Below are 125121 nucleotides of genomic sequence, written 5' to 3'. Positions count from 1 at the left end.
TATTCTTTCAATGTTTTCACTTCTACTGAAATTATGAGAAACAGTTCTCACACTTCACCCACTGTCCCATCTGAGAAATAAAAGGCTCAGAAACAGGCTGGACCATAGCAGCGGGGGAGGCTACTTAACACCGTTGGTTAATGTTAATTATAATAATTAGTCATAATATTATTGCCATTTATTTTGTACAGTATTGATATTTTGTGTATGAGCAACAACATTAGCTGCGAGAAGTGACTGATAAGGAAGAGTGATGGTGACACTGTTAAGATCTGTTAAGATCATCCATGGACCAAGAAGTTGCTAACTCTGCCCCCTCAGAAGTGCTGATGGATCCACCCTCATTAAACATCAGTTCAAGATTGTCCAGAGGTGGTCTGAACACTTTGAAGCCCTACTAAACCAATCTAACCCAGCTGCTCTCTCAGTCCTGGAGGAGCTTCCTACTCTGCCCACTAAACAGGACCTTGACTTGCCACCCATCTTCACTGAGGTCCACTCTGCTATCAAGTCTTTGAAGAATAATAAAACTCCTTGACCCGACTTCATCCCTGCTGAAAATCTTCAAACAGGGGAGCTATCACTGCACCAGAGCTCTCCATCTTTTCATCCTGGAGGTATGGAGGAAAGAGCATCCCCCAACAATGGAGGGATGCCAACATCATCACCATCTATAAAAACAAAGATGATGAGTCTGTCTGCAGCAACAGCCGGGGCATATGCCTGCTTGCTGTCGCTGGTGAAGTCCCAGCAAAGATTATGCTCCACAGACTGAAAACATCACTGAAGACCTGCTACCGGATTCACAGTCTGGCTTCAGGAAGAACATGAGTACTGTGGACATTATTTTCACTGCTCACCAACTGCAGGAAAAAAGCAGAGTGCAAAAACAAAACCTAATTGTTGCCTTTGTAGAGCTCTCCAAAGCATTCGACAGTTAATCGTGAACCCCTTTGGAATGTTCTCCTGCATTATGGCTGCCCAGAGAAGCTTGTGAAACTTCTGTGCTTCCATGAGGGGATGGCCAAGGTGACTGTTGGTGGTCAAGAGTCGACACCTTTAAGAGTAGGAACTGGTGTAAGACAAGCTTGTGTACTTGCACCAGTCCTACTTAATGTCTTTCACCTGTGCTTCACAAAACTTCTGCAGAAAGATATAGAAACATAGTGGAGTATTTCTGGATTTCAGGCTGGATGGTAATCTATATTTATCAGGAGCTTCCAAGCTGTCACAAATCTCACATCTCAGCTTGACTGTTAGCTTCAATATGCTGATCACTGTGCTTTTGTGGCGCATACCCAAACTGTGCTACAAGCCACCCTAACAGCAGCAGTCAGAGCATACACCAGAATGGGACTGTCAGTTAACATTTCAAAAACTGAAGTCCTGTGTCAGGGGGTTTCCAGTCCTCTACCTGAACCAGGCATCTTCATTTCAGACTCTAAACTTGCCATCGTTCCATACTTCAAATACCTGGGAAGCATCTTCTCGGAAGACGATCATCAACCAGGACATCCAATACAGAATCAAACTAGCCTCATGCACTTTTGGATGACTGAGAAAGAGCAGATTGTTATTAAAGACTCAGACCAAAGTTTGTCTATCAGGCAGAATGCATGTCCACCTTACTGTACAGATGTGAAACCTGGACGCTCTACACCCGGCATCAGAAACTGTTTGAATCATTGCAGGACTGCAGGAGCATTGAAGGCACCATCACTCATCGCTAGCTACGATGACTTGGTCATACCAGAATGCCAGTAGATCGCCTCCCGAAGCAGATATTGTATGGCCAGCTGCATACATCCCGCTCCACAGGTGGGCAGAAAACTAAAAGACCATCTGAAGGCATCACTAAAACGGTGCGGGATCAGCAGTCACTCCCTTGAGGCGAATGCTGCAAATCGCTCTGCCTGGTGACAGTGCCATGAAGGAGTCCAGCTGTCTGAGGAGCAAAGGACCGCGAAACAACTGGTGAAATGTCTGAGGAGGCACATGGCCATGTCTGTACCCACCCAAATGACTCAGATCTGTTTGCCCCATCAATAGAAGACAGTGTGAATCCCACACAGGTTTATATGGTCAAAAAACTCCCAAGCAGTAGTGGAACTCATCTTTGGTTATGAAAGACAACCAGATGGATGGATTACATATTAGGCTACGCAGGTGCAGTGTTACTTTTTTAACATTATACACAATGTACGTGTCATGGGTGACCACGCCAAACACGACTACGCCACTTTCTTTTTTTTTTATACGGGTGAAGAGCTCGTCACACCCAATAAGAGTCTCTCCCCGAGCAGGCTCGACGGACTGAGGCACCACAACACGGATGAGTAAGGCAAAAACAAGTTTTATTTTTATACTATGAAGGACAGATACAGGGCCCACACAAGATACCACAATTACATACACACAGGGTTATATAATATTTGTAATACACTAATAAAACTAGCTAAAATGCCTTTAATATATATGTGAACCTAAAATCCTAAACAAAGCCAAAAAATAAGAAAATGGAAAAGTGCTAATAAAATGTATATCTAAAAGTTCACTACTAAATGCTGATCTCACAAACTCTTGATTTAGTCCCACAGATGGCACCGCGCAGAGACCCCGCAGGCGAGTGCAAACCGCCAGTGCACCACGAAACCTTCGCCTCTCGTACTTGCGCCTCAAAGACAGATTTGGGAGTCCTACAAGCAAGAGCTCATTAAGGCAAGTCCTGTGCAAAATGAAGCACTAAACAAGTCCTTGTGCAAAGATACAAATTCAGAAAGCCTCGGTGCAAAGCTACAAAGGAGGACAGTCTAATATTATCCGTCTCTCCCTTCAGATGTGGCTACTGCAGCAAACCCCGCCACCGCAACGGACAGTCTCTCCGGCAGAGGGAAAGGCAATCAATGCCCCAATTCCAACCAAGACAACAAAACGGGATAATCGTTCCTTCAATAAAGCAGTTTCTTTACATCCGTTTACGCTTGATCATTTAATTGTACAATGCATATATAACCTCGGTTTCCAGTACCAGCCTTTTCAGGAGCCTCTCTGTGGGCTCAAATTGGCGCCATAAGTAACGAATTCAAAATAAAAAATATTGTAATCAAAAAAGTTGAGGAAAAATGTATGTTGAGATCAAAAATAAAACAATCGAAAGCAAAATGTATAAAATAGTAACCAAAAAAATATATCAAAAGCAAACAAAAAAACTTGAAAGCAAATAATGTTAAAAAAAAAAATCAGTTTACCAGTCTTGGCACCGTTTGGCGTGAGGGCGGGGTTTACAGGGAGGCGTGGATCCTGGGTCTCCATTGGTCCAGCAGGTTTTAGTGACGGCTCTTACTAACCCAAACTCGTAAACGAAAAAATGTTAAAATATAAAGTCGAAAGCAAAGTCGACTGGGACGACTTTTGCTGGCTGCTCTGCTTGCTGCTCTGCTTGCACCGATATCTTCCCTGCTGAGAAAGGAGACTCCCAGGCTTTGTAGCCGATTCCCTGGGTGAGGGGGACAGGAGACAGCGACGGATCACCCGAATAATAATATAAACACAATCAAAGCACCACCAACAACCAATAACAACAAATAATAAAGCAACGCAAATAATAAGTGCAACAGCAATACATATAAACAAAGAATCAATCAGTGATAATCAGCCCAATTAAGTGATAAATGCGTGACCCGCGTGTATCATTATCCTAATCATTTCGTTTTTTCATTATTTTGTCTTGAGTTTCGGTTGTAGACTACGGAAGCGTATTGCTGCCATATATATATATCACGTAATACGTTTTTACGTGTTAGGGAATTATCACGTTATTACATAATAATTGTCACATAATAACAAACTGAACTTAAATACAGGAGACAAAACAATGATGTCAGACGTTGAGGATTTTGTACGAAAATACTTTAGGTTGGGATTTAGCCCCAGGGAAATGTTACAGTATTTGGCTCATGTACACCATGTCATAATAAACATTAGGACATACGTGTCATAATGTCACATAAATTAAAGCTTACGTTTATGTAAAAGGTAATGTAAAAAGAATCAATAAAAAAATGTATTTTTTAGTATATAAATTAAGAGACGCTAATAATGCATGCATATACTGTAAATTACTGAGATTAATGCTCTTTAAGTATTATTTAGTCTTAATTGTGTGCAATACACAAAAGATTATAAACAGTATAGGCTACTAACACAATACTTATCCAATGACATTTGAAATCACAAACACAATCATTCTCGAAATTATCTGTGAAAAAGCAACGCTCCGTTTCGCTTTAATCAAAGCCAATGCGTCCAGATATTATTTACATCATCTTTCTTTACACATTTTCTTGAAAACAAGGTACAGGTGGTTAAAACCCGTTTGTGACCCAACAACACACCATCTATCCTGCGTCCTGTCCAGTTTCCTGAACTATTTCACTCCTTCCCCGTTCTCAATCAATTCCATTCATTATCACGTTATCAAATGAATAATAATTTAATTATTTATACTCAATGCAACATACAGAAATATAAGTTAAATAAAACATATAATGTTTATGAATACATAAATTGGCTCCTACAAACATGATTTGATCTTATTTGAAGATCAGGAATATGGATCATGGACAAACAGAATGTGGATCAAATTGAACCTGGGACAATCCACATTAATTTAACTTAACGTTAACTTATGAATAGAAAATACTCAATATGAGAGACACACAGAGACACAGAGAGAGAGACAGAGAGAGACACACAGAGACACAGAGATAGAGAAACACACAGAGACACAAAGAGAGAGACAGAGAGAGACACACAGAGACACAGAGATAGAGACAGAGAGAGACACTGAGAGAGAGACAGAGAGAGACACACAGAGACACACAGAGAGAGACACACAGAGACACACAGAGACACACAGAGACACACAGAGAGACAGAGACACACAGAGAGAGACAGAGAGAGACACACAGAGACACACAATAAGAGACACACAGAGACACAGCAGTTAACGGAGCATAACAGGTGGCCGCCGATGCCACTGGCTGCGCTGATTCTGCTCGGTGAAATTCCTGGTTGTTCATGGTGGGGCTGTAGCCCAACCAAGCCATACCCCGCCACCGCCCCTGAACTACACAGAACTACAGTTACAAAACAACCTGCACAGACTGCAGATATAAACATGAAGCAATAGAGTATTACATGCATCCACTTGGCAATGGTCAGGATATGATATTTTAATACTTATCTTTCACAAATAAATGAAAAACAAAAAACCAACCAATGAAGTATGCAGATTTATAAAACATAAACATCAAAATCTAAACATTAATGATTTATAAAAGTGGGTGGTACATTTTTAAAAAGATGCCATAATTACTCTATAACGTTTTGTTCGACATCATGAATATGGTAGATAGCGTTGGGCGATATTAAAAATTACATATCGTCAACGATAGATGGTCAAAAATCGCGATATCCGATACGATCAGCTGGCAGGGGGTGTTGCGCAGGTGCGCAGCCACCTAGGGGATTTACGTGCTGTGCTTACATTTATTTATTTTGTGCGCTGACAAGATCTGCGTTTCTTTCTTCAGTATAAAGCTGTGCTCAATGAATCTGCAGCTGCGATAGAAACTGAATCAGTTTGCGGGGAGACAGTGGTCACGGTGTCTGTGGTCCATCAAGGCTGTAGCGTCAACACATTGCAACCGTCTGAACGAACACGATCTCTGAGCGCAGTGCAACTACCTGGGCTAAAATATATAAAACATATGTGGGTATAGGTTTTTCTGTCAAATACACGAATTGAGAATAAAGTGTAATTTTAAGTTCCCCCCCAATCACAGTCATCTTATTTTTTGGATTGTAGGCTATTTTAGCTTGGTATCATGGTTTAGTATTTTTATGATATGAGAGGACGCCTTTTTGTACTTCAACCTTTTGATAATATGATCATTTAAGACTTGTATTACAATTACGGCATGTATTGAGTTATGGGAAAACGATTTGTGATGGAGACATGCGTGTTTTTTCTGCTGAATATTGCTTTGTCATTGCATCAGCCTGTTTTGAGAGTTTGCGAGTGAAAGTGAACCAGGCGTGTCTGTCTGTCTGTCACTGAGCCAGTATGACTCTCTTTAAACTACTTACCCCACTCTGTTAATGTGTAATTTCAATTCAGGACAGTTTAAATGTTATTCCTGCATGGGTTTCCCTTTTTCATTACCATCTGCCCACCTTTTGTTATCAGCCAAGATATCTCCAAGGCTATGGTATAAAATCACACATATCTCTATAAAGGCTACATGATTAATCCTACACGGAATAACTGACAATTTTTCGTGAGGATACGCATTTTCCACATAATATCAAATAGAAAAAACAGGCTGGTACACCAAGCCAAGAAGAGCCATCAACATTAACTATTAACTTTTTTATCCAGAGTATAAAATACCCCTTTAAACCGCATGATGTCAGACAAACTGGCTCATCTCACGGCAGTAAGCGCACAGACTGCCTTGTCGTCTGTCTTGAGGAGAGATTATCCCACAACAAAATGGTCGAGGACATGGATTCAGACGGCAGTCTTCATTTTGACAAAACCTCCAGTAAATCGGGCTCCTGTGCCGGGACGGTTTGCAGCAGCTGCCTGCGACGCCTGCGAGCTTTAATACCGATCAACTACAGAGAGGAGCTGCTCCACATTGGGAAACTAGCAGGACCTGTGGTAAGACTGAACACTCTCCACATTTATTTAGATCACATATCAACCTATAGCTGAGCTTAAAATGGTGGGTCTTCGTGTCCTAAAATAAAATGTCACTATCATGACAGCATGCAGTTCGTGTTGAAGTATCCAGTTATGGTGGCTCTACGTGAAGCCCGACTACAGCTCCAGTCAGCACACAGGACAGGAGCGCAACATTTACTGTCACATCTACCGGCTCCAGTGTAGCGCTGCTCAGAGGAGACGAGAAGATTGTCTAGTTAAAAATGAGAAGAAATTGAACATGTTTCTTCTCCAATGTCAGAAATGTTTTGTGGGATTCACACTGGGCAGTGAATACTTTGACCTCTGCCTTATGGATCATGATGTTTTCCCACTGAAACGCTATACGAGAGCGGCTGGTTACATTTTGCTCACAGCTTGTTGCAAGATTGGCTTTTAATACTCGAGATTTCATTTGATTTCATCTGTATCAATCACGATGTGCACTATTACAAAGATCTAGATCTGGATTGTATTTATGTATGGGTGTAATTCATGTATTTTGCATTCATACATATCTAGGCTACAATTTACATCCACGGTTATCAATCCCAACACGGGCTGTATCCCTACATGGAGGCATTTGAAAATGTAGACCAGTAGTTGTAGTTCAGGGGAACTGCTCTTTAGTTAGGTAAGCACTATTGTAAATGGATGTTGTATGGTGTCTCACAACCTTCTCCTTTTCCCAGTTCATCTCCCAGCTTATGGTCTTTATGATAAGCTTCGTTAGCACCGTGTTTTGTGGCCATCTGGGCAAGACCGAGCTATCTGCTGTTGCGCTGGCCACTGCAGTAAGTAATCAGCCGTCTCCCTTGATCACAGTCAGCAGTGAAATAGATGATGCTTGTTCTATACGTGGCATGAAAGCACACAGCAGGGTTAAGGGGGTTAACAGTAAGAGTGGGGGACATGCAGACAGTCCACCTGTAACAGAGCGCTTCCATGCCTCCGCCTCCACACACATCAGTCACACGAAACTGAGCACAAGTGTGTAGTTTCTCTCTGCCCTGATATAACGCGCTGCTCTGGGGCCCAAACTCCCACTGTTATCAGTGAAATGGCATTATATCGAACTTGCATTTCCGTTAATAATAGTCAGCAAATCATTTTTGATAGAGCTAGCAAGCAAAGGAGGTAGGCTTCATTCATGTATATCAATTGTTAGGTCTTCGTGTAATGCTTAGGAAAATGTAAAATTCACGTAAAATATCAGAAAACGCTTTTAATAAATGACACAAATTGCTGTGAAAAATATCACTTGTCACTTAGCCAACTATTTTATACGTACATTAAGTAATGTGAGCTGTTAACTAATTTAATAGTTCGTAACATTTTAGAGATGGGAGTTTAAACTTTTAGAAAAGGTTAAAATGAAGCTAAAAAGGTCAAATCAACTGATTTAAACTCAACAATATAACTTTAATTAAGACTTGCAGACAAACCTACTTTTAATGCAATGAAGATCAGAAGATTAAAAATTCTGTAAATTTGCTCAGCTCAACTATTCTTGCTTTACTGCCTTACTTCCCAATTCGCATTATATCGGGGTAGAGGTGTATAGACACATTCACATGTGAATGACTATTCCGTATTGTGTCTGGCGGACAATGCCATCTCGTTTCTCTCCTCATCCTGTCTTCCAGGTTATAAATGTTACAGGGATCTCCATTGGATCAGGCTTGTCGTCTGCCTGTGACACACTGATATCTCAGGTAAGGGGCTGAAGTCTTTAATTTGTTTTGATCAAATTCGATTATTTCTTCCATCATCTTTAAAAAATGTTTACCGTGCAGAAATTTAATCAGTCAAAGTGAATGATATCTCTGTACTGCTACCTATTTATGTAGATTGTTCCTCTAATGTCCTGTCCCCCAAGAAAACTATCCTGCCTGCTCTGAGCTCACCTCTGCAAGCGCCTCCAATTATTAATGGATACGTCTGCACAGACAGGCAGATAGCATGCGTTTTTCTCTGATTTACTCACGAAAACCTCCTTGGAGACCACATGAGTGTACCGGCATCACATGGCACCGCTGACCCTGTACTGACCCTGTTTGTGTTGCAGACCTTCGGCGGCTGTAACCTGAAGCGTGTGGGGGTCATCCTGCAGAGAGGGGTGCTGATCTTGCTGCTGGCCTGCTTCCCTTGCTGGGCTCTTCTCATCAACACCGAGCCCATCCTGCTGGCTGTGAAGCAGAGCCCCGAGGTGGCCAGGTCAGCTCAGGCCAGGGCTGGGGCTCGAGGGACCCTCTCTGTGCACACCATCTATATCAGTTAGCTCAGATCACCATCGGGCTCCATTACATTGCCTGGGAAATAATGATTCAGACTTCAATCTCCCAAAACCCCTCAACACCCATCAGCAAGCGACAAATGGAAAGAGCCATTACAGGCACTTAACGTGAACAGCTAAAGCGAGACGCAGAGTTGTTGAGTTTTCCTGAAGCACACGGACGTCTTTAGGCCTTTCAGGACAGCCCATGCCTTAGTTACACATTAAAGCTTCTCATGGGATCTGATCTGCTCTTGAAGCCCTTAAAGGAGATCATGAAACAGATAAAGGGCAAAAATTGAAGTATCTTGAAAAACGAACAAAATGTGGCAAATGTTCTAAATGAGTATTTTACAGAGGTTTTTACAAAAGAAAAAAATGGATCACATGCCACAGGTTAACAATCAGTCCAGTCAAATCCCAAGAGAGATCAGGATAAATGAGGAGGAGGTACTAAACCAGATGGTATATTTCCAACAGTACTTAAAGAAATTAGGGAAATTATTTATAGGCCACTAACTAAAATATTCCAAAAGACACTTAGAACAGGGGATGTGCCAACTGACTGGAAAACAGCAAATGTCATACCAATCCACAAGACAAAATAAGGGGGGCAAGGGGACAAAACTGAACCAGGAAATTACAGACCATTCTCACCTGCATTACTTGTAAAATGTTGGAGAAAATTATTAGACAGAAAATCGAGGAGCATCTTAATGAAAACCATATTCTTAGAGATAGTCAACATGGGTTAGACGAGGCAGATCATGTCTTACTAATTTATTGGAATTTTTCGAACACATAACTGCAGCTGTAGATCATGTGAAAGCATATGATATGATATACTTAGATTTTCCAAAAATGCTTTTGATAAGGTTCAAAAGGGCCTTTGCTTTTTCTAATCTATATTCATGAACTGGACTCTGGGATAGTTAGCAAACTTGTCAAATTTGCAGATGATACTAAAATAGGTGGCTCAGCAGATACAATCTCGGTAGCACAAGCTATTCAGAGGGACTTAGATAATATTCAGTTGTGGGCGACACCTGGCAGATGAAATTCAATGTGGACAAGTGCAAGGTATTACATGCAGGTAACAAAAATGTCCACTATAATTACACTATGGGAGAAATAGAACTAGATGAAGTAATGCATGAGAAAGACCTAGGAGTCTACATGGACTCCTCACTTTCTCCATCTAAACAATGTGGGGAAGCAATAAAAAAAGGCAAACAGGATGCTAGGGTATATTGTCAAAAGTGTAGAATTGAGAACAAGGGCAGTGATGTTCAGACTGTACAATGCACTAGTTAGAGCTCATCTGGATACTGTGGACAGTTCTGGGCTCCACACTTCAAGAAAGATATCGCTGCTCTAGAGGCAGTTCAGAGGAGAGCAACCAGACTTATTCCAGGTCTGAAGGGAATGTCCTACTGAGAGACTGAGGAACTGAACCTTTTCACCCTGGAACAGAGGACACTACGTGGGGACTTGATCTTCAAAATCATGAAGGGCATCGACCACATCAAACCAGAGGAGCTTTTCCAGATCAGCAGGGACACACGCACTCGGGGACACAAATAGAAATTGGGCTTCAAGGCATTCAAGACAGAAGACAAGAGACACTTCTTCACACAGAGAGGCATCTGAACAAACTCCAGTCAGACTGGATAGGATCCTTGATCACTTAGTTATTAATGGACACCAAATGAGCACGATGGGTCGAATGGCCTCCTCTCATTTGTAAACTTTCTTATGTTCTTATGTTCTTTCTTATGATCTTTTCTCTTGCAGATTGTCGCAGCTCTATGTGAAGATATTTATGCCCGCTCTTCCAGTGAGTACTATACTGAAATCTCTATTCCCTAAACACTGTGTTCAGACTTGAGGGCACTTTTGGCACTTTCATGAAGAGCGAGTTCAGATCACAACCAAAATGACAGGCGGAAAAATGTAGTTTTAAACTGAAGTGCAGGAGGTTGACACCTGCCATCCCCCTTACCAAGCAGAGAAGTAAGGACTCGAGTCTTTTCATGTAGGGACTCGAGTCACTGGAGTCATTACAACTACCTAGTGGGGGGGTTCTGACGTACCTGTCCTCATGGCCAGGTCATTGTTCCCTTAGTCAAGCACGTCTAGGCCTAAATAAACTATATTTACCTTCTAAATATGTCTGTTTTTTGTTTTTTGTTTTTTTACCATATGCAGTCATTGGGGGATCTCAGCAAGTAATCAAAGCTATTTAATATTATATTGATAGGTTTATACAAGTCCTACAGTGCTGTGATTGTTACTACAGCAATAACTCCTTCCCCATCTCTAGCAGTGCAATTCCCTAGCAGAGTCCCAGAGTCTCCAGGTAATCCTGCACTTTGGAGCGAGCCACGCTGCCAGTTATGTCTCATTTGATAATGAAGCTATTGGCATAAACAAATATACAGAATACCTGCTCTTGCCTGGGGGTGTGGAAACCCATTTCAACTCACCATTTGTCCTTATGTTTACATTTGTTTTGCAGGCAGCATTTCTCAGTCAACTGCAAGCAAGATACCTGCAGAATCAGGTCAGAAGGACTTGGTATTGTGAGATTTTGTAATGTGGATGACAGGGCAATGATACCAGAGCCTCCTAATAATTCTCAAACAATTCCACCTATTTCACGCAGTGAAGTTTTTCTGTCAGGCAGACTTATAACAGTAGTAGGCAACACACATTGAGTAACAATTGAGTAAATTGCTAATGCTCATTTAACCTATTGTAAACCCCTAAATGTGTCTAAGACTTTTGCACTTTTACTTTTAGATGTACCGACACACTGTTTTTAATTAGTTTTAAATGTATTTTTTTTTTTCAGGGTATAATCTGGCCTCAGGTTATCACTGGTGTGGTGGGCAATATTTTAAATGCGCTTATAAACTACGTCTTTCTGTTTGTGCTGAATCTGGGAGTGCCGTAAGTATTGTCGAGCTGTTTGACAGAATCTGTGTGTCTAGGTGGTGTTTGACTGGGGCTTCATCGATGAGTTGAAACAATAGAAACAGGAACTGAAATGTCTAGCCCGAGCATTTGCTGATCTTATGAAAAACAATGGAAAGCTTTATTTTAAACATATGCAAATGTCTATTTATAGGAGTGGTGTGATTATATACCAAACATGTGATGGATTACGGAGCCGGCGGCATAAACAGTATTTTTCCTTTGTGCAGCGGATCGGCGGCGGCCAACACTCTCTCCCAGTACTCCCTCGCAATCTTGCTGTATGCGTACATGATCTGGAAGAAACTGCACAAGGTGACATGGGGCGGTGAGGAAAATGCGACTCTAGAAAAGACACTGGCGTGAGGGCAGTACTGCCTCTAACCCGAAACCAAAGCTCTCATTTTCTGAATGCTCTGTGAGGCCCTGACTCTCTGGCTCCCCCTGCAGGCTGGTCCACCGAGTGTTTGCAGGAATGGGGTCCCTTCATCCACCTGGCCATTCCCAGTATGCTCATGATGTGCCTGGAGTGGTGGACCTTTGAGCTCGGAGGATTCCTGGCAGGTCAGGAGGCATGCTTCACTGAGGCTGATAGTCTCTCTTGATTGTTGTTGAATAATAAACAAGAAATAAATTAAATAAAACATCCACCCGGCTGTGCAATTGTAGGCATTTGGAAATGGCAAAATATCACTGAGCTACTCTGTGACACATGACCACACATCAGTCTGTGAGCTTTCTGTTGGTTCCTTCTCTTTTGCAGGACTGGTGAGCGAAGTGGAGTTGGGATCGCAGTCTGTCGTTTACATACTTGCTACCATTGCATACATGGTAAGTGAATAAGGATATTTTTTCCTTTCTCCAGACAAGGCTAGTGAACAAAGTAAGTGTAAACAAGGGCAGCAAGAGTCTGAAAACAGATTATGAAGATCTATATGTCTGGATGGTACTTGTTTCAGCTTTAATTACTCCTCACTGTGCACTTTAACCTAGATTGGAGCAGATCTCAGCTAAAGGCCCTTTCCTTGGAGAGGTTTTCCATTTCCATAAAAGTGATGGTTCCACAGTGTTCATCGTCAGTGCTCCGTCACCTCAGCTCATCTCATTCTCGTCTTCTAGGGCAGTGGTTCCCAAACAGTGGGGCGCAAGACCCTTTATGGGGGGGGGTAGGGAAAGAGCTGAATTTGTTAAAAGTCAAGACGAGACAAGAAATCCACTAGGAGATCTGACAACTGTTGATTGCCGCCCTGCTGAAATCGCATTGGATAAACTGATCTCTTTAGCATCAACCTATCTCTGTGAAACTACTTTTTCTACACTTACATACATTAAAAACAAAGTGTACTGTTGCGACTCACAAGAGTGGAAACTGGGTCTCAATTATTGGATTCTTCCATATCCAGTCCTGACCAATCAGAATAGAGGACTGTCAGGCAGCAGCGTCTGTGAAAGCCGCTGATTGGTAGTTTCACATCAAAATACACAGCAGTTTATATGGTGAAAATCACGGTAAAGTACATACATAAGAATAACTTGCAGCTCCAAAATGTCATCGAGTGGGAAACGAGCTCGCCAGGACTCTCTGCTGCAATATTATGGAAACACATTAACAAAAAATACATGAAATGTGAAATAATGCAATGTGACCATTTTTACAATTGCAAGAAGATCTGAACTTTATTTTAAAATACTCATCTAACACAACAACTTCATTAAATGAATTCGGAAACATACCTGTGCGTTCAAGTTCTAGTGAAAGTGTGTTTTAATAATATTAGTTTGTTGCTCCTCTTTCCTTTTCTGTCATTGCTAGTGTCGCACAAGGGTGTTTGGCTTTTAGGTGGGTTAACATACCAGCTGTAGATTTATGGTATATTAATTGCACTGCACATATTATACACTTAACAGTGTTTTAATTTAATTTGTTAAAGTATTTCCAAGCAGAAAGAGAGGAAGCCATTGATCGTGTTCTTGTAGTGCCGCAGATTTCCGCAGATCTGCGAATTCCACCGATCCCATTGACGGAGTCGTGCAGATCTGTCATTGTCAGCCAATCACAAACACGAAAAAACAAATCCCACCCTCCCGTCAATCTTCATTACAGCTACATAGAGAGCCAATCAACAGGCTTTAAAATAAAATCAATATTATTATTATTATTATTATTATTATTATTATTATTATTATTATTATTATTATTATTATTTTACTATCGAATGTTAGATTCACTTGTTGATAGCGACCATCTTTAACAAATAGTTGAATTTTCGACTATTCACTCTAATCCTTAATATATATATATATATATATATATATATATATATATATATATATATATATATATATATAAATAACTAGTAAAATTGTATAACATGGAAAGAGAGCGTTACTGTATCTTCTGTAACTATGTTGATTCAGGCTCATCCGTACTAGATGGAGTAAGAACAGGTCCATGTATAGAGAGATTCCAATGTAAATGGACAAATAAAATTGTGAAAAGTTAAATGCAAACAAGTTTTAACGTATATTCATCCTTGGTAAATGTTAGGGCTTTCAAAATAAATAAATGGTAATGGACATGGGGGGCGTGCCACCCAGAAAGTTTGGGAACCACTGTTCTAGGGCAACTTCCAGGATACAAGTGCAATAATACTACAAAATTACACATCAAGCATAATACAATTACAGCTTAACAATTACAGAAGTGCATAGGTAAAATATACAGTTAATATAAAATACAAGTCATGCATCCTACTTCTAATTAGTGCAGACATGATGCACTGAAGTCATAGAGAACACATTCTTTCACACTTCAAGCCTTTACAGTCAGGGAGGATTTTCCTGCTGCCTGCAAGGTTGACTCCACAGTGTTATGAAGTTGCATTTTTTATCACCTGCCCAAACCCTAACCTTGACTGGTGTTTCTGTTCCCCTGGCAGTTCCCTCTTGGTTTCAGTGTGGCTGTCAGCGTGCGAGTGGGCAATGCCCTGGGGGCTGGAAACAAAGAGAACGCAAAACTGTCGGCCAAAATAGGCATTGCTTCTGCAAGTGAGTGAGTGGAGCTACTGGACTCCTTTATTATCCACTACTAGGTGTCCAAACCTTAGACACACACAGAGGGGAAAACAGCGAGTTGTGGGTTTAGTGGACAAGGGTTTATCTGTCACCAGGTGTTGCTACTAGTTAGGCATTTTGCTTGTGATTTTCTGTATTGTTTTACACATCTGCGTTTAGCACACACTCAAGATGTCAGCTTGTGTTCACACACTGGGGTTGTCTTTTTGGAGGTCTCTTGCAGCTGCGAGAGAAACACCAACTAAATTATAATGCAGTATATAAAAGCTTGTCAGGATTTGAACAGCAACAATGGAAATCACAGGGAGGTTACAGTGATGACAACACACAATGAATAATGCTGTTTTCTCTATACAGCCACAACTGGATCTTGAAGAATACAGGTCTTTACTGTAGACAGTAAACACGCCTGCATATTCTTCAGCAGGACACTACTGGTACAAAACAAGTCACTCGTTTCTAATGTCCAAATGTCCCAATGGTTTATTGGTGTACAATGCTATGAAGTTTCTAAGATTAAAATGAGAAAAGCAATGGGATCTGTAGGGTAAAATTAATAATCTCAGAAGAACCTGAACTGTAGCCCCAGAAGCTGTACATTCCTACTCATTGCATGTTATAGACTGTTTGTTACGTGTCAGTGTTCTCCTTGCCTTGCAGTTTTGGTCTCAGTGTTTGTAGCTGCTATAATCGGGGGGACAAAGGATGTCATCGCCTACGTCTTCACTAACGACCCGTGAGTCACTTTATCGCTCTCTATTCTCCATGAAGCTGCACACATACATACACAAACACAAACACACACATACTTGTAGCACTGTTCAGGGTTATACCTGTCCAGTGGTCGTAATGTTATGGCTGATCGGTGTATATATATATATATATAATATACACCGAACAGCCATAACCTTATGACCACTGACAGGTGAAGTGAATAACACTGATCATCTCATTTTCATGGCACCTGTCAGTGGGTGGGATATATTAGGTAGCAAGTTAAAATTTTGCCCTCAAAGTTGATGTGTTAGAAGCAGGAAAAATGGGCAGCGTAAGGATCTGAGCGACTCTGACAAGGGCCACATTGTGATGGCTAGACGACTGGGTCAGAGCATCTCCAAAACTGCAGCTCTTGTGTGATGTTCCCGGTCTGTAGTGGTCAGTACCTATCAAAAGTGGTCCAAGGAAGGAAAAGCAGTGAACCGGCGACAGGGTCATGGGCGGCCAAGGCTCATTGATGCGAAGGCTTACAATTTGTTCTTAACGCATGCCTCTCAGTTTGGGTTGAATCTGGGCCTGTCTGTCTGTCCACAGGGAGATTCGAGAGAGGGTTTCACAGGTGATGGTTCTGTATGCTCCGTTCCACCTCTTTGACGCGGCAGCGGTGAGAAAATCGACAGAAAGAATGGAAAGATTATATCATCAATTCTTCTTTTCCTCACATCTCACAGAGCTGCTCTGTAAAATCAGCTCTATGTTTTTTTTTCCTATTTCCTAATAAAATCATAGACAAATTGCCAAACTATATTTAAAAAAGAAATATCACTGTATATCTATGCACATCAGGGTGACACATCATGTCAAAGACTAATAGCCATAAAGAAACAGCAAAGGACCAAACAAGACAAAGAAACAAATATTGAGGTTAAACTGATACACTAAGTTCAGTTTAGAGCAGTATTCTTCGGCCAATAAGACATCAGTGTGAGGGCCATCGGCGTCATTAGACCCCGGCTTCTGGGGCATTAAGCCCCGGGGCTATTACTATGAGACCCGGGGTTTAAGCCCTGGAAGTCCGGGTCTTCTGATCCAATCCTGATTATTTCTGCGCGATTATATTATGCTGACGTGCAAAAACATAATACGAAAACACCGGCAACCCCCCCGGTCTTACCAGAGAAATCACTGACCACTGTCAGCCCCGGGTGACCTGAAGTCTAGCGACACCCCTGGCGAGGGCCGCCACACTACCTACAAGACAAAATAATGCAATCCTTAATATAATTAATACAATTTTTGTATTGTAGGGGGGCACGTCATGGGCCTCACAGAAGGCCACCTGGGGCCGCCAGCGGCCCGCAGGCCTTGCAATGAAGAACACTGGTTTAGAGGGTGAATGTAAAGACCTCCCCAGTGTCCCAGTACTCAGGGTGACAGTGTCAGTGTTGTGATTGTGCGTCTCCTCTCTCCAGTGTGTGACCGCAGGAGTGGTGAGGGGGGCTGGCAAGCAGAAGATCGGAGCGATGGGTATTCTGGTGGGATACTATTTTATCGGCCTTCCCATTGGAATTTCCCTAATGTTTGCTGCACACATGGGAATCATTGGTAAGGAAAGATCCAAGACAGAAGCAACACGCCCAGTTACCATAATGTCACGATTGCTCATCACCGCAGGCTGCTGTTGTGGCTGCCAGTGTTACTATTCACTATCAAAGTACAACTTCAACACTGTGTGTACCTCGTGCCATTTTCATTATCAATGTTGTAGTGGATACATGTGGGAGATCAGGGTGAAATGGTCGGAAAGTGCTGTTGTGAAGGCTCTGTTCACCTCATCCACTCTCCGACTGCAGCACCCCCTCGATTTTACTCTCTGAAACTTTTTTCCTCTCCACAGGGCTGTGGACAGGTTTATTAATCTGTGTGGCGCTCCAGTCCTGCTTCTTAATCGTCTTCATCATCAAAATGAACTGGAACAAGGCCACAGATGAGGTGAGTCCCTGGGCCTCTTGCTCACACGGGCTTGCCCACTCAGATAAGTAGTTTTTTTAATGGATTTATTTTTCATTTCAATATGCAGAAAGTTTACAGTCTTGGAACAAAATGGGCTCTGAGGTACCAAACAGGGCCTTTTTACGTTCTGTATTAAAAGCAGAGCCTTCAGAATTCAAAAATAAGAACGCGATTGTAATTCAGTCAATTTGATTAAATACACAATGACTGTTTAATGTATACGATTTAATTATAAAATCCAAGAATGCAATTTCACAAGGATTGTAATACACCTCCCCCCATGAATTTGATATTGCACTCTGTATAGGATAACAAAGGAGAAAGTACAAGCAAACCTATTTTAAACCTGGCTCATGGGTGTATACCAAAGCACAGTGAAGTGCAGGAGGACCAAGCTGGCTCACCCAGACAGCTATGAATAGGGATGCTCTTCACACAAACCTGGAATTCAGTCAGTTAGGTCTCACCCTCCCAGGTAGTAAGAAAACCCAGAGGGACAGGTGTTGCAGCAGAGCTGACCTGTGTGTTTTGCAGGCGCTGTTGAGAGCCGGGGTACAGAACGCACCCCACAGAAACGACGGCATGGAGAATGGCCTCGAGACCCCCAGCCCCTCACAGGGTAAAGACCGTTCACCTGTGTCTCCACACACTGCACACACTGCACACACTGTGTACTGCAGTCAATGAATGCAGTCGTCTGCTCAGGTATAAAACAGCAACATAAAAATAATCTGAACATTCATGATTTATAAACGTGGCTGATACATTGTCAAAAGAGGCCATAATCACTTCAATGTTTTGACTGTGACATCATGAATATGGTAGATATACAAGTTTGTGCCACAAGATGTGGAGAATAATTCCAAACCACTCGTCCCCTTTCATTTTACAAGCTAGGTACTCCTATATTATATATATTTGAAGTTGAGCTTCTTAGTCTTGTACACTGGAAACTATTGAACCTCACTATCATGAGGACAGAGATGTGATTCCTTCCTCTTTCAATCTGAAAGCTTAGCGTGAGTAATTTGTGATTAAAAGACAGACGTAGCAAAATGCAGAATTCATGGTCAAGTACAAACTCCCTTCGTGTCTCTCGGTGAGCTCAGGGGTGCTAAGGGACAAACTGTGTGCAAGTGTGTGCTTAGATGAGTGTGAGAATCCATGTGTGTAGCTCTGACTGTGTGTTGAGGTGAGTAACGCTGTGCTCATCTGTGTGTGTTCAGACACTTTGCAGCAGATGCAGGTGGAGGACCCCAACCCTCTGGGGGGCCACACTGACCTGGAGGGCCTGAACGAGGGGGGACAGGCAGCAGGAACATCTGTCAGCACTGTGGGGAAGGTGCTGCCCTTCAGGTCGCTGGTCCTGCGCCGGGGGTTGGCTCTGTGTGGTGCGCTCTTCATCTTGGCAGCCGGAGTCATTATCAACTTGGTGTTGATCAACATCCTCGGCTGAGACACAGACATGTTGGGCCACTCCATCAGACCCCCAGCAGCTTGTCCCACCTCTTTCAGGGGCAGAGTAGGGGGGGCACACTGCCTCAGCTGAGCTCTTCATATCCTGACTTCCCTCAGTCCTCAGATGCAGCATCTTCAGCCTGTAGAGTCATAAGGACCTGCTCAGTCTGCAGGCAAACCAGAACTGAAAAGCACAAGCAAACATCTCGGACAGTTTAGTATGACATGGAACTCTGTCCGCCCCGGAGAGATTATAATAAATAAGCACAGTGTGACTGAACACTCCAATCACAACTGAGTTTCTAATTTAGGAGGATTTTAAGGAAAGTAAACAGGAGTTGGGGCAGAAAAATGTGAAGAGATATTTTTCATATCAAATAAAGATAGCAACTGAAGTCTAATTAATCTATATTTGAATAAACAATTTATCCCAAGAAAGACGAGTAATGTGTTCAATGTGAAATAAGTTTCTGAACCAAAGGATTAATGTGCATAATAATTTGCATATATTATAACTATAGGTAGTAGTAGGCGATACATTTTAACTATAATTCCAATATCATGACTGTATGATGACGTACAGTGAGGGAAAAAAGTATTTGATCCCCTGCTGATTTTGTACTTTTGCTCACTGACACAGAAATGATCAGTCTATAATTTTAATGGTAGGTGTATTTTAACAGTGACAGACAGAATAACAACAAAAAATCCAGAAAAACGCATTTCAAAAAAGTTATAAATTGATTTGCATGTTAATGAGGGAAATAAGTATTTGATCCCCTATCAATCAGCAAGATTTCTGGCTCCCAGGTGTCTTTTATACAGGTAACGAGCTGAGATTAGGAGCACTCTCTCTTTTGTTGTTATTCTGTCTGTCACTGTTAAAATACACCTACCATTACAATTATAGACTGATCATTTCTGTGTCAGTGGGCAAAAGTACAAAATCAGCAGGGGATCAAATACTTTTTTCCCTCCCTGTGTGTGTGTATATATATATATATATATACACACTCACCTAAAGGATTATTAGGAACACCTGTTCAATTTCTCATTAATGCAATTATCTAACCAACCAATCACATGGCAGTTGCTTCAATGCATTTAGGGGTGTGGTCCTGGTCAAGACAATCTCCTGAACTCCAAACTGAATGTCTGAATGGGAAAGAAAGGTGATTTAAGCAATTTTGAGCGCGGCATGGTTGTTGGTGCCAGACGGGCCGGTCTGAGTATTTCACAATCTGCTCAGTTACTGGGATTTTCACGCACAACCATTTCTAGGGTTTACAAAGAATGGTGTGAAAAGGGAAAAACATCCAGTATGCGGCAGTCCTGTGGGCGAAAATGCCTTGTTGATGCTAGAGGTCAGAGGAGAATGGGCCAACTGATTCAAGCTGATAGAAGAGCAACTTTGACTGAAATAACCACTCGTTACAACCGAGGTATGCAGCAAAGCATTTGTGAAGCCACAACACGTACAACCTTGAGGCGGATGGGCTACAACAGCAGAAGACCCCACCGGGTACCACTCATCTCCACTACAAATAGGAAAAAGAGGCTACAATTTGCACAAGCTCACCAAAATTGGAAAGTTGAAGACTGGAAAAATGTTGCCTGGTCTGATGAGTCTCGATTTCTGTTGAGACATTCAGATGGTAGAGTCAGAATTTGGCGTAAACAGAATGAGAACATGGATCCATCATGCCTTGTTACCACTGTGCAGGCTGGTGGTGGTGGTTCTGTAATGGTGTGGGGGATGTTTTCTTGGCACACTTTAGGCCCCTTAGTACCAATTGGGCATCGTTTAAATGCCACGGCCTACCTGAGCATTGTTTCTGACCATGTCCATCCCTTTATGACCACCATGTACCCATCCTCTGATGGCTACTTCCAGCAGGATAATGCACCATGTCACAAAGGTCCAATCATTTCAAATTGGTTTCTTGAACATGACAATGAGTTCACTGTACTAAACTGGCCCCCACAGTCACCAGATCTCAACCCAATAGAGCATCTTTGGGATGTGGTGGAACGGGAGCTTCGTGCCCTGGATGTGCATCCCACTAATCTCCATTAAGTGCAAGATGCTATCCTATCAATATGGGCCAACATTTCTAAAGAATGCTTTCAGCACCTTGTTGAATCAATGCCACGTAGAATTAAGGCAGTTCTGAAGGCGAAAGGGGGTCAAACACAGTATTAGTATGGTGTTCCTAATAATCCTTTAGGTGAGTGTATATATATATATATATATATATACACACACTCACCTAAAGGATTATTAGGAACACCTGTTCAATTTCTCATTAATGCAATTATCTAACCAACCAATCACATGGCAGTTGCTTCAATGCATTTAGGGGTTTGTATATATATCACGTAATACGTTTTTACGTGTTAGGGAATTATCACATAATAACAAACTGAACTAAAATACAGGAGACAAAACAACGATGTCAGACGTTGAGGATTTTGTACGAAAATACTTTAGGTTGGGATTTAGCCCCAGGGAAATGTTACAGTATTTGGCTCATGTACACCATGTCATAATAAACATTAGGACATACGTGTCATAATGTCACATAAATTAAAGCTTACGTTTATGTAAAAGGTAATGTAAAAAGAATCAATAAAAAAATGTATTTTTTAGTATATAAATTAAGAGACGCTAATAATGCATGCATATACTGTAAATTACTGAGATTAATGCTCTTTAAGTATTATTTAGTCTTAATTGTGTGCAATACACAAAAGATTATAAACAGTATAGGCTACTAACACAATACTTATCCAATGACATTTGAAATCACAAACACAATCATTCTCGAAATTATCTGTGAAAAAGCAACGCTCCGTTTCGCTTTAATCAAAGCCAATGCGTCCAGATATTATTTACATCATCTTTCTTTACACATTTTCTTGAAAACAAGGTACAGGTGGTTAAAACCCGTTTGTGACCCAACAACACACCATCTATCCTGCGTCCTGTCCAATTGTTTATACTCAATGCAACATACAGAAATATAAGTTAAATAAAACATATAATGTTTATGAATACATAAATTGGCTCCTACAAACATGATTTGATCTTATTTGAAGATCAGGAATATGGATCATGGACAAACAGAATGTGGATCAAATTGAACCTGGGACAATGCACATTAATTTAACTTAACGTTAACTTATGAATAGAAAATACTCAATATGAGAGACACACAGAGACACAGAGAGAGAGACAGAGAGAGACACACAGAGACACAGAGATAGAGAAACACACAGAGACACAAAGAGAGAGACAGAGAGAGACACACAGAGACACAGAGATAGAGACAGAGAGAGACACTGAGAGAGAGACAGAGAGAGACACACAGAGACACACAGAGAGAGACACACAGAGACACACAGAGACACACAGAGACACACAGAGAGACAGAGACACACAGAGAGAGACAGAGAGAGACACACAGAGACACACAATAAGAGACACACAGAGACACAGCAGTTAACGGAGCATAACAGGTGGCCGCCGATGCCACTGGCTGCGCTGATTCTGCTCGGTGAAATTCCTGGTTGTTCATGGTGGGGCTGTAGCCCAACCAAGCCATACCCCGCCACCGCCCCTGAACTACACAGAACTACAGTTACAAAACAACCTGCACAGACTGCAGATATAAACATGAAGCAATAGAGTATTACATGCATCCACTTGGCAATGGTCAGGATATGATATTTTAATACTTATCTTTCACAAATAAATGAAAAACAAAAAACCAACCAATGAAGTATGCAGATTTATAAAACATAAACATCAAAATCTAAACATTAATGATTTATAAAAGTGGGTGGTACATTTTTAAAAAGATGCCATAATTACTCTATAACGTTTTGTTCGACATCATGAATATGGTAGATAGCGTTGGGCGATATTAAAAATTACATATCGTCAACGATAGATGGTCAAAAATCGCGATATCCGATACGATCAGCTGGCAGGGGGTGTTGCGCAGGTGCGCAGCCACCTAGGGGATTTACGTGCTGTGCTTACATTTATTTATTTTGTGCGCTGACAAGATCTGCGTTTCTTTCTTCAGTATAAAGCTGTGCTCAATGAATCTGCAGCTGCGATAGAAACTGAATCAGTTTGCGGGGAGACAGTGGTCACGGTGTCTGTGGTCCATCAAGGCTGTAGCGTCAACACATTGCAACCGTCTGAACGAACACGATCTCTGAGCGCAGTGCAACTACCTGGGCTAAAATATATAAAACATATGTGGGTATAGGTTTTTCTGTCAAATACACGAATTGAGAATAAAGTGTAATTTTAAGTTCCCCCCCAATCACAGTCATCTTATTTTTTGGATTGTAGGCTATTTTAGCTTGGTATCATGGTTTAGTATTTTTATGATATGAGAGGACGCCTTTTTGTACTTCAACCTTTTGATAATATGATCATTTAAGACTTGTATTACAATTACGGCATGTATTGAGTTATGGGAAAACGATTTGTGATGGAGACATGCGTGTTTTTTCTGCTGAATATTGCTTTGTCATTGCATCAGCCTGTTTTGAGAGTTTGCGAGTGAAAGTGAACCAGGCGTGTCTGTCTGTCTGTCACTGAGCCAGTATGACTCTCTTTAAACTACTTACCCCACTCTGTTAATGTGTAATTTCAATTCAGGACAGTTTAAATGTTATTCCTGCATGGGTTTCCCTTTTTCATTACCATCTGCCCACCTTTTGTTATCAGCCAAGATATCTCCAAGGCTATGGTATAAAATCACACATATCTCTATAAAGGCTACATGATTAATCCTACACGGAATAACTGACAATTTTTCGTGAGGATACGCATTTTCCACATAATATCAAATAGAAAAAACAGGCTGGTACACCAAGCCAAGAAGAGCCATCAACATTAACTATTAACTTTTTTATCCAGAGTATAAAATACCCCTTTAAACCGCATGATGTCAGACAAACTGGCTCATCTCACGGCAGTAAGCGCACAGACTGCCTTGTCGTCTGTCTTGAGGAGAGATTATCCCACAACAAAATGGTCGAGGACATGGATTCAGACGGCAGTCTTCATTTTGACAAAACCTCCAGTAAATCGGGCTCCTGTGCCGGGACGGTTTGCAGCAGCTGCCTGCGACGCCTGCGAGCTTTAATACCGATCAACTACAGAGAGGAGCTGCTCCACATTGGGAAACTAGCAGGACCTGTGGTAAGACTGAACACTCTCCACATTTATTTAGATCACATATCAACCTATAGCTGAGCTTAAAATGGTGGGTCTTCGTGTCCTAAAATAAAATGTCACTATCATGACAGCATGCAGTTCGTGTTGAAGTATCCAGTTATGGTGGCTCTACGTGAAGCCCGACTACAGCTCCAGTCAGCACACAGGACAGGAGCGCAACATTTACTGTCACATCTACCGGCTCCAGTGTAGTGCTGCTCAGAGGAGACGAGAAGATTGTCTAGTTAAAAATGAGAAGAAATTGAACATGTTTCTTCTCCAATGTCAGAAATGTTTTGTGGGATTCACACTGGGCAGTGAATACTTTGACCTCTGCCTTATGGATCATGATGTTTTCCCACTGAAACGCTATACGAGAGCGGCTGGTTACATTTTGCTCACAGCTTGTTGCAAGATTGGCTTTTAATACTCGAGATTTCATTTGATTTCATCTGTATCAATCACGATGTGCACTATTACAAAGATCTAGATCTGGATTGTATTTATGTATGGGTGTAATTCATGTATTTTGCATTCATACATATCTAGGCTACAATTTACATCCACGGTTATCAATCCCAACACGGGCTGTATCCCTACATGGAGGCATTTGAAAATGTAGACCAGTAGTTGTAGTTCAGGGGAACTGCTCCTTAGTTAGGTAAGCACTATTGTAAATGGATGTTGTATGGTGTCTCACAACCTTCTCCTTTTCCCAGTTCATCTCCCAGCTTATGGTCTTTATGATAAGCTTCGTTAGCACCGTGTTTTGTGGCCATCTGGGCAAGACCGAGCTATCTGCTGTTGCGCTGGCCACTGCAGTAAGTAATCAGCCGTCTCCCTCGATCACAGTCAGCAGTGAAATAGATGATGCTTGTTCTATACGTGGCATGAAAGCACACAGCAGGGTTAAGGGGGTTAACAGTAAGAGTGGGGGACATGCAGACAGTCCACCTGTAACAGAGCGCTTCCATGCCTCCGCCTCCACACACATCAGTCACACGAAACTGAGCACAAGTGTGTAGTTTCTCTCTGCCCTGATATAACGCGCTGCTCTGGGGCCCAAACTCCCACTGTTATCAGTGAAATGACATTATATCGAACTTGCATTTCCATTAATAATAGTCAGCAAATCATTTTTGTTAGAACTAACACGGTATATGCAGTAAAAAAAAATCTGTTCTACAATGGTTGTTAAATTACAACACTAATTGTATAAGTGTATTTAAAATGTGCAGTGTATTAACAACATCGGTACTAAACAGTGGCAAATGCAAGCATAGGAGGTAGGCTTCATTCATGTTACATGTACATTAAGTCATTTGAACTGTTAACTATTTTAATAGTTTGTAACATTTTGGAGATGGGTGTTTTAACTTTTCGAAAAGGTTAAAATGAAGCTATAAAGGTAAAATCAACTGATTTAAACCCTCAACATTATAACTTTAAGACTTGCAGACAAACCTATTGTTATTGCTGTACATTTGCTCGGCTTTGTTTCTCGAGTTTCTAAACTATTCTTGCTTTACTGTTTTACTTCCCAATTCGCATTATATCGGGGTAGAGGTGTATAGACACATTCACATGTGAATGACTATTCCGTATTGTGTCTGGCGGACAATGCCATCTCGTTTCTCTCCTCATCCTGTCTTCCAGGTTATAAATGTTACAGGGATCTCCATTGGATCAGGCTTGTCGTCTGCCTGTGACACACTGATATCTCAGGTAAGGGGCTGAAGTCTTTAATTTGTTTTGATCAAATTCGATTATTTCTTCCATCATCTTTAAAAAATGTTTACCGTGCAGAAATTTAATCAGTCAAAGTGAATGATATCTCTGTACTGCTACCTATTTATTTAGATTGTTCCTCCATTGTCCTGTCCCCCAAGAAAACTGTCCTGCCTGCTCTGAGCTCACCTCTGCAAGCGCCTCCAATTATTAATGGATACGTCTGCACAGACAGGCAGATAGCATGCGTTTTTCTCTGATTTACTCACGAAAACCTCCATGGAGATCACATGAGTGTACCGGCATCACATGGCACCGCTGACCCTGTACTGACCCTGTTTGTGTTGCAGACCTTCGGCGGCTGTAACCTGAAGCGTGTGGGGGTCATCCTGCAGAGAGGGGTGCTGATCTTGCTGCTGGCCTGCTTCCCTTGCTGGGCTCTTCTCATCAACACCGAGCCCATCCTGCTGGCTGTGAAGCAGAGCCCCGAGGTGGCCAGGTCAGCTCAGGCCAGGGCTGGGGCTCGAGGGACCCTCTCTGTGCACACCATCTATATCAGTTAGCTCAGATCACCATCGGGCTCCATTACATTGCCTGGGAAATAATGATTCAGACTTCAATCTCCCAAAACCCCTCAACACCCATCAGCAAGCGACAAATTGAAAGAACCATTACAGGCACTTAACGTGAACAGCTAAAGCGAGACGCAGAGTTGTTGAGTTTTCCTGAAGCACACGGACGTCTTTAGGCCTTTCAGGACAGCCCACATTAAAGCTTCTCATGGGATCTGATCTGCTCTTGAAGCCCTTTGATCTTTTCTCTTGCAGATTGTCGCAGCTCTATGTGAAGATATTTATGCCCGCTCTTCCAGTGAGTACTATACTGAAATCTCTATTCCCTAAACACTGTGTTCAGACTTGTGGGCACTTTTGGCACTTTTTGGTACTCACCAGAAGGAGTCCTACAAAATTGGGACTTTGACACACCCAGCTCGAGTCACCTATTTGGCTCAAGTAATTCTGAGTCATTAGTTCTGACAGTTCAAGACAATTTGACTGATGACAATAAAGCGCTATTAAAGAAAAAATACCAAAAATATTCCAAAAATACTCCAGCCTTGTGTAGGTCTACAGTCTTGTCCCGGACATCCTTGGACAGCTCTTTGGTCTTGGTCATGGTGGAGAGTTTGGAATCTGATTGATTGATTGCTTCTGTGGACAGGTGTCTTTTATACAGGTAACGAGCTGAGATTAGGAGAGTCCCTTTAAGAGAGTGCTCCTAATCTCAGCTCGTTACCTGTATAAAAGACACCTGGGAGCCAGAAATCTTGCTGATTGATAGGGGATCAAATACTTATTTCCCTCATTAACATGCAAATCAATGTATAACTTTTTTGAAATGCGTTTTTCTGGATTTTTTTGCTGTTGTTCTGTCTCTCACTGTTAAAATACACCTACCATTAAAATTATAGACTGATCATTTCTTTGTCAGTGGGCAAACGTACAAAATCAGCAGGGGATCAAATACTTTTTTCCCCCACTGTATGCATAAATAGAATAAGATTCAATCTGTATCAACACCATGACACACTAACAGTGCCATTTGTAGTTTACAATACAAGTATGTATATTTACCAAAATATGCAGTTTACCTCATTTTAAGGACTGTTGTTGATTTGGTTACTGATCAAGCTCTGAAAGTAACATGTACTGTGCACCCAATCACAACATTTCAACTCAGGACCATGGCCCTGGTATAAAGTTAAACCTTACAGATTTTCTAATCTTGTTAGGCATGGAGATTTGTTGATTTACACTGGGAGACAACTTTACTAGAGATATTGGTCATAGACATTGTTAATCATTACTTTACAAGACAATTAATGTTAACATTAAAATAGAGTTATGAACTGGTCAGAGAGCTTGTTGCTCAGAAGGCAGAAGTTGTTGAAAGATGTTTTGTCATGATCATCTAAAAGCTTGATTACAATGAACTATTTTACACACAAAACAGCAACATAACTGACAGGTGGGGCGCATTCAAGAAACTTCTATGACTGATATATTATAAGGATTAGTGCAATAATGCAATTCACAAGCAGAATCCCTGAGCCTCCAGGTAACCCTGCACTTTGGAACGAGCCACACCTCCAGTTATGTCTCATTTGATAATGAAGCTATTGGCATAAACAAATATACAGAATACCTGCTCTTGCCTGGGGGTGTGGAAACCCATTTCAACTCACCATTTGTCCTTATGTTTACATTTGTTTTGCAGGCAGCATTTCTCAGTCAACTGCAAGCAAGATACCTGCAGAATCAGGTCAGAAGGACTTGGTATTTTGAGATTTTACACTGTATAATAACAAGCAAACCATGAGCAAATTACAGTCCTGTGCAAGAGTCTTAAGACATTATTTTTTCCAAATGTGATTCTTATGGAAACCAACTTTGTCTTCAATGCAAAAAGCACCATTAAGAAACAGTGAGTCTTATTCAATTAAGATAGCACCATGGATTAAAAGGTGTATGTACCTTGCTGCAGTCACTACACTGTCAGTTTTCAAACACCTCTTCAGCATAGTCTACTTTATAATTCTAATTTCTAATCTTCAATTAGATCCCAGTAACTGTTGTACTGTGGATGACTGGGCAACAATACCAACCCTACTGCTAGTTCTCAAACAATGCCAGCTATTTCACTCAGTGACGTTTTTCTAACAGGCAGTTATAACAGTAGTAGGCAACACAAGTGGAGTAACAATTGAGTAAATTGCTAATGCTGTTTTTAATCTATTGTAACCCTTAAACGTGTCTAAGACTTATACACAGCAGAGTACTTTTAGATGTGCCAACACACTGTTTTTACATAATACTGAATGTCTTTTCCAGGGTATAATCTGGCCTCAGGTTATCACTGGTGTGGTGGGCAATGTTTTAAACGCGCTTATAAACTACGTCTTTCTGTTTGTGCTGGATCTGGGAGTGCCGTAAGTTTTGTCGAGCTGTTTGTCAGAATCTATGTTAACAAATATTGTGTAGATTGAGAATTTACTGATCTTGTGAAAAAAAATAGAAAGCTTTTTTAAACCATTTGCAAATGTCTATTTATAGGAGTGGTGATGGATTACAGATCCTGCGGCATAAACAGTATTTTTCCTTTGTGCAGCGGATCGGCGGCAGCCAACACTCTCTCCCAGTACTCCCTTGCATTGCTGCTGTATGCGTACATCATCTGGAAGAAACTGCACAAAGCGACATGGGGAGGTGAGGAAAATGCGACTCTAGAAAAGACACTGGCGTGATACCCCAGTTGTTTTTTAACATGCTGACATAATAATACAATGCAGCTGCAGGGCAAGTAGCTAGCAGGCTACAGCTGAGCAGAATGTAGTCAATTGCAGCAGTCAGGTCTCCCAAGGTCAAAAGTTTTGCTTTGGAGAGCAGATCGGGGCAGAAGTGTAATGGGATTTCTGCATGCTCTGTGAGGCCCTGACTCTCTGGCTCCCCCTGCAGGCTGGTCCACCGAGTGTTTGCAGGAATGGGGTCCCTTCATCCACCTGGCCATTCCCAGTATGCTCATGATGTGCCTGGAGTGGTGGACCTTTGAGCTCGGAGGATTCCTGGCAGGTCAGGAGGCATGCTTCACTGAGGCTGATAGTCTCTCTTGATTGTTGTTGAAAAATAAACAAGAAATAAATTAAATAAAACATCCACCTGGCTGTGCAAATGTAGGCATTTGGAAATGGCATAATATCACTGAGCCACATATCAGTCTGTGAGCTTTCTGTTGGTTCCTTCTCTTTTGCAGGACTGGTGAGCGAAGTGGAGTTGGGATCACAGTCTGTTGTTTATGAACTGGCCACCATTGCATACATGGTAAGTGAATAAGGATTTTTTTTCCTTTCTCCAGACAAGGCTAGTGTTAAGCAGGGCAAAATGAAAAGTGTAGATGTGCCAAGAGCCCAAGAAACGCACATAAAAGCGATACTCACTTTAAACAAGCCTTGGTTCCTTGGCAGCTGCCTGCAGGGGAAGGTCACATCTGTGTCAATGTATTGGTGATCCCAGGACCCAAAGACAAACACACAGTGATACAAAGTACAAATCTGAAGACAAATATCACTTCCAGGTCATTCAGGCTTTGCCAAGCATCCAGTACGTGGTCATAGTTAAGGTTAACATGAAATTATGCTACAAATTACTACAATGTTTAATATATCAAACTCTATGAACAAAGAGTAAGTGTAAACAAGGCAGCAAGAGTCTGAAAACAGATTATGAAGATCTATATGTCTTGATGGTACTTGTTTCAGCTTTAATTATGCCTCACTGAGCACTTTAACCTAGATTGGAGCAGATCTCAGCTAAAGGCCCTTTCCTTGGAGAGGTTTTCCATTTCCATGACAGTGATGGTTCCACAGTGTGCATCGTCAGTGCTCCGTCACCTCAGCTCATCTCATTCTAGTCTTCTAGGGCAACTTCCTAATACTAAAGGTCAATAATACTACAAAATTACACATCAAGCATAATACAATTACAGCTTAACAATTACAGAAGTGCATAGGTAAAATATACAGTTAATATAAAATACAAGTCATGCATCCTACTTCTAATTTGTGCAGACATGATGCACTGAAGTCATAGAGAACACATTCTTTCACACTTCAAGCCTTTACAGACAGGGAGGATTTTCCTGCTGCCTGCAAGGTTGACTCCACAGTGTTATGAAGTTGCATTTTTTATCACCTGCCCAAACCCTAACCTTGACTGGTGTTTCTGTTCCCCTGGCAGTTCCCTCTTGGTTTCAGTGTGGCTGTCAGCGTGCGAGTGGGCAATGCCCTGGGGGCTGGAAACAAAGAGAACGCAAAACTGTCGGCCAAAATAGGCATTGCTTCTGCAAGTGAGTGAGTGGAGCTACTGGACTCCTTTATTATCCACTACTAGGTGTCCAAACCTTAGACACACACAGAGGGGAAAACAGCGAGTTGTGGGTTTAGTGGACAAGGGTTTATCTGTCACCAGGTGTTGCTACTAGTTGTGATTTTCTGTATTGTTTTACACATCTGCGTTTAGCACACACTCAAGATGTCAGCTTGTGTTCACACACTGGGGTTGTCTTTTCAGAGGTCTCCTGCATCTGCGAGAGAATCACCAACTATTATAATGCAGTACATAAAAGATGGTCAGGATTTGAACAACAACAATGGAAATCACAGGGAGGTTACAGTGGTGACAACACACAATGAATAATGCTACTTTCTCCAGACAGACACAACTGGATCTTGAAGAATACAGGTCTTTACTGTAGACAGTAAACACGCCTGCATATTCTTCAGCAGGACACTACTGGTACAAAACAAGTCACTCATTTCTAATGTCTAAATCTCCCAGTGGTTTATTGGTGTACAATGCTATGAAGTTTCTAAGATTAAAATGAGAAAAGCAATGGGATCTGTAGGGTAAAATTAATAATCTCAGAAGGACCTGAACTGTAGCCCCAGAAGCTGTACATTCCTACTCATTGCATGTTATAGACTGTTTGTTACGTGTCAGTGTTCTCCTTGCCTTTCAGTTTTGGTCTCAGCGTTTGTAGCTGCTATAATCGGGGGGACAAAGGATGTCATCGCCTACGTCTTCACTAACGACCCGTGAGTCACTTGATTGCCGTCTCTTCTCCTTGGAGCTGCAGAGTGTGTGTGTATATATATATATATATATTAGGGCTGTCAAAATTAACGCGTTAATAACCTATTAACGCAAATTCATTTTAATGGCACTAATTTTATGCAGCGTGCATTTTGACCCGTACCCTAGCCCGTAGTTGGAGAAATGGAGATGCAGCCATAGCAAGCCATAAGACAGGAAAGGATGCAGCAGCAAAAAGAAATGGAGAAAGAAAAAGTTCTTCTGAACGGAAAATTCATATACAAAACGATGTCTGATGGTTCTGTCGACAAGACAAATGTTGTCTGTATTGATTGTTGATGTGAATTAAGTTATCACCGCAGCACGTCGAGTTTAAAATATCACTTGATGGCGAAGCATACAACTGATGCAGAGAGCTCTCCTCCCCCTCGCCAAAGGCAGACCACACTAGATAATTTGCAGCAGAGACAGATGGACAATTCCACAAGCAATAGACTCACCACAGCGATAACTAAATGGGTGGCCAAATAACTAAATGTAAACAGGCTTGTGTAAGTAAATTGCTCAGTGCAAAGAAAGAGATGTAATGGGAACCTGGTATTTCTATGTTATTTTTTTCATGTGTCTAATAGACATGAACAAGTTCTTTGAAAAACATCTATGACCTTTGAAACATGTCTAGTCTTCATGCTCGATGTTGAGTATGGTTTCACTAATAATAACATAGATTTGCATAAAGCATCCATATTTGTCCATGCCCATGTTGATTAGAGTATTAAAAACTTGAAAAGTATTAATTTAAGGTACATTTAGAACAGATAAAAATGTGCGATTAAATTGCGATTAATCACGAGTTAACTCATGACAATCATGCGATTAATCGCGATTAAATATTTTAATCGATTGACAGCCCTAATATATATAATTGTGGCACCGTTCAGGGTTGGGCACAATGCCAGGACATGATATTTTGGTGGAGTCTAGGAAACAGCAGGGATGTGGTGAAAGGAGATATTATACAGTATGGAGTCCTGCCTTTCTGCAGCAGTCAGGCCATTCAGGGGCGTCCTGCAGCTCAGGTGCTCTTAAGTGCTTATTTACAGTGCCCTTCTAGGCAGCCATTTTGTGCCCCACCGAGCACTGCACCACAATATATATTCACTGAGATTATTTGTCTATCCACTTGTTCCAATTGCAGTTTTTATTATTGTTAGAGCAGTACCTTTCACTATTAAAGTACCTTGCAAAAGGGTACATCAGTACTTTGTGTCTACCTACCTATAATTTGAACCCACGATGCTCTATTCCAGAGTGCAGATCCCTAACTGCTAATCCGCGAAAACAGAACGGACACAAACACTCAGGGCTAGATGGACCAAAGGATTGCACATGTGTTCAGTCGTAAACGTCTCACAAAGGAGTCCGAAATGACCTTTCATAGAACATATAGCCCTAAGAGCTCTATGAAGCATTTTCCTAACAGTGTATACATTGTTACAGTATATAGTCTGTAGTCTTCCCAGTTTTTCGGCCCTAGGCTAGAGCTCAACTTCTGCCACTGAGGAAGTCAGTTCAGGGGTCTGAGCCTGAAACTTCAGTCCACATGATTGAGTCTGATCTGGGCCATGTAATGGTGAACCAGCAGGGCCAATCTTTCCCCAGCCTCAGTCACAGTACATAGCAATAATCTGCTTGGATTGAATTTTGGAGATAGAATTCTTTACTGATACCGCTTTCTGCAAGTGCTGACCAGATATCCTGCCTCCCTCATATCCCCACAGTCTGGCTCTGATTCCATCAAAACATTAACCCGCCCACCCCTTGTGCAGTACAGTATTTGTTGGCTGAGTTCCAATGGGACAAGGCAAGACTTTAGCAAACTAGAAGCAGACCTCAAATACCAGGTTTACAATTTGTACTTGACGCATGCCTCTCAGTTTGGGTTGAATCTGGGCCTGTCTGTCTGTCCATAGGGAGATTCGAGAGAGGGTTTCACAGGTGATGGTTCTGTTCGCTCCGTACCACCTCTTCGAAGCAACAGTGGTGAGGAAACTGTTGATTTTATTATACTTTTCCTCGCATCTCACAGAGCTCCTCTGTAAAATCAGGTCTACTTTTTTGTGCTATTACCTAATAAAATCAGAGACAAATTGCCAAACTATATTTAATAAAACACTGGTTTTTCCTATATCTATGCACATCAAGGTGATAGATGACAAAGACCAATAGCCTTAAAACAAAAAACGACAACAAAGGACTGAGCAAGACAAAGAAACAAATATTGGGAATCAAAGTCTACATACATTGTTTTTAAAGATTATACTGTCACGAAATCTCATAGCAACACAACAGCAATAGCCCTTTGTCAAAGGCTTAAGGTTAAGGGGATACACTAATTAAGTTCAATTTAGAGGGTGAATTTAAGTACCTACTCAGTGTCCGATACTTCAATGTCAGTGTTGTGATTGTGAGTCTCCTCTCTCCAGTGTGTGACCGCGGGAGTGGTGAGGGGGACTGGCAAGCAGAAGATCGGAGCAATTGGTTTTCTGGTGGGATACTATTTTATCGGCCTTCCCATTGGAATTTCCCTAATGTTTGCTGCGCACATGGGAATCATTGGTAAGGAAAGATCCAAGACAGAAGCAACACGCCCAGTTATTATTTATTTCTTAGCAGATGCCTTTATCCAGCGCAATACAAAGTGCAAGAATACAGTGCAGTTCAAGGCATAAAACATTACAAATTCCAATTTACACAAGTGTATACTATATATAAGGTCTTACATCCTGGATTGTAAAAGCTGAGTGCAGACAAGATGTTAGGTCACAGTCAAGGGCCAAGGGGAAGGGAGTATAGGCGAAATCAAAATAATATGAATACTAGTAACGCAAGGTAGTATAAAACATTGTAAAGTGCTATCTTACAGGACAGTAAATGACTAAATTACAAGTAGAGTCTGAAAAGATGTGTCTTGAGTAATCGCTGGAAGGAGGTCCTGACTTCGGTGGGAAGGTCGTTCCACCACTTAGGGGCCAGGGATGAGAAGGAGCGGCTCTGGAGGAAGGGGAGTGGAGAGGAGGCAGAGTTAGTCTTCTGTCACTGGAAGAGCGCAGTGGTCTGGAGGGGATGTATGGAGAGACGAGGGTCTGAAGGTAGCTTGGTGCAGTGTGGTCGAGACAGCGGTAGGTGAGGGTCAGTGTCTGGAACCAAATGCGTGCCGGTATCGGGAGCCAGTGGAGGGAGCGGAACAGTGGAGTAGCGTGTGCGAATCGGGGCAGAGAGAATACCAGACGAGCCGCAGAGTTCTGGATGAGCTGGAGCGGCAGGTAGTAGTTGCAGGCAGGCCAGCCAGGAAGGAGTTGCAGTAGTCCAGGTGGGAGAGGACCAGTGACTGGACGAGCAGCTGAGTCGAGTAGTCGGTGAGGAAGGGACAGATTCGCGTATGTTGCTCAGGAAGAATCTGCAGGTGCATGTCAGTGTGGTGATGTGCTGGGTGTAGGAGAGTGTGCCGGATCAATGGTGACTCCTAGGTTCTTGGCGGAAGAAGAGGGAGAGAGTATCGTAGATTCCAAGGGGATTGAGATGGAGAGGTCAGCAGAAGGTGAGGAAGAGGGGGTAAAAAAAGAGGAGATCAGATTTGGACAGGCTGCTGTTGTGGCTGCCAGCGACCGTTACTAATCACTATCAAAGTATAACTTCAAATCTGTGTGTATCTCATGCCGTTTTTATTGTCGTTGTAGTGGATATATGTGGGAGATCAGGGTGTAATGGTCGGAAAGTGACGTTTTGCTAAGGCTCTGTTCATCTCGTCCACTCTCTCACACTGCAGCACCCCCCCATCCCCGCCCCTGCTCAGTTTCACTCTCTGAAACTCCCCTTTGTTTTGTTTTCTTTCCACAGGGCTGTGGACAGGTATACTAATCTGTGTGGCGCTCCAGTCCTGCTTCTTAATCGTCTTACTCCTTAAAATGAACTGGAACAAGGCCACAGCGGAGGTGAGTCCCCGGGCCTCTTGCTCACACAGGCTTGCCCTCTCAGAGATGAATTTTCGTAAATTTTGCCATTTAAAAAGATGTTTTCTCCGGAATTCTGCAGCAGTGATAAAGATCAGGAAACTAAAAAAAAAGTGTGTAAAGAAATGAACAATCATAAACAAGCATAAACTGACTGATGGCTGCTTAAACTTTTATACAATTTCCATGTCTCAAAATTAACATGCATTATACACAAACCTAAAGGATTATTAGGAACACCTGTTCAATTTCTCATTAATGCAATTATCTAATCAACCAATCACATGGCAGTTGCTTCAATGCATTTAGGGGTGTGGTCCTGGTCAAGACAATCTCCTGAACTCCAAACTGAATGTCTGAATGGGAAAGAAAGGTGATTTAAGCAATTTTGAGTGTGGCATGGTTGTTGGTGCCAGACGGGCCGGTCTGAGTATTTCACAATCTGCTCAGTTACTGGGATTTTCACGCAAAACCATTTCTAGGGTTTACAAAGAATGGTGTGAAAAGGGAAAAACATCCAGTATGCGGCAGTCCTGTGGGCGAAAATGCCTTGTTGATGCTAGAGGTCAGAGGAGAATGGGCCGACTGATTCAAGCTGATAGAAGAGCAACTTTGACTGAAATAACCACTCGTTACAACCGAGGTATGCAGCAAAGCATTTGTAAAGCCACAACACGTACAACCTTGAGGCGGATGGGCTACAACAGCAGAAGACCCCACCGGGTACCACTCATCTACACTACAAATAGGAAAAAGAGGCTACAATTTGCACAAGCTCACCAAAATTGGACAGTTGAAGACTGGAAAAATGTTGCCTGGTCTGATGAGTCTCGATTTCTGTTGAGACATTCAGATGGTAGAGTCAGAATTTGGCGTAAACAGAATGAGAACATGGATCCATCATGCCTTGTTACCACTGTGCAGGCTGGTGGTGGTGGTGTAATGGTGTGGGGGATGTTTTCTTGGCACACTTTAGGCCCCTTAGTACCAATTGGGCATCGTTTAAATGCCACGGCCTACCTGAGCATTGTTTCTGACCATGTCCATCCCTTTATGACCACCATGTACCCATCCTCTGATGGCTACTTCCAGCAGGATAATGCACCATGTCACAAAGGTGGAATCATTTCAAATTGGTTTCTTGAACATGACAATGAGTTCACTGTACTAAACTGGCCCCCACAGTCACCAGATCTCAACCCAATAGAGCATCTTTGGGATGTGGTGGAACGGGAGCTTCATGCCCTGGATGTGCATCCCACAAATCTCCATCAACTGCAAGATGCTATCCTATCAATATGGGCCAACATTTCTAAAGAATGCTTTCAGCACCTTGTTGAATCAATGCCACGTAGAATTAAGGCAGTTCTGAAGGCGAAAGGGGGTCAAACACAGTATTAGTATGGTGTTCCTAATAATCCTTTAGGTGAGTGTATGTTACATGAACATTACACTGTTACCCCATTCACACTGTAACAATTGCTGGCTTTTTGTTGGCATTTTGTTGCTGACAATTTTCCGGAAACGGGTCTGTTTGAATGCAATGGGTGAATGAATGCCGGCAACTGACGCATCACATCCTTGCATTGTCGACACAGTGCCTCAGTTAACTGACATAACCAATCAGAATAGGGGCACATTTTTGCGACCACAACACAACAAGATTAAGCCACCTTTGAACAAGAACTTGTGACCGTAAGTCGTTAGAAATGGCATTAGAAATTTAGTTGCAGCAATTCTGGGTGTTTTTAGTGTGATCTCCACAGTGAACTCTGTACAACTCCCACACAACTCCCCCATGCAGGAACCGGGCACCCCTATTTATGCCCTCTGGCTCCTCAAATCACGGTGCCTCCCGTGTTCCCGTGCGCACACTATAAACCGCCCCACCCCCCAACACACAGACAGACATTCCCATGCACCCCCACAGTCCCAGATCGCTACAATATAAACAAAAATAGTGATCGTTTAGTTTAGTTTTCAAAATGCTTCCAGTAAAATCAAATGAAATGTTTATTTTAGTTTTTAACATTGCTGCAGTATATGTGAAGAACCCACAAAATTCTTCTCATTATGCAAACATGAACCGATAGCTGAGTCTCATACTGGGTTCACTGGTTCAAATAAATCTGTGATCACTGGGTCCAGTGACCACACCTCAAAAACATACAACTTGATCAATACGTACCCTAGATTGACATATAATTTGCTTTTCCCTCTTGACTATTTGTTCTTGCTAGTGAGTACGAACTGAATCGCTGCCCTGGTTAGAACCAATAGCCCAGTAAACACAATGGAAGGAAACTGGCAAAACGGGGAAATTATCAAACTTAGCACCCCCAGGGTATGTTATCTACCCTTTCTCTCTTCTGATTTTAAACCTGCCTCTATGGGTAATTCTTCGTGTTGGCAAAGTTATGCCATTTAGTTTAGTCTCTCCTATGACAGTAATAGCAGATCAAGCAATACAAAAATACATTTTGCAGATCATTGACAAAAGGTGGTTACAAGAGAATGAAATGCAAAATAGGTGTTACTTACTTTATGTAATGTTATTAATAAGTGGATATGTATGGTACCACTTTTCTTTTCCCGTCTATCATTCAAAAAGTGGCTTATTCTGTGGAATTGTGTATGAGAACATTCTGTGGAAGAAGGCAAATTCTGTGGCAAATTCCATGATCTCTGAATCTCAGATTTCTGGAGGAACTAATTAATTCAGAGACTTCAGAATTCAAAAATATTCAGTGAACTTGATTAAATATGCAATGACTTTTGGACGAAATGTACAAGACAGATTTAATAAGAAAATCCAAGAATACAATTCCAGCAGGATTGTGATATAACCCCCCCACAAATCTGATATTGCAGTCTGAAAAGGATGACAAAAGTGAAACTACAAGCTAACATGTTTACCAAAGAACAGTGAAGTGCAGGAGGACCAAGCTGGGTCACTCAGTCAGCTATGAATAGGGATGCTCTTCACACAAACCTGGAATTCAGTCAGTTAGGTCTCACCCTCCCAGGTAGTAAGAAAACCCAGAGGGACAGGTGTTGCAGCAGAGCTGACCTGTGTGTTTTGCAGGCGCTGTTGAGAGCCGGGGTACAGAACGCACCCCACAGAAACGACGGCATGGAGAATGGCCTCGAGACCCCCAGCCCCTCACAGGGTAAAGACCGTTCACCTGTGTCTTCACACACTGCACACACTGTGTACTGCAGTCAATGAATGCAGTCGTCTGCTCAGGTATAAAACAGCAACATAAAAATAATCTGAACATTCATGATTTATAAACGTGGCTGATACATTGTCAAAAAGAGGCCATAATCACTTCAATGTTTTGACTGTGACATCATGAATATGGTAGATATACAAGTTTGTGCCGCAAGATTAGCTTCTTAGTCTTGTACACTGGAAACTATTGAACCTCACTACCATGAGGACAGAGATGTGATTCCTTCCTCTTTCAATGTGAAAGCTTAGCGTGAGTAATTTGTGATTAAAAGACAGACGTAGCAACATTTAGAATTCATGGTCAAGTACAAACTCCCTTCGTGTCTCTCGGTGAGCTCAGGGGTGATAAGGGACAAACTGTGTTCGAGTGTGTGTGCTTAGATCAGTGTGAGAATCCATGTGTGTAGCTCTGACTGTATGTTGAGGTGAGTAACGCTGTGCTCATCTGTGTGTGTTCAGACACTTTGCAGCAGATGCAGGTGGAGGACCCCAACCCTCTGGGGGGCCACACTGACCTGGAGGGCCTGAACGAGGGGGGACAGGCAGCAGGAACATCTGTCAGCACTGTGGGGAAGGTGCTGCCTTTTAGGTCGCTGGTCCTGCGCCGGGGGTTGGCTCTGTGTGGTGCGCTCTTCATCCTGGCAGCCGGAGTCATCATCAACGTGGTGTTGACCAACATCCTCGGCTGAGACACGGACAGATGGATGGACATGTTGGGCCACTCCATTAGACCCCCAGCAGCTTGTCCCACCTCTTTCAGGTGCAGAGTAGGGGGGGCACACTGCCTCAGCTGAGCTCTTCATATCCTGACTTCCCTAAGTCCTCAGATGCAGCATCTTCAGCCTGTAGAGTCATAAGGAGCTGCTCAGTCTGCCGGGAAACCAGAACTGAAAAGCACAAGCAAACATCTCGGACAGTTTAGTATGACATGGAACTCTGTCCGCCCCGGAGAGATTATAATAAATAAGCACAATGTGACTGAACACTCCAATCACAACAGTTTCTCATTGAGAAGGAGGATTTTAAAGAAAGTAAAAAGGGGGCTGGGCAGAAAAGTGGGAAGAGATGTATCATTCGTATAAAATAAAGATGACAACTGAAAACTTTAATCTATATTTGAATAAAGGTTTCTCCCAAGAAAAATGGGGAATGTGTTAAAAGGGAACTAAAACCGTTACAATATGCAAATGATCCCTTTGGTTCAAATGCGGAGATTGATAAAAGAGCTGATCATTCAAAGGGTGTGATTGTTGTGGGGCATCGGTAAGAATGCACAATTCTAATTAATTCCAAACAGTGTCCCTTGATTACGTCACTAGCACTGTATCCAAGACATAGATCAGTCAAAATCAATATAATCATGCAAAAACACAAATATGCACAGTTCTGACAGTAAAGCTAATATGCTCAAGTAATTTACATGCAACATAAAGGCACACATAAGGCTCAATGTTATCATACTACAGCTACAGGCGGAGAAATTACCTTAACCAAGGTAAACTGTAGAAAACTTACAACAGTTATAAATATCCATAATAAATAAATAAACATGTAAACAAATTGATAATAATTCATATATTATAAACCAACACAGTTTGCAATACGACCGCATGGTGACTCAGTAAATAATTACTCAGCTGGATAACATTAACATTGCTATTCTCAATATGTAACATCCGTAACACTTATAACAAAAACGTATGAAACGTAGCAGCTCAGCCATGAGGAACCCAGGTGTGGAGTAAAGGGAGTCCAGGGACAGGTGAGGGTCAAAAGCAGCAAACTGCAATGTCAAGGAGGATCCAAAGGAGAGGTTGATAAGACAAGCAAGGGTCAACGATGAGGCAAACAGGCTAGTTGGGAGAATCCGGGAATTGAAGGTCAAGGTAGACAAGGAGGTCGAAAACAGGCAAATCGATAATCAAAGGGAGCACTGAGAACAGCAACATGATGGAAGACTAGACTTAGCATTGAATGGGAGTCACAGAGGGGTTTATATGTGTAGCAGAGGGCAGTGAAGAAAGTGCTGGTCCAATGGGAGTTTGATGAAGATAGAGCAAGCACACATGGTGCAGAGGAATATAAAGTGGCTGATTGCTGAGGAATGTGAGGGCTAGTATTCGGGCGATGACGACCTCTGGTGGTTAGCTTGTGAATTACGGGATGTGTGGGATGAAACAGTGACAAAACCCCCCTCCTCACGAGCGGCTCCTGACGCAACATGGTCTCAGCAGCAAGAGCGACCCCGCGGTCATGGGATGATCGCGGTGGAAGTCATGGAGTAAGGAGGGATCCAAGATAGCTGAGGCAGGGACCCAAGACTGCTCCTCAGGAACATACCCGTCGCAGTCTACCAGATACTGGAGACCGGTCTGTTGACAGGAGCAAAGGAGAGTCTGGACTGTGTAGACGGGACTGTTGTCTAGCAGCAACGGAGGTGGGGGAGGCACTATAGGAGAGGCAGAAGGGACGGAATGCAGATAAGGACTGGGCACGACAGGCTTCAGCAGGGAGAAGGTGGAATGTCGGTGAGATGCAATATGTGGGAGGCAGCTGCAAGCAGTAGGCAATGGGGTTGACGAAGGATTTTGAAGGGCCCGATGAACCAAGGACTGAGTTTCCTACAGGGGAGACAGAGACAGATGTCCCTGGTAGTGAGCCACACCTCCTGTCCAGGAAGATATATAAGGGAGCAGGCCGATGCCGGCGATCCGCCTGGACCTTCTGACAGTGAACAGCCTGTTGGAGATGGGTGTGTGCAGCCTGCCAAACCTCATCGCTTCAGTGCAACCAGTCATCAGCACGCAGGAACTTGGTGCATCTCCCCTGAACCTGGAAACAGGGGAGGTTGATATCCCAGGACGCACTGGAAGGGGTTAGGCAAGTTGAGGAGCTGGTGAGGGAGTTCTGTGCATATTCGGCCCACAGCAAGAATCGACTCCAGTTGAGAGGTGCTGCAGTATTACCAAAAGGAACCTGCTGATCTCCTGATTCAGTCTCTCCGTCTGTCTGTTGGATTGTGGATGATATCCTGCCACGAGACTGATGTTAATTTGGAGTGACTTCATGAGGGCAGACCAGACCCGTGAGGTGAACTGTGGACCCTGATCCGTGATGATATCCTCCGGTATCCCATAAACATGAAAGACCTAGTTGAAGAGGAACTCTGCAGTCTCCAGGGCAGTGGGAAGTCCCTTCAATGGAATAAACCGGAATGCCTTAGAAAAGTGATCCACAGCCACAAGGATAGTGGTGTAACGTTGGGACTTGGGAAGGTCGTTGACGAAGTCAATGGCAATATGGGCCCAGTGTCACTGTGGTGTTGAGAGAGGTTCCAGTTGACCTGCAGGTAGTTGCCGGGGTGTTTTGGATTCTGCACACGTCTGACACACCGTCACAAAATGAGCCACCTCCTGTGACAGTGCTGGCCACCAGAACTTCCTCTGGATTAAGGATATGGTCCGATGAACACCAGGGTGTCCAGAGGCGGGAGAAGAATGGAACCAGTGCATCAGTTGGGAATGCACCAAAGCAGGGACATAGGTCAGATGTGAGGGGCAGTTGGTAGGCACTGGATCTTGGACAGTGCCTGCTGGATTGGGGTCATGATGTCCCATCTAATAGGAGCCACAACACACGCAGGGGAAAGTTTCGGGTCTGTGGGAATATGAATAGTGTTAGCATCATACAACCTGGATAACACATCCGCCTTGGTGTTCTTGGAGCCCGGGCGGTAGGTAAGGGTGGAATCAAAACGTGTGAAGAGTGCCCAGCGTGCCTATTAGGGGTAAAGCCGTTTTGCTGAGCATATGTACCCCAGGTTGCAGTGGTCTGTAAGTACCAGAAAAGGATGATGAGCACCTTCTAGCCAGTGGCACCACTTTTCAAACACCAGGTTGACAGCCAACAGTTCCCAATGTCATAGTTTATTTCGGCAGAGGAGAGTTTCCTAGAAAACAATGCACAAGGAAAGAGTTTTTGTGGTTGTACGTGACGTTGCAATAGGACAGCCCCATCCCCGGACTCTGAGGTGTCCACTTCCATGACAAAGGGAAGCGAGGGATCTGGATGCTTCAGGATGGGAGCCATGGTGAAGAGGGTCTTGAGCAGTGCAAAAGCAGTAGAAGCAGCAACGGTCCAAGCGAGACTGCGGGCGGAACACTTAAGAGAGGTTAACGGAGCAGCAACAGAGCTGAAGTTACTTATGAAATGCCGATTGAAGTTGGCAAATCCCAAGAATCTTTGCAGCTCTTTAACAGTTCAGGGCTGAGGCCAGTCCGTGACAGCCTTCACCTTATGGAGGTCCATATGCACTCCCTCGGCGTCAATGACATATCCCAAAAAGCCAAACCGCTCACGGTGGAACTCACATTTTTCAGTCTTCACGTACAGTCCATTTTCAAGGAGGCTGTGCAGAACCTGGCGAACATGAGAGAAATTAGAGGACAAGGTAGGGGAGATAATAAGAATATCATCGATGTATACATTCACAAAGAGGTTCAGTTAATTTCACAGGATGTTATTGAGAAATGCCTGGAAAACTGACGGGGCATTGGCCAAACCAAAAGGCATGACAAGATATTCATACTGTCCACTGCTGGTCAGGAAAACAGTCTTCCACTCATCCCCCTTCCATACTCGGATCAGGTTGTAAGCACTGCGCAGGTCCAACTTTGTAAAAAAGCGAGCTCCACGGACTTGTTCCAGAGCAGCTGGCACTAGAGGAAGAGGATCTCTGTATTTCACAGTGATGTCATTTAGACCGCAATAGTCAATGCATGGACTCCATATTTTTTCGATATGAAGAAGAAACTGGCAGCGGCTGGTGATGTAGACGGCTGAATGATTCCCAGTTTCAATGCGTCCTCTATATAGCTGTCCATTGCCTGGGACTCGGGGACGAAGAGATGGTAAATGCATCCTCTGGGAGGAGCCGTTCCTGGTAACAGCTCAATGGCACAGTCTCCCAGTCCATGTGGAGGCAGACAAGATGCTTCGGCTCTGTTGAACACTGCTGCCAGATTGCGGTATTCAGAGGGAACAATGGGAGGCGTGGACAGAAGGGGTCTTTTGACGTGGGTGGCTCCACACAGGATAGACAGAGAAAAGCAGTTTGACCCCCATTTGATGATGATGCTATTGGCCCAGGAAATGGTCAGATTGTGGCAAGTTAACCACGGAAGTCTGAAAAAGACCTCAGCACCGGGGAATCAATAACAAGGAGGAACATTTCTTCCTGATGGAGGATGTCAATTTGCATGGTTAGGGTTTTGGTTCGATAAGAAACACGGCTGGAACCTAGGGGTTGATTGTTAACTGCCTTTACTTTGAGTGGAATGCCCAGTTGCTTTACAGTTGTTCGGTGAATGAAATTGCCAGCAGACCCTGAGTCTCATGACCACAATACAAGCACAGAAATAGGTTAACTCTCCTCTGTCATTCCGTGGCCGTTAAATGAGTACGCCCCAGTTGCATCCACTAGTCCTGGTCTGGGCTGGACTGTGGAGGTTGCGGGAACTTGTTGGACTGAGGAGGAAAGGTGGTAGGACATATCTTTGTGGCCCGGATGAGATGATTCAGACGAACAGTCATTTGTATTATTTCCTCCAAACCAAGGCTAGTTCCAACTGTATTTCTGCATGCAGTCACCTTCTGAATGCGACCAGCAGGGCACTATCATTCCACCCGCTGCCTGCAGCCAGGGTACAAAATTGGAGGGCATAATCACTGCGATGAATCATTTGGAGCACCCGGGAACATCTGTGAGGATGCTGTTTGTGGACTTCAGTTCTGCATTTAATACAATCATCCCCAGCAGAATGGTAATCAAATTGCTCAACCTGGGTGTCAGTGACTAGATATGCATATGGATTAAGGACTTTTTAACCAACCGAACACAGACTGTCAGGCTGGGGAACCATTACTCCTCCACTCTGACACTCAGCACTGGAGCTCCACAAGGTTGCGTGCTGAGTCCTCTCCTCTATTCACTCTAAACTCATGACTGTACACAAACTCATAGCACAAATACAATAATTAAGTTTGCAGATGACACCACTGTGGTGGGGCTAATACTAAATGGGGATGAGTCTGCCTACAGGGAAGAGGTTGCTGAATTTTCAAAATGGTGCATCAATAACAATCTGGCACTAAACACCTCCAAGTCAAAGGAGCTCGTTATTAATTTCAGAAAACAGAAGGAGGAACCTGTCCCTCTGTATATTGGAGGAGAAATGGTGGAGAGGGTGACCACCTTTAAATTTCTTGGTACACACATCTCCCGGGAACTCACATGGACTGTAAACACAACATCCTTGGTGAAGAAGCCACAACAGCGGCTGTACTTCCTGAGGACATTGAGGAAAATCAATCTGTCCCAGCAGCTGCTTGTTAACTTTTACCACTGCTCTGTCGAAAGCATACTAACTTACGGCATCCTGGTGTGGTATGCTGGTTGCACTGTGGCAGAGAAAAAAGCTCTGCAGGGAGTCAACAATTCAGCACAGAAAATCACCGGCTCACTGTTGGACATTTACAAAACCAGATGTTTATGTCGGGCCAGAAACATAATAAAGGACTCTTTCCACCCCAGCAACCACCTCTTTACTCTGTTGCCATCTGGAAGGCGCTATCGGTCTCTTAAGACATGCACCTCCAGATTCCTGAACAATTTGAGTGCCATCAAAGAACTGAACTCTAAGTAATAAGGAGATTAAACATTATAAATTACAGGGTTGTGCAATAATATTACTGCTTTTTATTGTTTGACTATTTATATTCCTTGAAATGGGACAGGAAGACCCTCAGGGAGCATGTGACAGCACCTCGCTGATTCCATACTGCAGACGCCCATTGCAAAGCTTTCCCGGTCAGGAGGGTGATGATGAAGGTGATTCTTGCTGCATTGTCTGGGAAGGTGGAGGGTTGATTGGCAAAATACAGAGAACATTGTAATAGAAACCCCTCACATCTATCTGGATTGCCATCAAATTTCTCCGGAGTTGTGAGGTGTACAAACCGTGTCTCTGTTGCAGGGGCATTAACCTCAGGAGCAGCAGCAGTAACAGCAGCAGTGGGGTTTGCAATGACAGGTGCTACAGGCTGACGCTGTGCTTGGTTGTAGCTGCTGAAGCAGACAATTCAATGCGTCTGTGAGGTGTTGCAGTTTGGTGTCCTGGTCGGTCAGTCGGGCATCCTGAGAAGCCATGGCAGACTTCAGTTCTGTTTAATGAAGATAGAGCAAGTGCACATGGTGCCGAGGAATGTAAAGTGGCTGATTGCTGAGGAATGTGAGGGACACACGCACCCGGGGACACACGCACCCGGGACACAAATGGAAATTGGGCTTCAAGGCATTCATAACGGAAAACCGGAGACAATTCTTTACACAGAGAGTAGTTACAATGTGGAACAAACTCCCCAGCGATGTGGTAGAAGCTGAAAGTTTGGGAACATGTAAAAATAGACTGGATAGGATCCTTGAATCACTTAGATATTAATGGACACCAAACGAGCACGATGGGTCGAATGGCCTCCTCTCGTTTGTAAACTTTCTTATGTTCTTCTAGTATTCAGGTGATGACGACCTCTGGTGGTGAGCTTGTGAATTACAGGATGTGTGGGATGAAACAGTGACAATGTGTCATCTACTTACATTTTGCTGCACACACACAATCATATAAATAAAACAATTACTCTTTTGTAGACCTAAACTTTAACCTTTCCAGCACCAACCTACATATAAAATGCCAGGGTAAACTTATTTACAAAACTCAGGAAGTGTACTCTCCAGGCACTCTGGAAAGGGGCGCTGAAAGGCTGCAGTGCCGCCAGATGGTGCTAAGGCAGTGATAAGGGTCGGAATATATATTATTTTTATAAGTACATTGCTATCCCTGGGATTGGTAGAAACCTACGATGTAGAAATAGGTGGGGGCGGTACGGACTTCCTACCAATGTCAAGGGCACGTTGATTTGTCCGTACCAATCATTTTGATAAATTTGAAATGTCTTTTGTCGAGTAATTGTATCTGCTCCAGAAAGAGTTAACTCTATCCAGATCGGTGCTCCTACTACCTGAAAACAAAAACGTTAATTTGAACATAAGAACATAAGAAAGTGTCCAATCGAGAGGAGGCCATTCGCCCCATATAGTTATGTGAACTATAAGAGTGACTGCCCTGTGGTTCGGAGGGATCAGTCAGTGTGACGTGTTGTGCGTTGTGGCTCCGCAGAACTCACTAGACGGCCTGATGGAAATTCTGGACAGCACCACTCCACACTACATAAGGTGCATTAAGCCCAACGCAGCCTGCCAGCCACTCATCTTTGAAAAGGAAGAGGTACGTCCCTGGATTTCACTGGGCTTATGCATGCATGCCACAGACGTGTATTCAGTGTATCTGGGAAGGTGACTAAAGATTTGTTTAGATTTCTTAACTGGTTTTGTCTTGTTAATAATTCTTGTTACTTATATACAGGGAGGGAAAAAAGTATTTGATCCCCTGCTGATTTTGTACGTTTGCCCACTGACAAAGAAATGATCAGTCTATAATTTTAATGGTAGGTGTATTTTAACAGTGAGAGACAGAATAACAACAACAAAAATCCAGAAAAACGCTCGTTACCTGTATAAAAGACACCTGTCCACAGAAGCAATCAATCAATCAGATTCCAAACTCTCCACCATGGCCAAGACCAAAGAGCTGTCCAAGGATGTCAGGGACAAGATTGTAGACCTACACAAGGCTGGAATGGGCTACAAGACCATCGCCAAGCAGCTTGGTGAGAAGGTGACAACAGTTGGTGCGATTATTCGCAAATGGAAGAAACACAAAGTAACTGTCAGTCTTCCTCGGTCTGGGGCTCCATGCAAGATCTCACCTCATGGAGTTTCAATGATCATGAGAACGGTGAGGAATCAGCCCAGAACTACACGGGAGGATCTTGTTAATGATCTCAAGGCAGCTGGGACCATAGTCACCAAAAAAACAATTGGTAACACACTATGCCGTGAAGGACTGAAATCCTGCAGCGCCCGCAAGGTCCCCCTGCTCAAGAAAGCACATGTACAGGCCCGTCTGAAGTTTGCCAATGAACATCTGAATGATTCAGAGGAGAACTGGGTGAAAGTGTTGTGGTCAGATGAGACCAAAATCAAGCTCTTTGGCATCAACTCAACTCACCGTGTTTGGAGGAGGAGGAATGACCCCAAGAACACCATCCCCACCGTCAAACATGGAGGTGGAAACATTATGCTTTGGGGGTGTTTTTCTGCTAAGGGGACAGGACAACTGCACCGCATCAAAGGGAGGATGGACGGGGCCATGTACCATCAAATCTTGGGTGAGAACCTCTTTCCCTCAGCCAGGGCATTGAAAATGGGTCGTGGATGGTATTCCAGCATGACAATGACCCAATACACACAGCCAAGGCAACAAAGGAGTGGCTCAAGAAGAAGCACATTAAGGTCCTGGAGTGGCCTAGCCAGTCTTCAGACCTTAATCCCATAGAAAATCTGTGGAGGGAGCTGAAGGTTCGAGTTGCCAAACGTCAGCCCGGAAACCTTAATGACTTGGAGAGGATCTGCAAAGAGGAGTGGGACAAAATCCCTCCTGAGATGTGTGCAAAACTGGTGGCCAACTACAAGAAACGTCTGACCTCTGTGATTGCCAACAAGGGTTTTGCCACCAAGTACTAAGTCGAAGGGGTCAAATACTTATTTCACTCATTAACATGCAAATCAATTTTATAACTTTTTTGAAATGCATTTTTCTGGATTTTTTTGTTGTTATTCTGTCTCTCACTGTTAAAATACACCTACCATTAAAATTATAGACTGATCATTTCTTTGTCAGTGGGCAAACGTACAAAATCAGCAGGGGATCAAATACTTTTTTCCCCCACTGCATATGCCACAGATAGTTACTTTATTTTAGATCATGTGAACTGTTTAAAGGTCTATTTTTATTTTACTTTATTGTATTGTTTATATATTTTATTCTGCTGTATGTTTGTTGTATGTTTACCAGTCTGTAAAGCGATCTGTGGCTACCCTGCAAAGGGCGCTATACAAATATAAATTGATTGATTGATTACTTCAGTTCTAGAACATCCACACCTCCAGGAGCCACTGTAGAGATAAAAATGTTAATGAAGCCTGGTTACACTGATATCCAGTATGTGACAGTGCGCTGTAAATGTCTCCTCTCAGTGCTCACCTCGGGCTTGTCCATGGTATTTTTTCAGGAGGGCATCAAGGGATAATTAGATGTTCTTACAGCTGCACACGTGTGGTTTAGTGGTTTATTTTCAATCGGTAGACAAACTGTCAGGCTGTCATCAATGAACCAGCTGCTGGTGTCAGAGGGTTTAACTCTGCCACCCACTCTGGGCTGTTCCAAAACATGCTTATTTTATTTCCTGTTTGGCTTTTCATAGATATTCACTATATTAACTCATCTATACTTATTCACAAGACATATCCAAAGCCTTAATTTTTTTTTACAGAGATCTGATTTGCACTGAAATATTCTCTTTGTTTCCAGGATTTCATACCCAGACATTGTCAAGCGGTACGGTCTGATCGCCGACTTCAGAATCTCATCTAAACAACTGAGCAGCTCTGGTAAGTCTTTGTCATTTGTCAGTGGGGTTTGGATTTATTATAATAATGTCTTACTCCTTACATTGGTAAACTGTCAGGAAGCAGTTTGTGTGATAGATGTCTCCTGGCCGGGCATTTTTATTATGCTTGTTATGTCAGCAGAAATTAAATAGTCAGTTGTAGGTAACCGCTCACAAAGTGTTAGCTTTGGACACTTTAGGGAATATGATACAGAAATGCTGTTCTGTGAGTGCCAAAGTTACTAGAGCATTTGCTACCATCAGGAATTGCTTTGTTTTCTACTAGTTAATCAATTTGTTCTGATACTTTATTAATGCCCTTCCCTGTCTTAGGGTCAGAGTCGGTCAAGGACACCCTGGGCCCCGCAGTCAGTGACATTCTTTACATTGCCCTGCCCGACCCCCGTCTCTGCCTTGGTCCTCCATAACCACCAGCCCTGCCGTTCGCTGGTGCACTGCGGGAACACCAAAGTCTTCATCACTCATGCCATGGTAAGCAAACTGAAGTGGGTAGCTTAAAATGCTTTTTGAAACGATCAAGGCCAGAGGGCTGACAGGAAGTGACCAGTGTGGCCAGGCTGCCTATGCAGGCGTCTGGGAGTCCCTCTGCAAGGGTGGCATGTTTTGAGATCCAGGTTCAAGCCTTCCTCTTCCTCTTCCACAGCTGAAGCTACTGGAAGCCGAGTGGGGCTGAGCTCTCTCCCGCCAAGCGGCCTGCATCCAGTGGTGCTGGAGGCATTACCGCAGCAGGAAGCAGGGCAGCCAGAGACGCACTGCAATGGTCACCCAAGTAGGTAAGTGTCCACATGCTGTCCGGGGCTACTCTTGGCTCTGCGTCTCCTCTCGCAACCTGCTCAGACTGCTGCCAGGGACCGGCGCTATTTTGACATGTCTGTGGGTTTTATTTGTCTTCAGACTCTAAACAGTAGAGTAGAGCACAGAATAACACGCGTGCTGTCTCAAGCAGCCTCACCTTCTAGTGACGAGACCTTTCTTTCCGTAGCTGTGTGTTCCTGGTTACTGAGGAGAGAGGTCCTCAAGTGGCACACGGTGGTGTGGACGGTAAGAAATCGATTCCAAGATGTTTCAGTTTCACTTGAGCCCTCAGGGGAATACATGTTAAATGTCTGTAGTCTATCCATACAGATTTTGACATTGACATGTCTTTTGTACAACCTTAATTAGAGTTGAAGATTAGATTAATTTGATGTAATGATCATCGCCACTCGAATAATGCTTTCTGTCTGTGATTGGGAAATCCAGAATTCGTTTCTTTTTGATTTAAACAGTGATGTGAAAGACATTTTATTCACTCCTTACTCGTATCATCGTCTACTGGTATGTTCCGGAGGTCTTTCTTTGAGATCAAACTGGAAGGACTGTGCGACCTATAAGTTGTGTTTTGCTAATGCACATATGCTCATAAACACTGGAGACTCCCACTTTCAGAGTCAATATAAACCTCAATTCCAGCTGGTTCTGTGTGAACTCATGCCTTCCTCCCTGTGCTGGGTTTGATGTGCGATTCTCCTCCAGGTGACGATGGAGGCCGGCGGTAAAGCAGAGCTGGACGACACACTGGAGACCTCATCTGAAGAACTTAGCAGCTCTGGTGAGTCTGAGTTTAGGACACTGTTTGTCATTTGTCAGTGGGGTTATAGTATTATAATAAATCCTGTCTTACTCCTTGTATCTTACCAACATAAGTTCTTTGCATAGCCTTCTAAAGCAATCTGAACTGTCTAAAGATGAGCAAAAAAACATCTAGTGACCTTTAGTGTAGAGCATGTGGTGTATAATCCACAACATCTGAGATCGATGTGAAAAGCAACATCATATAATTTAAAGAGCAGACCACATATGTCTCTGATATGACTGTATTCTTTTTTATCTTCTTAATTCTCTTATGTTGGCTTTGGAGACTCTCCACCTCTGCCTCCCGGAAGACACGCTCTCCAGCCCTGCTCTCGGCTTGGAGTCTCCTCGCCCAGCCCTCTCAGGAGGATGTTCAAGTGGCAGAGAACCTGCACCATCGTCCCAAAGAAGGTGTCTGAGGCTCTCCTTCCGGAAGCAGGGAGTGTTTGCCTTCAGGACCAAGTCTCAGGTAATCCAGCCTCTGCTCAGGGTACTGTGGGTGTCTGAGAGTGAATGGCAACCTGCTAACATGACTAATGTTAAAACATTTATCATCTTCATAGGCTTTAGTTTTATTTGCAAATGAATCCCTACATTTAGTTTTGGATTAGAACTGCAAACCTAATAACTAATCAGGTTCTCACCCCCAAGAAACAAAACAAAACGTACCGTGAATAACTTCACATATCAAGAGGACTTTTTCATTTTGCCTTTTCAAAAAACTTGACTCCATACATATGGACCATGTTTCGCTTTCCTATGAAACATTACACTCCTGCATTTACAAAGCTTTACATCTGCTTTCACTTGGGCACAACTGTGTCCTTGTAATACACATGGTCAAGTATCTGTTGTGTACACAATTCTGTTGTGAGAAATCTGTATTTGATTCAGTCGTTAAGACTTAACCCACTGTTTTTTCTATTGCTAGTAATCGATCTCTGCCATGATTCCAAGTTTCTCAGTTGACATCGTTGTAGAGCCTGTCAGGTACTGGCTGACTGGTTCTGGTCACACTTCCTGAAGCATTATACTGTACCTTTTTCTGTGATCCTGGCACTGGGTCCAGGCCCCGGACCAGATTCTTCCCCAAATCCATAGACTTTGCCGTTTGTAAAACTTTCATAACCGGGGCACATTGCGGACTTCTTAGTACAACCAAACGAGAGCCTGCCCTGTTGAACTGTGACAGAAGTCTGTGCGGTCAGACGGGTTCATCTGTGGTAAATACACCCTCCTGTGACGTCACACATGCAATACGGATACACGCGGATGCCTTGATTCCACTGGCTTCAGTGTCCGGGCCATGCCGTACTGGGCCGGACAATTATTATTATTATTAAGTCCTATTCAGAGAATAGGGTTTGCAAAGCACAGTGTCCTGTACCATATCACTGTACCTTGTGGGGGCCTGTGTCTAAGAATAGGAACTGACAGAACAATTCAAAATCAGGATTAAATAAAAAGCATTTATTGGCACGTGTAGTGTCACCTTAAAAATCAACAATTGGGTTATTCAATAGATTTTTCTTTCAGCAAATAATTCCAGATGCAGTACTCCTGAAGGCTTGCAAGTTTTATACAATAAAGTGTCAAATGCAAAGACAACATCAATAAGACAGTTGTCATCAGACAGGAATATTCAGACCGTGTGTTTAAAGATGGAAGAAAACGCTTTCTTTGACTGCCTCTATAAGCGGTTACATCTCCTGATTAACAACCTCAAAACTACTCACTATCAGCGCCAACTCTCCGATATTAACACACCGACACATTTGCTCACTCCGTTTTTTATTTCTCCCGCCCTACTTTTATAAATGAGCAAGGCGATTGGCCACAAAAAAAAAAAACATTGACAAGTATTTCCTGCAAAGTAACTGGCTGCATACAATCGGATTGACAATTAATCAATGACCAATGCAAGCGTTTCTAATCCTGTGTGGGCGTAGCTTTCCTGGAAGAGGAGTTGGTTTCAGAATAATGCGATGCCACCACTGCGCCTCTGGAGCCAAGCAGATAATATTGGGGGGACAATTTAACGTTCTCTCAACATGGGGGGCCGCGTCCCCCCCTAAACCTACGCCTATGCATGAAGTGATGCCCATAACAGCAGGGATACAGCAGCTCGTCACAGTCAAACACAGCCCATATGAACCTCCAGAGGGAGAGGGTGGTTTCTTCTTGGGCTCATGCAAAATGTCTTGAGTGTGAATACAACAGACCCGTAAACACCACCGCGGATTGCAAATCAATCAGATCAGTATGGCCCTGCATTCTGTTTCCACAATCACAGTAATTGCTTTAGGTTGTGTAACTAGTACCACCACACTACAGATAGATGATCTAGAGCAGGGGTTCCCAAAGTGCAGCCCAGGGGCCAAATGCTGCCCTCAAAGATGTTTGGTGCGGCCCCCCAAAGCCAACCCTCAACAACCCCTTTTCTGAAGATTTACGATATTTATACACTTCATTAACATTTTCTGTTACAAATTTCACATGTAACTTGCAGGAAAATAATTAAACAATTCAAGTTAATAAATGTTCCCTAACAGAAAAGTATAGCAAATAAAAGTGGTGGTTCATTTTGTACTGCAGCCCCCCCATCCCATGCAACCTCAGGAAATTGGCCCTCCATCACCAGACATTGGGAACCCCTGATCTAGACGAATTGCTTCAGATCTCTTTGTTTTTGCCGTCTATGCGTCCGTTACCTCTCAAGTCTATGATTTAGAAAAAAAATCAATTCGTTTTTTTGCTCAATTCCCTTATTTGAGCAAATATATTTGTCATCTAATGCTACAATATACGCCTTTATGCTGTTCTCTGTAATGTGTGGCTGAATATGTTTTTATACGTTAACCCCTTGTAATATTGTGTACATCTTACTAATACTAAAAACAGGTACAAGAAAACAATGCCAACATACAAGGAGCCACCTAAATAGAAGAATTCAAACCAATAGGTCAAGTAACAAGAAAGCTTTTGAGCACACTTTGTCAGCATAGAGACATCAATCTCTTTAGTAAAGTTATCAAAAAATATTGGGGCAAACTTGGTCAGCACCAAGCAAAGTCCACATTGTAAAAGTGGCACTGGCCAAGTTTGCCCCAATTGTTTCCTGTAACGTGACTAATGAGTCATTACTTCACCACCTGCGATAAAAAAGAAATTAATAAAACAGACTTTGGGACATTTTGCAACAAGGGATGATATAATCTTTATTTCGGTTTGTTCTTTAAATAATTAGAACTTTCATAAAATAACCTGACTTTACATCAGTTAATCAGAACATTTTCCCTTCCCATGCCACATAACCATTCTATGATTTGCAGCCTTCTGGATGCATTTAGAGAGGTATGCTGGCACTTCTGCCTGAACTGCACACCTCTGTTCACAGACCTCCATGTCAGTCTGTGAAACAATACTATAGTAACATCGCAAAGGGCTCACACCAGCCCTGGGAAACGAGGGGGACTCAGAGAGGATATCCCTCATAAAAATGATCTTTCACAGATACTCATCTTCCATCTTTTTCTTTTTTTCTTTTTTTTTTTTAAGGAGAGTTTTAAACAAGACAATTCTAAAAAAAATATGAAATGCAGAGGTTCCTATGCATTTTACATCTACACTGCTCTTTGCATCCTCTCCTGTAACTGGAAAACAAGAGTTCCTGTAATGTTGTTTTGAACATTAGCCCAAATGAGAGAGTTCATATGCATTTGTATTCAGGCTAATGTGGATAACATAGCACATTAAACCACTGTTTCCCAAATGGCTAAATATTTATTTTCTATTGTACTAATGCTCGATTTTATTTCACAAACATAATCTACAGGCTTTGACGGTTGCAGGACAAAAACCCTGTGACTGAAAAAAAAAAAAAAAAAAACACAGATTGAGCTCTGATGACGACACTAACCACCAAAGCGTCAGACATGACCTCATTTGTTTGTGCTGAAACCGAAGAAAAACAGAGTACAAGGGGTAAAAATGTTTGGCATTTCGGTCTTCACTGCTTCGATCTTGGCCAGGTACCCTCTACCAGCTGTATCCAGCAGGGGGCGCCTTGTCATCTTTGTTGCTTTCCAGGGAGAAGGGGGGGATGCGGACGTCGAAGTGAGAGCCGTCAGTCCTCTCGATGCGGAAGGTCCCCCTGCAGGGAGAGGAGAGGGATTATACACCTTGAGAATACACAGCCTCTCTGACCAGTCTTAAAAACATCTTGAGGAGGGGGGTTAGTCTTGTCACAGTTTAATTAGCACTAGTCTTGGACTACTCTACCTAAAATAACATTGATAATCCTATCTGGAGTCTGTGAAACCAGCTCTTTGTGTTTTAAAGCAGTAACCATAATAATTGTTATAACTGTACGAGACAATTTATTTAATTCCTCAATTAACAATACAGAAGAAAGATTAATGAAAACACATCAATACATAGGGGCTTTGTTTCTCCCTTTATGCATGTGACGTTTACTCACGTTAGCAATTAACACACACTCAATTAACATCAGAGAATGCATTACACGTTTGCATTAAAACGGCAATATTTAATTACAATTAACCTTATGAAGGAATGAACTAGTCACGGTGGTCAATACATGGGAATACACAGGCTAACACTGTATAAGACCAGCTGCTGCACGTTTTCTCAAAATTACAAGTCTCGCTTGCTTATTAATACTGCAAACGGGTTACTGACGCAGGGGTGACTGGACACGACATGCAGAATTCCAGGAGGTGGAGAGAACCACGGACAAGGAAGTAATGGATTGTGGGAAATTAACATTAAGGAAAATTGAATGAAACAAGGCTATTACAGTACATCAGTACGAGTTTACACAGAAAGTTATGCACACACAGATGGTCCCTGCTTGTCCACCTGCTGCAAGAGGAGGAGCTTCCCTGCTGAGCAAATACCGAGCACTTTTACAGGATACTTTGGGCAGATCAGCTTAATTCAAACGACACCTTGCATAAATCAGCGTAACCAGACCCTCCTCCACAATCTCCAACATTAAAAGCAAGGTAAGTATTCTGTAGGCATGTTTTGCTAGTGTTACTCTGCAAATTTACTCACGTGTTCAGACACTGTCATAATGGTACGCATAATGTCATCGGGATTATATTACATAGCTTGGAAAAGGCTGAAATGCACACAATTAAATCATTTCAGATGAACTGATCAGACATTTCATGAGCACTAAAAACACTCCTGTTCCAAACCCAGTCCTTTACTATTTCTACACTTATATTGTGGTGTAATGCACATGGAAATGTGAGGGAGAACACAGAATAACCAAGATAGACCACTGAACTGATTTTGTTTGGCAGGTGCTGGAGGATGGCATTTTGTACTTTGTAACATATGGGTATCATCAGCAACCACATAGAAGTGACCTCAACTTACCTCTGGATATAGACCAAGCAAACCTTTTGAATGTTTGTATGTAACAACACAAATATCAACCTCCTAATACTAATAATAGCCATAACATTAATATTTTTTTAAAGTATCTCATTGACACTTTACCAAGGAACACAAATGAAGTGCAGTTGGTTTGACTGATTTGCTCACTTTCAGATTTTATTGGTTACAGAATTACCCCCCAGTCTAAGGTGTCCATACAATTGGTCTTATTTACATCTGAAAAAGAGGGGAAACAGAATTACATTTCCGTAATACATGAGAAATTCAACCTCCTTTCCTCTGAATGTTTTATATTGCTAAACGGACATCACATATATCATTAGATGAATGAACCAGTCCCAGGTGACCAATACGTGGGGCCTACAGCTGTGTTTTTAGACCCATAGCACTTGCTCTGTAAGCAACAATACCAGTCTCGCTCCCTTACGGTTATAACTGCCCTTGTGTTACTGAATGACCAGCGACTTCAAATGCCAACTCTGTCTCAGGCTGGAGCCGGGGGGAGAAAACGGCAGGCGGAAAACCCAGCAGGAATAAACCAGCAATGCATTCACACAACACAGTGGTTTAGGCAGGTGAAACATGGAAAGGACAGCAACGAAAAAGCAGCACGGTGGCCTAGCCTAGATCTGCTGCCACGCACTTTAGAAAAGGAATGAACAGGGTCCCTCGTAATGCTTCTTGCTGTCGAGAGAGAAGGATGAGACAGCCACGTCGAAGAGGTTGCCGCTCACCCGCTGAAAGGAGTATGTCCCCCTGCGGAAGGCGGAAAATAACCAATCAGCGGCAAATTGGGGCGGCCCAGTCACCACATGACCCTCTTCAGGGCCAGGCATAACCGGAATCTGCAGCGTGGCTTTGGGCCCTGGCACAACGTAACACTGTTGGTTTAGCTCAGATGCAGTTTATATTGCTCCAGAGACAACAGTCACACAGCCACCGAGGGCTGTACCAGGGCCAGTAAGCTGGGGTCCTACACCTCTGCTCTCTCTACAGCACAGAATTTTGGTTAGGTTTCAACATTTTGCAGTATTGTTGCGTTTGCAGCACATCGATCCCATTCACAAAGCTATAACATTACATGGTGTCGGGGCCATGTAAAGATGGTGTTACACAAATTATGTGGAAGATGGACATGTTTCACTTTTTGAAGTAACATTTGTTAGAACATGGCTTAGAACTATGGCTGAAGTTTATGTAGAGTGTACCCAGAATCCCTGTTCTGCACCTTTAAAACTATAATTAAGCGTCTTGGTTACATGAATCAGGCTTTTAAATTCACAAACAACTGCCATGGAGAACGTCTCATCCTGCCCCCTTTGAAAAACATGCTGTAAATAGCGAAGTAACTACAATATGTTCACCGTTCATGCTGAAACCAAACCTGTGGTGCACATCTGACAGGAATGTGCACTTGCATACGGTATCAAAGGGAACTAACTTTAGGCTGTTCATTCTAACGGTTAATTAATTATTGATCCTCTCCAGTCCAATCCAATACAGTACAGAGTTAATTCAATGTAGACCTCTTACAAAGTCACTGGAAAGCTCTCCCAGCTGACAGCTCTATTTGACCAAGAGTTGCTGCACACAGAGAGGCCGCATGGTCTTTCCTGACCAAAATGTGGCAGCAGAGAAGAATCTTAATTTGTGGTAATTATGTAATTATACAATTATAACAATAATCAGTTGACAGACTACAGTTCCTTAATAAAAACATGCTTTGCTTTAATAATATCAAATATATTTAATATCATTCCATGAAAAAACATCCCTTGTGATTAAAACATCCATTATAATTTAAGAGGCAAGGTATATTTACAATTCAAACATCTGCTTGACCTTTTTACAAACATTTTTTAAAATGTCAATTTATAGATCAATTCATACAAGACAAAGTAGACATCTGACAAATCAGGCGCTTGTGAGCAGGTAAAATTAAAAACCAACTGAACAGTATTTCATGAACACACAATTATCTACTAAAAATATTCTGCATTCATACTAGGGATGGGGATTTTGAGTAATTTAGTGTAAGAGTACTCAAACTGAACACTGCACAACACACAGAAATATTACTGATATGTTAGGGTGATGACAATGCTTTAATGCCCCTGGGGGAAATAAATAGTAAGGAGAGAGTGTAATTGTTAATGTAGCGTATTAGGAATTGTCAACGTATTCTAAATGTAACTAATGCAGCAAACTTCAATATAGGCACTGTGAAAAAGATGTTGCCTTCCTGTTTAAACGCATCTTGAATATCCTTGTGAAAAGGTTAGCACAAACACATCAACGTTTCCTTGTAAAAGCTATGAGGAACTGCACAATTAAATTCATTTGAATCTATTTAAAATCTATTTTGATTTCTTAAAAAAAAAAAAAAGATCCTGTCCAAATTGTTTGGAAACAGGTGTCTTGGAATGTTCTGGTACAAATCATTTAACATGGTTTAACATTCACACAATAATGTAAGTATGCTTCAAATATTAAATGGTGAAGCGATAAACTAAGAATTAGACCAATCTTACATCGCAGAACTCACTCACCGCAGTTTCGTCCGTTTTCTCAAAATATTTCACGATTTGTCCTCGTTTTGCAAGATGCCTCTGCATTGTAATATACTTCAGTTTTACTGAAGAAACCTACTTGATGGCCTACATATGGTTTGTGATGCCATCACTAAAGCATTAAAACCTGCCCACATTAATTTACATTAAAACCGGTATGCACGTTAAGGTTGTAAACATATTTAGGTTGTATGACTGAATAATTAGAAACCTATACTCAAGTGTTAACTGTATTCATGATAAAATTGTAAAGTATCTGCACAGTAAATTAGTGCTTGAGTAAATTGAACTGTATTGAGTACTCAAGTACTCCACCCCTAATCCATACTAATATTATGTAGCATTTGTTTGTTATACTGTGTTCTGGAACTCTTAATATAAGGATTAATACTTGATAATTATGTTGTCATGAAATGTTTTTGCTCGTTAGTGGCCTGACCTGTTCCACAGAATATTCTTCATCAGATGTGTTTAAGTGCTACTTTAATTGATGTTCTCCTGCATAAGAGAAACCTCTTATTGCGAATTGACAGCTTTTGAAAAGCATATCATAACAACTAACTTAATAATATTTAAATACAAAATGAATTCACATTTGTTTTCACATAAGTGTGATTGTTCTTCTGATGTAAATACTTGTTATATATATTTTTTTTTATTGGTGGCAATCACATATTGGAAACTACCACTATTATCCAAACTTTTCCAAAGTTGGTAAAAGCTTTAGTTTACTGATAAGACCAGAACATTTCAAATTAAGGTAATTTACAGGTGCCTCTGGCAACCATTTTATGAGCTGATAAACTGTCAATTACAGCTGTGCATCAACATATGCAATGCCTTCACTTGATAGGAAATCTTTTACCAACTTTGTCTCAGAAAAGCTTTGAGCTCTACAGCTTCATGAATTAGCAGCTTTCTCCAATCTAGTCAGTGTGAATGTGGGGGAGATTATAGTGCAAATTAAGGTACCAACTCAATAAGGTTACTCAAGGTGTCACTAAGGTGCCTTACAGACCCCTGCCCCCCCACCCCCCGCCACCCCACCAGCCACAGCACACATGCCAGGGCAGTGCCTTCTGGTGGGACTGTTACGACAAGCTGGCCGGGCTCAGACTAAGGATGCGAATGGCCCTGGGAGGAAGCCGTTGGGTGAATCGTCTTTCTTGCTTTCGAGAGAAAAGGGCGGGATGCGGACATCGAAGAAGGTGCCGTTGGCCCTCTCGAAGCGATACGAACCCCTGTGGGAGCGAGAGACACAACAGGCACCATCAGAGGCCCGCAGTCTGCTGGCAATTGCATCCATGCACATCACATTCCTACCCTGGCTGCCGAGAACCCGGATCTTACAGCTGTGTTCCCAACCCTCACCAAACACGTGTACTAGTGCTCAGCTTTATGGGTTCATAAGCCTGTCTATATGATATTAAATGCTTTTGATTACTTTTCAGGATCTCTAAACTACTGAATATGATCTAACCATTTTTCTGGGGGGTAATCTGAACTATTTACAATAAAAGTAAACTAAAAAGCGAAAGTGTCATAGGATGAGACCTTGTGACCCCTAGCTTCAGACACAGCTGTTCAAATTACACAAACCCTTTTCAAGAAAATAGATCCTCGCCTATTATTCTCATTACTGGAAATGAAGAAAATGTGAACAAAGATACGAATCTAAACGTCTGTCGATTCTTTATTGTCGATACCCATGATTCTTTCAGGAAAAGCAAATTTTGATACTTTCCCAAATGACAGGTGCACATTTACATGTATAAATTGCCCTCAAACAACCACATTAAACTGTTTGGGGATCCTGACGAGTGAGAAAAGGCATTTTGTGTTACATTGAGTTTAAATTAAATCATTAAGTATGCAGTGGTGACGTCATGTACAAGGTGCTCCTCCTGAACATGGTACTGCGATTATAAATCACTTGAAAAACAAGCCAATCACAGAGTAGCATTTCAAATCTTTCCTAAACCATTTACCTTGTCTAAACACATACAATTATCAGTATTACAAAAGTATTCAGTTACCAACTTAGCTAGTTGTGCATTGCTAGTTAACATGCTAGTTGTGCAAGTTTCACAGAATATACATTTGATTTTATTAAATAGTTTAATTAGGCTTAACGTGCATGAAAACACAGATCGGCTTCTGTAGGTCAGTTACAGCGGATTGTGGGCCAAACAATTTTCATATGGGGAGAAAGTAGGTTGTTATATTGAACTAAAATAAGCATTTTCTTCCATTGTACAGATATGGGATTTATAATTAGTTAACAGGTCATGTGAAGAATCATCTCTTATTGTATTAGAGATGGCATATTGTGCAGTTTGGGCATGAGGACCAAGAAGCGAAACTTGTATAAGTGATCTTGTATAAGTAATCTTATACAATACTCTTAGATTTAAAACGACGTATCAATGAATGTGTCTTTCAGGATTTACTGGGGTGAATCCAACTGTCAAGTCTTTCTTTGCACTGCCACATTTATATTGGAGGTGAAACGTTTTAATCACACGATTGGGTTCTGCTGTGTCTCAGGGAGCCTTGAAGGAAGATAAAAAAGCAAGTGTTAAATTGCTATCCGGTGCACTTCATGCTTCTTTATGGGGAACTGCAAAGCAATGCCCCATCTTGTCCCCATTCATAGTTACCATGCAGAATCTATTTATGTTGGGATTTAAGGGTTACAAGGGAAATTATGTATACGACATGACAAAAGCTGTCCTATAAAAAACTGTCTTCTGAAATTGGAAGCACACTGGAGACCGTACGCAGCACAATCTCACTGTACGACTCGAGAGCGGGGGAGACACTTTAAAGACAACTCCTCCAATTACTTAAAACTGTAATAAGGTGAAATAAGGTGGTTATGTCCCCAGTCTTCTGACTGCTGAAGTCCTGGATGGACAGCTGCACCCTATTCCTTGCTTACAGAACTAGACTCAATAAATTGAATTCCAAAGGTTCACCTCCTTTAACTACACTGGAATAAATCTGAGCTGCTAAGGATTAAGGATAATATTCATATTAGGACACACCATTCCAGGGTTCATTCACAGCTCCGTGCCATTTTATACCAAGCAGACCACATTACACCATTTTTTTTTTTTTTTTTGTTCCTGGGTAGTAAGTGTTATTTCCTAATTGCTTATGCCTCAAAAGTATAGAAAATGGCTATTATTCCCCACAAACTTTGCTTTTGTGACCAGGACAGTGATATTTTGAAATGTAACTATTTCCAACGAGAAAACAGGCGAATGTGTCTTTCGACATTTGTGCATTTACAGCATAATCGTAAATCTCGAAAAACTACTCACTTCTAAATCTTTTGTACTCATTTGTGTATTACTTTATTATAAATACATGTTAATGTGGATTCATGTTGTTTTTTTCTGACTTTATGCGAATGAAAAGACACAAATTTGCCTGGTTCTCTCATTGAAAATAGTTACATTTCTAAATATCACTGTCCTGGTCACAAAAGCAAAGTTTGTAATAATAGCCATTTTCTATACTTTTGAGGCATAAGCAATTAGGAAATAACACTTACTACCCAGGAACAAAAATTGTGTTACATAGTGTTATCATTACTCCAAACATGTCCCGTGTCAACCAGACCACTGAGTTCACCAACTGGCTTTTGGCAACAACAGCAAGAAACCTTTCCACAGCTTGTCCATCCGGCCAGCTATGTCCTAGCTGGGCACTTTATTGCAGCTGCTGAGTTTCACATGTTCTCTCTCAAGACACTGGTGTCAAACAGCTCTGTGTTTCTCAGTGAGTTCATAGGGTGTTTCACAGCCGTCTTGCCGAATGCCCCTGTAAGTTATCACTTATGTTATAATTTCATAAATATACCGATCAGCCATAACATTATGACCACCTGCCTAATATCATGTAGGTCCCCCTTTTGCCGCCAAAACAGCCCTGACCCGTCGAGGCATGGACTCCACTAGACCTCTGAAGGTGTGCTGTGGTATCTGGCACCAAGACATAATTTCAGTCACACAGTTTGTAATTAGTCTCATTCACTACAAAAGGGAACTTCTAGGCAAAAACAAAAGATCAGACCTCAGATTCAAACTGCTGCCACCAGTACACCTCCCAGCACCCCCTTTAAATGAGCAATAAGCCCACTACACCATAAAGCAAAAGACTGTTTTCCATTAAAGAACCTAACATCCTGCAATTTTTTGTTTCAAGACCCAATTCCTAGCCATTGTAATGTTTCCTTTATAAGTAGCCCCTAAATATATGATGTCCATCTAGTGGTAAAATTGTTCATCCAATGTCTCTTGGCTTCTTTACAAGCCTATGCTTGCTTTGCTGTGCATGATTTTAAGATGTCAGTATCAAAATGCAAAATGAGCAGGAGTACTAGGAGGAATCAACAGTTTCAAACTGGCTTATAGAAACTAATGGCAAAACGCAACATCACACTGTTGTTGCGAACTGTACAGTAAGACTGCACCGTCTCGAGGAAACAGTCTGTACAGACCTTCAAAGTGTGAAATGTGTTGCGGTCGACCGCTATGAAATCTTTAATAATGCTGCCGACTTTGATTCTCCTCGCAGTGCGAGTCCCTTCTAGAATAACTACGGCCATGGGGAAGCACAAGGCATCCCACTGTGGACCTAAACAGAAAATGGAAGGAAAATGTTTGGTACACAGTACAGCTTATGTTTCTAACAATGTGCAAAAGTTACTTATGTCAAGAGGTTATACAATTGTTTATTATGCTGCACTAGTTTTTTGTTATTTTAACCGTTTTATTAACTTCTTTATGACCACCTGCACATATTACAGTGACCTGATGTGATCAGTTCCTGATTCCCAAGTCTCAAACGGCACGATCATTACTACACTGTAGCCCGAACTTGATCTACAGAGCTGCTACATCAATTCACATCTCGGTATATTTCACTGAGTATTCTCACTACTTTTGTACAGCAGTAGTTTTCAGATGACATTTTTGAGTTTTAAACTGAAGACAAAAATATATCTAGATAACTAAAACTATAGGAAATCTCAAATTCATACGACACGTTTTGAACAGGTTATTTCATTCAGTTAAACATGTCAGTCTTAAATACATTCAAATGTTATTACAATATTAATGCAACCTTTTACTAGAGAATTATGTTGCTGCATAGTCACCCATTTCAAATGCTAAACTAGAGTTCACAACTTTTCTAAGGGTCTCTTAAAACACTGATCAGCAACCCTCCCCCCAAATGTCCAATGCTACACTTGTAACAATAACTGATAGTGTTATTTCACACATTACTGAGTATAATTCAGAACAACGTGCTCTCTGTTCATTTCAACATAGACATTGAGATAGAATATGAGGAGAAAGACAGACATTGTTTAGATACTTACATAGACACGGTAGCTAAAAGTGTCAGTATTGTAAACACATAGTGTGCATTAGATTTAAGACTGAAATTTTCAAAATATATAACAAATCTGTCTGGTTGTGAACTGAAAGTTAAACTGAAAACCACAACAATTCGGCCTACATTACCGCTATCTGGTCAAAAAAAAAACAATGACAATTCCTCAAAGAAAAGACACATAGGAAAGACTAAAAAGTAATGAATGCTTAAAATGTTGCTATGAAAAATGAAAAGTATATATTTCTTTGTAGTTGAAGGAAGGACTGCCCTTCTTTGGATTTACAGATATTTAACCATTTTAAAATCGATTCATTTTTAAGGAATCATCAAAAAAAAAATTTTTATATCAATCCAAAAATGTGCAAAGTGCCAATACAGAATAGAAGATGGATAACAGATTGTTATTAGTACAGGTGACTACATTCTACAACCATTTTACCCAAAACCTGTAAATAAAGCAGCCAATCCAAAAACAATCCAAAGCTTCATCTAATGTCCTCCTGTTTCTACAAAATAAAAGTATTCTATGACAAAGTATTAATAATCTTGAATAAGATGCATTTTGTTTATTGCTGCACTGGGTGGCCTTATTGTACCCAAAAGGAAGTCAAACAAATGAAATGTGTAAAGGGAGCAAAGTATTCAAAACACAAAGATATCAATGTGAATTAAGAAACGTAGTCAAATTGTTTTGAGTGCAGGATTTAAAACCACTGAAATGCAACATGCAATGAAAGCACCACAATTAACACAGAGAGGCCTCTTCACTCTGATTGCAGGAGAGAGGGATTCTTACCACATGTGGCCACTAGGGGCCTGCAAAGAGACATGACTGCTGTACTGAAAGGCTGGCTGCTCCTTGGATAACACCGGTTCCTAAGAGAGAAAGAAACAGTGTGCTCAATGTACTTCATATTCAGAGACAAAGCACAACAAATAAAACCATTAAAAGTTGCAAAAAGGCAGCACTGTGACCACCTCAGAGCACAAAGCAGAGCCTTATTACAGCAAGCCTCTAGGATAGCGCGGTGAATTCACCACTCAGTTTGCGCTCTACTCACCCGTCCCACCACCCCTCGGCCCCTGACGGTCTCCAGGGTCCCAGAGAGGCTGAATATCCGCCAGTGTCTCTCCCTCAGCTGCACCACTTCATTTCCCAGGTTTTCCAATCGGATACAGTAGCGCCACTACAGGACAGAGACGTGCACAGGACAGCGTAGATGAGACTAAGGTCCAGACAGACAATTCAGGAAGCCCTTCTGATCTACAGAGTGGAGTTACGGGGTTGTTTCAGACCGGTTTAACACCATGCCATGTAATCTAAACTGTAACGCAGTAATGCTGTTAACACAACACTACAAACAAAACTAATATAGCAATGTAAATAACTGCACAAAACAGCCTTCTTTAACTAAAGGTCAGGGTTAAGAAATGCTACTCACCCAATACACATGAGAATTCTGTGCTTCCTATGAAGAAAAAACACATAATTAGATACCTTTATGAACAAAAGGCCTGGACCGAAAACTTAGGCCTGCCCTCCAATCACAAATTATACACACTAAACAGCTTTTATTTTATGATTTTATAATTAGCTTGTAGAAAAGTCGCCACTGACAATAAAATAAACGTATTGATACAAAAGTGACTGAACAATAGATAAAGATGCATCTGGAAAAAGTGGTGACTAGCGCGGCCATACCCTCATGCCCATGTAGAAGGGGATGACGGTGACGCGGATGCTCTCGGTGGTCTCGCGGTGCACGTCCGACAGCTCCAGCCAGGGGTGATTCTTCTCCTGCCAGGCTCGCAGCGTGTCTCTCGCGATGAAGGGCGGGGCTGGGCGGCCACAGAAGGGAGAGTTTGCATGAACCAAGTCACTCATTACCACACAAGCAGGGTGTGATTTGTCAGGTCTCCACGATGTAATCGAGAATCTGACACAAATCTACACCACCAATTAGGGATTTCAAGGTGCGCAGGGACAACAGAAATACACCCCGAAAGTAAGCAAGACTACATAAGTGGTACTTGTGCTGCCTGTGAATTACACTCAGTTACCTTTGGAAGGATTGAACATGAGAAAACGCTCAAACAGCTCATGCTGAATGGGAATCTGATCTGTGGAGTTGTAAGGTAGAATGTCTTCATGACTCACATAGTCCAAACCTGAAGGAGAACCGAGAGAGAGGGAAATGAGACAGGATTAGCAAATGGGGAAGGAGGTGTGCAATGCAAATTAAGGGTATTCAAAAGATTATTTGCATTTCCAGAAAATATCTAAAAACTGAAAATTCCAGATCAAATAGTGTTCTCTTAAAAGTAATTTGGAAGAGACCTAACTCTTATCCTGTACCTGCCTCTTTTACATGCATAGAATATGCATTTTTAAATAACTGAACAAACAAAAATAAATATGTACACCGATCAGCCATAACATCATGACCACCGACAGGTGAAGTGAATAACACTGATAATCTCGTTATCATGGCACCTGTCAGTGGGTGGGATATATTAGGTAGCAAGTGAACATTTTGTCCTCAAAGTTGATGTGTTAGAAGCAGGAAAAATGGGCAGCGTAAGGATCTGAGCGACTTTGACAAGGGCCACATTGTGATGGCTAGACGACTGGGTCAGAGCATCTACAAAACTGCAGCTCTTGTGGGCTGTTCCCGGTCTGCAGTGGTCAGTACCTATCAAAAGTGGTCCAAGGAAGGAAAAGCAGTGAACTGGCGACAGGGTCATGGACGGCCAAGGCTCATTGATGCACGTGAGGAGTGAAGGCTGGCCCGTGTGGTCCGATCCAACAGACGAGCTACTGTAGCTCAAATTGCTGAAAAAGTGAATGCTGGTTCTGATAGAAAGGTGTCAGAACACACAGTGCATCGCAGTTTGTCGCGTATGGGGCTGCGTAGCCGCAGACCAGTCAGGGTGCCCATGCTGCCCACTGTACACTGCCGAAAGCGCCTACAATGGGCACGTGAGCATCAGAACTGGACCACGGAGCAATGGAAGAAGGTGGCCTGGTCTGATGAATCACGAGTTCAAGGTGTTGACTTGGCCTCCAAATTCCCCAGATCTCAATCCAAATCGAGCATCTGTGGGATGTGCTGGACAAACAAGTCCGATCCATGGAGGCCCCACCTCGCAACTTACAGGACTTAAAGGATCTGCTGCTAACGTCTTGGCGCCAGATACCACAGCACACCTTCAGAGGTCTAGTGGAGTCCATGCCTCGACGGGTCAGGGCTGTTTTGGCGGCAAAAGGGGGACCTACACAATATTAGGCAGGTGGTCATAATGTTATGTCTGATCGGTGTATATATGGTGAATAATACGAATGCCATTCTAAAGCGGACATTGTACCTGGAATAGCATACAGAGCTCTGCTGTCATCGTGGTTGGCTAGAAACGTCACGGCTTCAGTCTGCGACCTCTGAGACTGGAGACACAAAAACAAGCACACGAGGAGCTCTGTAAAAGCCAGCCTTCAAAACTAAGAGTCGCACCCTTTACACTTCAAATTAGTTTTAACTGCAGAGGATATATTTGTAAATTGCAATTGGGAGACTGGTCAGAGTTTCGATCTGGTCTAGTTGACGGTTGGTTCAGGAGTGAGAGGTTAGCGTTACTCGAGCGCTGGACTATAAGAAGGCTGTATTCATGACATTCTCCACATTTATTCATATTATTTCCATTATTAGACATTAATCACCAACTAATTTATTATACAGCATTACCATGAATACATACATATACATATTATTATTTCTACTTACGATATGGGGGCAGTCTCTGGTGTCTATGAGAACCTGGTAGTAGGTGTGTGTTTTGCCCTTGACTTCTTTTGAACCATGAGTCCCGGGTGTTTCTGGTTTGCTTAAATAAAAAACAAAAACAAAGATTTATCAATTATTCAGAGGACAGAGGTCAGCTGGGATCATGGAAAAAGTACAAAATAAAAGATCCTTTTAAATTACATTGGGTATTTAAATCCCTCAGGTTTTGCAGTATGTGAGCAGCTGTGGGATGCTGTGACGGTCATCGCATCGACAGTGCGGTTTTCTGCTGACTACATTAGTATTCAACTTATGTCTGCAGTACAAAACATGATATAGGTGGCCACTTTTAAGTCCTTGATGGATCTGTATCCCCCAGGTATAACAGATTTGTGGTTTTGTTTTGTTCTTTAATGGTAAAACGTGACTTGGTAATGATTTCCCCTTTAATTTGGAGGAGACATCCTTATGGAGTTTAGGTTCATGCCTCATGATTCCAATATCTTCCAACAGCAAATAAAATACAGCTATTAAGATCTAGTTTTATTACCTCACATTATAACCACATTTCTATTTTACTATAATGTGTACAATTTATACTACAATTGCCAAGTACAGAGTTTCTGGTGTAGCCTTTTATTCCAATGCAATTACATTCGCGAGAAACAGGTCTAATTGAGGAGAACACTGGGTATAGGAAACAGAATGAAGTCCACATTTCAGTTGCATGTCAGTTTACCCAAGAAATCGTGATTACCTCTCTGTGGTAGGAGGGGTCACATCACGATCGTATAGTCTGGCGTGCCACGGGAAAAGTACTATCCCTCTGTAGCCAAAGACACTGTGTAGAAATAACTGCCAAGAAAAGGAAGAAAAACAGTATAAGAGTAAAAGGCTACTGGAAATTATGTATTCTTATATAACATCACTTTAATACAGGAAACAGAACATGAGTAAACAAGCCGGTTAACATCAATTTGTCAACTGACTATAGAAATAGGTACATTTTGGAAAATAAACTTCCATTATTATATTATAGAGATTATATTACTCCCACTGGTGTAGATATAAGCTAATTAATAAATACCTCTCCTTACAGATTTAATGGAGATGCGCTTACCTGGCCCGTTTCATATTTGCCGTGTTGTTTTGGAGCCTCAAACACTCCTACTGTCTCAAGCACTTTCCCCTCTGGTCGGTTTCTGCCAGGAAATAAATGAGAAGACAAAGACAAATTGAATAAATCACACGCACACAGACACACACTAATTATTTACTACAGATCTATAGGTAAAAGCACACATCATTGTGTTAAAATTGTCGTTTCTCCTTCTAATTCTGTTCCTGTCTGATGACATAAGCATCGAATGGATACAATTTATTATGGCAGGTGACCAGGAATGACTTATCCCCCGTTTAGCTCATCAGCTTTCATATGATTTTGCCAATTGATCATAATCTATACTAATATTTGCACTTTGCAGTAATGTCATCACGTGCAAGAAGTGTTTGTGTAGTTTGCCAGACAGTTGTGTCTTCTAAATGTGTTAAGATTAGTATTTAGAATAATGGCAATGAATACACAACCATTATCAATTTTAAATATTAAAAAAACAGGCAGTTAGTTTGTGTACTGTCATTTTTTCACTTTTTCTTTATTCAAGTTCATGGAGGTAGATCCTAAGAGACACTTTTGGTTAAGTGAATGGTATTTCAATGATGTTGGAATCACGAATCAGCGGTAACGAAGTCCCCAATTTATGGTTCCTTTACAAAGCCTAGACATAAAAAACACCACAGTAAACTATGTTAACTAGTATCTCTGCATAGTCCGGGAAAATATTGACACATAAAAAATAGCAAAGTGGATAACTGCATTTATTACTGCAAAGCAGACTTAAGTGGAACATTAAAAAGGTACATGTATTCACACTACACCACTCTGTTACAAAACTGTCTAAAACCAAAAGCTTTTTCTCTGCTGGTTTTAAGGCAGTCACATATACTGTACTCAAGGGAAAATACCTACAAAATCCAGTGATCCTGGCAAAGCAGGTATCAGCCTTTCATTTCTAAACATAATTCCAAACTGGACTCGCCAATCTATTTCCTTTACGTAAAAAGCTTAAGCGTGCGACTGAAAGACGTGGTACATCCAGAATGCTGTGTGTAACACGTTTCAACAAATCTGTGACTTATGAAATAGTATTAACGGACATTTCTGAAATCATTTCTCCAGCGAAATAAGTCAAGAATTCCACTTGGACCCCGTCTTTGAGTTTCAAACACCATGAGATGCCAGTCAATCACCTGGAATTCTAGGGCCTATCTTGTCAACTGGCAAATCATAAAACCTCCTTACAAATCGTATTTGTTACTCCCTATCCTTGTAACAATATAGCCTACTTCAAAGTGTTGATATTATACAATTTAGGCTACTAAAATAAAAGTCAGAGCTCAATTTCTCAGCTGTTCAAACTGGCTTCTCTCATCCTTGTCCTGGGGGATCCTGACCCTTCAAGGTTTTCTTTCCAACCAAATTCTTAATAGAATAACTGAGCCCTCAATTTAACAGTTGTTGTTTTTTTAATAGTTTTCATTTCCAAGTCTTTAGTTTTAGAAATAGTCTGTTGTGTGTGTTGGTTGCCAAAGCAGAAGGCAAACACAGTTCAGTCTGCCCTCAGGTTGTTTAATAAGCCGTTGATCTCTTTTGTCCAAGCTAAACAACGTTTGACAGGTCACTCATTAATTCTCTACAGACACAGGCAGTAATTATATTGTATAACATACTCCCATAATAAGCTTGGTTAATTCTTAGTGGACTCAACTTGTTAAATGACCTGCCACTTTTTCAATCTAGTGAGTCATATAGCCTAAAACACTGCGTTTCAATTATACTGTCGACACATTTTGACTCCTGTTGCTTAATTCTCATGTCACTTTTGTGACACTAGAGGCTGCTGGCATAACCTGTGTCCCCTAACTTAAACCAAGTATATGACCTCTCACCTACTTCTTGCACAAGTTTATACTGTCCTTAAATGCCTTGGCAGGAAATAAAATGCTTTATCAGAAGGGGAGACTGTTCCAGGCTGGAGTCAGGTTTTTAAAACAATATTCAGTATTACAGCACAAGTAACAGATTTTTTAATAGGTTGGGCTTCGAGGGCTGAAGGGTTTCTGGTTTTAAATGCACCTCAAGGCTTAATAGGTTTGAAGGTCTGAATGTCTGTTTGAAGTTCACCTGTCAGTCTATGAGAACTGTTGTTCTTAGCCTAATAATTAAAAATAGACTTTTATGTTCTTGTGTTTTTTCAGATATGGAATTTAGGATTAAAATTTTTCTGCCAACATCGCTGTGTTTTAGGTCACGCCGGCTCTCTTTTCACATGTGTTTTTGTGGGTTCAGTCTTATGTTTTAAATATGTTGTTTACATAACTCAGAATGTGTGAATATGTGCCGTTTTCATGGTGGAATATATATTTGGAATATTCAGCATTCCAAATACTAGCGGAACATAACTAGCCATGGAAATGCAGCTTCATTTATGAGAAATGTGAGACTCTTTAAAAAGACATAGGCATACATTAGTGGCAACTAGACCTGGTCTTGGAGTGCCTCTAAATCATCAATCACTGAATACCTTGAACAGATAGAAATATTGGCTTATTAAGCAAACATTTGATTATTCAGGGTTTGGATAAATCAAACCTCATTAGAAACTTTGACTCTCCAGGACCTGGGTAGGTCTGCCCTGTCATACACTGTAAATGGGGCCACCTTTGGAATTTGATATTACACATTAATTAGACAGATTCTGGTGTAGATGTTGCTGCAAATACGTAATTTTATATTCAAAAGGAGAGCAGAGTTTTTAGATTGACAGAAGAACAATCCAAGTGTATCTGTCAAATTTCAACTACTGTCAATAGTTATGAAAAGTCAATTGAGACATAATCATACTGAAAAAGAAATACAGTATGCCAATTCATTCTGATGGAAATTAATGCATCGAAGCTTCCTAATCTCAATCAAGTAACCTATACTAACCAGCAGTTCATACCGCATCTAGGCCAGTGGTTCTCAGCCCTGTTCCTGGTGGCACGCTGTCCTGCTGATTTTATGCAGCATTAATTGAACTCATCCCTTGCCCAACCAGAGCTTTTACATTATTAAACAATTTGGAGATATCAAGTAGAATATAAGACACCTGAATATGCCAACAGTTTGGAAGCTCAGCCATTTAAAATTAAAATTAAGCAAATTACAAGTTCAATTAAGATTTCAGTTAAGTAATTGAAACTTCCATAGGAACAACAACTAGCAGACCTGTGCCAGTGTGCCCCCAAGAGCGAGGTCTAGAACCACTTCACCAGGAGTGGCTAACCCTGGTCCTGGGGAGCCGCAATCCTGCAGGATTTCCAGGTCTATCTAAATCACCAATTAATGGATACCTTGAACACAGGGGTATTTTGCCTAATCAAGACCCACAATTGGTTTAATTTAAGCAGTTAACGATCTGGATAGAACAAAAGCCTGTAGACCAGGGTTAGCCACCACCTGCATTAGACTAACTTAATTGATGGGGAATAATATCTGTTAAGATTAGTTTGGTATATAATTTGTTAATGTATAGACAGTAAATGGAATATACTGTTAACACTTAGGATGCTCTGTACAAAGTAAACAATGCAACACTATTAATTAAATGTTCAGTGTGTGCACATTTATTCCAGTTCTGGGGCAATGTACAAATCTGTCCTGCCAAAGCGGTCCAGGATTCTGGGGCCAGACAGAAATACTATGGCAGGCAAATGTTTGTTTCCTGTATTAATTGGGAAAGCTGGATAACTTGAGAAGGTGCTGACTTTTAATTTGCAAGTTTTTAACTTGGTTTCTCAGATCATGCAATTGAATTATTAATATAATTATGTTATTTTGGAATTCTTACCCAAAACCCATATACTGGGTTTGTCAAAATAATCAAATAAATCAACTGAGTGTACTGTATGCAATTTAATTTTGTATTAGTCTACTAATATATACCTACTGCAATAACTGTGCCTCAATTAAATGATTTAATTGTCAGTAAAATTGCAAAAAACATGATAAGTTGCAATGCAATACACTACACAGGCAGGACAAATCAATGATCAAATAACCAGATATGTATATGAGCTTCCTCTTTCCGGATTATGTTCCTAAACACTAGCCCTGCTCATGCAAAACTAAAAGCGAGAAAATAAACGAGAATAACTGACCTTGTAGAAGCGCCTCGACTACCACATGAGACACATTTTGCATTGTGTTGACAGTTCTTGGGTTGTTTTGCAAAACGGATTTCAGCAATAACACTGCATCGGCGTCATATATACATACAAATGTACATATTTGTTGCATTTGAAAAGTGCACTGTCTGAGCCAGTGTAATAAACAGCACGCACACGCACATTGCACTGCGAGACAACTTACCGAGACAGGGAGCGAGTCTGCTGCACACCGAGCCCGGCACAGGACGAGCAGGGCGGCCGCAGTCTGTGCCCTTCGTGCCTGTTGATGCTCTCAAAACTCAAATGTCTAAGCATGTGGCTTTTGTTATATTTACTTACTGTAGACAGTAAGCCCCGTCTAATCACACAAGCGGCCATCTTTAATATTGAGGATTAAACCGCACGTTACTCGCGGTTCACTGAGCTGCACATCGCAAAATAGACCGTAGGAGGGAAATAATCTGAATTCCTACAGGAATAATGTTATTGCGAATCAAATGCAATTATAGCACAGCCAGTGTAGCAATACGACATTTTAAACGTCTGTTTAATTTATTTAACTGTTTCTAAAAGAGCTATACGACTTGAACCATGATGCATTGCGTTCCCGGATAACAAATTCAAATCCTCAACATGTTTTAATTCGCATTCATTAAGAGTAATACTTTTTAAGGATTAAAGTAATACCAACAGAATGAATATTAAAATTAACAACCACATAATTAAATATAATAATTCATACCTGTTTTGTACGGAAGTACGTCATTACGCTACGTTAGGGTTAGATTTAAAGATGGCTGCTTACATGTTTTATTTGGATACATGTCATTGGTAGCACTTAAAATCCTTGTGTTTAGTGAAACGTTTATTCGGAATTACAATTGTGATTGATATGTAAACGACAAATAATTAAAGCAGAGTTATATGTTTTATAAGCTGTCTTATGCGTCAAGGTATGTATGTGTCTTAGTGTAAAATGATTTTCTGTATATATTTTCAGGTTTTAAATGTCATGTGACAGAGGACGAGGAAAAGTCATTCCAATTTAATAATGTATCAATAAGTAGTAAAGGTTCACTTCTGTTAAAGAGCTTACTTTGTTACCTATGGGCGTGAGTTATTAAAGTCTTGTGACCGGTATAAATAAGTGTAGGTACAGCAGTCCTGCTCAGACTGTGTCTCACTTCCCTAATCCCCATCGCACACAAAGGCAAAGTAGCGACTGTGGGAGAAATGGCCTCTTCCTTCGAGATCGGTGACACCTTCCGAGACAAGGTCCGTTTGTTGCTGGAGGAGGGGAGTTGCATCCCCGCCGACCTGCGGCTGCGGCTGGAGCAGAGCCTGGATCCGCAGCACAGGGCCGTGCCTTTCGCCGTGGCGAGACGGCTGCACGGGCTGCTTCAGGAGAGGGGTATGACTGCGATAACGGGCAGCCAAGTGTAGCGATCACTCAGTCATTAATTGGGCTGTTTCATGGTGTACCCATCATACCAAAGCTAACTACCACACTTGGAAACTGCAGTTATAGCTTGGTTTATATTGTATAGGCTGTTTAGTGAAAGTACTTTGGTCTCTAGCTTTGGATGTTACAATTTTTTCCACAGTATTGGCGCCTATTCCCGACATAAAAACAGTAAATCCCCTACTAGTGCTTGGCAACTGATCCATTGCTTACAAACTGGTATTATTTTATTATAACATGTTTTGTTTGAGAAGCCATGCACCATATTTATATTCATATTCTCACTATTAAATAACGCTAGTATAAATACATTTCTTCATCTTCAAAAGCAAACATTTAAACATTTGAATATTGTCCTTCAGGCTACCCCATCTATCTCCATGAGCTCTTTGAAGACAGCAGTGTATATCTGCCAGAAATACAGATGCCTCCTAGGGTAAGCAGTAGTCTACAGTAGTTTGTGTATATAAATATTGTTTTTGTTGGTTTTTGAATTTCAGTTAAGCTGTCTAATACTCATTCTGTGAAATGTGAGCTGCCAAGCCGTGTAGTTCATTTCAGACCACGTTGCAGACCACAGAGCAAGGGCCTCGGACCCTTGTTCCACAGAATATCCTGCTTTGTATTCAAGCTGGAGTGCTTGACTGCTTCATCCTAGTTCCTTTCTTAATCAGACATATGTCAGATTTAAAGGTTTGTGGTTGAATAGCCCTGTACCTGGTGTGACACGCTCAGTCCTGTAGATTTTATATGCTTCTTTCCATCCTTATCTGTTGACAACATGGAAACGAGGCTTCATGGGTTCAGTTTAATAAATGATTCGGTTCAAGAAATGGAGAGCTGAGGTCAAGCAAAAACTATAAGACCTTGTTGAACAGGGTTCCCCACCAAGGTCTTCAGAAAGGGCTCTTCCAGTCGTGTATCTGCTTTTATTTTCATGTTTCAGATTACACACTGTCTGTGCCTTCCTTGTAATGTGTCATTGTGTATGGCGTTGTAGAATCCAGAACTCGTTGCACGTTTGGAGAGGATTAAAGCCAAGCTGGCCAATGATGAATATCGGAGGATCACCAGGAATGTCAATTGTCAGGTAAAAGGGTGTTCCTTACTTCTGGAGTCGCTATTATGTCGCTTTCACGTAGACCACACAACACATAATGGAGATTTAAACTGAGGTCCGGGAGGAGGACAACCCCGATCTCGTGCCCAACTTCCACCTTCCTCAGCATAAGTATTTGGCAAAGCACCACAATTCATCACATTGCATCCCTCCTCCTCCCTATACACCCCCTTGCAGCAGCTCCTTGTATCACTCCATGTAGTCGGAGGGTTCTGATGATCTTTGTTTAGTTATGACAGTCATTGCGATTCACACTTGTTATCCATAAACACAACTCCTTTTGATGGCTGTGACCTGGTCCGAATTTCCTTCCAAATTAAGACCCTAATAAGACCCTAAAACTCCTGTGAGCGGAGTTATATAATCAGGACTCGCATGATTAAATAATAATAATAAAATATATCTGTATATGGAAGAATACATGGAACATTTAATCCGAAAGTAATAGAACCATGTGCTGCCTTCTCTTGCAGGAATTGAATCGTGCCGGAGGTTTAGCTGACATTGGAAGACAAAGTAAGTAGATTTAATCTTCTCTGGACTAACCATTTACAGTTCCTCGAGACAAAAGATTTGTAGTAAGTGGGCCTCCAAGTGTTAAGTTTGAGTAATGTAATTTAAGCTTTGTGTGTGTACAGTGCATCAGGAAAGTATTCACAGCGCTTCACTTTTTCCACATTTTGGTATGGTACAGCCTTATTCCAAAATGGATTAAATTCATTATTTTCCTGAAAATACTACAAACAATACCCCATAATGACAACGTGAAAGAAGTTTGTTTGAAATCTTTGCAAATGTATTAAATATAAAAAACAAAAAAAGCACATGTACATAAGTATTCACAGCCCTTGCCATGACACTCAGAATTGAGCTCAGGTGCATCCCGTTTCCACTGATCATCCTCGAGATGTTTCTACAACTTGATTGGAGTCCACCTGTGGTAAATTCAGTTGATTGGACATGATTTGGAAAGGCACACACCTGTCTATATAAGGTCCCACAGTTAACAGTGCATGTCAGAGCACAAACCAAGCCATGAAGTCCAAGGAATTGTCTGTAGACCGCCGAGACAGGATTGTATCGAGGCACAGATCTGGGGAAGGGTACAGAAAAACTTCTGCAGCATTGAAGGTTCCAATGAGCACAGTGGTCTCCATCATCCATATATGGAAGAAGATTGGAACCACCAGGACTCTTCCTAGAGCTGGCCGCCTGGCCAAACTGAGCGATCGGGGGGGGAAAAGGGCCTTAGTCAGGGAGGTGACCAAGAACCCGATGGTCACTCTGCCAGAGCTCCAGTGTGTCTCTGTGGAGAGAGGAGAAACTTCCAGAAGTACAACCATCTCTGCAACACTCCACCAGTCAGGCCTGTATGGTAGAGTGGCCAGACGGATGCCACTCCTCAGTAAAAGGCACATGACAGCCCGCCTGGAGTTTGCCAAAGGCACCTGAAGGACTCTCAGACCATGAGAAACAAAATTCTCTGGTCTGATGAAACAAAGATTGAACTCATGTCTGGAGGAAACCAGGCACCACTCATCACCTGGCCAATCCCATCCCTACAGTGAAGCATGGTGGTGGCAGCAATATGCTGTGGGGATGTTTTTCAGCGGCAGGAACTGGGAGACTAGTCAGGATCGAGGGAAAGATGAATGCAGCAATGTACAGAGACATCCTTGATGAAAACCTGCTCCAGAGAGCTCTGGACCTCAGACTGGGGCGAAGGTTTATCTTCCAACAGGACAACGACCCTAAGCACACAGCCAAGATAACAATGGAGTGGCTACAGGACAACTCTGTGGATGTCCTTGAGTGGCCCAGTCAGAGCCCAGACTTGAACCTGATTGAACATCTCTGGAGAGATCTGAAAATGGCTGTGCACCGACGCTCCCCATCCAACCTGATGGAGCTTGAGAGGTCCTGCAAAGAAGAATGGGAGAAACTGCCCAAAAATAGGTGTGCCAAGCTTGTAGCATCATACTCCAAAAGACTTGAGGCTGTAATTGGTGCCAAAGGTGCTTCATCAAAGTATTGAGCAAAGGATGTGAATACTTATGTACATGAGCTTCTTTTGTTTTTTATTCTTAATACATTTTCAAAGATTTCAAACAAACTTCTTTCACGTTGTCATTATGGGCTATTATTTGTAGAATTTTGAGGAAAATAATGAATTTCATCCATTTTGGAATAAGGCTGTAACATAACAAAATGTGGAAAAAGTGAAGCGCTGTGAATACTTTCCGGATGCACTGTATATAGCTGCACAGCTTGTATCCAGTGAATGAATACCTGGGTTGCTTTTGCATTTTCATTTACATCGCTATATATATATATAATTAGTATGTATTGTTATATGGATGTTGTCAGAACAAATGAAAATGTTAATTACATCTATCTGTCCACTATAATTACACTATGGGAGGAATAGAACTAGATGAAGTAACGCATGAGAGACCTAGGAGTCTACGTGGACTCCTCACTTTCTCCATCTAAACAATGTGGGCAAACCGAGTGTTAGGGTATATTGTCAAAAGTGTAGAATTGAGAACAAGGGCAGTGATGTTCAGACTGTACAATGCACTAGTTAGAGCTCATCTGGATACTGTGGACAGTTCTGGGCTCCACACTTCAAGAAAGATATCGCTGCTCTAGAGGCAGTTCAGAGGAGAGCAACCAGACTTATTCCAGGTCTGAAGGGAATGTCCTTCTGAGAGACTGAGGAACTGAACCTTTTCACCCTGGAACAGAGGAGACTACGTGGGGACTTGATCCAAGTCTTCAAAATCATGAAGGGCATCGACCACATCAAACCAGAGGAGCTTTTCCAGATCAGCAGGGACACACGCACCCGGGGACACAAATGGAAATTGGGCTTCAAGGCATTCAAGACAGAAAACAGGAGACACTTCTTCACACAGAGAGGCGTCACAATCTGAAAAAACTCCCCAGCGATGTGGCTGAAGAGACAATTTGGGAACATTCAAAAACAGACTGGATAGGATCCTTGGATCAATTAGTCATTAATGGACACCAAACGAGCACGATGGGGTGAATGGGCTCCTCTCGATTGGACATTTTATGTTCTTGTGGTCAGTTGTGTTTACAATACAGTATTAAAACCAGGGCCAGGTGTGGCTAGAGGCTTTACAGGCTGACCGATCCACTGAAATCTTCCAGTCACAGAAAAGGTCCCCTGTGTGATTAAATCATTCACGATATTTCAGATTTAAATTCAGTTGCTTTCAACTTCATACTTCACCAATGACCCAAGACTGTCAATAGATTTAAATTCTGACCAGTTCGCTTAAACCCTGGGAACTGGTCGAAATCCACCCTTGTGAGCTTTAGATTATACACTGTTTTGAGATAAAGTATTAAACATTGGAAATTCATGTAGCTAACTTAGAAGTTTGTCTTTGAGCCTTGCCTGCCTGTGTTGTCTTCCAGTGCGGTCTGTGAAGGCTGTGGTGGTCACAGTCTTTAACTTCCTGGTGACGGTAGTGGCAGTCTTCGCCTGCACTTACTTGGGCAGCCAGTACATCTTCACAGAGATGGCTCCGGTAAGTCCACAACCCACTTCTTAATCGAGTCCTCCTCAAATGACGACCAAGTGTGCTTTCCAATGGTGCAGTATACAGTCTGTCGGGGGGGGGGGGGGAGAAGTTGTGGATCTCTTATTTTAATTGATATCAAAATTGGACATAATGAAAAATTGTTCCATGAGTGAATAGAAAAATGTATAGCTCCAGATTGTTAAAAAAAAGAATGAGCAATACACTTTATTTACAACATGTTTATACCAATGAGGAAATGTAGAGTTCTGGTTGAACTGGACTTCTGTACTAATCACCTCGGTGTAAAGTGCAACGTTGACGTATTTCTTGCAGAGGATCCTGTCTGCGGTGATCGCTGCCTCGGTCGTCGGCCTGGCGGAGCTGTACGTGCTCGTGCGGACGATGGAAGGAGAGCTGGGGGAGCTATAGCACTTCCCCAGCACTGAGGATATCGAGAGTCTCGCCGCTGGGTGCCATTTTGCTCTTAAAATCCCATGCCGAAAGGACGCTTCTGAAAAAGAAAAAAGACAAAACATTACAACAGGTGCTGAGACCCAAACAGTTTTTCTATCTGCATACTTGTTTTTTTTTGTCTGCTGGAGATGAAACCCTTGCATGTCTTGATGGTGAGGGATATTCATGTCTGACCTTCCTTTTGGATCCTTAAATGTTTCGCTGTTTTTCCTTCGTGCAATGCTTCAGTATTGCACATGGTGTTCCTAATGTACATATGTTGTCCAGCGAAATAAACCTCTGATTGGAAGCTACACGTATCCATCTATTGTCCGTACAGGGTCTGGGTGAGCCGGAGCACAAGGGGCAAGGCTGGGTACAGGGTAAAGGAAGGGAATCCCCTATACCTACTGTATCACTATCATAATTAATACCTTGGTTTACTTGTCGGCATCCTCAGATGCATATCCAATTACCATTTGATTCTTAGCTTGGGGGTATTGCCACACATGCATGAATCTGAATTATTCGCACTGTTTACAGCGTCTTTGTCGCCTCGCGTTTCATTGTGTTTACATGCCCGCACACGGACTGTGATCTCGATACGCGTGCAGGACGATGATTGTTTTTGTTTTTTTGTATATTCACAGTTGTCATATTTGGGTATTTAGAAGGGATTACTGTGGGTAGCCAGATGTGATTTTAATTGGCTTAACTGCAGTGTGCAAATGTGATCAACGAGGATCTGTTTTCTAACCAATTTGCTGCCCCGGGTGGCAGTGTTGTTGTTGAAATAGTGTTATTGAAGTCCTGAGTCTGGAGGAAAATAAACAAATCCAGTTGGGTTTGGCGAGTATACTTTTAGTGGATTTAAGGAAACTATTGATTTGTTTAAAAATAAATACAGAATGTATAATATTCTGTAAGTTATACTAGTTGTCAGGTTTCGCATAAACCAATATTGAACTGCTCTTAAAGATACTTGTGATATGTTTTAATCATAATTCATTAACAGTATAATCAGTATAAAGTTGTGTACTAACCTCACAGAACATACATGTATACATTTCAGATGTTTCCTATTCACAGGTAAGAATTTAATCTGTCAATGTGATATTTACATGGTGTTACAACAAAGATGTATTTATAGTGGACAGGAGAACACAGCTGGTCATTACACCACTATTTTTTTATTATTATTATTATTATAAATAAGCACACATTTGCAACATAACCCTTCATATCAATTTAAGATTAAAGGATATAGCTACATCTGGAGTAAAAAAAAAAAAAAAAAAAAAAGTATCTCTCAAAGAATTTCGATTTGACACCCGGATTAAGGTATTTTGAAAGATTATTTGGTATTAGAAATGATTATGATATGCAGGGATCACTGTCCAGCAGGACTTCCAAACTGTGAGGGCTACTGTGATATCTTCATCATAATCACAGATATGTAATACAGCAGTGAAACCTTTAAATCCAGCTAGAATTAAAGATCTGATAAGCTGATACAACTGGAGCTTCAATTTTAATTTATTTTGTTTCCCCTCTTATTTGCTTTAAATATATCTATAAAAACAATCTTTTGTCATACAGCATAATTTGACCATGGTTTTCCACAAGGAAATGTTTTTAATCAGAGCAACATTTCGGAAGATTACACTCTCTACGATGTTAAACTAAACTCAAATCCCCCAAAAATAGCTGGCAGTTTTATTTCAGTATTTAACCATTTCCGACATGATTTAACCTTCTCATCGAAATTCCTGTCCATTAAATGAAACCTGCTGTGTTTTTATACAAAGCATTAGTTCAACATCCTTACAAAAATAGTTAATCAAGTTCAATGTAACTAACAAAAAAATATTTTTAAGTTTTTTCTGGGGGTTATTTCCTTTCTGGGGGTTCAAATCTGGTTAATTTAAACTTACTTTTAATCCTGTCGAAAGTGGCTATCAAATTTAAAAAGAAAACTGAAAATAACGTTTTGTCAGTGTGCAAGTACATATAAATCACCCTGGTAAACAACATTTTAACAATTACAATAAGGAAAAAAACAACAACAAAGAGTTTGAAAAATGTGGTCACCTTTATTTACAAATGTATGTATATAAATTCCCTTTTTTTTTTTTCTATCTTCCTCAATTGATCTTTTAAGCCCAAAACTAAACCACTTAACTCTGATCAACAGACGTTTTCGCTCAATTAACTTAATCAGCCTGGGTTCAAGCGCATGTTGTGTGGGAGGAGGGCTGCCCCACAGTGCATCTGCCTGCTCAGTTTTCCCACACAACGAAGCTGCTCCATCTGAATGTTTAAGAGCACCCATCGTTTTTTAGCTAACAGCTGAAACGTTATTTAAAAGGGTAGCCATATCATGAAACCTTCCTATTTTTCTTTCGATAACAAAATCTGTAATCGCCCCAAATGGTCATCACTGATTCCAGATATTGTTTCCTCGTGGGACAAAACAATGTCCAGCCGTCTCCCGTGGTAGAAATGGAAGTTGGCTTTAGTTCGGGATGTAAGTGGACACTCGGTAATAACTTGACAAACCAGGAATGCAATCACTGAGTTAATCTTTACTCCGGTTTCATTCTCCCTTCAGTGAAATTGGGGCTTAACCACAATACTTTGAAAGCATTATAGATTAAATAACTTAATTATATAATATTGAAAAGTCACAAGGATTCATCTAAAATCACACATGTAGAAAGTAAATCCAAACATTTCCTGGGTCTTCTCTGATGGCGTCTATTTCTTTTTAAATGTCTTTTCTGTTTCTTCAAGAAAGTAGGTGCAAAAAAATATATATAGTCCAGACATATATTAATCAATTCAGTTTGATACAGTATGGCTCACCAGTGTGAGGTGGACAGACAGAGCTTGTCCAAAGGGAAATACGGACCTCGGCCTCTGTCTGGGCCTCAGAACTCCACTAGGTTGGTGACGATGGCTGCGTTGTAGATGAGATCAGAAATGTAGCTCAGTGAGGTCTGCGGGGCGCTGGGATGCGACTCCTGCCTTTGGGGGCCATCCCAGTAGGGCTGCTGCTGGGGGTGGGAGGGGACGACCTGGTCAACCGGGACCCTACTGTGGTGTGTGTCTGCCATAGGGTACCTGGAGTGGTGGTAGGGCTGGTGGGGGTCCGACTGAGGCTTGGGGGGTCGGTAAGCAGAAGCGGCGCAGAACTGGCTGAAATCGTCCCACTGAAGCCTGGGGGTGACCTGGCTGCGCTGGCCCTGCCTGCTGCTGCTGCTGCTGCTGGGGAACTGGGGGTGGGCGCCTTCCAAGGCGAGCGGGTCTGGAAGGTCCGGGGAGAGGTGCGTCGCTGGCTGTTGTGGCTGGTGCCCCAGGGGATTTTGGGATGGATCTTGTCGGCTGTTGTACTGCTGTGGATGCTGTAGGGTGCTGCTCAGTCGGGCCCAGTTTCCGTAAGGTAGGTGGCTCATCTCCGCTTGGCTCTGCTCCGGCAGCCCTGTGCTCCCGGCCTCCCTGAGGGCACGGGGGCTGAAGGAGGTGGCGAAGGGAGAAGGGTGGGGCGCGCTAGCGTTGGCCGGAGACTTTTTCAGAGGCCGGGTCAGTTTGCCACTCTTTATGCTCCTGGCTCGACGGTTCTGGAACCAAACCTAGAGGTGCAAAGAGGAAATTAAATGGTTAATCCAAGTACTGGAATTTGCACCCACCATCCACTAAATCAGTGGTTTTCAACCGGTCATGGAGTACCCCCTGCCCTGCTGGTTTTTGTTCCAACTGAGGTCTTAATTGCTTCATTAAATCCTTAATTGACCTAACAAAGCAATATACCATTCAATTAAGTAATTAAGACCTCAGTTGGAACAAAAACCAGCAGGGCAGGGGGTACTGCAGGACCAGTTTGAAAACCCCTGCACTAACTAAATGGTCAGAAAGGCTGAACTGAAATAGATCCAAATAAATGGCCTATAATACTCTGCAGAAGTTTGTAATCAAGAGTGAAGGAAGTAAGAGGTTGGAACTGAACCATATTGTGTAGCAATAAGCATCATCATCATAATCTCTCACATTAAATCGTCCACCTTTCACTGTTTTATCAGAGATGAGGCATTTTAAAATAAACTGACATAAAACTGACAGTTACATTGGGTGAAGGCTTGTATGAAAAGATATCAGAGTATATGAACACCTTCGAACAAAAATGTGTAAATTAACATTGAGTTCAATTTTTATGAAAACCAAGACACAACGAGTGTCAATTTAAAACACAAACCCAATCCCTCATGTAATTTATTTATTATAGGCTGCTTAACCTATAAACGTTACAACTATTACAGCTACCACATACTGCTACTATGATAATAATCATATGTTCAGGTAACTATTTTAATTCATCACTTGTGTTAAAACACGCCTCAGTTGTAGTTTGATTATATACATTGCGGATTAAACCCAGCGGATTACCTGGATTTTGCTCTCGGGCAGGCGGGTGAGGGCGGCCAGGCGCTCCCGCAGGCTGATGTCGGGGTACGGGGTCCCGGCGAAGGCTGTCTCCAGCTCGGACAGCTGAGCCCGGCTGAAGATGGTCCTCTTCCTCTTCCTCTGCCCCTCCGAGACCCCGCCGAGGGGGGCTTCAGGCTCGGACAGCGCATCTACACACACACAGGGTCTTACTGGCAAATCAAACTGGACAACAGTAACAATAACCTATTTCAGTAAATTCGTTTGGATAATTAGACATTAAAAAACAAATTCCATAGTGTATTTGGTTGAATGTTTTCAAGACTCAAAAGTAAAAATAGCAAATGTTTTTTTGAAAATGTATACATTAAAGAATGAATAATCCTCCTATTATCCTAAAAAAAAGTCAAATCCACCGAACTTCATTCATTTTCCTCGGCACAATAATAATAATAATAATAATAATAATAATAATAATAATAATAATGACCTTTAAATTGATTTTTGGTGTCTTTGTAAAATAAGTTGATGTCCACATCCTTGTCTTCTGGCCGCTTCTGGCTACTGAAGAAAGCGGTGTCCATAAAGAGAGCCATTCCTGTAGGCGATCACTGTCTCCAATGTGAAACAAATCAATAAAGTGATGAAACAGGACAAGGTTGCCAAGCGCGTCTGCCTTGAACTGTGGAGGGATGGCTGTGACCCCTTTATAGCGCCTGTCCCGCCGCCAGGGACCACCCCCGTCCCCGGAGCCCCTCCAGTGACGTCACGGCCAACCTGAGAGACAGCGCGGGCCCTTTGATCGCACCGGCCCATTGTCCCGACTCTACAAACCCGTCTGACAGTCACCGCTTCTCTGATCGCTGTGAACATCGAGGCGCAGACAGGAAGGCACAGATATAACATGGATCACATCTTCAACACTATTCCACATCCTGTCCATTTCATATCAGCTGCACTGAAGGTGTTCTCCCATGCTGTACTTCGTTAGTAGCAAAACCTAGCATCACCGATACAGATGTGCTGTAATATCGACATTTCCCTCTTTATTATTTTTTTTACAAATCTGGAAAGTTAAAAGCAGCTGTCAAAATATCACATCAGCAGCATGCTTTCCACTTTCCAGAAGAAGTGATTTGGACACAGAAAGTATTACATTTTGTTAGTATTAAAGATTGCATTGAACCCTATTGGCTACATTCAAACCTATGTGATCAACCCCATATGAGTATGCAGTTAGGGGAATACCAAACATCAAAAAATAAATTATAAAAGCATATTCAAATTATTTTTTCGTTTTAATTTTATTTATAATTTTCAAAACACGACTTTCTGTCGTTTTTATGTACAAAAATACGTTAATCTAATGTAATTTACAGATGAAACTCACAATCACTTTGAATGTGTCTTTCTTTCCTTCTTCAGGATGTTTATTTTCGATTACAATTTAAACTCTGGATTTTATGTAGCCTATTTATTTTAATATTTAGTAACAAATAATACATATATTTGTATTATCACATAACATCACACGATCTGAGGATTTACTTAAGTGAAAAACACTGCCAGGGAGGAAGACGTAATCTTACAGAAGTAAGATTAGTTTGATAATCTGAAAATACAAATCTGATTATGAATCGCCTGTATTTAAAAGAAACGTCATGATATTTATAGAGTGTAGAGGCAAATTTGAAAGAATAATAATAATAAATAAAAAATTCAGCGGACTATAAAAACATTTAAACTGATGTAGGCCTAATAAATCTAAATAAAATCAACAGCTCAGGCAAGTTTATATATTTTATAATACGTTAATTGTAATATCCCAATATAATTTAGATTTAAATTAAAAAACAAAAACAAACAAACAAACAAACAAACAGGCATTTTAACATTAGAATGTCAAATGTAGGGTCTATTTTGTTAAAGTAAGTTGGTGTAAAACAAACCTATTATTGTTTAATTACAGGCTACAAACTTCAAACAAAAATGGTTTTCATCCGGTTTGAACACAAAATATATATCCAATATATATAGACTATGTTGAAACCGTTTTGAATTTGTATTGTTAATAATTGTACTTATTCTTCTGCTATTGAAACATCTTTCATTATATGTTTTCCTTGCGTTAGGACCGTTCAATTGCAAATGACTCGTTTCCCCTTCCACTAAAACTCCAGCACATTTGCATCACTGAGCTGTTTGTTAAGCTGGTGCAATACACACAGCATCATCAGAGGTCTGTGTATTATCTGTGTCTATTATAGACCATTACGTGTTTCATTACAATTTAAAGGGTTCCTTTTATTGCGGACAAGAAAAACAAGTCGCAGCAAGATCAAGAAAGTTGAAATTAAACTCAGAGTAAACCATTTTCGTTTAAAACGATGTTTCATTATATATAGGGACAAACTACCTTAATAAAGGATAGCAACGGAGAATGAGTAGAATTGTTCTGCGTTTTTCCCTTAAGAAATGAACACAACATTTCAGATTGGAGTAAATCTAAAACTAAATTCATAAATAATAATGAAAAAAAAAACATTAAATCATTCCACTGGCATTCAGATTATGCCTTGAACTGAACTGTATTCTTGCACTTGGTATTGCGCTTATATTTTCTAAGTCGTGCTGGATAAGGGCGTCTGCCAAGAAATAAATAAAATAATAATAGTATGTATACCCCACCAATGTTAACTTGGTTCAATGAACTGAAACCTTCACAGCTGAATCTATGAAGAAACAGTAACTTCATCTTTAGCCTGCTATAATGCATGGATTGTACTGAACTAAGACTATGTGTTAAAATAAATGTAGCAACAAATAACATTGTTTCAGGGGAGGGGTGTGCTCCCACCAAGGGCTTTGTATGTCTAGATCAGACGCGTCTGTGGGTGTCAGGAAGGGAAACGAACAAGCCCGAGGTGTGAAGATGGCAAATCAACATAGCGGCGGGCAGGGGGCAGGGGGCAGGGGGCAGGGGGCAGGGGGCACAGTCCGGCTCCTGTGCATTGGCAGCTATACTGTCTCTTACATCCACAACCAGCCTGGCTGGGTTCACATTTCATAAAGGATTGGAAATACTATCTGCACACAAGCCCTTTCTCCGAACATTAATGTAGAAAAAAAAACATTTTCCCAAGATTATCTACTTGGAAAATCCACCCACATTACTATTGTATAATTATATTTAAAACAGTGGAAATCAAAAGCGCTCATCTTGTGCTGGCACTGCCAGTCTGTGTTCAGCTCAACACCGTCAGCCAGGCAGTGTTCCGTCATTATTCCCTAGTGTTAATGTGCGCCACCTATTGGTCCAAGGCGTCATCGCAGCTTCTATAGGTCCACTTTCTTCATCCAATAAACCAAAAAAAATCCATTACAGCTGTTCCATTATTTTCTCCTGTGTTTTACCTATAATACAGCAGCCTGATCCCCTGGGCTGTTCAGCACTGCTGCTCTTATGCACTATTATGCTCCTGATTATCGTTAAGAATAGTTAGGACTGTAACTTATTTTAAAAATCCTATACATAAATAAAAAACTAAAAATAAATCTTAAAACAGGGTTATGTAAACTGCGTTAACCTGGAAGAAAATTTGATGAGAATGGATTTAGTTTGTTCAGTACAAATAGTTGAATTGTTGTGTGTTGTGTAGCCTGCTTTGCGATCTGTGATATATTTTTTGGGGAACATGTTTGTTTGAGCTTTTGCCTGTTTTTAATCAAATTGACAAAGGGCAATAGCAACACGATGGGAAATCAACAGTCTTGGATGCCGAATATTTCTTATTGGGAATAAACTGTGTGTGCGCCTATACAGATTCTACACCCAATTCAGACAAGACTAGTGTGGTCCACAGGTGTGAATCTATTGCATACAAATAAATACTGTATCCTACATCAATTCAGTCCTGGTACTGCTTGTAGGAGGGAGGGCCCAGAACAATTAATATGCTCTTTAATGACAGCATCCTTTTTTCTGCAGTAGGTGTCTAAGGTGGCTGACACACGGGGAGCCAGAGGTCACCTCCGAGGCCGAGTTAACACCTCTCAACGTCTGTACTTCAAAGTGTCCAATCCACTACTGCCAACACCCCCAGTCTCCGAGTTCAGACTGAACGTCAGACTGACTGCAGAGACCCACAACCACCCCACAGGTCAGCGCTACATGCGACTGCATTCGCGTTTAGCACCCACCTCGGCTGCCTGGAGCATTTTCCAAATGTAAACCAAAGTCCTCCAGTTTGTGAAAAGTGTATTTTATGAGGACTTCCACTAAGAAATAAATATTAACAAAAAAAAGGGATACAATCTTTGAGTTTCTCCTCTTGTACATCTTTTAGCTAGTTCCTTTATTTATCATTGTTAAGTTGTTTCCTTAAAGCTTCAGTCACATGTGGTTGTCTAAGAGAATCTTCAATTCATACAGCAGTATTGATCTTCTAACACAGGCACAGTCTAAGACCCTTAAAGGTACTACAACACATTTACAATGTACACTTCTATTTACAATGGATCAGGCTTGCAACACCAACAGGAAATGCTCAGCTCGGCTCCTTCTCCATCTGTCAATCGGTTTAATTAAAAGCATAAGGACAGCTAAACAACGTTTCTTAAAAGACAGACATTCACGGATTCTCACGATAATACTTTTTGACCCAGATCCCCCAGACACGGATTAAACACGGATTAAAATAAACTTTGTCAATGAACACATATATGGGCCACAAGACGTGCAGGTTTCAGGAGGGGCAGACAGTCTGAGATGCTCCCAGTTCCTCTCTCACTAAGTCTAGAAGAGCCTGATTTAAGTTGATGCTTCTCTAGTTGGGTAAATGCTGAGAAAAGGCTGGCGATATATTTATTTAGATGAATGTATTAGAGAACGTAAGGAAAAATATTACTCCCCCCCGTTTAGCAAAGACAATCAACGTTAATGTGGCGACTGCGAGATCGGCCACACTTTAAACCACTCAGTCTCCCTTTTCCACGGCTTGTGTAGAAGATGGTTCACATACAAGGATCTGGTTTTGGCCCCCAGGTGATACAGAATTTCAGCTCTCGTTTTCCGTGACTGCAAAACCAGCATCCAAAGTCCAACTTCAGACTTCCGTCGACCGCCGACATCAGAGTAGAGTATCCCAGCATGCACGGTTCTTTGCGGGTGTCCTAGGGGCTACCGTCTCCATCTGTTAAAAAGCACAATTGTCTTTCAGAATAATGAGCATTTATAGGTTTGAAGAGGATTCGCGGCTTGAACCCGAGTGAGATCTGAGCACACCTGCTACACGTGCACTACTTACATGCGAAGACATTTGTCCTTCCCTCCGCTGGCCACCCTCTGTCCGTCTGGGCTCCAATCCACAGCGAACACCTACAAGAGCAATGCAGGTAGAGTTACAGAGAGCAACAAGGGATGAAAGCACAGGACTGTTCATTTCTACAAACAGACTGAGAGCAGAACTCAGAAGAAATTGAGAGTTCGCCTGGAAAAATAAACGAATACGCTTTGAACTCCGGTCAAGAAAGACAAAGTACGCGTTCCTCACCTCATCCGCGTGTCCAGGCAGATCTATGGCCAGCTTGTTGGTCTTCACATCCCACACCTTCAGAGTGCTGTCACTGCTGCCGCTCACCAGCAGCCGGCTGTCTGCGGACCAGGAGATCTGATAGACGGCCGACACGTGACCCCGCAGGGAGCTCAGGTACCTTAGAGAGAGACGAGGCAGCGCGGTCAGTGCCAGCCCTTTGCTACAGATCCCTAATTTGGGATCACGTGGCATTCGTTTCATTGAGATTTTGCATGCCGTATCCACTCAAACAATGTACCCTGAAGAGGAGACTTCTACGGACGGTCTTTCAAGCTCTGGTTTAGGTGCTAGGATTTACACAATGAGGCTTCAGCCAGGACGATCACCCTGTCTGCTGTCAAAGGAGGAAATTGCACCCGGGGGGGCTCTTACTTTCCAGTCTTGCCGTCCCAGATCTTGATGGACTTGTCGAAGGAGGCGCTGGCGATGAGGCGGGTGTCGGGGGAGAAGAGCACCTCGTTGATGAGGGCCTGGTGTCCCGTCAGCCTCCCCAGGGGCTTCTTGTCCTCGGCTGGACACCACAGGAAGAGCGTGAAGTCGTCGGATCCAGACACCAGCCGCTCCGGGCCCTGGCCCTGAGAGACACGCAGTGCCAGGATGAGGAAACACGCGACACTCCAACACGAACTCGGTTATAACAGGCCAGTGTATCCCCAACCCTAAAGCACACCAAGTTAACTTACAAATTTGTGTAGCGCACCAACCCCAGACCAGTGCTTTAATTCTGACAGGTACTGGTTTGATTGAAACAAATAAGTTCAATTGTTTTTAGTTTTCGTATGTATTTATGTGCGTGTTTATCTATTATTTTCCCATAATTCAGTGTTCACGCCTGCTGGCACACAGATGAGTCCGGACACAATGGCTGGTAAACACTGGTATAGACATTAAATAACGGTTTGCCCGTTTTCACTCCTGTGTAATAAGGTGACTGATCAGTTTATGCTGCTGTAATTAGCACAGCTATTTAGGGTTAATCACTGGACCATTAATCCCAGTCTGAGACGGGGGAGAATTTTATACTGTCCAATCGAGCACTGAATCATTCCCAAATTGTCATTGCTGCTTAATAACTGTATAACAGATATTCAAGATGGCCTTTAAATTCTCACATTCATCGAGGACTGTTCTGTGGCTGAGCCCTGTATGGTAATTAAGCAGTATAATCTTTTTAGTGAAGTGTCCTGGGATTACCAGGCCAGCCCTACTGCTAATCGCTCCACATCCTCTCTCCCAGGCACTGAGCACTTTATAAAGGGTATCTAGAAAGCCCAGTCAAGGGAGTTACTTACTCGGACTTGGTTGTATCTCTTGAAGGCTTTATCTTTGACATCCTCCACTGTGGGAAAAATCAAAGAAAACCGGTGACAGAAATTAGATACAGTAGCAGGAGCTGCACAAAAAGGATGAATTTATGCCTGCTCTGGTGCTGATTACTGACACTGATGTATCCATTACCATAGACAGAACCTTGCACTGTATTTTGTACTTGATCTTAGTTTACATTAATTAGGACTCATATTGTACGTTCTGTCGGGTGTATATTGTATGCGCGTGACGTGGCAGGACTCACAGGAGCCTCTGACGTCCTGGGGGTTGACGGTGGCCTCGGCGGGGTCGAAGGCGCCGGTACGCAGAACGTAATCGGTGCTCAGCGCCAGGGTGTTGACCCAGTGAGCGTGTCCCTGCAAAGTGCGGCACTGCACCCCCTGCAACACAGCCAAGCACAGCATTTTGAAGCACAACCCAGATGCATGTACAGAACCTGATATTTTCACATAAGATCGATAAACGTGCTAGACGGCTCTGTTAAAAGCCCCCCCGCCACCCAGTCAGCCTACATCCTGCGCTCTCCAGACTTTGATGGTGCGGTCCTGAGAGGCGGTGAAGAGCAGGCCGTCTCCGCCCCACTTCACACAGGTGACGGACTGCGTGTGTCCAGTCAGGATCTTCTCGCACTTTCCCAGCACTGTGTCCCAGATCCGTACGGTGCAGTCTTTGGAGGAACTGGCCAGGTAACGACACTCCGAATTCCTGATTAAAATCAAATATAGATAAAAAGATTTGTACAAGTGATTTCCAATTATTTTCAAACACTGTTGCCTCAGACTTCTTTCCCAAAGTCCCTCAGTATCTTCAGCAAACCAGGCTCCTGATTACAAGGTCTAATTAGCAGATTTAATTCAATACATACATCGTACAGTGCAGTTACTGGTCCCAAGAACCATTTTACAGTGACCTCCTCATATCCTCCTGACTGTTACACGTGTGACTGTGGGCCCAGGCGTCAGTGCTAGTTTGTATGAAGGAGCTGCGGGGGTGCAGCAGCCAGGGTCACTCACAGGTGGAGGGGTTCCCAGCACAGCCAGGTGATCCACTTGGTGTGGCCATTCAGCGGCTTTCCAATCTGCTGTCCTGTGACGGGATCCCACAGAAAGATCTGCACACAACAACAAACGCACAGCTGCCGTTATGTATGATTCTTATTTACCAGAATTTCCCATGACATCTACATTGTTTCCTCAATTTGTCCAGGCTAAAAAAAGAATGTTACAATCTGTTGATCTTCCATAGTTGGGTTAATTATGCCTTCCCTCCACTGCCTGACTGTCCCGGCACCGTGCAACACCTCCATAGGGCCTACCTGGCTGTTCTTGCACCCCGAGGCCAGCTTCTTCCCGTCAGGAGACCAACTGATGGACAGGACCCAGTGCTTGTGCCCTGTGAACCACCAGCACTATTATAGAACTTAACATCAATACTTCCAAAGACATTGACACGTTTTTGAACAGCATATCACAGCATTATCTGAAAATCAGAGGTATGTGATGATAGAGCCTGGAAACACAGGGGTTAGAGGTGGGGACTGGAAGCACATTACTTTGGTTATATTTTGTATTGTGGAAATACAGGTTAGGTATGAAACCAGGCCCAATATATTAGCTCGATGATAAGTTATCCCTGAGATACACCCTTTGTTTAGGGGAGGTAGTTAAACTTTAAATGTCAGGAATTATTTTAAGGACCTAAAACTGCTATTTTGATTGTCAGCAGCCCCATCAATATTTCTGTACAGGTCTTCTGTGGTTTTCTGACAAAATAAGTATCACAGTTTAGGTATTTGTGTTTCCAACTGCCTTAAAAGTGACACAGATGTCCTATTGATGAATTCCACAGGGGGCAATAGTCACTGCACAGCATCCCCTCCCCACAGCCGTCTAACACACAGACCTTTGGCAGTGAAGTGGGGCGTCTCGGTGCTCAGATCCCAGAAGCGGACTGTAGTATCTCCAGAGCCACTTGCCAAGTACCTGGAAAACAGCACAGTGTGAATGAAAGGACATGTACAAGAAACATGGTTTGTTTCCGCCCGATTGAAAAAGGCAGTGTTTTAACTGTACAGATCTCCAGGCAGCTCTATGAAGCAAATGCACAAAAAGGGATTTAGGCTGGTATCACAGTGATGCAGATCATCGGAGAGGCTAGAATAGGGACGAGCAACTCCAGGTTTCAAAGGCCACAGTGTCCTCTAATTACTGAATTGCACTAATTAAAGGGATAATAAGCTAAATCACCTGACAATTCCAGGCATTAATCAGCTGCCGATTGAAAGGTACACTAAAAACCTGCAGTAATCCGGCCCTCCGGGGCCGGAAATACCATTCTTGGTTTAGAATTACTGGAATTACAAAGGTAATGACATCAACGTGAAAATTAATCCATACACAGAGGTGGGGGAAAGTAATGCCCGGGCAGCAGGGCCTGGTAGAGGGGGCCGAGAGGAGACAGTACTCACTTGCCGGTGGGGCTGAACGACACAGAGATGACAGCCTCGGTGTGGCCCTCCAAGGAGCTGGTGCAGCGGGTGACGGCTCGCACCTTGAACACGGCCTGTGGCTGGTAGACCACGTCCAGCACCTTCTCCGTCTCCACAGCCTGACCCGCCAGGTGGCTCGCCAGCGCCGAGACCATCTCCACATCGTTCACGTAGAACGCCAGGGGCATCGGCTCGTCCTGTGGGAGACACGGGGCGGGTTAGGAGTCGGAGAGACACCCGGGACAAAGATCAGGTTTCCAAAGTCAATCTAAAGGGAGAGTGCAGTCCAAGCACTCACCACAGACACTCAGGTGAAATACTGTCTTCTTAAAAGTGAAAAGTCACGGGTGGGTGGGTACATGTGTCACAACAACAGGGGGTACTGGTTACGGCAGGTTACAGTTTTAAATCATGTTGTTTGTGTCTGAATGCAAATTAAATCATAATAACTGCAACAAAGCCTAAAGGCCCAACAGGAACTGTTCAAATAATACAGTATTAACCCCAACACCCTACAATGGTAATCCGGCTGTACCACCATTAACGAAGACAGCACCTCTACTGTTAAAACCGTTTACCAGCAAGTCTACCCTGTCTAAGGCATCCGATTTAAAATAGCAAATCACATGCAACTAAAGCAGGCTTGTCCAGTGCCGGTCTGGGGTGACACTGTCTTCGGTCAGCCTGAGCATCGGATCATTTGGGAGAATCAAACCCGTTAATCTAAGTATTTGCGTCAGAAGAGCTTTATGAAAACTAATACCAATATATCCCCAGTATCCAGGTGTTTACAGTCATACTGGTACCTTCTGCAGGAGAGCATTGCAGACCAGCTGCAGTTTTTCGGGGGTGATGCTGATGGGCACGTCGAAGGGGGACCCCAGCGCCTCGCCGGCCTCATCCTTGAACTGAATCAGCAGTCGCTCCACGTCTTCGCTCATTGTGCGTCTGAAAGCGCAAACACACACAATGATGATGATTATCGCATACAAACTCAGCACGGTGTCCCCTGAACAGCTGCGCACAGTGCGGCTCCGGACCCCCCTCGCCTGCTGCCAGACCGGGCAGTTAAGACGAGATCAAATATAGAAACGTCTAACACATAGACAGCCAGACACGCTTCCCCCGGGTTATTTTACAAACATACAGGCTTCCGTGTAGAGTCACACAAGAAAGTGAAAATGATGTACACTACAGCAGCGCTGTTATTTTTCAGAGAGAGTTCTCCATCGAGTTCTACCTTTCAAATCCTGCCAACAACAACACGTGTGTCCTCAGCAAGCGCAGTGACGCCATCCAATGACGTCAGAGTCAGGCGACAAGCAGCGCCATAAGCCCCGCCCTTTCGAGACGGTCACAGTAGCAGAGAGAGAGTCGCCCTCTTGTGGAGTGATCTTTTATCTGATCAGAAACATTACATATAACTATGCAACTGTAATGTTGCTGAAATGCACTTCTTGCACTAGTGATGATATCCCCTTTAATGTTGTGTGTATCTAGCTGTGACCAATCTTGTAAGATGCTTTGGATAAAAGCATCTGCTAAATTACCTAATAATAAAATAATAAGGAAATAAAAGTTACTGATATATTACTAAAACAGTTACTTGATCCTTAAATTGTAAAACAAACCAATCAAAACAGGCCAGGCATTGACACACGAATCATCTCAGTTGGAGGGCCAACTCAATTTCACATACTAGGCAGAGGGAAGGCACCAGGAAAAACAAAATCTATCCTCCTAATTTGCCATCGAGTCAGTGAATAAATGTGTAACATCCTAATCCATACTGCGATTGTGAATAAAGTACATCCATCCACTCTTTTCAATGACCGCTTCATCCAGGCCAGGGTCAAGGGGAGCCGGAGCACAGCAGACACCGGGCGCAAGGCTGGGGACACCCTGGGCAGTGGCGTAGGTTTCACTTTGTGTCGGACCAGAGCGGAGCTGTTGAGCGGGGAAGGGTGTGGGGGCGATAACACCTGTACAGCTCATAAACACTAACTAGGTAGTAATGTGTCTTTTACTCTCTCTTAATATATGTATGGCCAGCTCCCTGCACCTATTTAATTAAATGTAATGTTCTCTCACCCTACTCCTATATGACCCTCCGTACACACACACACAAACACGAATATCTACCCAATCAACCTAAACCATGTTCTTGGGACATGGGCGGAAACCAGAGCACCCAGTGAAAGCCCATGTGGACACAGGGTGACCAGTCAGACACTCAAGGACAGAATCAAACCTGGGCCTTGGGAGCTGTGAGGCAGCAGCTCAAAGCACAGCACGACTGTTCCACCCGCTGACTACAGTACTGCTGACGAAACCCAATACCAGTATATAAACAAAGAAAACAGGAGACTTTCAAGTGTAATTTCAGGTTTAATAAAATGTATTATAATAAAACATTGCATTTATTTGTTTGCTTTTGTCACTAGGAAAATAGAGCACTTCTGCATTTTTCATATAGAGCATAGATGTATTATAAATCAACATCACACACTAAAGCATTTTCAATACATTAAAGCAAAATATATATATATAACAAGGTTTAAAAAAAAAACAAAGAAACAGGTAATGCCTTACATTGCATAACCCAATTTAATATTAAATGGATTGATAATCTGTTAATATTTAACTACTTGATGAATAGCAATGAATGTTGTAATATCTATCTATACCAACACGCTTTTGTTTTTTGATCTCTTCACTTTAGCTGAACAGTTTTGTAATTTGGCCTTTTTTCTTTATTATCCTTTATCTCTTTATTAATCAAGTGGTTGAATGTTAATAAATTAGTAATTGAATATCAATTAAATATTAAATTGGGCCACACGTTTTAAAGCCTTACCAGAAACATTTTAAAGGATAATTAAGACAGGCTGATTATAGACACATACGTACTTCTTCAGTTGTAAGGTCCCTATTTGTCCAGTACTAAGTGTTGGTACACTAAAGCCTTCTTCTTGTTTTGGGGGGTGGACAGTGTGTAAAGCACAGAGAAAATCAGAAATAAAATGTTTTAAAATGTTTTAATCACATCTGTTAAAATTCTCTAAAAAGCGACCAAGTACATTTCTAAAACAATGCATATAAATCAAATCGTTAGGAATGGTTTCTTCTCCCACCCACATCCTTCTGTGGTTGGCTTTGTGACTTTTAAACCAGCATCTGATAAATACCAAAGCAAATGCTTCATGGGAATAACACTACTGTGACCTTATGCATTATGAGTATTATGCGTTATTTTGTGCACAAAGGGTTACCAAAATCTAAACATTATTGGGATTTCATTCAAGACAAACAGAACTACACCTTCCACAGTGCCAGAAGTGCAAACCTCATTCGAAACACCACAGACTATCTGGAGGAAACAGCAGGCCGGGAATGACAATTCTGTGATTATTGTTATCGATCTTGCCATGATTCGTCCGTCTTTTTCTTTTTTGTACTGGACAGCACATGGGGCAAAACAAAGATAGACACCCCCTCCTATCTCAGCAGCATGCCAGCAAGCCTTTATAAAAAAAAGATATATAGTGTGTGTGTAAATAACATTAAACATGATATTTGAACAGTAATAAATAGGAATGTGCAAAAGAGTCCAGTGCTTCTCAGATTTTAAGAAGGTAACATTCTTGATTCAGCAATAACACTAAAACGGTAACATCTGATCACCTTTGTAAGAGGAAAAAGGGAAAAGAAAATACTAAGATTAAAACAAGAACAACTAAAATACAGTAACTTGTGATTCAGAACCAAACTTCATTTGGTTTTTTTAAATTAAAAGACCAAACATTCCTCCAGGACAACAAGGTTTTGTGCGGACGAGAGCGAGACATCCCCTCACGAGATCTGCAGGCTGAAAGAAACTGGGTTCAGGTCAAAGAAACCCTGAGCAACAGCCCCCCATAAAATATTTCCATACACCGCCTCTGGAACGACTATTGCCATTTTCTAGCAGAACTCCATCCAGTCTACATCCGTCTCACAGCCTTCACTTGAGTTTGTATATGTGGTCAAAGCTGAGGGAACGTTCTGTGTACTTCGGAGACGAGCGAGAAGGATGTGAATTGTTTTTTGTTTATACACGTTCGTATTCTGTAATTTCTTTGGAAGTCTGAGTAGGCTCACACGTATGTAATGCACACATATTGCAGAAATAAATCTTGAAAACAATAAATGTACATTTATATATAGGTCTCCTCCATACAGAATATTAGAAACTCTTTCACTAAACTTAAAGGATGTACCTAAAGGACTACGCAGACAGACACCATTCAGGGGGAGTTTTGCATGATCCTGCTTGTGCATGGAGCACAGAAGCAGCAGATAGTGTGCAGAAGTCTATCTATATCGCGTGTTTAGAGACTGTGGTTGCAAAGCTGTGGGCAGCAAGACAGCGCCGGGCGGCAGAATAGCTCTGGGAGACTGGCCAGGGCAAGGGGGCAGTGTGGCCGACAGATTTCCAAAAAGGGAAGTCCATGGCGTGGCAGGGGGACGGCTCTTAGAAGTCTTGATTGGGGCCCAGGATTGTTGTGTTATCCAGGCCGTTGAGGTTCTCTGAGGCCATCCCCTCCTCTATGGCAGCCTTGGACTCCTGGATCTGGGCAAAACGCACATGGGGAAAAAAACACAGTCAGTCAGTCTGGCTACAGGGCTGCTCACTTTACTCCTAAGGCCTTGGAGGTTTTGCTCTAAACAGTAGAGAGATGGTGTTCAGTTGTGCATGGAGTTATTTGAGTTTTGCCAAAACAAAACTACCAGCGAATCGCAATGTACAAAGTGATCTTTTATGTCAGCAGCCACTTTATACTGCTTACATCACGAACGCAGCAGGGTACAGGTTAGTAATTTACCATTCACCAGTAGGTCAATGTTTTGATTTGGTCTAGCCTCAAGTCATCATATTCTCTGGAAACCTGGATTAAATCACAAATTCGATCTACCCTCTCAAAGCAAAAATTACTTGATAGCAGTGAAATTCTAAGAAAGAAGCTTCTGACAAAAACATGAAGCCACTATTGAGTACAGTTTAGGAGTAGTTGCACTTTGTATTACTCTTATATTTTGTAAGTCACTCTGGACAATAATAGTTATATATAATATAGAATAATAGTTAAGAGTAAGTCTCACCTGGAAGGGGGGGCTGACCCCAATGATGCACTGTAGGTTACTGCTGTAGTAACACAGCACAAACTCTCCCCCCAGCACCGGGATCTCATCCATGTTCAAGAACACCTGGAGCAGGAGAGAGCAGCAATCAGCTTTGAGCAACGTGTCCCTGAAGGCCATGTGAACAGAATTTCATGAGTGTAGTTATCCACAGAAAACAGTGCACGACATAGTAGCAAAACCAAGAAGGTGGCAACATCATGTCATACTGAAGCAGAGGGGTGTAGCTGGGAAATTCCCTGTTGGAGCAAAGCTCAATAAACACATTACTCTTAAAAGAGCGAGTGTTCGCATACACTCCCCAGAGGCTAGGGATCTCTCTCCATCGGGAAAGACATCTCTTCCATTCAGTGTTTCAATTAAGGTCTCTTCAGACACAATTATTTCTTTTTGAACCTCTGAGCAGGGTGACATGTTAGCTGATGCTCACATTGCTTAAACCAATAACTGGTCTGATCGCAGTCTTGGTTTCACTGTGATGTCGTGTAACCAGGTGATGTCATGCGTATTTGCTACATTGTGTTCTGGAGCTCTAGTTGTATTGATTCAAAATAAGTCGTTGCGGTCTCTGCTCGGCCGAGGCATCACTGGAAGATATGGCCCTCTCACTGCCTGGACTGTGTTGCGTTACCTCCCTAAGGCTCTTCTCACTCTCAGATACAACAATATAAAAGAATAGTTTGACTTGTGACACTCAAGATGCACAACACACACTTACGCACTTCTACAGGAAGGGAGACAGAGAGAGGAGTTGTGGGGGGCGGGGTGGTTCCCTGTGAGTGACATAATATGACAAAGTTCAGCCGGTGACACTAGTCTGTCAGTGGCTGTTGAGCCAAGCAGAGTCAGTGGAGATTTGTTTTTAAATTTCGAATCTTTGAATGTAGATCTCCAGAAAGTGATAAATCCAACAAACGCGACTTAATATCTTAATACTAACAAGAAACACTGCTCGGCTGACATTAATTATCTATTTTGGCAAATAAACAAAGGAAAAATAATAGGTCAGTAAGATATGAAGCAAAGAGAAAAACAGCAGAAATAAATTAATATTTTCTCACAGATATATATAAACAAGCGTTTTCTTCAATGGTTTAGGATGAGACACAAGACTGGCACAAGCCATTTAAAATAACTGCATCATTACCTGGACCTCTTCATCATTGACAGACACTTCGTCGTCCTTTACCCAGACGTAAGTGATGTAATTGGTGTAACTTCTGAAACCCGACTAAAAAAACAACCAGAGACAAGTTTTTATATTAGTACAGAAAACAAATCTCCCTCACCACGGCTTAAAATGTCAATTTTCCGTTTCCCTCAAAACTTCTCAGTAAATCTCATTGTGATTTATAATAAAGACTCATTTACTTCCTGGCGGAGCCAGGACTTCTCAACAAACGACACAATCAACCAGATTTGGCCCTATCAGGTCTGTCTTTTCAGTTTGCAATGTCATACAACATTGCTGGATTGGGTTGTCAGATCCCTGTGCTTTTACTCAAAAAATGGACATGAAATAGCAATGCTTATTGAAAGTAAGGGAGATTGCATTAATAATGCTGTAGTGGTTTGTCTAAAGGGTGTTTTCCAGCAAATCTCTCTGAGCCGGTGTTACCGAGGCTGTAATTGAGGGTTGGGTGGGGGACAGCACATAATCAATGGCAAGGTTAGCTTCCAAGTCCAGTCTGTCAATCCAAAATGAGGGCGACAGAAAACTATACTTAGAGACATAAAATCAATCGAAGACAGAGGGAAGCAGAGACTGACTGACTCAGTGAATGCTGATTTTGTGTGATGTGCTTGAGCGGGTGGGCGACAGAGTGACCATTAAGTGAGAGAGTCAGAGACCGCAAAAGAGAGGAGAGTGACAAAATGAGAGAGCACGAAAGGATGGTGGTGTCACACGTTAGGGCTGACCTTGTAGAGGCCAATCCAGTCCCACGTACTGCTGACAAAGGTGTCTAAGATGCTGTAGGTGATGAGGGCATCCTGGTCAGCGCTCCACTCGCCCTCTGCCTTCAGTCTCACCAGGGGAATATTGTACAGCTTCTTCATCTATGCCAGTGATGGGAGAGAGGGAACAGGTCATCGTGTTTTAAAATCAGTACAAGATTCAGCGGAGATAGAATTTGCTGCAGCTAAAGCCATGACGTTGACTCTTGATGCAACTGCAACATCTATTTTTTTTTAATGAATGCCTTCTTATCCACCACAGTTCTCCACTGCTTGAAATACTCGAGCAACTACTGTCTCGCTATACGAATCTCTCACCTCCAGGCTGAAGCTCCCAGTGACTGGCTTGTGGTCGCTGATCCCGTAGCTCATGTGGGTGGTGTAGCTCTCCAATCTCAGCTTGACTGAAGACTCTGGCTCTGGTACTAGGGTTCGCTCCTCGTCTTCCTCTAGCTCCTCCCCCTCTCCTTGCGCCCCCTCCTCTTTCTCAGTCTCCGCCTCACCGGCTGCAGTCTGGGTGTCCATCTTCAGCCGCCACAGTATCCTGTCTGTCCAGGCTGGCTTCCTCTTCTTTCCACTGCCAATTGGAAACCGCACAAATGTCAAAATCTTCTAATGGTGGAACTGGTGCCTGCAGGCAGTTTGGAGCACCTAGAAAGCAGGTCCTTAGGCCCAACATCATTGTTTCAGCCCCAGTGAAGACTGACTGAAACTAGGGCCTAGACGAAATCAAAACTTTGCCCACTGCACCCAAATAACAAACTTGTACCGTAGCTTACTTTATTGTTGGAGCTAATTTCTACTACCTCTAAATATAATGTTTTGAAATGATCTAGGCCCTGATCAGTGGCATAAATGTTTTCCATTTACGCCGTACAAAACAGCTTGCTTTGCTTTTGTCAGTCACTCACTCAAGGATAAAGGATTCTCCCCATTTCGCATTGGTGGTGCATGCAAATCAGGCTGTTACCAGGTGTTAATATGGTGAAAAATGGAGTGCACTCTATCTGATAAAAACAACTATCGCATACTCTTGCTGTAGCAATAAGCTGTATATTTTACAATGCCTATGCACGCGCACACACACACAATCAGGTAATGAGGGACAACTGAGGGAGCTAGCTAGCTATCTATCCAGGGGTGGTATGGTGGGGTGTGAGGGGTTAGTTGGTCAGAAGGACTCTGGTGTGTTACCACAGAACACTGCCACATAGATACAGCACCTCCGGATACATTCTCCAATGCAAATGATGCACAATTGTTTAATTCAATATATAGTTTGTATTGGTTTTATTGTATTCCTGGCTATTGTATCTGCTATATCATCAGCCATTAACTTAATTCTACAACATATCTACATATGTCCAATGTGGCTCTCTGGTACCGTCCCATGGGCAGTGTTTCTGGGGATCCAATATTTCCCGATTAAGCAAGAAACATGGATTTAGTTTTTTCTGCCTGAGCACAAAAAGCACAGTGATACATGTGGGTGATGGGGAGATATTCAAGGGGAATCTTTTATATCTTACTTAAAACCCAACCACGTCTTCTGCTCTCTGCAAAATTGGAAAAAACACAGGTGAGTAGGTTCATCGGTGGCCACGGCTGCAGAGCTACTGCGGCACAACCACATCTCTGAACAGCCTCAGTGCCAGGGCCGAGCCGAGCCCAGCTGGTCAGAGTAATTTGTCTTTGAACTTCTTCTCCGCACTGACACGTTTAAACAGACCTGTGCAACTCCTAAATCACAAATCAGGCTCTGCTCTTTTTATTAGTGTAGGTCTTGTGAGACCGAGAACCCTGGGAACTCTGAGGCACAATGAAGGTGGAAGTTGTTTCATGGGCTTTCCTGTATAGTAGCTTGGTTCAAAAGGGTTCAGAGGAGAGACAATTGTGATAATAGTGTACATGTTGCAAAAATGCAAAATTTACAGGACACAGACTGAGAACTGAGCTCTCCAAATATTTGTGGGTAAAAATTTTCTATTTTTGCAATTTAGACCCGTTTAAATAATAAAAATACTAACACAATGCTTTCCATGGTGTTTTCATAATGCGTACAATAGAGGGTGAAGCATTTATTTTTGGAACCCCCAAGTGAAGAAGTTACACACCATTGTCTTGCCTATATGTCGTTAACATGTTTTTGCAGTGGCTATGAAGACGCAAGGCACCTTAGTAGAAAGATTCCTCTTTTTCAGGTGTGACTGTGTGATTTAAGAGCTGAACTGCATCAGTTGAAACATGGCTGTTTAGAGAAAAGACCAAGAAAAATGACTCTGAACAGCTGGACTCCACACAGCCCTGCAGTTGTCTGCTACAGGTAAAAACTCTGTAATTTGCACTTGTCCGTCGTTTCTGCAAACCAGCTTGTTCACACACGTCCACCAGAGAATGTCAGAAAATAAAAGTCTCCTAATATGCGTCTACGGTGAAAACTGTTTACTGTCAGTAGGTTTTGAATTGCATTCCTGGTGAAGGTTTTAGTTTCAGCTGAGCTCTAAATGACCAATTACTGGGACCTTTTTAATTACTGTCCATTAGAATGCTCGAGTTTTTCTCCCTGTAGAAAGATCTTTACATTGCATTTCCAAGAACAAGAAGCAGAAAATGCGAAGCACATAAATATACGTTACAATGTTAAAAGTACAAGCACCGCACCGATCACACCGGTGGGAATAAAAAACCCCAAATGCATCGATTGATTTTATAACCTCTTAAAAGTGTCAGCTTGAACTGACAGCTTCAGGGCTTTAGAAGACAGATGCCATTTTCAGCCACTGATAAGGGGCCTCATCTTCCCAGGTTAGTAAATTATTATCTTGGCAGTTTGTATTAGTTTTCAAATCTACATTATTTATGGTGGCAACTATCCTGACTGATAAGAGGAATATGTTGTATGAAATATATCAGTACTCTTACTAATATATGTACCAACTTGGATTGTATTTGTTTTTCTCAACTTAACACTATATAAAAAACAATGGATGTTGATTTTGTACCTAATATACATATATATACACGTTTAATTTCTTATTTGTTGTTATATATATATATATATATATATATATATATATATATATATATATATATATATATACTCACCTAAAGGATTATTAGGAACACCTGTTCAATTTCTCATTAATGCAATTATCTAACCAACCAATCACATGGCAGTTGCTTCAATGCATTTAGGGGTGTGGTCCTGGTCAAGACAATCTCCTGAACTCCAAACTGAATGTCTGAATGGGAAAGAAAGGTGATTTAAGCAATTCTGAGCGTGGCATGGTTGTTGGTGCCAGACGGGCCGGTCTGAGTATTTCACAATCTGCTCAGTTACTGGGATTTTCACGCACAACCATTTCTAGGGTTTACAAAGAATGGTGTGAAAAGGGAAAAACATCCAGTATGCGGCAGTCCTGTGGGCGAAAATGCCTTGTTGATGCTAGAGGTCAGAGGAGAATGGGCCGACTGATTCAAGCTGATAGAAGAGCAACTTTGACTGAAATAACCACTCGTTACAACCGAGGTATGCAGCAAAGCATTTGTGAAGCCACAACACGTACAACCTTGAGGCGGATGGGCTACAACAGCAGAAGACCCCACCGGGTACCACTCATCTCCACTACAAATAGGAAAAAGAGGCTACAATTTGCACAAGCTCACCAAAATTGGACAGTTGAAGACTGGAAAAATGTTGCCTGGTCTGATGAGTCTCGATTTCTGTTGAGACATTCAGATGGTAGAGTCAGAATTTGGCGTAAACAGAATGAGAACATGGATCCATCATGCCTTGTTACCACTGTGCAGGCTGGTGGTGGTGGTGTAATGGTGTGGGGGATGTTTTCTTGGCACACTTTAGGCCCCTTAGTGCCAATTGGGCATCGTTTAAATGCCACGGCCTACCTGAGCATTGTTTCTGACCATGTCCATCCCTTTATGACCACCATGTACCCATCCTCTGATGGCTACTTCCAGCAGGATAATGCACCATGTCACAAAGGTGGAATCATTTCAAATTGGTTTCTTGAACATGACAATGAGTTCACTGTACTAAACTGGCCCCCACAGTCACCAGATCTCAACCCAATAGAGCATCTTTGGGATGTGGTGGAACGGGAGCTTCGTGCCCTGGATGTGCATCCCACAAATCTCCATCAACTGCAAGATGCTATCCTATCAATATGGGCCAACATTTCTAAAGAATGCTTTCAGCACCTTGTTGAATCAATGCCACGTAGAATTAAGGCAGTTCTGAAGGCGAAAGGGGGTCAAACACAGTATTAGTATGGTGTTCCTAATAATCCTTTAGGTGAGTGTATATATATATATATATATATATATATACACACACACACACACATATGTATACAAAACAACAAGTGTTAAAACAAGCTTCAGGAATCAGAAAAGATACACCGGAAGTTCAGTTAGGTTGTGGATGAGTGAGGACCATGAGATGCCAAGCGATAGACAGGTAGTACGTCAACACTGTGAGAGAGGAGAGGTTTTACACGGCAGGCAGGAGGTCCAGTGTTACCTGGTGTCGTAGGTCTCAGAGTGCAGGTCAAACTTGTAAGTGGGCTTGAATTTCAAAGGTCCCTCCTCGAACTCCCTCAGAAAGGCCTCCTTCTTCTTCGCCATAATCAGCTGAGGAGACAGACGCCCGCATGAGCAAACATCAACCCAGTCTCAAGGCTCTCCCTCCGAACATCAGCCAACCACAGCTCAGAAATGACCCGGCTGCTACAAAAGGGTGCACCCACACATTCATGGGACCTTCTCAGGGTGATACCCATCCCGGCAGAAGAACAGTTGTCCCGCATTGCTTAGCAGTAGTACTGACCAAGCAGTGCATAATCTGACGCTCAAGATGACACAGAAACCAGAATAAACATTGGAAAATGAATCTGAAATCTTATACAAATGTACTACTCAACTGGTTATTAGTATGGCAATTATGCATTTCTTTGTTTTGTTTATTACAGTCAACTTTTAAATATAACTACTCCTAAAGTGTCCAATGCCTGAAGAGGTGTAGAATAAAGCAGTGACCATCACGAAACATCCCAGGCCGTCACATTTTGATTGGATCTTTCTAAATAAAAATACAACTGTTATACAAACTTTTTATTTAGATCTGCTACTTGAAGATGGTGAGTTACCACCTGAAGGTTTTGAAGATTTGAATTACTCTACATCTGTTTATCGGTCTGCCTTTTTCACCCCAAATAAAACTTCCCAAGTTGGCTTTCTGGCGCTTGCTTGCGACGTCACCGTTACTCGCTTCAGTGTAACCATGTTGTGCCTAGCCAATGAAAGCCAAGATCTGAACACCACAGGGTAAATATGGTGTATATGCCAATTTAAGGTGCAGGCAATATATATTGTAGGTAGCATAAGAGCTCACAAAATCAGGAGATGGGAAAGCAATATATTAATGCACTGTTTTGAGGTACAGAACTTGTAATATTAAGGAACTGACAAGAGAAAAAGTGACATTTAGTATCCAGGGAAGTCTTTTTTGCCACCGAACAATCCGGGCAAAAGAGGAACAGGTGACACTGGAGATCTGACTCCTTGCCCAAGAACCAGTGTCAATATACTCTCCTCACCTGGTCCTTCTCCCAGAGCAGATGGAAGCGTTTGTTGTTGATGGCCTCTCTCATGAAGTGCATCCCGTGGTCGGCGATCCGGAAATTCAGGTCCCCGAACCAGAACACCACCCTGCACAAGCCAGAGACAACCTTCAGAATCTCTGACAGTTTTTTTGGGAGGGAGATGGAGGGGTGTGCAAAATCCTAATCAATTCACAGCAGTGTCTTAGGTACATCTTCCGAGTTCTGATGTAGATGTCATGTATAATAGAAGTAATCAGCTGTTCACACGGGTTGTTGGTGAATAACACACTTTTCCTTCCTAGCAGAGTGTTTTTAAAAATAGCTAAATTTAGAATTCCTCCAAGGCGCACAGACCGATTCAACACGCACACTGGTTCATGGCTCTGCAATCATTCGAAGAGCTCCGACAACAAACTGCACATTGATTTTCAATTCCTTTCCATTACAAGAACACTCTTTAAACTGCAGTCAGGTGGTACAGAGCAGACGCCACCGTTACAGTCCTCAGTCCATCAGTGTGACGTTGCGGAACAAAATTCAGAAAGGCTCATGAAGAGCAATTCTCTTTGCCCGAATTATTTTTTAATCTTTTCGTGGTTCTGTATCAGGTGATGGCAGTTTAAAGTGCATCCATTTACAGGACGGGCATGGTTTATTAAAAAGTTCAAATAAAGCATGGTTCCTCAGCAGATCTCCACAAGTTCATTGAGAAACACACATGGACTGATGCTGCTAATTGCAGCTTTAAAGGTGGGTAGGGACAGCAGAAGTAGAGGTCGAAAAGCACAGAGGCTAAACAGGGACAACAATAACTGCTGGGTATCTTACTTGTGGTCAAGTATCTTGGGGCAGTGGCTCGTGTTAAACTCCTGCGTATCCAGGATGTGCTCGATCTCGTCCACACGCTGGTTGGCATTCCCCATGTGCGCCGTCAAATGGCAGTTCAGGAAGCAGATCATGTGACCGTAGAAGGACATCCGGACGGACACTCCTCCCTTATTGCCCTATTGACATCAAAATTGCACACGTGGACAATTAGCATTTATGAAGGTCAACAACCACCAACTGGCAAAATACAGTGTTATACCACAAAATCGCATCACCGCTGAAGAGCTCTTTGATCAATGCATAACACTGGTCACACTTACTATTGACTAATTTAGTGGCCAGAGGCAGAATTTTGAAGGGGATTCTGCTTGACAACCAATTGAACAGGAATGCGATGTAAATTTGTGAAGACACCATAGCACTCCATTCTTCGGTGTCATGCAATACGCTGAGAAAAGCAGGTTGCGGTTGTAGGAGTTTTTTTTATTTTTATAACTTGATCTTAAACACCCAAGCTAACTCAAATAACTTCAATTATATCAGAAAAAGAAAACCTGAGTTCTCCCCAGCCAGCTCCCACTCACCCTCCACTGGCAACTCTTGCCTAACTAAGCTAATCCCCCGAAGACCTACCAGCCAATGGCACTGCAGACCAGCTAGTCCAGCCTATAGGACAACGATTAAGTGTGTCTGAACTTAGGCTTTCCTTCCGTACCATTTTTGTCCAGGTGGTCTTGCCGTAGAGCTCTGAGAGTAGCTCAGGCTGACATGATTTGAACAGTCCCCACTTCCACAATTGTTATATTTCAAAAGATGTAACAAAAACACAATGATACTATGTTGGGAAATCTTTCATTTCAATTTTACTGCTTCCTTATTTATTTTACATGATCTTCTAATGATATTTTAAATCGTGCTACTTGAGGCCCACAGGAAACTTGAAGAGCTTGGATAGCAAGCCTGAAAATATGGCACACCCATCCAGAACAAAATGATAAGGACTTGTCCGGAAAACAACCCTGCTGTAATTCAGCCTTACCATTTCAATTGGTCAAAAACTGACAATTCTGAAAAGCACTTTCCAAGTTTCTTTGATAAAAATAGATTATGCTCAACACTGTATTAAGCACCGCATCAGTGACTCCAACTCTAGTGTTTTGTATGATTATAATTTGTGAGGTCACAAATAGTTGAGAAAAACACAAAATGTGCAATTTATCTCCTGATCACTGTCAACTGAGTGAACAGCTGATCAGTGGGAGGAAACAGCTGTTCTGAGTGCTGTTTTTTCTGGTGTTGCAATATCATTTCAGTCTGAGGCACAATTTTAAAAACCCAGCCTGTCTGCAAAGGTCCTGGCGTTTATGGAGTCCTATGGGCTCTGTCTGCCGGCCCTCGATCACCACTTCCTCTTACCCAGTATCCGTAGATGCCAGTGCGCAAGTAGCTGGCTTGGATGTCTCGGATGAAGGGGATGTGGACTTGCTTGGCAAAGACGATCAGCAGGAGGCCTTGCATGCGAATGGAAATCAGCTGGGAAATGAGAGACACTGGATTAGAGTTGAATAGAACCCATAACAATGCCTCAGGAGAAAAGTAGGCATCCTCACAGTTTACTGAATTTAGAGCTATAGGGTCACTTTAGCTTGGCTTGCTGTTTTTTAACGTTTATTTCTGAAGTTCCTACCTGCCTTCAAATCTGTAATTCGCAAACTCCACACAGGCAGAAACCCAAGGTTGAAATCGAACCCGGGTCCCAGGAGTTGTGAAGCAGCACCTAGATTACAAATTCCTTCCCCTCCTCACATATAACAATAGTATTTAACTAATAAACAACAATAAACCAATTTAAAATGATTACTCCGATCAATAAGAGTCTGATAACAAGCCTAGTCAGACGCCCTCACAGAGAGTCGCCATTACGAAATATTTTAGCTGGGTGAAATAAAGAAGCAAAAGCATAACAATATTAATTGGTTTAGGGATGACAAAGACAAGCCTGTTAGTTTACCAAGCTGCACCCCCCCCCCTCTCTCTCTCTCTCTCTCTCTCTCTCTGTCGTGAACTCTTTAATGAGGCTGATTTGAAAGCCACACATTGTTCAGGAATGCTCAGCCAACAGCGCTGGACAGGAAACTCCAAGCAGCTTCTTAACCCTGTGATTGCAAACCGGACTGGATCCAATAGTCCTCTCAGGGACGCGGCACCCAGCGATCATGTTCCGCTCTGGCACCGCTCTGTGCAAGGTTCTACTGTGGTTTTGACAAATGTGACGTCAGAAAAACAGGGTAGAAACGTACAGTCCTGACCACACAGTGTCATTCACGTCCTCCGACTCTTGCCTGCGCGTTTCGTAGGTCCATTTCTGGAATGCAATACGTATCCAGTACAATTCTACCTTTTTGCATTTACTTGAAATTAACTTTCCATTCCGTGCATTTGTACAATACAAATTCGTTTTTTTGGGGGGCAGGACATTGCTAATCCAAACCGTTGTTGGTCTACACCAGAAGTCACTTCCTATTACCTCTCTGTTACATTCAGGAAGAGCCACGTTGAATGACCTCCGAAAGGACATACACATTTGTAAATCATTTAAATTTGTCCTCCGGAATGCAAAGTTTGGGTAACCGTAAAAGCATTCAACCAATCAAGAGATCCTGACAAGTAAGCAAATATACATTAACTACAGACAGCAGCACTATTCAAGAACTTTCTGATCTTAATGCTGCCTGTTTATGTTTATTACCTGGAGGGGACGCAACAATGAAACCTGTTAAGCTGTGGAGCGCCCCTGTAGGCATTTTTATTTCTCTCTACTCCCTGCCTCATGTTTTACTTCTGCATTCTGTATTAAATCACAGTCTCGTGTTGTGTTAATCTGTGCGGCACTGTGCAAACGGTGCCGTACCCAATACAAGTTGATTGAAGGGTGTCAATGGACCCTTTAAAAGGCCGTACCTTAACGTAACCCAGTGGGGACAGTGTGTCCATCAGCAGGTTACTCCAGGGGTCTTCAAAGGTCATGTCGTTGATAAAATTCAATATCTTGGAGTTCACTTCCTGTAGCCTGTGTATAACGAACACAGAACAAGCGTTCCTTGTTAGAATTTGAGTGTAGCATTTTATAATTTGCACCAGCAAGGGGCCAAAATGTCTTCTCGTTTAAATTCTTTCCCAGAATTACTTTACTGAACTAATTCTTTGGATAATTCAAAATTACCTGTCCTTTCCAGGTATTAATCAGTAGCTAAGCGATAGATAAATGTAGTATCATTGCATTTTTGTTCCAAGTTTTGGAATTTAATTATTGGTGACTTGGGCCTTGTTAGAAGCGCGTCAGACTTTTGTTTCCCTTCATAGACCTCAGGGCCGTACGGCAACCACATCTGGTCAAAAGTTATAAGGGCTTGTCTATGTGTCGCCCCGATTTTAATTCAACCTCACCCATTTAAATGTGTCCCTTAAAGCCAGGCATTTGGCCCTCACATGAAAATGCAGCCATTAAGGAAATTAGATCTGATTAGGCAGCGAAACTAGATAAAAGATTCGTCAGACATAAAACACACATTAAATGGAAACTGGAAGAATGTTAAGACTATTAAGCAAAGAATGGTAAATCCTTCTTGATTAGTCACTGTACATCGTAGAAGTTCGCGAATGGTAACAGCCTCTCTCGGACACTCTCTCACTCACCCAATGACATAAAGATCGATGGGTTTCTCTCTGTCAATCTCCAGCAGGGAGCTGACAGTGGCTGGCGGGGCGGCTGTCCCCACATTCCACGTGACCATGTGCAGCCTGGGAAAGACAACAGGGCGACACAGTTAGGCAGCAAGACAAATGCAGTCTTTCCAGACAAGCATAACCGGATTGTGCTGTGTGGCTCTTGTTCCTGGAACACCCTTCAAGAGATGGTTAAGGTTAGGATTAGGGTTGGGTCATTTTACAGGGCACAATCACAATCCTACACATTATGAGAATGAATGGATGACACTCACAATATTTCAACATAAAACCCTTCAACTGTGATTCTAGGTCTCCAATACTGACATGGTGTTCTGCTTATTTATTGGTTTATGTATCTGCTTGTTTATTTAGACCTAAAATGGTAGGATTTGAAAACAGAAATCGCACAAAACGGCAGGCCTCACACATCCCAAGCTCGGCCTTGCTGGATGCTGGTGTCCCACTCTAGAAGTTAAAAAACAACCTTGGCCTAAACAACGGTCTGTGTTTTTTTTAAATGATTCATGCGAGCCTAATAAATGTCCAAGGTTGTGTTTAATGGTCATTCAACAGTGCCGGTTTAATCCAAAACAGGCCTCCCAATGCAGCGAAATCCATTGTTCAGAGCCCAGCTATTAATCCTCTTACTTGTGACCAGTTAACGCTTGGTCACAAACAACCAACAACAAAGGAAAGGAATTAAAAGATCAGACATCACTAATCACTGACATCAGTTAAACTCCGGTGTACGTCTTTGGATAACCCACATTTTCGTCCAAAAACCAGATGTAAACATGTACCTTTTCACTCATAACACCATGAATACACTTGAAGGAATGGTCTGACAAATCAATATATTTAATCTTCTAGTCTAGACAGATCTGTCATTCCCTCAAATAATTGTTTAATATTAATATCTGTGGCATTTAGACAGCACTCTTTTTTAAAAATAAATCTCTCTATCCCCAAATGGAAAAATCAACACACACATACACTGACACACAGAAAATGATTGAAATTTCTAAAAAAAATATTGTTTATCTGTTTTTATAGATTGTCTCTCTTAGGGCATAGAACTGCTAAATTTTATTAATGAGTAAAGACCATTAGTTCAGTTTATTGTTTATTTACCAGCTTTTCAAATTAAGAAAATGTCTCTAGTGAGAAGAGAGCAGCGAGCCTTGTTAGCAGTAATGGAATGTACTAAACATATGAACCGTCCTTACTCATTAGTCAAACATTCATCAACTTTAGAAGACTATGTTTAAAATACTATCAAGATATCAAACCAGCAAGCTTTTGAATGAGTGTGACAGATCAAATGGGTTTGTCCGGTTTGTAAACTTTGACTTTCTTTTGAGAAGTATGAATGGAAAGGTAGACTAGGTAGCAGTTTCAATCTAGCTTTTAAATTTCAGAACAGAAATATAGAAAAATAAATGCATAAATACACCCTCAAAACCCAAGCACTCCTATTCGTCATTATTATCATCATATAATTTCTCCCCAACAGGAGAGGAGAGGGTACCTAGCGAACGCATTTTGTTCTGACAACAATGGAGTCAGTTTGTGTTTAGGGATTGGAAAACTGGACATACTACCCTGACCACACGGTGTCATTAACGCTCTCCATGCGATGGTAACATAGTAAAGTCATCTGCTCATTTCATTGGTCCATCCCTGGTCCATTTTTCCAATTAAATCAAAACTTTTTATTCTCTGCATTTTGTTATAAATATTTTTCGCTATTTTACATTACTTGGACAACGTCCCCTGGAGTCTATCAATCTGTGCTGCCACAACATCCTACTGTTCACTTTGTCACCAATGTTGCCACTGTGCTATTTTTTGCCACGCAGGCACAGCAAGACACCTGAAACACTCCGCGTCGCGGGCACTCCTTTTGCCACAGACCAGGAAGGCCTCATTCAGGGTGCGGGACACCTCCTCCTGGATCTCCTCGTCCGAACTCAGGTCCTCCACACAGGTCAGTAGCTGGACCACTCTCTGGCGCAGAAGCAGCCGGCCACTAGTGGAGTGCGAGGCGGTGCTCGCCATGCTGTCCGAGCGGGGCCGTGACCCAGGGAGCCCCTCAACATCCTCCATGCTCTCACACTCGAGGCTAGCGATGGAACTGGGAAGCAAAGGCCCAACTGGGAGTCCGATGTAAGCTTCAACACACACACGGTTGAAAAGGTAAACACTCCCAAAATAATTGCCAAAGTGGTGTGAGCATTCCAAGATTAATTAATTACTTAAATACAATAATAATAATAATAATAATAATAATAATAATAATAATAATAAAACGTTGAATTAATCTGCAGATTTCTTGGTCCCCTTTACCAATTTTTTTTTAAAAAGAAAACCAATAGGAATCAGTTACAATTCGAGAAATGTAAGAGCCTCAATCAGATGTTGCAAATCAAATTAATCTCACAAATCTCTCGCTCAATCCCTTCCTCTGATGTCCTTGTGGTCTCTTCTGTTTCCAGATTCAAAAGTCATCTTCTGGATGAAAACATAGCTTCATTAATTCTCTCTCCCATCAGAAGCTTCTCTCAGTGGTGCCTCTCGATTTTGGTTTTGATTCCTCCCGGTCAATTAAAAGGTGCAGGTCCTCTGTCAAAAGGTACTTTACACACACAAGCAGGCTCATGGCTTAAGAACCAGCATCCTCCACAGCTCAGGCGGAATCTGAGCAGCAGAGCAGTCTGACTCACCAGAAACAAAACATTGAAAAAAAAAAATATCACAAAATGAAAAATACAAACCAACTATAATAGTAGCGTGTCTGCAGGTAAAAAAACCAAAACCCTACGTTTTCTTTGTCCAATCCAGCATCTCAAATGAATCAGTAAAGAAGAAAAATTTAAGTGTGACCCGTCACTCAACTGAAGGATTATTTAAATCTTTTGTCTGACCCACGTGAGTCCGAAAAATGACCATAAGCCCGGGGCTGTTATGGATGCTGGCTGATCTTGCCATCGTTAGTCCACTATTACGAGAATTTCAAAATACCAATAGTCTAATCGGGTTAATATTCATGTAACGCAAAAACGGCTTGTCTTGCGCCCCAGAAGGGAAGCTTTTATGAAACAGGATTTTCTTAAGCCAGTCGGGTCAAATGTTAGCCACCAACGTATTACACAAAGCACAAATTATAACAAAGGTTTATTTTATGAAAAAAACATCATACAAATGGTCCCCCATCCCTGGCCATGGAGCACCCACTGCCTCTATGCTCCTGCAGATTTCTCAGTTACTTTAACAGATCCTTTACCGTAAACCATCTACAGTCCTTTAACAGGTGACAGTAATAGAAAGTCCAAATAAGCCAGTTTAGTTTTACTCAGTTTCCAATTTAGTCATTTATGGCCAAGCTCGAACAATAAACCTAGAGATGCAAGAGGTATATCCCAAGTCAGGCTGGTCAGAGGTGGGGAAGCCCAGGCCTGCAGGACTGTAGTGTCATCTGATCATTTGTTTCACTTCAACTCTCAATTTCTTATTTAGAGCCTGCATTTACTCAACTGAACCAATTTAGCATCATTTCTAGTTATAAGAAGGTGGGGATTTTTACTCAGAAAAGCTATAGGGCTGTGGCCCTCCAGGATCTGTTCTCCTCCATTGTTCTAGGTCAAAGTGTACTTTTCCATGTACTAGTTCAGTTTTGGATGTTCTTAACTGGCAATTCAACCTCATTTTGAACTTTGCTACCCAAGTGCCTCAATATTCAACATTAAGTGCCATGATTACAGCTTAGGATGGCCAATTGTACTTTACAATTATAGCATCAAATTCCCAATGAATTAATATGCAAGTACCACAGGAATCACCTGGATTTCTCCTGCACTTCCTCCGAGCTTCTGATGTTGATCACACGTATAACAGTTAAGATTAGGGTTAGGGATCGGGGTGAAAGACTAGGGTTTGGGTTGGGGCCTAGAATTGCGATCAACCTAATTCACAATTGACATAATAGCAATACAAGAGCACGTCAAGTAGTACAATTAAATATTTCAGAAGCAGAGAAGACAATACTCAAACAAGTCTGATTGAGCTGATTGCAAAGATATTCCCTGGGCTTATTTAGTTTAAAACTTCTTATACATAGGTGAAAGAACTTCTGCAAATGACTGAACACTATTTACGATGCCTTTGATGCCAAGACAGACCATGACACAATAGGATGTCTTTTTCACAATTTGTATATTGGCCTTCTTGCTCAGCCACACAGCCTTAACTAAAAGAGACTCTTCATACAGAGAGGAAAAAGCTATGAAAATTTAAGACAAGAGTTCCAATGACACCCATTTTCCCTGTGTGTAAAGAGATAGGGCTCATTCAGTAGCAGATCACATTTTCTACTGAGCCCTCTTGTTGACCCCAAACGTCAACCTTTTGTGCAGCGTACTGTGAGGGGTGCATCAGTGACAGGAGAGGGGGGACAGGTCACAGGATCCAGAATCTGCGCTTTCAAGCAATAGGGGGGCTCTGGCCTGAGACAGCTCTCTCAAATTAATTTAAAAATCTGGCCTGAGTGCATTTACTGTTGCCAAGCTGTGACTTTGGCTGTTGATAAAAGTGATTGTCCGCAAGCAATGCATTCTCTCTGTTTGGTAAGTCGTAGTATCACAGGTAGGGCCTAAAGTTTTAGGTTTCTATTTTTGATCACGGGTCGTCCCTTAAACCATGTTTGGAGCCCGATGGCTTTCTGACTGAATTTGGGAATGAGCTGCTAATGACCAAACTAAAGCTGGTCCTTTTTTCCCCTTGCATCTCATTCAAGTCTCTGATTTCACCAGCTTTGTCATTCGCACTCAAGAGTTAACCACTGACATTAAATCGCTGTGTCTTCTCAGATCCTATTTTAACAGGCATTTCCTTCTCGCACCTTTACTTCTTATGTGTCATTTTTCTCATTCTACGTTGATTGCGAATTAAACGTTTTACTCATAAATTAGGTTGCAGGTCCACCTGAAGACAACTGATTAACAATTCAAGTCTTGAGCAAAAGTAACTATAGGGAACAAAGTTTGGCTAATCTAAAATCAATAAATCTTAGCACCTAAATAAATAACCCCTTCATAAATCTGTCTGATGGTGACACAGCTAACGTTTCACCCCCGATCACCCTACTCCCAGCAGCCCTGCTCTGGACACTCAAGAACATAAAAAAGGAAAAAAAATCTGCTTTCCTCGGCAGTGACGGCAGGCCTCTGGTCCTTAATTGGCATAACTCCCGTCTAATGAGCTGAGACAGCCCTGCAGGGCTCAGATGATCAGAGAAAGCCTGTTACACAAACCTACAAATACCTCTTTCACAAGGGTGTTAATCCCCCGCTCTTACCCCATGGTAATTCTGTCACAAGGAGCTTCTTAAGAGGGATGTTTTGTCAGGGGAGGGGGACAACTAGGAGGGGGTACAGGCCAAAAATCTCCATCAGATTGCTCCATGTTTTAAAAAAGGTTGAGTAAATATTCCAGAAATAAAGTGTAGACTTCGACAGACCTTCACAGAACCACGTTGCACCTGTTATTCTAGGTAAGGCAGTTTGAGATTAGCACTCCGCGAATCCAGCTGTAAATGAGGGCACATTACACAATGTACATGTAAGAATTCATTTTGGAATACAGCAAGTACAAGTTTGGGTCACCATCACACAAGAAAAAGGATATTGTTGCTCTCTTATCTGGGAGAAAGGCAAGTCCTTCACAGAATATCTTAACTTAATCTCTTTTAGTGCTTTTGACACAGAAGATTACGTGTGGGGAGATTTACGGTATTGGCAAAGTCAACGCCACGAACTACTTGACCGGAAAGCGCTGAAGGACAAGTCCTATGTCACAAGTTGAACTTCCACACAGCTGCATTGAAGACTGGAAATAAGAATCAGGTCTTTTACACAGAGAGCGCTGTAGGACACACACAGTCTCACACGACCAATGGAGGTAACCAGAATGGCCTACTGTTTAGTTTTTCAGCCTGGTGTTGTACAAATTCCTAAATTAAGATTTTGTTTTCTATGATTAGAGAACATATTACAGATTTTTTACAGATTGAAACGTTATAATATTAGACACCTAAAGCAACATCAGCCCTAACCTCATGACGTAGTAGTTTACTACTTTGGCAGTGTCTTACTGCTCGGTCAGTATGTATATATACAGGCAGTCCAACTCAGCTTGGTCTTACAATTAATTTACTACATGGTTAGAATATACAGGCCTAGAGATAACCCAAACTTTGGCCCCTCTGATGCGAGAGCCTCATTCTGAATCAGAACCACGGACAGTTCCAGTGGCCCTCGTGCTTTGGGGTATTCCCTAAATAGTTCCTCCACACTCTGCCAAATGAAGCAATGCCCAAAATGTGCACGACTGGTGAAGCCATACTTTCGAATATGAATAGACCTGACAGTTGTTAAATTACTGAAATCACACAGAGTTACTGGATTTTAAAACAAACTGTGCTTTCACCAATATGATGCAATACACATTTTCTTTAAATCTCTATATTCTTAAATAGCATTAGATTGTTGATGCTGTTGTTACTACCTTTCCATGAATATTTTACAAAAAAAATTGATTAAAAGGCTGAGGCTTGTTTCGGTTTATCACAATGTACCCTTGTGTATATTGAGTTTTAATAAAAAAAATCACATCACTAAAATGTGTGTTTATGTATTTACCACAAACTAATGCTTTAATATAAGGTTAATTTCATTATTTAGTTCATAGTTTAGTATTAATGGTCTGATTCTCCAATTTATAGCTTAAACTTAAAATATATATTTGAAATTTCAACATATTAAAACAAACACATAATGCCCATCATGCACCCTCAATCCTGTGTCCTCCAGCTCATCTCCAGTTCCTCACCCCATGCCTCTTGCCCTCATAATATACGGCCCAGGCTTCCCTCCCCCTAACCACCACCCTATTGCCTGATCTCCCCCCACATCCATCTTAACACACAGTCCCATGGTGCTGCAGCTCTGTGTTTTGTGCCGAGTGCACACACGGAGAAAAGCAGGAGAATGACAATGCACATTACAGAGGAAGTGTTATCTGCCTACATCCCTCCAACACTGGTGACCTTAACTGAACAGCAAATGGCATTCACAAATGGGAAGAGTGTAAACGAAAAATAACTCCTAATTAATGCATAGTCCATAAGAAATGCTCGCACTCATACCAGCCTTGAGAGAAATCTTGGCTTGTCTTCGTTTGCCAACATATATGACAATTTAAAAGCACCGCTCTTTAAAACTAACATTCAGACTTACATATACATACAGTTAGGTCCATAAATATTTGGACAGTGACACAATGGTTATCATTTTGGCTCTGTACGCCACCACAATGGGTTTGAAATGCCCCAAGAACAAGCAGGAACTAAAAACAGCTGCAGTGCAGGCCTGGCAGAGCATCACCAGGGAAGAAACCCAGCATCTGGTGATGTCTATGGGTTCAGACTTCAGGCAGTCATTGACTGCAAAGGATTTGCAACCAAGTATTGAAACTCACAATTTAATTCATGATTATGTTAGTTTGTCCAAATACTTTTGAGCCCCTAAAATTGGGGGACCACATATAAAAATGGGTGTAATTCCTACACTGTTCACCCAAATTTGAATGTAACTACCCTCAGATTAAAGATTGATTGATTCCTTTCAAATCCATTGTGGTGGCATACAGAGCCAAAATGATGACCATTGTGTCACTGTCCAAATATTTCTGGACCTAACCGTACATTTACATAAACAACAAAAGCACCCCAGCCAGACCCAATTAAAGTGCTCAAACGTAAGGGTGCTATGACAAACCAAACTGCTCTGTTGTTCAAATTCTTCATGGGTTTGCTCTGGAGAAAGGCCTCTCCCCTCTTTTGTAAAGAGAAAGTTGCCTTGCTTCTTACCACAGCACCGTGTTTATTGCCAGAGGCTTGGTAATGCTTACTAATCCCCAGGCTTCTTGTTGTGGCCTCAGCATGTTAAGAAGCTCTACATAAACTCCCCAGCTGGGATACACCAGTAACTCCACGGAGCTGTAGGCATCAGCCAGGTGCTTTCACTGAACACAGCAGGTGAAATGAGAGTGGCAACAGAAGCACGGTAAAGCCCAGCTCTCCAACCTTTTCCACAGGGTTTCTCAACAGGGGTGGTGGAAACCCATATGGTGATATTGGTATCCCGTCAATTCATCTTGCAATTTTTGTCATCAGCATTTCATCAGCAAAAATGTATCACCAGCCACCATTCATTTTTCACACAATTACATTCCATGGACATTAGAAATAACTACTGTAGTCACCAATTTCACAGCCAAAATACAAATACATTACAGACCTGTGCTAAAAAAATAATAATGAATCACAAATTATTACAAAGTACATTCACGAAACAAGGTTCAGTGAAGTCCGTTTTTTGTTTTTGTTTTTAAAATGAATTTCCTCTTAAAGGTCAACAGGGATTTCCTACATTCTTGTACTAACTTTTACCACAAAACAAACTAGTGACAAAACTAAACAAAAAGTATATTTTTCAAAGCTATAGCCTATAGGGGATATTTTCTTCCCACATTGGGGAAGCAGGGAGTTCCTCCGTTTACATTTCTAGGAATGTCTTTTAAACGGGTGTTGGCATCACAAACACACTGATCTGCAGTTTGATTATTCTGTGGACAGATCAAGTTCGGTATTGCTGCCAGTCTCCCGCAGGCGACAAGCCCCCACATCACAAGGCAAAGGGCCTGCGTTGGGAGGACCCCTGTGTCTGCTGGCTTCTTGATATAACTGAAGTCTTCAGTTGAACGAATGAGTGTCTGATCTCAAAACTTGTCAGTCGTTTTAATCTCAGGTGGAGATCATAGTAACCGGCAACAAACTGTGGCTGCAGTTAATTCTAGCAGACACAGCGGCCCTCCAGGACTAGAGACAAAAATAAGTTACACACTTTAAACTGAAAGCATAAACAGCATTGTACTGTGATGCAATATTAATGAAAACGAACCTAAAAACGTGTCCATCTGGTGTGTGAAGCATTGCGGGATCAGAGAAACCTTTGTCATTGATAAAATGGTGTCTCGTCATAGAAAACTGTCAGAAGACCTGTTCTATGGTATACAGCGGAGGTTGTCCAAAGACATCTTGCTTGAAGAACAGAAATTCCTTTTTAAAAGTCTTCAGTGAAATATAAAACTACTGTAATTATAAATGAGCTGACATATGATTCACTGCTAACTAACATGCCATAAACCATGTGACACAGCCTAATAAAATACAAGACAGAACAACCACCTACAAGACATTTATTAATCATTACTCATTAATCCGGTCACAAACCCATAAATGCATCCATCAATTAATGATATAACCCCCGAAACGTACCTGAAAGTCTCCGCTGCAGCCTTGCTCCTCGACTTCTCCAACGTCAGAGAGTTCAGGGCCGCAGACACAGCCCCATCATCCATCTTCAAACCTGCAGAGATAGAGAGCGTGTCACCACACAGACTGCCACAGCCACTGCCAGGGCCTTAAGCTGACTAGCACAGCACAATCCCACACAGTCTCAAAGCCAGTGAATCTGTTATCCTCAAGCGGCAGAAGCAATTCATCACATTACACCAAGGGCCCAATTGTGGGCAATTGGTGCCTGTAATTTATTTTAGTGTGGAGCAGGCAGTTTGCCTGGAGTTCAACTACTGTGAAGATTAGGACCCATGTGTGCAGGCAAAAGAAAGAGAGAAACAGATGAATGATGGCTACAGTTCAGTGACAGGGTAGGAAGAGGTGGGGGTGGTATCTCCATAAATGGCGCATGCAAGAAAGAAGGAATTCAACACAAAGACAAGTACCAGGATTGTAAAAGTTGTATAAATCCAGATTCTCCTAAAAAAATACTGCATTCTTACAAGAAAGATCTTACAATGCATGTATTTGGCACTGGATATACTACATTAATCAACATGAGCAGACTTTTTTTTTCTTTTTTTTTTTGAGAACTAGAAGAGTTGTGGCATAATCACAATTTAAAAAGCAAATAGAAAAATGATGTCACTGCTGGCAAATGAAGCTAATTGATTAAAAAAAGATTAGCCGCATCCCAAATTTGCTGCGGCTTATCCCGTGGCTTAATCCCAAGCAAGTCTGTGCTCTCACGGGTCATGGGAAGAAGCCTTCCCCGAAAATGAGTGCTACGTGTTCCTTGCAGTGTCTCCCTGGACGTTTCTGCCCCAGATTGGGCCCATCGCTGTTCCCCAATCCTGAGTCTTCTTCGTTTTCATCTCATCCGAGCCCTTGATTGCTTAGACTAATCAGACCCTTTGACTGTAGGATTTCTGAGGTGAATGAAATTAAGAAACGTGTGATCTATATAGTTTTCATATGTAATTTTGTGTATATTTAAAACATTACACATGTACATTTAGTCTGTGATCAATACAATTACTAGGTGTACAGGGGCAACAGTTCCTTCAATAAGAACAGACTGAACAGAATTGTTTGCTCATGACCTTGGCAGCACACCAAACGGAGGCTATTTTCATAACAAGGACAGAAAAAACATACAAAAGAGTTAATTAACAACATAATTCAATTAAGCAGGATAAAAAAATAACAAGTTTATTTGCCAAATCGTATTGTGAAGGAAATGAGATGTTTTGCGTTTAAAAACTCGCAACCTGAAATACTGTCTGATATTAGAATAGCGAGTTTGAAATGATCTTGTTCAGATGCATTATCTTATTTATAAAGAATAGGGGAAGTGAATCAAGTTTTATTTAATCTACCAGGAACGAAAACCCTGCAAGGACAATTCTGGCATTGATTGATTGACAGGAAAATGTTCTGAAAGTGAGTTTATTTCAAGTTAAATACTAGGAAATGAGAAGCTGAAGGTACTGGGTATTCTGCAAAACTCAAATGAGTTTTCTTATTTCCACAAAATCCTATTAAGATTAAAGAAAACATTATACATAATACATAGTGGGTTAAACACTAATTTTCTACAGTAAGGGCTCAATAAGTCTCAGTAATAAAAGGTTTGGGTGGAAATAAAAGCAGAAGACACTGAACTGAGGTCAGGATTAGGAAACACTGCTCTACAGCTGAGGAAGTTCAATGCATGGCTGGTTGGCTTCAGACCCAGATAACAGTCGGTATCCATCTGAAACGGAGCTGTTGGTAGACACTACTTTAAGGAGCAATGTCACACGATCTTCCCTCACGCCATACGAGGCGATTCAATCACATCTTTTGATCATATTGGATGTGCTCCACCTGAATGCACAACGAAGGCTCGGGCCACCAAAACAGGCGCGCGTATCGCACGATATCGATCCGCCCGCGGTATCACGGAGACCTGGCGGCCAGCAGCGGCTTCCCCGCATTAACATCAGCTGTGACTCCTGAGAAACATGCAGGCGATGGCGCTCATGTTGCCATTTTATGGTTTTACAGTGCACAAGATGGTTTATGATACCATTTGTGAAAGTACTAAAACAACAGCTGTCTTAGTCACTGCTACCTATGGCACTTGTTGCTTTGCCAGAGCTGTGCCCGTGTACAAACCCTACCAACTGTATTATTATTATTAATAATAATAACAGCATCCATCAGCAGCATCCATCCACTGACTGGCCATCATCTAGCGCTCAGAACCCGGACTCCTGCACCGGTCCACCCCGCCAGCACCAGCTCATCCACACGGTCAACCGACACCACCTGGAGCCCAAACGCAATGGGTTTCATTTCCCGCGTCTTGTGCTCACGATTAAAGAGCAGTTTCCATCGCACGCCGGCGTCATGTTTCTGTACAAAATACATCAGTAGCCATTGCAACACGTCCCGAAATGCTCTATTATTACTGAGAGGCATCTGACTGCATGTTGTTTTAACATCCTCGTTACTGTATATTATTGATGCAAAGCAAATAAAGCTTGTATTTAACATAGTGCGCCACGTTTCATCTGCTAAAATAAAGAATACCGCTGCACTGTGCTATAATAATAATAATAATAATAATAATAATATGACTGAACTGCAGTGCTGTTTACCTGTCGTGCGGCGCGGCTCTGCTCACCCGTCTGCTCCTCCACCGCGCCTGCGCACTTCCTCCTCTCGCACGCCGGCCGCAGCCCGTCTGCGTCACGACGCCAACCTCTTAAAGGGCCAGCGCCGCGGTTATCCTCCCAGCGGGGACCAAACGTCCTCGTCTGCACGGCCACTGTTCATAATTTAAGACAACATTGTTTTGGTAAGATGATTTCCAAACTAGTATTTAAAGGATAGATTTAAAAATGTGTTTTATTCATACATTATTTATGTCATACCCTTCTAAGGGCCAAACCAAGTGTGTTTTCAGGTCAGATTGGCCCCTGGGCTGTTGTAAAAAAAAACATGTATTGTTTTAATATCTCCTTAATAGGCTACATCAGATATTTATATTAAATATTAATTTAAATAACTATAGTAGACCTTACCTGCAGTGTTTTAAATATGAGTGTAATATGGTACCGGTAAGAAATTAGTTAACTCACACTCTTACTATCCATCCATCCATTTTCGAAACCACTTATCCTGGTGAGGGTAGCGGGGAAGCCAGAGCCGATCCCGGCAGGCAGAGGGTGCAAGGCATACTCTATCTAGTTATAGTTAAAGTTACACAAATTAAACTGAATAACAGCCTGTTAATTTTGGAAACACAAGGCTTGTGTCAATATTTCACATTCAGTATATTTGTTCTGCTTAATTTTGTTTGAGAAGGTATGTAGGCTAAAGAGAATAACATGCCAGAATTACAATAACTTATGCAATATTTCATATTTAAACAGAGGTTGTGCCCGGACATGAGAAGTGAACCCAGGCGACTTTCTCTCATTCTGATACAGTGCTGTTTATGTTGGTGGCGGCTGACCCATACACCATTGCATTGTAAATTACTACACTTTCATTATTCATTATAGCTCCACATTAACCTTTGACTTAATCTATTTGATCAGCTACACAAATTAAATAGAGTAAGCATGTTCAAATTGCGTCTCATCTTTATCTTTATCGCCATGACAAATCACAAAGTCTTGTCATTTCCTGAGACTAGAGTGAACTTGTGTAATGTCTCTCTAGTTGGGCAGATGTGGTTTGAACACAAAGATCTACTTTTCAGGCTTATCCCAAGTTTCAAAATTACACAACAGAACAAAACAAAAAACACACTGTTTTGCATCACTACCTCAGAAAAGCAGTTTATTAATTACATAGGTAATAATCAAACATTTGTTTGTCAAAACTTCAGAAATGCATTTCAAGTTCCACAGAGAATGAAAAGACCGTACTAATTAAGAAAATGTTTTATTCACAGGTCATATTCATACATATTCTGTGAGGCAGTTCAATATAATGCTTTAAAGTCTTTCCTATCTCTATTCTCATAGTTATATATACGGGTTATTGGTTTTGTGCTGTGATGCACTGTTGTGTGCAGGCAGTACCTTAGT

General features: G+C 42.0%; 7 protein-coding genes across 11 annotated transcripts; 3 read left to right on the top strand and 4 right to left on the bottom strand.

Annotated features, from left to right (window-relative positions):
• Positions 1-6216: 6216 nt before the first annotated feature.
• LOC136717970 (multidrug and toxin extrusion protein 1) lies at positions 6217-19712 on the top strand. Its single transcript, XM_066695555.1, has 17 exons — positions 6217-6727; positions 7462-7563; positions 8416-8484; positions 8838-8986; positions 10839-10881; positions 11563-11607; positions 11899-11996; positions 12251-12348; positions 12471-12584; positions 12784-12851; positions 14960-15068; positions 15756-15831; positions 16407-16476; positions 17285-17417; positions 17710-17804; positions 18360-18444; positions 19052-19712. The coding sequence occupies exons 1-17, from the start codon at positions 6557-6559 to the stop codon at positions 19279-19281; spliced, it is 1755 nt and encodes a 584-aa protein (XP_066551652.1). The 5' UTR covers positions 6217-6556; the 3' UTR covers positions 19282-19712.
• A 4295-nt stretch (positions 19713-24007) lies between these two features.
• Positions 24008-40255, top strand: LOC136717969 (multidrug and toxin extrusion protein 1). Its single transcript, XM_066695554.1, has 17 exons — positions 24008-24507; positions 25242-25343; positions 26179-26247; positions 26601-26749; positions 27078-27120; positions 28528-28572; positions 29142-29239; positions 29419-29516; positions 29766-29879; positions 30061-30128; positions 31044-31152; positions 31825-31900; positions 33872-33941; positions 34385-34517; positions 35799-35893; positions 38997-39081; positions 39606-40255. The coding sequence occupies exons 1-17, from the start codon at positions 24337-24339 to the stop codon at positions 39833-39835; spliced, it is 1755 nt and encodes a 584-aa protein (XP_066551651.1). The 5' UTR covers positions 24008-24336; the 3' UTR covers positions 39836-40255.
• A 14681-nt stretch (positions 40256-54936) lies between these two features.
• On the bottom strand, positions 54937-74464 carry poldip2 (polymerase (DNA-directed), delta interacting protein 2). Of its 2 annotated transcripts, none has more exons than XM_066696371.1 (11): positions 74069-74460; positions 69716-69797; positions 69353-69450; positions 68596-68695; positions 68183-68258; positions 66878-66985; positions 66519-66655; positions 66259-66285; positions 65878-66003; positions 65613-65692; positions 54937-55560 (listed from the first exon to the last, which is right to left on the bottom strand). In XM_066696371.1, the coding sequence occupies exons 1-11, from the start codon at positions 74242-74244 to the stop codon at positions 55446-55448; spliced, it is 1125 nt and encodes a 374-aa protein (XP_066552468.1). In that variant the 5' UTR covers positions 74245-74460; the 3' UTR covers positions 54937-55445. The 2 variants fall into 2 exon arrangements, with proteins under 2 accessions (XP_066552468.1, XP_066552467.1); XM_066696370.1 differs by lacking the exon at positions 54937-55560 and adding an exon at positions 60468-60648 and having other exon boundaries at positions 74069-74464.
• A 179-nt stretch (positions 74465-74643) lies between these two features.
• Positions 74644-80769, top strand: vma12 (vacuolar ATPase assembly factor VMA12). The gene is made up of 7 exons (XM_066696372.1): positions 74644-74819; positions 75077-75277; positions 75691-75764; positions 76329-76418; positions 76922-76964; positions 79896-80008; positions 80336-80769. The coding sequence occupies exons 1-7, from the start codon at positions 74810-74812 to the stop codon at positions 80429-80431; spliced, it is 627 nt and encodes a 208-aa protein (XP_066552469.1). The 5' UTR covers positions 74644-74809; the 3' UTR covers positions 80432-80769.
• Positions 80770-82528: 1759 nt separating this feature from the next.
• sebox (SEBOX homeobox) lies at positions 82529-85491 on the bottom strand. The gene is made up of 3 exons (XM_066696260.1): positions 85432-85491; positions 84899-85141; positions 82529-84087 (listed from the first exon to the last, which is right to left on the bottom strand). Exons 1-3 carry the CDS (start codon positions 85489-85491, stop codon positions 83386-83388), a joined length of 1005 nt encoding a protein of 334 aa, XP_066552357.1. The 3' UTR covers positions 82529-83385.
• Positions 85492-89211: 3720 nt separating this feature from the next.
• nle1 (notchless homolog 1 (Drosophila)) lies at positions 89212-95634 on the bottom strand. 2 transcript variants are annotated; one of them, XM_066695697.1, is made up of 13 exons: positions 95547-95634; positions 95113-95254; positions 94286-94503; positions 93721-93800; positions 93134-93210; positions 92832-92929; positions 92331-92523; positions 92063-92198; positions 91782-91828; positions 90862-91064; positions 90448-90607; positions 90202-90272; positions 89212-90087 (listed from the first exon to the last, which is right to left on the bottom strand). In XM_066695697.1, exons 1-13 carry the CDS (start codon positions 95600-95602, stop codon positions 90075-90077), a joined length of 1494 nt encoding a protein of 497 aa, XP_066551794.1. In that variant the 5' UTR covers positions 95603-95634; the 3' UTR covers positions 89212-90074. The 2 variants fall into 2 exon arrangements, with proteins under 2 accessions (XP_066551794.1, XP_066551795.1); XM_066695698.1 differs by having other exon boundaries at positions 95454-95555.
• Positions 95635-96681: 1047 nt separating this feature from the next.
• LOC136717843 (inositol polyphosphate 5-phosphatase K) lies at positions 96682-123756 on the bottom strand. Of its 3 annotated transcripts, XM_066695384.1 has the most exons (14): positions 123682-123756; positions 121016-121106; positions 111589-111693; positions 110854-110962; positions 109309-109425; positions 107893-108068; positions 107059-107170; positions 105984-106093; positions 102973-102999; positions 101762-102020; positions 101408-101545; positions 100635-100718; positions 99449-99553; positions 96682-98918 (listed from the first exon to the last, which is right to left on the bottom strand). In XM_066695384.1, exons 2-14 carry the CDS (start codon positions 121096-121098, stop codon positions 98820-98822), a joined length of 1524 nt encoding a protein of 507 aa, XP_066551481.1. In that variant the 5' UTR covers positions 121099-121106; positions 123682-123756; the 3' UTR covers positions 96682-98819. The 3 variants fall into 3 exon arrangements, with proteins under 3 accessions (XP_066551481.1, XP_066551479.1, XP_066551480.1); XM_066695382.1 differs by lacking the exons at positions 121016-121106; positions 123682-123756 and adding an exon at positions 113495-114477; XM_066695383.1 differs by lacking the exons at positions 102973-102999; positions 121016-121106; positions 123682-123756 and adding an exon at positions 113495-114476.
• Between the last annotated feature and the right edge of the window lie 1365 nt (positions 123757-125121).

This window comes from Amia ocellicauda, chromosome 22 (assembly GCF_036373705.1).
Source record: "Amia ocellicauda isolate fAmiCal2 chromosome 22, fAmiCal2.hap1, whole genome shotgun sequence".
NCBI classification, from domain to species: domain Eukaryota; kingdom Metazoa; phylum Chordata; class Actinopteri; order Amiiformes; family Amiidae; genus Amia; species Amia ocellicauda.
The sequence above is the reverse complement of the archived record's forward strand: the minus strand, read 5'-3'. Positions and strand labels throughout refer to the sequence as shown.

What these genes read in the sequence shown, in the direction of transcription:
- LOC136717970 (XM_066695555.1), top strand. Translation starts at nt 6,557, where the DNA reads ATGGTCGAGGACATGGATTCAGACGGCAGTCTTCATTTTGACAAAACC. An exon ending in CTGTTGCGCTGGCCACTGCA is followed by an intron (nt 7,564 to 8,415) that starts GTAAGTAATCAG and finishes CCTGTCTTCCAG; the next exon opens with GTTATAAATGTTACAGGGAT. An exon ending in GTGCTGAATCTGGGAGTGCC is followed by an intron (nt 11,997 to 12,250) that starts GTAAGTATTGTC and finishes TCCTTTGTGCAG; the next exon opens with CGGATCGGCGGCGGCCAACA.
- LOC136717969 (XM_066695554.1), top strand. Translation starts at nt 24,337, where the DNA reads ATGGTCGAGGACATGGATTCAGACGGCAGTCTTCATTTTGACAAAACC. An exon ending in GTGACACACTGATATCTCAG is followed by an intron (nt 26,248 to 26,600) that starts GTAAGGGGCTGA and finishes TTTGTGTTGCAG; the next exon opens with ACCTTCGGCGGCTGTAACCT. An exon ending in TGGCCACCATTGCATACATG is followed by an intron (nt 30,129 to 31,043) that starts GTAAGTGAATAA and finishes TTCCCCTGGCAG; the next exon opens with TTCCCTCTTGGTTTCAGTGT.
- poldip2 (XM_066696370.1), bottom strand. Translation starts at nt 74,244, where the DNA reads ATGGCCGCTTGTGTGATTAGACGGGGCTTACTGTCTACAGTAAGTAAA. An exon ending in GCAAATATGAAACGGGCCAG is followed by an intron (nt 69,451 to 69,715) that starts GTAAGCGCATCT and finishes TTTTCTTGGCAG; the next exon opens with TTATTTCTACACAGTGTCTT. An exon ending in CCAGAGACTGCCCCCATATC is followed by an intron (nt 68,259 to 68,595) that starts GTAAGTAGAAAT and finishes TTGTGTCTCCAG; the next exon opens with TCTCAGAGGTCGCAGACTGA.
- vma12 (XM_066696372.1), top strand. An exon ending in CGGGCTGCTTCAGGAGAGGG is followed by an intron (nt 75,278 to 75,690) that starts GTATGACTGCGA and finishes ATTGTCCTTCAG; the next exon opens with GCTACCCCATCTATCTCCAT. An exon ending in TCTTCACAGAGATGGCTCCG is followed by an intron (nt 80,009 to 80,335) that starts GTAAGTCCACAA and finishes TATTTCTTGCAG; the next exon opens with AGGATCCTGTCTGCGGTGAT.
- sebox (XM_066696260.1), bottom strand. Translation starts at nt 85,491, where the DNA reads ATGGCTCTCTTTATGGACACCGCTTTCTTCAGTAGCCAGAAGCGGCCA. An exon ending in AGCGGCCAGAAGACAAGGAT is followed by an intron (nt 85,142 to 85,431) that starts GTGGACATCAAC and finishes TTACTGAAATAG; the next exon opens with GTTATTGTTACTGTTGTCCA. An exon ending in TGCCCGAGAGCAAAATCCAG is followed by an intron (nt 84,088 to 84,898) that starts GTAATCCGCTGG and finishes TTGCACCTCTAG; the next exon opens with GTTTGGTTCCAGAACCGTCG.
- nle1 (XM_066695697.1), bottom strand. Translation starts at nt 95,602, where the DNA reads ATGGCGTCACTGCGCTTGCTGAGGACACACGTGTTGTTGTTGGCAGGA. An exon ending in GCAATGCTCTCCTGCAGAAG is followed by an intron (nt 94,504 to 95,112) that starts GTACCAGTATGA and finishes TGTCTCCCACAG; the next exon opens with GACGAGCCGATGCCCCTGGC. An exon ending in CGGGGTGCAAGAACAGCCAG is followed by an intron (nt 92,930 to 93,133) that starts GTAGGCCCTATG and finishes TGTTGTGTGCAG; the next exon opens with ATCTTTCTGTGGGATCCCGT.
- LOC136717843 (XM_066695382.1), bottom strand. Translation starts at nt 113,727, where the DNA reads ATGGAGGATGTTGAGGGGCTCCCTGGGTCACGGCCCCGCTCGGACAGC. An exon ending in ATCGATCTTTATGTCATTGG is followed by an intron (nt 110,963 to 111,588) that starts GTGAGTGAGAGA and finishes CGTTATACACAG; the next exon opens with GCTACAGGAAGTGAACTCCA. An exon ending in CTGGCATCTACGGATACTGG is followed by an intron (nt 108,069 to 109,308) that starts GTAAGAGGAAGT and finishes TGATGTCAATAG; the next exon opens with GGCAATAAGGGAGGAGTGTC.